Source organism: Schistocerca piceifrons, chromosome 7 (assembly GCF_021461385.2).
Source record: "Schistocerca piceifrons isolate TAMUIC-IGC-003096 chromosome 7, iqSchPice1.1, whole genome shotgun sequence".
Taxonomy (NCBI): Eukaryota; Metazoa; Arthropoda; class Insecta; order Orthoptera; family Acrididae; genus Schistocerca; species Schistocerca piceifrons.
In genome coordinates, this window is record NC_060144.1 from 539,248,039 (window position 1) to 539,392,217 (window position 144,179).

Sequence of the window (144,179 nt, forward strand, 5' to 3'; positions counted from 1 at the left end):
CGTCTCCACAACGTGGTTTAGGCATCCTGTGGTTGCTTACAAATCCCTTCAGGTGATTTTCTCCTACCTACAGATTCGCCCAGGTGAATAAACTTACCGGTAAATTAAGTGTTACAGTAATTATTTTCTGTAAAATATTTAATTTCAACTGAATGATGATAGGAAACTATAAAATGGTGCAGAACTGTTGTCATGTTGGTAATACGTGTTGCGCACATTCGTGAAGTGATTAAGTGACCGGTATACCATGAATTCATGCATGTAAGGATGTCCACGCTTCTAAAATAATGAAAAGAGGATATCTCTCGTGGCGAATGTATGCTCAAGTGGTTGTAGTCCGTAAACTCTGCCGTGAGGTTGTAGTAGGTGTCACCTAAGCAAGTCAGTTCAGTGGAGGAAGAAGGTTTAATTCCCCTTTTCGTCTCTCCATATTTTGGGTTCTGTAGCTTACGCAAATCACATAAAGTAAATGCAGTGGTAGTTTCCTTTAATATGGAACTGGCGGTTTCTTACTCTATCCTTTAGAGCTTGTGCTTCGTCTGTAGTGACCTAGAGAATTAAAACATGACAACATTAAATCCTAATTTTGCCCTTGACTCCTTGGCGGTGGGCAACGGGCATATGACCGACATGCTGTGCAAAGATACCCGTAGGAATAGCAGAGTTCTTTCCAGCCTATGAACGCGACGTGCAGAAATATTTTGAACTTTTGAAGGAACGAATACTGCCCGTTGCAGATTAGATGCAGAACTGCTCTGAAAGCGACAACCTCCAACGCAACAAGTGCCGTATTTTTCGACGTTGCACAAACACCATATTTATAATCCATGATTCATAAGCTGCTATGTTACCGCCAATAGGTTTTTAGTGTGTGTGTGTGTGTGTGTGTGTGTGTGTGTGTGTGCGTGTGTGTCTTTTAGCATTTTAGTCAAAACTGACGCATATACGTCTCACAAGTAAACCTATCCAGGGGATGCATCTCGATTTTGATCTGTTTTGAATGCTTGAGTGGTATTGGAGTATACTACTTTTGGTATCAAAAAACGTAAATCGCGCTGCACATTTGCACTACTCTGTTACAAAGAATATTCCAAGAATGAGTAGAATTAAACAGACTTAGGAGAGAATGAAATTTCTATGAATTACAAACATCAGCTGTGTACGGAACGTTAATAGAAATCAACGAGGAGAGTTGAAAATGTTTACCCGACCGGGATCTCCTACTTACTAGGCAGGTAGGCAGGCGCTCCATCACCGCCCCTCCCCCCTTTTTTTTAGTTCGCTGCATTTTTTCGGGGCGGATGTCCCATGACACACGTTCACGTTCGTCGTTGATCCATTCACTTAGTTTTTTATTACAGATCATAACAGAGAGCACGCTGATGATGATGTTTGGTTTATAGATCGCTCAACTGCTCGGTCATCAGCACCCGTACAAAGTCAAAATATTTTTACAGTCCGATTTGTTACACAGTTCAATCTAGCCACCGTCACAAATTATGAACATGATGATGATGATGAAATGATGAGGACAACACAGTCACCCAGTCCTTGGGCAGAGAAAATCCGCAACCCGGCCGTGAATCGAACCCGGGACCCTGTGAAACAGAGGAAGCAACTCTAGCCACTAGACCACGAGCTGTGGACGCAGAACGTTCTGAGCTACCGTTCCGGCCCCCCTAAGCCACCGAGCACACAGGAATTAGTGCGGAAACGGGGACTTATCATATGCATGCCCTCCTACAGACCCATATTCCATACTTACTCCACACACTACGAAAGTAGTGCTCCCTGTCCGTTAATCTAGAAGCTCGTGGGAAGCCCTACTGGCGCATGTTTTCGAGCGTACATGTGCATCCGTACAGCAATGATCCTTGGCTCGTGATCGCCGTAATTACGTGTGTATGGTGTCTGTTCTTTTGGACATGTTGCTGAAATCATTAGCAATAGGAAGATACAAGAAGACATAGACAAAATTTCCAGTTGATGTGATGAGTAGGGAAAGCAAACATGTAATGTTCGGATAGAGTATTAATAGTGTCCTGTTTGACTCAGTCAAGTCATTTAAATATCAGAGTGTAACGTTAAAAAGCGATGTCAGATGGAACGAGCATGTCAGAACTGTGGTGGGGAAGGAGAATGGTCAACTTTGGTTTATAGGGAGAAGTTTAGGAAAGAGTAGTACATCTGTAAGGGAGACCGCATATAAGACACTGGTGCGACCTATTCTTGAGTACTGCTCGAATGTTGGGGATCTGTAACAAGTCTGTTTGAAGGAAGACATCGAAGTAATTCGGAGGCGGACTGCTACATTTGCTACCGGTAAATTCGAACGACACGTAAGTTTTATGGAGATGTTTCAGGGGCTCAAGTAGGAATCCCTGGAGGGAAGGCAACGATCTTTTCGAGGAACGTCCTGAGAAAATATAGAGAATCGCCTTTTGAAGCTAACAGGTGAACGACTGCACTGCCTCCAACATACATTGCGCGTAAGGACCATGAAGATAAGATGCGGAGAATTAGGGTTCATATGGAGACATATTTTTTCCTCGTTCTATTTGCGAATGGAACACGAAAGGAATTTGGTAGCAGTGGTACAAGGCAGCTTGCGCCACGTGAAGTACTGTGGCTTGCGGAGTATCTATGTAGATGTAATTATACACTACTGGCCATTAAAATTGCTACACAAAATGAAATGCAGATGATAAACGGGTATTCATTGGACAAATATATTATACTAGAACTGACATGCGATTACATTTTCACGCAATTTGGGTGCACAGATCCTGAGAAATCAGTACCATGAACAACCACCTCTGGCCGTAATAACGGCCTTGATACGCCTGGGAATTGAGTCTAACAGAGCTTGGATGGCGTGTACAGGTACAGCTGCCCATGCAGCTTCAACACGATACCACAGTTCACCAAGAGTAGCGACTGGCGCATTGTGACGAGCCACTTGCTCGGCCACCACTGACCACACGTTTTCAATTGGTGGGAGATCTGGAGAATGTGCTGGACAGGGCAGCAATCGAACATTTTCTGTATCCAGAAAGGCCCGTACAGGAGCTGCAGCATGCGGTCGTGCATTATCCTGCCGAAATGTAGGGTTTCGCAGGGATCGAATTAGGGGTAGAGCCAGGAGTAGTAACACATCTGAAATGTAACGTCCACTGTTCAAAGGCCGTCAATGCGAACAAAAGGTGACCGAGACGTGTAACCAATGGCACCCCATACCATCACGCCGGGTGATACGCCAGTATGGCGATGACGAATACACGCTTCCAATGTGCGTACACCCGCGATGTCGACAAACACGGATGTGACCATCATGATGCTATAAATAGAACCTGGATTCATCCGAAAAAAGTAACGTTTTACCATTCGTGCACCCAGGTTCGTCGTTGAGTACACCATCGCAGGCGCTCCTGTCTGTGATGCAGCTTCAAGGGTAACCGCAACCATGGTCTCCGAGCTGATAGTCCTTGCTGCTGCAACGTCGTCGAACTGTTGGTGCAGACGGTTGTTGTCTTGCATACGTCCCCATCTGTTGACTCAGCGATCGAGAAGTGGCTGCACGATCCGTTGCAGACATCCGGATAAGATGCCTGTCATCTCGACTGCTACTCATACGAGGCCTTTGGGATCCAGCACGGCGTTCCGTAATACCCTCCTGAACCCACCGATTCCATATTCTGCTAACAGTCATTCGATATCGACCAACGCCAGCAGCAATGTCGCAGTACTATAAAACGCAATCGCGATAGGCGACAATCCGACCTTTATCAAAGTCGGAAATTTGATGGTACGCATTTCTCCTCCTTACACGAGGCATCACAACAACGTTTCACCAGGCAACGCCGATCAACTGCTGTTTGTGTATGAGCAATCGGTTGGAAACTTCCCTCATGTCAGTACGATGTTGGTGTCGCCACCGGCGCCGTCTTTGTGTGAATGCTCTGAAAAGCTAATCATTTGCATATCACAGCATCTTCTTCCTGTCGGTTAAATTTCGCGTCTGTAGCACGTCATCTTCGTGGTGTAGCAATTTTAATGGTCAGTAGTGTATTTTTCACAATTAGTATAGCAATGCTGATAAAATTAATTTGGGCCGTAGCTCCTAAGTAGCGAGGCCTGTTGCCAATTCTGACTTCGTGACCTCAAGTGCAGTCAGTAATACATGAATGGATGTGTAGATAGCTATACATGAAGTATAAATAACAAAATATAGATTTTAAGTGAATTCTGCATCACTTCAGATGGTTCAAATGGCTCTGAGCACTATGCGACTTAACATCTGAGGTCATCAGTCGCCTAGAACTTAGAACTAATGAAACCTAACTAACCTAAGGACATCACACACATCCATCCCCGAGGTAGGGTTCGAACCGGCGACCGTAGCTGTCGCTCCGTTCCAGACTGCAGCGCCTAGAACCGCCCGGCCACTCTGGCCGGCCTGCGTCAGGTATATTAGCTTACTTAACTTCTGTTTACACCCCACACAAAGATGCGTAATGTGAGGAACAAAATGATCAGTGCGCCGAGGCTCTTACTATGAGTATGCTGCGGATCATTAACCTGTTTTAATTAATTTTCATTTAAAATATGCAGTTTCGCAACGCCAGTATTGTAGCCACTAGAAAGGGTAAAATAGCGCAACAAATAAGAGCAGGGACATAGGTTCCTGGTGGACTGGGGGGGGGGGGGTGGGGGGAGATTTTTGTAGGAGCAATTATTGGTTTTAGGGCATTTTTTATGCGAGTTATGGTCCGGTGGTGTTACGTTTATAGGGAGTCTGAGAGTTCCGTTTGATAGTGATGGAGGTTCTTTGCAGACTGTCGCACTTAGTTTTCGTAGAATTGAGCATCGCGATTGAAACTGGTGACATGGGATACTGCGAGGGCTGTTCGGAAAGTAGGGTCCGATAGGTCCCGAAATGGAAACGACAGTGCAGATCCTATCAAGCTTTGGACAGATGTTTTGGGTAGTGTCTCTAGTATGTACGTCTATTGCGCCACGTCTGTCTTTTCAGTTCTGAACGCAGAGTGAGCACGTAAAGATGGCTGCAAAATAGTGTTTTCCGTCAAGTATGGGTAATCACTGAAATTTTTTGTTTAATTATGTGTAACCTCACACAACGAAACTGTCGTACGTTTCCTTCTTCATGACAATTCTCGGCCGCACGCTGCAGGCTCAATGAGGACGCTCCTGCAACGTTTTCGATGGGAAGTATTCAATCACCCACCCTTCAGGCTGGACTTGGCGCGCTCTTACGTTCATCTCTTCATAAACGAACCGCTGGCTATGAAGACAACATTTCGGCACAGACAATGATCTGCAGAGCAGCGTATATAAGTGGCGGGAAGTACAGAAGGCTATCTTCTATGACGATGGTATTGGAAAGTTATTACAACGCTACGACGTGTGTGTAGCGGTATAGAGAAGTAGCTGGAATTTGCAGCAAAGTGTTTCTAATGAAATACTTTTCATTACTACTACGGTTTACATTTCGCGACCAATTTGACTTTACTTTCCGATTGGCCATCGTATATTCGCCACTTTACCATTGGCTTGACGGGCAGCTGAAACTCGGATATCTTTGATACAAGAATAAACGTAACTTCAAACTGCAATACTATATCACTGATGGTTTCCCAAATTGTCCTCTTCAAATATAGGTTAATTTTCAGCTCGCCGCGTTAGATTTTTACTGCTACGGGTGTATGCTCTCCTCACAGACGACGAAAAAGTGCCGAAGAATCATGTATGAATGAATATTTTTAGTAATGTACCTGAGGTAAGCTGTAATACGGGGTTCAATATGTCACTGGGGCTTTGAGAGCAGTAGTAGTAGTAGCTAGGAAGATAGAACCGTAGTTGCATAAAGTAACTTGAATCGAACTGGGTGTAAACATCTAATTGGAAAGTAACACAGTTTTGGTGATGCACCTATAACACACACAGGGCTTGTATGTAGACTCGAAGGTGCTGACATGTACAAATAAAAGCAAATGATATGACACCGTTATTTCCTTTTCTTTTACAATATAAGAGTGGGATAAATAAGCAACTGGGATTCATCACGTAAACAGCTAGTAAACTAAAGTAAGAAAGTATTCCATTCCGTCAGAAAGAGAGAAACAGAGACAAGACATAGACTTTAGCGCTAATTCAGACCTTGGAGCCCATTGTCTCAAGCTGTGATGAGAACGACGTACTGTTCCTGAAATCACAATATCACATATGAACTGTACTGTTAATTTGTTTCACATCAGTAATATGGTTCATTTTCCTGTGAGCATCGACTACCAATAAATATAGTTAGTAAAAATTTCTGTTTTAATGTCAGCATTAAAAATAGAACCACTGTTAATTAAAAGAGAAGGAAACAACTGCAGGGGAATGATCTCCAACGGTAATCTGTAAGTCACGCGAACAGGAGCAGCGAGAGCTGGCGCGGCGTTACACGTGCCAACTTGTTCTTTCAATTCGAGCTTCTCTTTGCCCCGTAGCATTAGGTATCGGCAAAGGAGAGCTGGCGGAAGATAATGACATTGGGGGACAAAGTTCTGCCGTCAGTAGGGCTGCTCAAGTGTTAAAAGGGCGAACTTTCCATTAAATTTCGGCGTGAGAGAGTTTTCTGTTTCGGCAGTCAGCTGTGAGGGGTGAGGGGTGGGGCTGAGCCGGTTAGCGGTGAGCTGAGGTCGCCCACCGTGCCCGCTGTGAATTTAATATTCTTCGGGCTGAGCAGTCGACGTCTAGTTCTAGTCTAGTTAGCGTCCGTCTAAAAGACCACCTGTTGCGGTGTGTAGCGATAGCGGAGCCCACGCGTATTGATACGTCTCAATAACTTTCACTTCTCTACTGCTTCTCGCAGCGCACTGCTTAATTACTAGCGTAATAAGTCACAATTTGGTAGGTATCCCGAGTCACATCTTGGAGAAAACTTGAAAACTATTTGTGCATTCCACAAACCCAGTCTGTATACCGATGAAGATAGCGTTAAATTGTAGTAACATCTCATCCTGGCATCAAAAATAATGCAGTTTGCTAATTGCAGTTATAGTGCATCACATTCAGGAAACATTAAATGTAGACTCATCACAAAAAAATATGCGTAGATCTGTAGTTAAGTTTGCTAGATCGCATAAAAATGCACTTAGGAGGTGAAGTATGACTTAATTGATCACAAAATATGCAAGAGGCGTTTCGTAATTATATCCATCTTCGAATTTCGAGTTAAAAAGTAGTACAAGAACAAGAGCGTTATCAGTTGTGTAAAATGAGATGACAGTCAGTTTACCTACAGATCTACGCATATTTACTAGAGTAGCAACTACCCTCCTACTAAACTTCATGTCACACATTTGTTTCTCATCACGGACTTCCCGATGTACAAAAATTACGACGGTGGAAAAATACAAAATGGAATTCAAAAGTTCTTATGCATTTTTCCACATGCTGGAAGTCCTGGGTTCAGATCCCAGATAACCTATAGGAATTTTCTAAACACATCGTCTTCCAGTTTACGTAAGTTTGTATTGTTTATATGCTAGTACAAATTTTTAAGTAATTATGTAATCAAACAATTGTAGTGCTATAAAAGTTTGAAATAGAGATTGACATGTGGCGAACTGCAAGCTTAGATAGTGTGGAGGAGGCCGTCAGTCACCGTGAGGATCTTGTAGCATCATTTACTTCAGATGTTGTAGAGAATGTTAAATACTGCAGGAGAAGGTTTTTATTCTTAGGAAGCGTCACAGGGAACCAATGAACCAATGGCAGAGTGAGTAATCCACACGAAATGTTCAGGTCTAAGAATGGGGATATTGAGTAAAATCGGGTTAGCTTCAAAAGCATGCTACAGTGCACATTAGGGCAATATATGTAGAAGAAGGTTGTGAGGGATGAGGAAGAGTCGTTGTGATTGAACAGCCATATTGCGATTTTGCTACGAAAGCACAAAGAGCTTAATCACAAACTTAAGCGATGTTAGTCACTTTGAGAAGCAAAAGCGGGGCGAAGCTAAAATGTGTGTATCAGAAGCGTTCAGTGAGTCTGAAAATAAAAATTTCCAAACAGATTTGAACTGAAATTCTAAGAAGTATTGATCTTACCTAACATAATAAGTAGTTCTGTTTTACAGGGTGATTATAATTAAAGTTAAACTTTCAAACCTCAGTAGAAATTACACCACTGGTCAGAATGACGTCAAATTGCAACGGAATACAATCGGAGAAGGGGAGAAATGTCTGGCAGAGGACAAATAAATAGTTACAAAATGTAGCAATAGATGGCGTTGTCAGCATCATAATTTAATAGTGGTCGGTTTCAATTGACAAATGAATCATACAAAAATGCCTAAGGCGTACGTTTGACGTTAAAAAAACTGTAATACTCACTGTGGCTCGGTGTACAGGTGAGATACTGTTAGTTACGTAAGCCCATCCACCACGGCAAGGTCATATCACATCGGATGAGAAAAATCAGTTTTTAATTGTCCTGAGGCCGAAACCCGCATAGAAGCATAACTCACATCAAGTTTTAATTGTGCTCAGACCAAACACGGCATAAAAATGTCAATAATATCGATTTTTAATTGTCCTGCGACAAAACCAGCACAAAAGGCATCATTCAAAATCAGATCGGTTAATTAATTTACGTGTGACTGGTGCAAAACATGTTCAATATGCTGATCACCGTTTTCGGCAATAAGCTGAAATCCAGAAACAGCATGTTCCACAACTGATCGAAGTTTTTCCGGGGTCACGTTCAGAATGTGTTGCGCAAGGCGTGCCTTAGTGTAGCTAAGTTTGCAATCGGAACACTGAACATAACACCTTTCGGATAGCCGACAGCCAGAAGTCACACGAATTAAAATCAGGTTATCAGGCAGCCAGGCTGTAGGGAAATAGTGGCTGATAATTCTATCATTTCCGAAATGGCACTTCAGCGCTACTTAACTGCATTATCAATATGCGGAGGTGCATAAAAGTGATGCCATTCACACATCTACCATGATGCAGAGATGGAATGACGTGGTTGCACAAAAGGCTCTCATAGCGTTTACCATGACGGTGCAGGTAACAGGACCGGAAGCACCTGTCTCGTCGAAGAAATATGGCCCTATGATAAATGATACAGGCAACCCGCATCACACAGTGACCTTTTCAGTATGAAGTGGTACTGGTTAATTTGCGTGTGGATTTTCCGTTGCTGATATTTGACAATTCTGTGCACTGACATATCCTATCAGATGGAAGCGGGCTTCGTCTGTCCACAAAATCCACTTCTAAGCGACCAAGATATTTTAAAACATAGGTCTCTCTTACTGGCAGGTCAACAGGGAGCAGCTCGTGCGCATGGGTAATTTTGAGTTGATAGCAAAGAAGGATGTTTCGTAGGATTTTATGCACTGTGTTCACAGGTATGTTCAGTGGTCGGGCAATTCTCCGTGCACTACACGCTTGCACACCAGCACTCGTGTTCTACTGCATTGCTGTGGTCACTGCTTCCACTGACGTCAAATCAATTCGTTTCCTCCCTCTACCAGGTTGCACACCAAAATAAATCGTCTTTTCGAATTTCCGAATCATTTTCTCTACACTCACAGCAGTCGTCTGACTTAGCATTTTTTCAAACCCTTCAGTGTCCGGAACTTATGCATAACGACGTGTGCACGGTCATCATTCTTGTAATACTGCTTTACAAGCAGGGCGCGATCCTGCATTGAGGCAGTCATGGCGAACGTCGCAGACGCAAAAGGAGGACAAGCCGTGTACCGGGCGTGTTTGTATCAACTTCAATGAGTCGTGCGCACGACAGGTGATTTCATTTACGCATTCTCACTCATACAGCGCCATCTATTAATCAAATTTCACACTTTGCTTTTTTCTGCCATACGTTTTCCCCTTCTCCGATAATAATCCCCTGCAATTTGACGTCTTTCTGACAAGTGGTGTTATTTCTACAGCGTTTTGAAAGTATAATTGTAATCACCCTGTAGTTATTCAGTTGCTCAGTGACCATACTGGAAATTAAATGGAAGAGAACAAATGAAAGCCAAAATAGTGAATGTGGTCTTTCGAAATCATTTCAGCTCAGAAAATCGTAATACACTTCCCCCACCCCCGTTAATCATAGAATGACCACCGGAATTGAGATAAATGATCGTGCAACATAGAACCAACCGAAATCGCTTAACAGCGTGCAACATTAATGTCATAACGGGTAAGAGATATTTGTAATATGATGCATTATGTCTCTAGGCGTACAGAGTGGACAGGAGGTTCAAATGGCTCTGAGCACTATGGGACTTAAAATCTATGGTCATCAGTCACCTAGAACTTAGAACTACTTAAACCTAGCTAACCTAAGGACACCACACAACACCCAGGGACAGAAGGACATATGGAGGTTCTAGTATAGCACTTTGCTCATGTGTCATGGCCTCTTCCACCTGTGGACAACTTTTTCGATTCTTATCGGCCAAGGAGAGCTCCACTGTACGTAGTAGCATGAGAACTCTTTTGCTGTGACTTGCTGAAAATCTTGGTGTGTGAGCTAGATTGTATCGTCAGAGGGTAGGTAGCTGGTTGGTGGCAGCCAGAGCATATGGATTTTCGTGTTCGACCATCAAAAATTTGCTTTGAAATACCGATAAATGTTTTTTTTTAAATGACTCAGTCACGGGCCAGTTACTAGTGTGGTCGTGGACATGAACCAGAAACAGTTACAAATTTAATGTGAGAGCGATTTCAGTCAACTAGATTTTGCGCAAAACACTGTGTTTATTGTTTACTGTGCTGTGCTCAAAGACCAAAGGAACTGATAACAGACGTCCCTTGAAAAAGAACTGCTGTGTACTCTTTATAGTAAAATTGGAGTGGTTAATGATGTCCCCCGATTATCTCAATTACTGCGCCATCTCCTTAAGAGGCCACAACCGAGTGCTCCCACTGCAGCGAAGGGACAACTTTAGAAGAAGCAAGTTGAGTGGTTTTCAGATAACAGTTTTAAGAAAGGATTAACTTGCACACTTTCAATGACAACCGTCACGTGTATGGATACTGTCTTACCACCAATGTCTGGGGCATGTCTTGTTAACAAAATGGAAGGGTTGTAGCCTATATGACGTCCCTTGCAGGAATGGATTTAGAGTGCTGTGACAGTTAATAATTATATTTGACTTTGAATTTATGACAGTAATAACCAGTGAAACAGTGTCAGTTATCAGATCTACAGTGACGGATTGTGGTATTCGTAAACAGCACAATGTAAGACATGTAACATTTTTTAAAAGGTGCTAGGAAGAAAATACATACGATAGGGACTTTTGAAAATGTTTTTGATGGTATTACTCTAATTTCTTTGACAGTGAGTGACAGTATACGTTATTGTAAATATTTATAAGATGTGAGACGCAATGAACAATGCTAAAGAAATTACAGACTTGAAACAAAAAGCAAATCCAATTAATAATGATCAGTTACCTGACGACGAGAGTATGGACACACTTTACGAGGAAATCTTCTGCCTAAAAAAGCGAGCTTCTGTCTCAAGTGCTTTACCCAATTACAGCAAAGGGATTTTCCTGCTACTGTATCCAGTCAAACCTTGCTTTGCCAATATTAAGCGAGCACATTATTTCCAAGTGGGTGGCGTAATATCACGACAACAAAATGCAGCACTTGAACCCCCACGTGGCCTTCTGCAGTACTTGTGAGACACCGCTACGTATTACTGGTATTCGATACCAATCTTACTGTAAAAGTTATAGGAGTAGAAGCATCTGTACCGAACAACATGCCTGTGAGATTCTACAAATATTATATGAAAGACCTTTCTTTCTAGCAGAAGTACACTGTAGATCGCTGGAGCAACGAAGAGTACCTAGCGACTGGAAATAGTACAAATCATTCCCTCTTTGGAAAAGAGTCGTTGGATAGAAGCACATAATTATTTGATTATATGACCGATGTTAGTCTGTCGCAGAGTTATGAAACATTAGTCATGGTCATACGCTATCACCTCCGTCAAGAGCGTCTCAGACGTAGTGTCCCATGTTGATTGTCATGTTGCTTACCTTCTGGGAATCTTCTAGTTCAGTTCTCTGCTGCCGTTTGATGAAAAAACATGGGTAACCGAGTATCGGATCCGATCTGTGACTGGACTGAGACCTTGCTAGCAGATAGAATTTATCCGTGTTTTAAATGGAAGAAATCAACAGCATCGAAGGTAGTTTTGTGGTGGGCACCTCAGTAGAATGTTAAAGAGCTGTTACTAACCTAGTGGATAACATCTGAACTTATTTTAGGTTTTTGGAACCGGATGTAGTTGTCTACAAGAAGGTTGCAATGCTAGAATGTTGTAGTAAAGCTGGACAACCTGCAAATAATTAGTGTCTGGAGCAGGGACTTTTAGTTAACACTGGAAGTAAATAAATGTTCCACATTATGAATAAATAGGCGAAACTATAATCTTCAATTGAACTACTGGCGAAAAGTCTCTGGAGACGGTAACCACTCTAAAGTACCTGGAAGTAACCGTCAGAAATGACAGAAAGTGGAATGCCCACACATACAAAACTGTAGGAAAGACAGACGACAGCTGAACGGAATTGACAGTGTCTTGGAAGGATATAAGATGAACATCAACAAAAGTAAAACGAGGATAATGGAATGTAGTCAAATTAAGTCGGGTGATGCTGCGGGAATTAGATTAGGAAATGAGACGCTTAAAGTAGTAAATGAGTTTTGCAATCTGGGGAGTAAAATAACTGATGATGGTCGAAGTAGAGAAGATATAAAATGTAGACTGGCAATGGCAAGGAAAGCATTTCTGAAGAAGAGAAATTTGTTAACATCGAGTATAGATTTAAGTGTCAGGACATCGTTTCTGAAAGTATTTGTATGAAGTATAGCCATGTATGAAAGAGAAACGTTGACGATAAATAGTTTGGACAAGAAGAGAATAGAAGATTTCGAAATGTAGTGGTACAGAAGAATGCTGAAGATGAGATGGGTAGATCACATAACTAACGAGGAGGTATTGATCAGAACTGGGAAGAAATTTGTGGCACAACTTGACTATAAGAAGGGATCGGTTGGTAGGTCATATTCTGAGGCATCAAGGGATCACCAATTTAGTATTGGAGGGCAGCGTGGAGGAAGAAAATCATAGAGGGCGACCAAGAGGTGAATGCACTAAATAGACTCAGAAGGATGTAGGTTGCAGTAGGTAATGGGAGATGAAGAAGCTTGCACAGGATAGAGTAGCATGGAGAGCTGCATCAAACCAGTCTCAGGACTGAAGGCCATAACAAGAACAACATATCCCTCAATTGCTATCGATACTATCTCTTTGAAAACATTCCACAAGTTTTCCACACTTACATGACCAGATCGGAAGGGGTGAAGACTGTCTCCTAAAAAGGCGTTAAGAGCATTTTTATCAGCTTTTTTACATAGATATACTTGGCGTTTCTTTTTGATGGTTGCAGGTGTAGCGATATTAAGCCGTAGCAGCATCTCCCATGTGGTCGCTAATCCCTGTACTCGTCACAATACTATTAGTCCAGGATTATTTGTTGCTAAGAGATCAAGTATTTTTTTGCAACAAGTTACGCTTCGAGTGTGCTGATGAACTAATTGTTCAAAATACTTTTCTGATAAAGCATTCAGTGCAATTTCGGATGATGTTTTATGCCTGCCGTCGGCCTTAAACGTATAATTTTTCCAGCATATCGAGGGTAGATTGAAGTCACCACCAACAATAATTGTACGTAACACGGTAATCCCTTCCCTCAACATAACAGCTGTTCAAACACTTGTATCAGGAGACATGTTTATGTAACTGACAAAACCGGGAATTATCAAATCCGAAATTAGAAGTTCCTTTAACAGGACAGTATCAGTCGCGGATTCGTACAAACATTCCTTCAGGGACGATAATTTCAAACCGGACGTAATTTTATTTATGTTTATAGTGGTGACAGAACAAGATTGCGTCATTCCGCTGTCATTATGTAGTTGTTTTGATGAACTAATTTAGTTTCCTGTGTCTCAGGGCTGAGTTAAACTATAACAGTTTTCTCGGAAGGCCGAACATGGAATAACACTTCTATAAGTTTATTAGTTACTGTCCCGTTTTTTGTTTTCTATTGTACCGCAAGCAGACTGATTTCCTGGTCAACTTTCTGATTTTGCCTCCAGTGATTCGTGTAGGTCCATTTCGGTCCGAACATTCTTTGGGCTTGGGTCGCCCTTTCCGGATATTCCCTTCCCTTCGTTACGAGCTACATTCTCATTTAGTTGCGTCTGTATTTTACTTCGCGGCTCCTCTGCAGCAACAGCAGACGCTTTCGCAATTTCGGTTGCCGGCGCCTGACCTGAGGTGTTGACCGTGATTTCTGTTTGGACAGCATCTCCTCGTTCTTTATTAATATCACTTACTTCCTGATCGAGGGAAACAGATGGAGACTGCAATTTTGTAACCTCTCCCAGGATTTGTTTACTAACAGATAGCTGCTGATCTTTGTAATCGACTACTGCACCTATTGTTTCTTGGAAATTAATACTGATTACACGCCCTTCATTTTCTGATACCGTATGTGTATTATCTTACTGGCCATCAGTTCCTATTCGCCTTTTGCCTTTCGGTTCCTCTGCCTCCTCATCGCACTGTTTTTGCTTGCGAAGTGAGGGAGTTGGACAGGACAGCTCGTCCTCTGAACAACTATCAGATGTCTCCAGAGGTCGTTTTTTTTTCGGTTGTGTTTCAGTTTCACGAGTAGTGCTAACAGGAATTCCCCTTATTGTTAACGGGGGAAATTGACTTTATCGTGAAGGGAGACATCAGTTTGGCCCGCTGCGTTAACATCCTCAGCCAGTTGATGCGAGCTATTCTTTAGTAACAGATCATGTAAGGTAAGCTTCTGACGCTGTATCAAATTACTTTTAAGAAGAACAGTACGCCGCGGAGATTCCTGTCTGAAGTGGCCGGTTTCGTTACATATATGACATGTAGCTTCCTGACCTGTACAAACAATTTGTGCCTTATACTCACAAACAGTTATGTGACACGGAATATTTCTCTTAACGTCCATCTCTAAACAGCGGACCCCGTTGAAACACAGCAGTTTAAAGCGAGACGACCATCTTTCATTTGCAATTGATTTAATGTCCCCGTAGTTTGAAAGAGCTTCCTTAATCTTATCATTTTCAGTTTCAGTGGGAAGATTCAAAACATGAACGGTTTTGTAATGAATGTCCACTCTATAGATGGAAACCTTACTTTTATAACCATTTCTATTCACAAAATCTACTTCATAGCCCCACTATCGTAACACTTTATCAACAGTCGCAGCACTGATTAACTCCACAAAAACACTGTATTTTTACTGATCCAGTTGCCAGGTATGGACGGTTTCAGAACTGAGAGCAATTACCTGTATAATACAGTCATCTATTTCCGGGGATGTTGGCTGAACAGGACAGGATTCCTTGTCAAAAGCAAAGACTAGAGTATTCTTCCTGAGGTTTGTAGCCATGGTTAATCCAGCGACGCAATGTCGGTTAAACAACCGAAATTCATACTAGCAGCAGCAAAGCCAGAAGGAGCGATCAAATCACAAGGAATATGAACGAACACAGAGATTAACGGACGGACAGCACTCGGCGAAGCACAAGTACAGCAATGTACACATGGCAGTGCAGCGCAGCAGTTAACAGCTGCCACTCGCTAGCGCGGCTGACACGCAACTAATTAGAGTGCATCCGCACTGAAGACGATGATTGGTTGGTAAGGCTTATCTATATGAAGGTGGTATCTGTAGAGATGTCACTGGTGATCTTGCAGCTCTCGAAGAATGAAGTTATATTGAAATGTAGACCTTTCGCTGCTTACAGGCGTTGACACATATCAAAGGGTACAGTTGAAAACTGTGTTCCCTGACCGGGACTCCAACTCGGGAGATGAGCCGACATTTGACTGAAAACCGCAATGAAAGTATCATAAGTCATTGAACTTATTTAACAGCCCGTAATTTGCTAAAGTATAATGTGTTGTAATTACTCAGTAAACAATTCAGAAACGTTGTTTCTGTTCAGGCTATCGGTGCTGTCGGAGCGTTATTGCACTTCAAACGTCAAGCGAACGTGTTGTTATACGTAGAAAATTTTCTCGGGGAGTTAATCCTAGGACGCCCAAGTCTTTTCTTCTAACTTGGATGCCTAAGGAGGACGGTGGCCGTGCGGTTCTAGGCGCTGCAGTCCGGAACCGCGGGACTGCTACGGTCGCAAGTTCGAATCCTGCCTCTGGCATGGATGTGTGTGACGTCCTTAGGTTAGTTAGGTTTAAGTTCTAGGGGACTGATGACCTAAGATGTTAAGTCCCATAGTGCTCAGAGCCATTTGAACCAAGCCTAAGGAGGGAGGGGGGGGGGGGGGGTGTTCGGCGAGCCCACAGGTATTAAACATGTTTACTGACGAAACATTACAACTTTCAAACGGGTTTATGTATTTTAACTAAGGCATCGGTTTATAAATGTTGTTAATTGTTATAAATATTTAATTGAGTGAATAAAAAATTGACATATTACAATACAAAGTACAGATGTGTTCATATACAACAGGCTACTCTGAGTCCTCAACTTCAAGGCAAGAGACACACTTCACAATTTTTTTCTGAATGTGTGTTACACACATGTTTATGACACTGTCCACAACACTGTTTTGGTTTACTTCGATTGTTGTACTTCTGCTTCTTTGTATTAGCTTCTCTTATACAAATATGGTACCGACCACTCCCTGCAAGACGCTGACGTGCTTCTGTTGTCACTTCTTTGATTTTCTTTTGTAGAAAAGTCCCCATTAATTGAACAATTTGGTTACATAACCCTCTTACATTGGCACTTCTTACCTCTACCTGCGATTTCACTAGTTCCATCCAAGCTTGCGAAGATAAAGTTTCCGTTTGTTGTGTTTCTGTCCATTCCATCTTGGATGTTGCTGGATGAATATGGTGGTTGCATTGATAGCACAAATGTCGATGAGAGAGTAAAATACAGATAGAGGCCAACTCTTTGTTCCCCTCTTGCAGGTGTACATACGCGCCATTTCATCAATGGTATAAATTCCACCTTTAGTGGAATTATAATATGCATTTATCTCATTTTTATTCTTCTCTCCTCCAATAGTGCCTTTACCTTGGTGCATTGTTGACAACATCAGTAAGTTTTTACTTGGTTTCGTTTTTGCTATGTAGGACACCAAAGTTACTGGAGGCCTACCTGTTGATGGGTCTGTGAACAAGAACATTGATAGATATAGCTCTCGATTTGACGTGTTCTTCATTATGTATGGAATATGCTTCCTCTTTGACTGGAGAGTTCCTATTGTAGTAACTTTGTAGTCTTTGTATAACTCTTCCGCCAAATCCACCGATGTGTAGTATCGGTCTGTAGTAATATTTCGACCAGTATTTTTCACAGGTGCTACAGACGTTTGACGACAGATGCTGAACCGCGTTCTCCTTTCGACAATTTCTGAACATTACCTGCATAGGGTTCCATATTCAAGATATATCTGTCAACTAAATCGGACATCATGCATATAAGGCTGCGATACTTGCCCGGTTTATCCTTCATAAATACTCTGAAAAGGCAGCGCCCTCTAAACAAGCTGAGCATCTCATCAATGGTGAGGTGGACCCCTCGTTTACACAGTAGTGGAAACCTATCATTCACTTTGTTGAAAACATAATGGATTGCTGTGAACTGGTTTGATTCCCTTCTTAGCTGGTGGGTACTTTTGTCATCAAACCTTATGATTTCAATAGGTTCTCTTGCCATAATACCCTTGTAAACTGCCCGACCCATTACCTCTGACCAAAGATCGTGTACACTGACAGAATTGTCCTTATTTGCCCCCATAAGTATCAGGATTCCTATAAAAGCATACAGTTCTTTCTCATTAGTCAAAGTAAGATTTCGCCTAACTGCCTCTTCATTTGCTCACGTGAAATATAAGTTGTTCGCGCCCAGTGCTAGAGGCGCATACATAGCATACGGTTCTTTGGGACCTTCAGTTAACTTTCACTGCCGCTTGCCTAGTGCTGGGGGCCTAAGTTGTTCGCCCACTGCCGTTTGCCTAGTGACAGAATTGTCCTCATTTGCCCCCATAAGTATCAGGATTCCTATAAAGCCATACAATTCTTTCTCATTAGTCAAGGTAAGATTTCGCCTAACTGCCTCTTCATTTGCTCACGTGAAATATGGGTTGTTCGCGCCCAGTGCTGTGGGCGCATGCATAGCATACGGTTCTTTGGAACCTTCAGTTAACTTTCACTGCCGCTTGCCTAGTGCCGGGGGCCTAGGTTGAGGATACTGATTTTATAATAGGGTTTCGGTGTTTTCTGCGAGAGAGGAAGATATTTTAATGGATTTGATGATGACTTCATTATATGTAATAACTAATTTTCATTGCTTTCATTTCGCGCGAGCTGCTGCCTAAACTACATTATAACAATTTAGTATACAGTACCGAACGTTACCCTTCTTCTTAATTAGGTAACATTAGCAACAGTTCGGGAAATATACACTAAATTAAAGAGCGCTTTTGTAATCTTCGATGAACGTATGTAATTCGTAACAAAGCTTTGAACACGGCTGGCTGATTTGGGGGAAGGGGACCAAACAGCGAAGTCATCGGTCCGTTTCAACATGACACTGTTGAGTAAACAACTTTAAAGAGCTTGCGTCCATGATATGGAGGACCATTTTAAATAGTTCTGAGCTAGATTCCCTCAGGAAAGGATACAACGGCTTTGTGGTACCCTAGACAACCAAACTCCGCATGTGGAGGGGCCAGAGAGGGTGCACACTTATACTGGCAACTGGGCTGATGAAAAATCGGCCGATATGCACCTTGTCTCTGGTTTCGCTGAATGCAATGGGAAGACGGTAAGACGACGCCATGCTCAGCTGTTACCGCAGTGACGGCAACCGTATCAATGATGATGATGATGCTGATATTTAGTTTGTGGGGAGCTCAACAACGCGGTTTTGGCGCTCATATAAATTCCCAATCATTTCACTGTCCAGTCTAGCCCATTTCCCAAATGATGATGAAATGGTGAGGACAACACAAAAATCTAGTCCCTGGCAGAGGAAATCCCTGACCCGACCTGGATTAGAACCCGGGTCTCTGTGGTCCAGAGGCAGTAACGGGTAATCGTATCACCCTACTCTTGCATCTGTACATAGATGCCCATGACTAACAATCTCCTCTCGTGTTACCACGTAGTGGTTATTGTTTATTACATGCTATTTCACTGTTTTGAAAGTACTTTCGCAGAAGTAAAGATAACTCTGGTAACAATGCCGAACAAGTCGTAAGCACATCATAACGCTGTAACGAGCCAATGGATGCACGGGTCACTTGTACCAAAATACTCAGAAGTTGTCGTTGAAGACGTCACACACTTAGTCGGTGAAGTTCTGGTTCAATCTGTGGAGTGACAGTAAACAAAGCAAACAGTCCTTCATGTTTCAGTGTCAGAGGGAGTGGAGATCCTTCATACAGTGAAGGTAGCACGTACCAGTCTTTGTGCAAATTCTTAAACGTGATACTTTCAGTGGCCTACTGTGCGACTGCCACAACAGCCGACTGTAATGGATACCACTTAAGATGGATTCTCAATATCCTGGTTCAAGAGTCTATCATCGGGTCACCACTATAAAGATCCACAGTTTCTTCGCAAGTGTCTCAGAATAGTTTTATTGGTGACTTGCATGATCTATGGTTTTATTCGCCTGCAGGAGATCTTCTATGTGATAACTCCAGTCGACTTTAATGTGGACTCCATTTTCGAACTATGATTATTAAGGAGCCAACTTGCTTACATTCTTAGTCTATTGTAACTTATATTTGATATTTTACTGATGAATGAGTTTTGAAGCTTTCGACTTTCAACTTACGGTGTATAAATTCCAAGTTTAGCCATTCCATGATCAAGCTTTTAAGAGGTTGCACAATTAATTTCTTTACAACTTGATTGTTTGCACATCGTAATTTCTCTCTAGCTTTATGAAGTGAAAAGATATTATCACCAGACGATGCAGCTATTAATGATGCGAAGCCTGCTGTGTGGCATAATTAAGGAACCTGTGTACAACTTGTGCAACCTTGATGAATTTCCATTCATTTCCGGAATTTTTTGAAGGATTTTTAAGTATATTTCCGAGAGATTTTGGAAATTTCTTTAAAGTAACAATGTCTAACCGAAGCTGGGATTGCCCCAGCTTCATAATCGCCTGTACTTTGAAGAAAGCATACATCCACACTCAAGCCTGAGAATTTAAACAAGTTCCCGGTGAGTTTCACTTAGAGACAGTGAAATTAGGATTTTACAAAAGTTTCCCCTCAGAAACAGTATGTATTTCTTTTTGTGTCAGTTCAGAGACAGTCAGTTCTGCGGAAGTCATTTGCTGATTTTACTGACTACCTTATTAGCTTAGTCATATCTGTTACGTTCCATGTCTTTCACAAGATCACTTGTATCATCTGCACTGAGAAGAATCATCTCCAGTTCCATAGTGTGCACTAGTATATTATTAAGATTGGAAGCGGAACCAGAAGAGGACCCAGTGCCACGCATCCTCTACCCCCCCCACCCCCCGCCCGGCCCACGCCTCCCTCAACAGCCAACACACTCTCTGTACATGTCACACTCAAATCTCTTCCCTGTTTGTTGACACTGTGAGGCAACCTTCGGCTTGCTACTTTCTAGATATGAAGTGAACCTTTGACAAGGTTTTCCTCAATCCAGTGATGTGCAAAATTATGCAGAAATTCTTATGGTCCACACAATATAATGCTTTTGTTAAATGAAAGGAGCTGCCAGCTATTCTGAACCTGCTACTATCTCTCATGAGAGTAATAAATTCCATTTTCTGTGGGTGTTCTTACTATTGTTTTGTATTCACCGATATGCGGCCGCCGGCCGGAGTGGCAGAGCGGATCTAGGCGCTACAGTCTGGAGCCGCGCGACCGCTACGGTCGCAGGTTCGAATCCTGCCTCGGACATGGATGTTTGTGATGTCCTTAGGTTAGTTCGGTTTAAGTATTTCTAAGTTGTAGGGGACTGATGACCTCAGAAGTTAAGTCCCATAGTGCTCAGAGCCATTTGATATGGGGCCAATACCGAGCTGCGTTAATGGACAAGATTCTAGAGACATGGATCCACGATACGCCCCGAATTTGTTTAATCGTCATTAGAGTGCCAAGATTTCAGTTTTCAGACTGAGTCAAAAGACTTATTATCTCCACCGAAATACATCTCTCGCAATGTCCTCGGCGATAAAATTATAGAAATTCAAGCTCATAGCAATGACTGGAATTCACTCTTTCAAATTCTGAAAGAAGGAGTCGAAGAACATGAAAGGAAAATGCTAGCTGCGGTTGGGGGGGGGGGGGGGGGGGGGGAGCCACTTTTTTATGCTATAAGTAATGTTCTTCAATCTGTACAATGAGCAGTTTATTAAGAAAATCAAGGAGAGGCATTGAATGGGAATTAGATTTCTGTGAGAAAAAATTTAGATTTATGTGGATTTCCATAACATTATTATTCTGTAAAGGACGACAAAGGACGCAAAGATCAGTAGAACTGAATGGACAATGTATTGAAAAACATTTATAAGATAAAATTCAATGCCAGTGAAACGAGGACGATGGGGTGTAGTCGAATTAAATCACGCGATGATGTGGAAATTATATGAGGAAATGAGAAACTCGTGATAGATGAGTATTCTTAGTACAGCAGCAAAGTAGTGGCTAGACAAAAAGTACAGAGCATAAGAAATGCAGACTGGCCGCAGCATGAAAAGAAAAATTTATTGGCTTTTAATATATAACTAAGTGATACGAAGTTGTTTCTGAAATTTTTTGCCTGGATTTTAGCCTAATATGAACGTTAAAAGTGGATGATAAACAGTTTGGATAAGAAGATATGGAAATTGGTCCTGCACAATAATGCTGAAGATTACGTCGGTACATCTAACGAACCACTTATCTAATGAAGAGGTTTCGAAATGAAATGGGGAAGAAAGATATTTCAGGAGTTTACTAAAAGATGGTATCTATAGATAGGCCACATCAGGAGTAATCAAGGCTTTATCGATTTGGAACGGAAGGAAGTGTTGGGCGATAAAAATTGTAGCTTAACTATAGTAAAAAGGTCCAAATAGATTTAGGTCGCAGAGACGAAGAGATGGAAGATTGTGTAGCGCTGATCTCTGCATCAGACCAGTCTCTCCTCGTGTATACCTGTATAACAGTGACCTAGGCTGGTTGTGAGAGTCCAATATCGATATGGAAACCACACAGTCGTTGACGCACGGGGCGGTCAGCGCTAAAGCACTGCATGCGCACGACGAAGCCGAGTAAACTGCGGTCGTTCCCCATCGGTCGCTACTACAGCGGTTCTGTGGCACTCGATTTCACGTGAGCGGACACTCGCCGCATACTACTCAAACAGGCGCGGAGTCCCTTCCACGCGCCTGTGTCACAGTGCAGCTCGTGGCGTAGAGATGCGCATAGACCTTGCGCACACTGCAGCGGCGCCGTCGATGAGCGATTCCACGTGATTAACGTGTGTGTAAATAACCAGAGAAAGACGCAAATTGAGAAAATTAACTTTGGAAATTATAGGCGTGATTGTATGCTTTGATATTCGCTACTGCTCGAATCCACAGCCGAGCGATTATTCCTTGTTTAGAAGATGGCGGATACCAAGTTTTTTGATTTATTAGGTGAGAATAGAGATGCGTCTGATTACGAAATCAATGTTACTTGTAACACAGGAATTTCACCTAGACAAAAACCCAGAAGCTGGGGACACATTCAAAGAGATTTCATTTCCTAATGAAGTCTTGTCTGATCCCACGAAACGTTCCACTATGACACTGTTGACTTGAAGAGAATGCAAGAATAAGCTCGTGAAGGAGATGGCTTCTCTTCAGATGAGTTGTTCTCACAAATATTTGGTGGTGGTCTGTTTGGTATGGGTACGGACCCCGATATGAGAAACAGAAAACGTCACAGAGGAGACGATAAGAAACACAAATTGAAAGTCTGCCTAGAAGACCTATAAAACGGTAAATCATCAAAACTGCAGCTTAGTAAGGACGTCACTAGTGCAACTTGTTGTGGGAAAGGCGGAAGATCACATACAATGCATACCTGAGGAACACGTGCTGGTTGTGTTTATAAATTCCCCTCCAGACAGCAGAAAACTGGAATGACGGAGCAGCTACAGTGAAGATGTCCAAAATCTGGTGGCGAAGGAGGGGTCATACATGAGAAGGATCGCTGTACAACATGCAAGGATAAAAAAGTTTTTAATGAAACAAAATTATTAGAACTCCATGTTGATAAAGGAATGAAAGATAGTCAGAAAATATACTTTTGTGGAGAAGGGGATTACCAGCCTGATGTTGAACCAGGAGATTTAATTATGGTTCTAAAAAAAAAAAAAAAAAAACAGCACATGGAAAGTTCCAATGATCTGCCAGTGATCTAGTTATGCCCCAAGCACTTTTTGCTACTGACGCTTTCTGTTGCTTTGACATGACACTTAAACATCTTGATGGGTGTGATCTTGTCATAAAGTTTCCCGCAGGACAAGTTATTAAGGCTGGTGATACGAGGGATACTGAAAATGAAGGAATGCCACAGTACAGAAAGCCCTATGAAAGGGGAAAGTCATACATAAAGTTTGACATTCTGTTGCCAAACAATCATTTTGCTAATGAAATAACATTGATGGAACTGGAAAATTCGTTACCTTCGCGGCCCACATTCCACATACCTCAAGGAGTGCACATGAAAGAAGTTGATCTCAGTGAATGTGATCGAAATGACCGTACTTCGGGAGGAACAAGAAGACAAGATGCCCGTGCAAGTGATGACGAAGAGCGTGGTGCTGGTTCTGCAGGCGTTCAGTGTATCTGTCAAGTACAAAGGACAAGTAAAACAAGAAGTAACAAGTATATATCCGATAAACTAGATCAAAAATTAGTAGCATCATATCTCAATGAGGAACGTGAAACTTTAAACATAAGGTAGGAGAATGAAGAGGAATTCTGGCGCAAGTTTAAAAGAATAGTTGAGCAGGCACTGGAGAGATATACAGCCAATAGAGTAGTTCATAATGGGAGGGAACTTCCATGGTATACTGTCACCGAAAAGAAACTTCTAAAGAAACAGAGATTAGTGCATAGTAACTGTAGAAAGAAGCGTAGGGCTATAGATTGGGAGATACTGAATGAAGCGCGTTTAACTGTCAAGAGAGTAATGCGTGATGCCTTCAGTGACTACCGTAGCGGAATATTGTCAAGTGGTTGTTCACAGAACACAAACTTTTGTAAAGGCAGTTTGTGACAGCAAAGTTAGTGTCCAGTCCCAAGTGAATGAGACAGAAACTGAAATTTACGAAAGCAAAGCAAAAGATGAAATGCTTAACTCCGGTTTCAAATGTTCCTTTACAAACGAAAACCCAGGAGAATTGCTACAATTTACTCCTCGTATCGCTGACTGAAGTGAGTATTAGTGAGCATTGCTACAATTTACCCCTCGAGTATTAGTGTAAGTGGTGTTGAGAAACAGAAGAAATCGTTAAAACCAAATAAAATTCCAGGGCCCGATGGAATCCATGTCAGATTTTATACAGGATTTGCAGCTGAGTTAGCCGTTCTTCTATCCATGACAGCTCGTAGATCCTTCGAACAAAACCCTTGCCAAATTCTTTGAAAAGGGCAAAGGTCACACTAGTCTACAAGAATGGTCGTAGAGGTGATCCGCAATACTAACGTCCAATATCCTATTGCTGTAGTATCTGGCTCGCTGGCAACTGGTTTGTAGCGCCTTGCAAGCGGTTTTCTCGTGAGTCACTGTGGACTCGATTCGTCTACGGAGTTCCTACTACTACATGGGAAGTGATTCGCCATCGACTAGTTACCATCTCGCTTCGGTAGCGGGTTTCATTTGAGTCGCTCTATGAGCGGACGGCCTCAGTCGGGGCTGAGCGATGCTGCCAAGACACCGTGAGGCGGTAGCAACATGCAGGGTGGTGTCCTTAATAAGGCCGCGTGGTTCGTAATTAGAGATCCGAATCAGCTGTTTGACGTTTCACTGCATCGACTAGCAGCATCGTGACATCGCCTGACTGATGGAGAAGACCCACCATCGCACTGTACTTGATTTGACAGCATTTCACCTTAGGATCCCTCTGTTAATTGCGTATGAAGAGTTATCTGTGAACTCTGGGACTTTTAATGGTTACTCAGTATTTTGTCTTGGCTCTACTGGACTTTACCTCTGCAGAAATCAGGTTACAATGTCTTACTTATGGTGCAGTGCTTCATTTGTGAATAAATCAGAGTATATTTCAAGTTAGAATCGAAAATTTCAGAAATGAAGGCAATAAAAACCACTCGGAAGTATCCAGAAAAGTGTTATGCCCCCATACGATGGAATGTTAACGGCGTAGCGCTCTTGGAACTAATGAAAAATAGATGAGTTCCGTGATTTTATTTTTCAAATAAAACGAAAGATAAGGCCACATCTGATGATACAGTTTTATTCCTGACAATTGTGTCTCTATTTACCATTTTTGTGTCTACATCTGAAGCTGCCAGTACCCGCTGGGATGGAAGGACCGCCAAGTGGAAGGACCAACCGTAGCCAGAATGTTGGTCGTCAGTGGGAATTTTCGAAGTCCTCCTATTGGCCTGTAACAAAGTCTTTTGGATAAATGATATTCAATATCATTTCTGTCAGAATACATAAGATGATTCAAACATATTACGTTCCTACAAACTGGTGACACTTTGAAACAAATGTCATTTTCTTCGATCACAAAATCGAGACGAAAGCGTGCACCGAAAAAATAAGATTTTGATGAAATGGCAAAACGGCAAGTTACGCTGATGAATTCAGTTTAAAATCCTGGTATCAAATTCCGCTCAGAATCTTATGTATAATTTTCAAGTTATGTCTCCTGCCAGTTTGAAAAATACTATTCAGATAATAAACGCCTTTTAGTATTGGGTTAAATTTATTGTAATTAAATTAATCACTAGTCAGCAATCCCGGGAACATAGAGTGATCTTTGAGACCCAAAAGGAGTACCTTCTCTTATTTCTTCGAAGAGATTGTTGTCCTGTGAGCCGCTTTGGAATTTTAACTCACCCACTGCTCTGCTCTCTGGATATGCTTTTGGTCCCCTTTTGTGCAGTAATTGTAACATACTAGACCGATCTCAAGTTCAAGCACGTTAATAATTTGCGAAATCTCTGTAAGGCCGACGTCAAAATTACACTACTGACCATTAACATAGCTACACATTGAAGTGACGTGCTACAGACGCGAAATTTAACCGACAGCAAGATGATGCTGTGATAAGCAAATGATTAGCTTTTCAAGGCATTCACACAACGTCGGCACCGATGGCGACACCTACAACGTGCTGATATGAGGAAAGCTTCCAACAGATTTCTCATACACAAACACGAGTTAATCGGCGTTGCCTGGTGAAACGTTGTTACGATGCCTCGTGTAAGGAGGAGAAATGTGTACCTTCACGTTTCCGACTTTGATAAAGGTCGGATTGTAGCCTATCGCGATTGCGATTTATCGTATCGCGACATTGATGCTCGCGTTGGTCGAGATCCAATGACTGTTAGCAGAATATGGAATCGGTGGGTTTAGGAGGGTAATACGGAGCGCCGTGTTGGATCCCAACGGCCTCGTATCACTAGCAGTCGAGATGACAGGTATCTTATCCGCATAGCTGTAACGGATCGGGCACCCACGTCTCGATCCCTGAGTCAACAGATGGGGACGTTGAAAGACGACAACCATCTGCACGAACATTTCAACGACGTTTGCAGCAGCATGGACTGTCAGCTCGGAGACCATGGCTGCGGATAGCCTTGACGCTACGTCAGAGACAGGAGCGCCTTTGATGGTATACTCAACGACGAACCTGGTTGCACGAATGGCGAAAAGTCATTTTTTTCGGATGAATCCAGATTCTGTTTACAGCATCATGATGGTCGCATTCGTGTTTGTCGACATCGCGGTGAACGCACATTGGAAGCGTGTATTCGTCATCGCCATACTGGCGTATCACCCGGCGTGATGGTATGGGGTGCCATTGGTTACACGCCTCGGTCACCTCTTGCTCGCATTGACGGCACTTTGAACAGTGGACGTTACATTTCAGAAGTGTTACGACTCGTGGCTCTACCCTTCATTCGATTCCTGCGAAACCGAATATTTCAGCAAGATAATGCACGATCGAATGTTGCAGTTCCTGTACGGGCCTTTCTGGATACTGAAAATGTTCGACAGCTGCCCTGGCCAGCACATTCTCCAGATCTCGCACCAATTGAAAACGTCTGGTCAATGGTGGCCGAGCAACTGGATCATCAGAATACGCCTGTCATTACTCTTGTTGAACTGTGATATCGTGTTAAAGCTGCATGAGCAGCTCTACCTGTACACGCCATCCAAGCTCTGTTTGACTCAATGCCCAGGCGTATCAAGGCCGTTTATTACGGCCAGATGTGGTTGTTCTGAGTACTGATTTCTCAGGATGTATGCACCCAAATTGCTTGAAAATGTAATCGCATGTCAGTTCTAGTATAATATATTTGCTTAATGAACACCCGTTTATCATCTGCATTTCTTCTTTTTGTAGCAATCTTAATGGCCAGTAGTGTAACTCGATAACTGAGTTTCTGGCCAAGTAGGGATGAACACCGCACTAGAGGACGTTTTCAAGCCAAATAGGAAAATGTCGATTTTGTGACATTTAGAATGAGTACTGTCCACTTAATTAGAGTGAGAGGAGAAGACTGGGACACACTGAAGCCCTCGCCACACAGTGTATGGGACATTTACCAGAGATCTAGATGTAGATGAAGGAATAGTCAAGACATATGACTGGAATGGAGGTTGACTTGTAGCAGCTCCAGAGCTCTAGCTCCAGAGCACAGGAGGGAGGTTCGGGTCGGGACAGGGTCCGGGTCGCCCTCTGGCGGTGACTCCGCTGGCTGCCTGGCTCTGGCCGCGCCGGTGAAATATCTGTGGCGGGACGGACGCGGCGCAGGGCGCAGAAACCCGTGTCGGGCCGGGTCGTAACTCAGCCGCAGCCACCGCCTGCCGCCGCCACCGCTGCCCCCGCCGCCCCCACCTGTCCGCCCGTCGCCGCCTCTTCCACGTGCTCAGCCGGCAGCGTGGCCGCTGTCCTCGAGGATGCGGTACAGTGGAGGCGTAGTCGTTTGATTTTCAGTCGACCAACTCACACAGCACATCACTGATACTAGATTTTCGTCTACATACGTACTCTGCAACCCACTGCAGGGTGCGTGGCAGAAAGTACATTGTACCACTACTTTTCATTTCCTTTCGTATTCAACTCCCAAATGGACTGAGGGAAAAACAACTGTCTGTATGCCTCCGAACGGGCCCTATTTTCTTTAATGTTGTCTTTGAAGTCCTTACGCGTAACGTACTGTGGTAACAGTAGAGTTGTACTGCAGTCAGAGGCAAATGCCTGCTCTCCAAATATCCAGATGATTTCATGAAGCATACCCGCAACACTCGCGTGTTCATCTAGAAATCGTTCAGCACGCCTCTGAACCACTTCGAAGTCTTTCTTTAATCCAACCTGGTGTGGAACATTCGATCAGTATTGAAGAATGGGTCACCCTAGTCTTTTATATGCGGTTTTCTTTATACATGTACTACACTTTACTGAAAGTCTCTTCATAAATTGAAGCCTACCACTCTCCTTCACTAGTACCAACCTTACGTACTCGTTCCATTTAATAAGCGTAAGCAATGTTAAGCCAATTTACTTAACTGGCGTGTCTCTGTCAAGCACCACGACACTAATCACTAATACCGTACTCAACTATTACAGAACTGTTTTTCCTCCTCAACTACATTAACTTTTATTAACTTTTTTACATTTAGATACAGCTGCCATTCATCACAGCAAATAGAAATGCTGTTGAATACGCCTTGTAGCCCGCATATTTGAGAAATTATTCCGTGTGCTTGGACTTTCGTTAACGGTATGGCACTGGAGCACAGTGCCAAACCCTCTTCGCGAATTTACGAATATGGAAATGACTGCTGCCCCAATCCATGGTTCGCAGAATATTATGTGAGTAATCAGCTAGTTGAATTTCGCACGAGTGATACTTTCACAGTCGGTGCTCATTTGTGGAAAGAAGGGTTCCTGTTTCGGAAGTAGTCTTGAGTTCCACATTTTCAATGTAGTTAATGCAATCTTAATTAATTACAAGATAATAATAGCTGACTCTGGTATTTAAAATTAAAAGAAAATAAAGCAAGTTGGTGAGCCCACCATAGGATTCTAAATACGATAAATTTTGCACTCTAAGGCAAGAAATTGGACGCACCACCAAGGAATTATTGGAATCGTAAGCCAGGTGGTAGATATAATGTGCTCGTACAAACAAATGTTCACAGTTTTAGAAAAACTGTGTGATTTATTCAAGAAAAATGGGTTCACAAATTGAGGAACTCAGCAACGCCGTGGTCCAGCTCTGACCCTTAGGCAAACAGTTATTCGGCTTGGCACTGATTGATTGCGTTCCTGGATGTCCAATTGGTGCGTTAGATCATCAAAATCCCGAGATCGTTCTTGGACTCTGCGCATAATGCTTGCGTTGAAATGCGTACCCAAAAGACGGTGGGACATAGCACGACCCCTTAAATATTTTCCTGTAACCAGAAGTGGTCGACAGCTCAAAGCTGTGAAAGACAGATGGAGAAGAATAAAATGAAAAAATATCATTAGTGTTGTTTAGTCGGAACAATAAAACATCTTTAAAACAATCTCTCTCATCAATATTTCGTTATGTTCAGTAGATAATAGTCAGAACAGGCGTTACTAAAAAACCCTTGCAATATTCCATCACTTTCGGCCATGCATCTGGTTCCAATATTATGGCTGAGAATCTCTCAGCCGTTCTCAAAGTGGATTGCACGCCAGATTTTTTAACCAGGCGTCAGAGATAACTGTTCGTAACGGGATTGTCAGCCATAGATAACAACTGATGTGTGTAAGGGTAAAACAAAGCAAACGGGGAATCACCTTGAGAATGGCTGAAAAGCTGTTAGTCGAACTATTCGAAATATCGGAAGAAAAGTTAGGAATATCCCGGATGCACTCTCGAAATATGATGGAATATCTGATCCACCAGGAAAACATAAAGAAACACCTGTTGTAATGTTTTCCATAAACAAAACAGCCTGTAGCAATGGGCATCGGTACAGCTCGTTCTAAAGTGACCATTTATAGCTCATTAGAGAGTCATCTCAATTTTTCCCTATCTTCCTTGATCCATTACCCTCCAATCGCTTGGCTCCATATCCCATTCTCCTCCGCTACAAATTCATTGCAGTCACAGATACACTGTGTACTCACATCTGTGTGTCACACCCATTGAAGTGGCGTCATACATAACACAGTAGACTCGCTTTCAGGAGGACGGTGGTTCAAATGTCCGTCTGCCCATTCAGATGCAGGTTCTCCGTGCTTTCCCTGAAACACTTAAGACAAATGTAGGGATAGTTCCTTTGAAAAGGGTACTGTGGATTTCCTTCCTCACCCTACCACTATTACGAGCTTCGCTCGGTCTCTAATGACTTTACTGTCGATGGGACATTTCTTTTTCGATCCCTCCCAAAATTTGAGTATAACGTCCCTCCATTCCTTGCTGAGAATCCCTGAATTTTTAATGGTTTTTGCACATCAAGGGTTCTCAGTGCCATGAGTGGAAACTGTTCTAGGCACTAATTGTAAAATTTCAGTTTCAGAAATATTGAGAGCTTCGTTCTGAAAACAGTATTTAGTTCATTATAAGGATTGCTGGCAATTGTTACCCTTTCACTGTCCATCCACTCGCGGAGGTCAGCACTTCTCATTGCTATTACATTCCACTGGCAACTATTTTCCTCATTTGAAAAATCAGCTAGTAAATAATTGTTTTTTGGCTTCTGTGAAAGTATACATGGAAAACGGTTTTTACAAGGTAAGAATTGAATACCTTTTTGAGAAAAATGTTGAAAGTCAGACTTCGCTATTACAGCAAAAAGGCATTACGATTACCTACGCAATTTATTTCAATGTGCAAGAGCGGAAGTAGAGCCTTCTTCTACGCTAGAAGCTAATTGACCAATTAGGAAGGTTGTATTACGATGCAGATTGGCCAATATCCGGAGTGAGCCCGAACTCCGCTCACATAATTACTGAAGTTATGCGATATTTCGATATTTTCTGAGTGTTTTTGATTCCACAGCCGTGGTCGCCGGTGCTCGTTACGTACGAACTGAATTTTATTTGACTTCTTTTGTATCTGTATTACAAGACAAGATAAGAAAATTAAATCAAAACTTAATGCTGGGATATTCACTGGCGGACCTTTAAATAGTAGGGTTATGGGCTCATCAGATCAGAAAGAAAACAAAAATTTTTCAAAACATTTATTTTAAGCATTATAACATGTGTATTAGAAGTATCGACAGTAATCCCACCTAATTAGAAATAAAAGGACTTTTGAAGACTGTCTCTGGGGATAACTGAAATGAAACAGTCAGAAATGAAGCGATCAGGAAGAAAATGAAATGGTTGTCAGGCGTTATATTACTTGTTTTGTGGAACAAGCATCGTATGGTGTGGATGTACGAAAGGATGGTCGAGATATGGCCGACAGGGAACACTGAACGGGCACCAATAAGTAGGAAGAAATGAGGCAGACCACTGGCCTTATATATACAACGAATTCGGACGTTTTGTAGAAGAAGAAATAGTAAGGAAAATTTATGGATAGATAGTTGCAAATAGAGAATGATAACAAGATTTAATGTATAATTTGGGTTAAAGGAAAATTTAAATACATTGTAAAAACAGAACAATGATGATCTGTTTTACACTAAAAACACTTTACGTCAGAACAGATATCGATGTTCTGCGCTGTCTGTCTTGTTTGCGAACAAACTCATTCCTTTTACTCACGGTACTTGCTGCTAATAGCTATAACGGACTCTATACTTTTTTTGAATGACCTGAGAGAAGGGCAATGTCCCACCCCCATCCTCCCTCCCCCCCTCCCAAGCCAAGGAAGGAAAGGGGTTCGACAAGATCAAGAGAACATTATTGAATCAATTTATTTAATTATGAGTTGTTTCTCTCATTCTTGTTTTTGTTATCTTTAACTGGATCCTACAACCGCCACCAGGGGCTTCCGAGTCGTCTTCGAATAATGAATGTGAAGGGGGACTCCCTCTAAACCGTTTTCTCTGAGGATCAATCGTGTGCCGTGAATCTCTTTCAAGTGTAGCTTCTAATACTCGTAACCCCCCAATGGGCAGGAGGATCCTCGAATAATGCACTTAAATAATTCGATAGTCGTGTGTAGTACAATGCATGGTGCTTCCCGGTCCCTTGGTCCTGTTCTGAATCTTAACCTGAAATCTTTCATGAAAGTCTCCATGTCCCTTTCGTCTATGTTTTGCTGGTACATGATATCGAATAAGTCATCGTCTGTTAATGATGTGGGGGCATCATACAAAATAAGAAGTGGATTTCATTTACGGGGTGGCTCACACCTAACTGAATTGCACAACTTCTGGTTTGCAAACAGTTTACTTTTGTCTTCTTCTGAAGAACATCAACTACGACTACGTTTTTGTTGCCTCAACTCTGTTAATTTAGATCTTTTCTCTGATCGGGTTTAGAATGGTGGCAAATACCTCCTGGGCAATAGTCTTAGGAAACCCGCTGTGTATAGCCGTTTGGACACTTGGGCTATAGTGTCCCTGGTTGACTGGGCCTTTGTTGCTGCTTGCGATGCTCATGTTTTCACTGGCTGTTTCCTTACTCTCTCATTTTCGTTTCCGCGTTCCTCCAATCTGCCTTCAAGCGTAGCCTTCTCAATTGCCTAAGCCGCCAGCTCATTTTTAATTGTTTGTACCGCTGCCTGACTAATTTTTAATATTTTGATCGAGGAACTGAGTTAACCTCAAACGGCTGTGCATAATATTTTCTTTTGGCAGCTGACCCAGGCCGTCTTGTGGCGAGGGATAGGCTAGCAAAGAAGCTCTTGTGGGCGTACTAGAGTCGCTTGTCTCGTCAGAAGCCATCATTATTTTAGACAAGCAGAAAGATTGGGAGCCACGTCTCTTACCGTGGGCCGGCTCCTCTGGCTGGGGGGGCGGGGGGGGGGGGGCGGGGGTCTAGAAATGCAGCTCATCTGCCGGCCTCGCTCCTAGACCGAGGACCCCTCAGAGCTACTGGGTTCAACACGCCGTTTCCAGCGCACTGGTCCCCTTCAGTTCCTGGTCCCGCCGATTTCACTCGCTCCGCATCGGAAAGTATGCCCCGCGCTCCGGAGAGGCGGATGCACCTCTCCCCCTTCGCCCCCTACTAGCCCGAGCTTCCACCTTGCGGCCAAGGACCCGCTCCCACTGAGGTGGTGGTCTGGTCACCCAGTCGTGTGGGTGTCTGGACCCATCTAACCTGACACAGGCTGTGTTACCACCTCCTGGGCTTGGCGTAACACGCCTCAGAAGACCAAGAGGCGCGGCGAGGGATACTTGCCGACTTGGGAGAAGATCCCACGACGGAAAACCAGGCCACCGGCAGCAGAGACACAGATGGTGGCGTGTCCCTGCGTTCTGGGGAGCAGGAGCGCCAGGCAGGCGCAGCATATCGCAGTCAAAGCCAGCAACGCCCCGCACCCGCCGTACACCACCGCTCGACCCAGAACCCCAGGAGAGACAGATGTTGAGATGTTGTGTCCCTGTGCCCCTGTTGCGCAGCCCCCCCCCCCCCCCCCCCCCCGCTACAGCACCATGCCCCCTTTGCTTTTGCCTTGGGTTGGGGAACTTTTACCGTTGTCCAGGACGTGAGGATCTACAGCAGCCGGGCCGCAAGTTTCCGGGATCGTCATTACACTTACTCTCATACCCTCGCCTGACCGCCGTGCTCGATTCAAGAGAGACAGACAGTGTGTCTCTCGCCACGCAGATTCACCTGCGTCACGCACCCATTGCTTTCGCCCCGGGTTGGGGGCATTTAATGCAGGTGCGGACACGAAAGCGTCATCCCGTACGCGTGCTGTAGTAACATTCGCAGCACGCGTACCCTGGTGCGCCGAGACACGTCGGGCGGGTTGCGTCACCGACTCGCTAGGCGCTCAGCGGGCAGTACGGCACTGTTTTCGAATTTTTTCAAACTGTTGCAACCTTGAGCTCCCGGTTCGCGATGTACGGTATCCGGTTGCTAAAGTCAGGGATCACAATTTATTAATAATTATAGTACATAGTAATATCTCCAGTTACAGTTAGATTTTCTGCAAGTACACCAAGTCCTTTCATCCATACATGTATTTTTTCATCATTACTCACTTTTCTACAAGAGCGCGTATACAATGTAAATGGCATATTACTATAAACATAAATAGGTCTACTTTGAGTCTTTGGGTCAATTCCACAATGCCAAGTCTTGAAGGTGACGATATCTCTGTCGGCGAAAGATTCAAGTCCAGGATGGGAAGCGTTTTCACAACGAACGATGGGTAGGGTAAGCCAACACGCATGCTGCGAGTGTTACTACAGCAAGTGTACGGGATAACGCTTTCGTATCCGCGCCTGCAGAGTCTAAGTCCGTTATCAGCCGCGTTCCGTAACCAAGGTCGTTCAGTTAGTATATAAACGGGCAGTGCTTACCAGCGGAACCATTCCGCTGTGAGCTCTATCATCAATAGCATTGAAGCACTATGCCTCGTCGATGTGTGTATCGTCATCGGCGCCACCGCGTACCCATCTACAAACATATTATCCGCCTCGAGAATAAACTTGGAGAAAATGGAACTGCCCAAACGTTTATATTAAATGGACCTATATTCTTCCGTAGTTGCAGGGTTAATTTTACTCTGGACGTCGCTACTGGATATTCATGTAGTGGTTGGTATATCCTAGCCATCGTTCGTTGTGAACACGCTTCCTTTCCTGGACTTGAATCTTTTGCCGACAGAGATGTCATCGCCTTAAAGACCTGGCATTGTGGAATTGACCCAAAGACTCAATGTAGACCTAGTTATATTTATATAGCCAGTAAACGTCCGCGGTTGTTCGTCATAAATAATGATGGCTTTGCAACGTCGGATAAACACGTACGACGGCGCGAGTTTGTGGAGTTCGACGAGTACCTGTAAGATGCCATTGAGAACGCGATAGGTTTCAATGGTCTTCCGTGTAGCTTAGGACTGTTCCATATGTCTGCAACGCGTAAGTAACGAGCGCTGCCGGAGCTTCGACCGGCGGTTCGTACATGCGCACCGTGCTCACACCCATAACCGCGTTGTCCACGGTAGCCGTCATTACGTTTCCGTCAGAGTGGCGAAAGCGGTAACCGTTGGTGGAACGTCGGACTAGGTTCTCACATGCCTCTTCGTTCTACATCTTGAGATAGACTGTACTAGAAGGGGTACACAGGTGTATGCCTATCAGCTCGTCGCGATCGACATGCATGTCGTCTCTCAGATGCCGTTCGATTTCGTAAGCCTTTAGAGGCGCGAAGGAATCGACGAACGTGAGTTTTACCGTCACCTGGCGGTAAGAGAACGCCATATCTAAAGAGAGCTCTAAATCACAACAGCGAAAGCAGTACCTCGCACAGCGAGTAAACACACTCGTGCGGAGCGCTGCTAAGCGCGCCGTGCGTCCAAGCCGTGTCACGGCTTAAATGGCGACTGACCTGCCGCTGGCACAGAGAGCCGCTCGATGTTACACATCTTGTACTTGGACCGTTGGCTGTTTCTATTTTGCTTCTTTCAGTACAACTTCTTCCTGTATTCGTGCTTCACATGTGTTCAGTTTTTGGCGTGTTGTCCACTGGGCCATCTTACCACTACATCTGAGGGGAGTGCGGTAGGAAGTTTCCCGTATCAGTTTCACCCTGGCTGTTGCGTAATGTGCGTATCTACTGAGCTCAAGAGTTCTGGCATTTACCGATGGATGACAGTGGCACCTTTTCCACAGAGGCGGTTAACAAATTCACTATCGCTATTTCTTAGCAAATATTTGCAAATCATATACACAAACCAACGTCATAAATATATCTAACTGTTAGCAAAAACCTAATCAAAATCTCTGCATTAGATATGTACAGAAAGAAGTGAGCAGGGTACTTTAATTTATACACTATTGGCCATTAAAACAGCTACACCACGAAGATGAAGTGCTACAGACGCCAAATTGAACCAACAGGAAGAAGATGCTATGATATGCAAATGATTAGCTTTTCAGAGCATTCACACAAGGTTAGCGCCGGTGGACACCTACAACGTGCTGACATGAGAAAAGTTTCTAACGGATTTTTCATACACAAAGAGCAGTTGACGGGCGTTGCCTGGTGAAACGTTGTTGTGATGCCTCGTGTAAGGAGGAGAAATGCGTACCATCACGTTTCCGACTTTGATAAATGTCGGATTGTAGCCTATCGCAATTGCGGTTTATCGTATCGCGACATTGCTGCTCGCGTTGGTCGAGATCCAATGACTTTTAGCGGAATATGGAATAGGTGGGTTCAGGGGGGTAATACGGAACGCAGTGGTAGATCCCAACGGCCTCGTATCACTAGCAGTCGAGATGATAGGCATCTTATCCGCATGGCTGTAAGGGATCGTGCAGCCACGTCTCGATCCCTGAGTCAACAGATGGGGACGTTTGCAAGTCAACAACCATCGGCACGAACAGTTGGACGACGCTTGCAGCAGCATGGACTATCAACTCGGACACAATGGCTGCCGTTACCCTTGACGCTGCATCAATGACAGGAGCGCCTGCGATGGTGTACGCAACTACGAATCTGGGTTCACGAATGGCAGAACGTCATATTTTCGGATGAATCCAGGTTATGTTTACAGCATCATGATGGTCGCATTCGTGTTTGGCGAAATCGCTGAGAACCCTTATTGGAAGTGTCTATACTGGCGTATCACCCGGCGTGATGGTATGGGGTGCCGTTGGTTACACGTGTCGGTCACCTCTTGTTCGCATTGACAACAGTGGACGTTACATTTCAGATGTGTTACGACCCGTGGCTCTACCCTTCATTCGATCCCTGCGAAACCCTACTTTTCAGCAGGACAATGCACGTCCGCATGTTGCAGGACCTGTACGGGCCTTTCTGGACACAGAAAATGTTCGACTGCTGCCCTGGCCAGCACATTCTCCAGATATCTCACCAATTAAAAACGTCTGGTCCATGGTGGCTGAGCAACTGGTTCGTCACAATACGCCAGTCACTACTATTGATGAACTGTGGTATCGTGTTGAAGCTGCATGAGTAGCTGTACCTGTACACGCCACCCAAGCCGTTATTACGGCCAGAGGTGGTTGTTCTGGGTACTGATTTCTCAGGATCTATGCACCCAAATTGCCTGAAAATGTAATCACATTTCAGTTCTAGTATAATTGTCCAACGAATACCCGTTTATCATCTGCATTTCGTATTGGTGAAGCAATTGTAATGGGCACTAGTGTATGTAGGAAAGAGTACAAGATGCCTTGCTGAATTCTTAGCGAATAATTTTTATGGAGCTTGTGTGTATTACGAAACAATATCGTGGTTGGTGGAGGTTGCTGCAATAGTCTCCAAATCGCACGATTATAATTTCCGATATTATTACCAATAGAGATTTTCAGACGCTGTACAAAACAATTCAGATGAGTAGAGATGTCTCGCAGGGAGTGTAGGAGATGCTGTTGCACGGAAAACGGGCAGATTTGGCGGAGGCTGGAGAGCGCTGCGGCCCACTAATTGAGTCCGGAGCGGCAGGTGGGCTGCGGTGCGCCATCTTTTATTCATGGCCGGGCCCGCCGCGCTGTGCCTGCCTGACGTGTGCGGGCGGACTCCGTGTGCGGGCCGCAGCCGCTGGCGCTGGCGCAGCCGACGCGGCGCGGGGCTGTCCCGTCAGCGTGCGGCGGCCGTGGGCCGGGCTATTTGCCCGCCCTCCAGCCGCAAACGCCGGCTATCTTCGCTGAATTATTCGCCGCTCTGGACCGTCCGGCTTTACCCAACCGATATCCATTGTCGAATCTGGACCCTGAACCCGTAATAAATGGACAGCTCTGTGGACTGCAAAAGTATCACTACATTCCACCGTGAAAGCAGTGCTTTACAGAAGTAATGAGCGGCATCAGTGACGTACATAGAAACCTGAAATCTACTCACAGTACCGATTATCGCATTGCTAGTGCATATTTAGCAATAGCTGTCGAAAACAGAGTGCAGTCTCTGCATGGCATATTTTCATTAGGTGTTCGAGAAGAGCTAAAGGCTGATACCTGAGGAAAATAGGAGAACCGAAGAATCCTCGAGTCCAGCGTTTTCTCTCAACTCTCGAGAAACATTGTCTTACACTACGACCAAGTAAAGAAAATGTCCATCTCTCCTTTGCGTACTGACTAGCAGCGTTCTAGAAAAAATGGTTCAAATGGTTCTGAGCACTATGGGACTTAACATCTGAGGTCATCAGTCCCATAGAACTTAGAACAACTTAGACCTAACTAACCTAAGCATATCACACACATCCATGCTCGATGCAAGATTCGAACCTGCGACCGTAGCAGTCACGCGGTTCCGGACTGAAGCGCCTAGAACCACACGGCCACCGCCGCCGGCAACGTTCTAGGCAAGAATGAAATCAGCATTACGGCGTAATCAAGAGGAGTCAAACGTTTCATTCACATACTGTCATACAACAGGCCACGAATCCCTCTCCAGCGCCAACCTGTTCTTACCTGTGTAGCACTTGCTCCCTAGATTTGTTTCAGTCTCCTTCTTTCCAGTGTCTGCTCTCTTTAGTATCATGGAAGTTACTGCACGATGTCTTAACACACGTCCCATTCTTGTCAATGGTTTCCATGTGTGCCTTTCTTCGCCAATTCTGCAGAGAAATCCCTCCTCCCTTTCCTTCTAAGATCACGATTATGGAGATTCGACCGAAATTCGGATGGCCAGAGAGGTACTGTATTATTGTATTTCTGAATGAGCGTCCAGTGTCATACCACTGCGCGAGCCTGCTATGTCATCGAACTTACGAGGGTGAGTCAAACGAAAACCTTAAATTTGTAATAACAAATCGAAATTTCACGCCGTTATCCTATAAGTTCGTAAGCGTGCTACAAACAGCGTGCAGAATGGCCTGTAGGTGGCAGCATACTCCAGATATACACATACCGCCGCAGTATCAGTATAAAAATGGCCGCTCCGCTTGCGACTTGCACCAGGCAGGAACAGCGTTGTATTATTCGGTTTTTCCGTAGTAAAGGTGTGAAAACTATTGAAATTCATCGATGAATGAAGGTTCAGTATGGTGATGCATGTATGCCACAGCAGCAAGTCTACGATTGGAGTAGGAAGTTCGCAAATGGTGTGACTTCAGTGGAAGATGCTCCTCGTCCAGGTCAGGCATTACGAGTTGTGACCCCACAGAACACTGCAGCAGTTGAAGCCATAGTGAAGGAAGACCGCCGAGTGACACTGAGTGACATTGCAGCATGTTTACAGATTAGTCATGGGTCAGCACACCACATTGTGCACGATGTGCTCCAGTTTCACAAAGTGTCTGCAAGATGGGTGTCACGCCAGCTGACTCCTGAAATGAGAGAACGACGTGTTGATGCTTGTGAAGAACTTCTTCGGCGCTTTGAACGAGAAGGTGATTGCTTCCCTGCAAGAATGCTACTGGGGACGAAACCTGGGTTCACTTCCAACAACCGAAAACGAAGAGACTGAGCCAGGAATGGCGCCATTCCTCATTACCAATACCAAAGAAGTTTCTAACAGAACCATCAGCAGGGAAGGTTATGCTGATTCTCTTTTGGGACAAAAAAAAGTGTCATTTTGCAGCATTACATGCCTAGAGGGAGTACTGTCACTAGTGCATCATACAGAGATCTCCTAAAAAATCATCTGCGGCTGTCAGCAGATCTCCTTTTGCAACATGACAATGCAAGGCCCCACACTGACCGTACGACAGTTGCAACAATCACAGACCTGAATTTTGAGTGTCTTCCTCATCCACCATACTCACCTGACCTTTCCTGAAGTGATTTCCATATGTTTGGACCACTCAAAGACGCAGTGGGAGGAAAGACGTTCCGTTCTGATGAAGAGGTACGCCACACGGTACATGAGTGTTTTTACGGACTAGCAAAGATTTCTTTTCTAAAGGAATTTATGCACTTAGTAAGCGCTGGAGGACTTGCATTGAGCGTGGGGTAGATTATGTTCAAAAGTAACACAGCCTTGTACCACATCTGCAGAATAAATAATATTTAAAAAATATTTAAGATTTTCATTTGACTCACCCTCGTATCATGCAGACGAGAGGTATACGCAAAAGCACTCCACCAGTGCCCTTAAGTGATGCTTAAAACTAAATCAACAGTCAGTTAGGATGGGACAGCTTTCGAATTCGCATCGAGTCCGAGGAATTGTCTATCCAATTATCTTCTTTCCTTATGCAATTCAGCTATTGCAACGACGATTTAAACTCTTACCTTTTAAATTTACTGTGTTTGACATCGGATGCTTAAATACGTCAGCCGAACAGCCTAGATCTACATGTAAATCGACATGGATTCTCTTCAAATCACACTGGAGTGCCTGGCAGAGAGTTCAACGAAACACCTTCAACATAGTTCTCTTATTCCCCTCTCGAACTGTGCGGAAAAAACGAACGCATACTTCTTTCCATGAGAGTCCTTACTTCCCTTTTTTTATTAAGTGGTCGGTTTTGCCTGTGTATGTTGGTAGCAACAAAATATTTTCGCATTCGGAGGAGAAAGTTGGTGATTGAAATTTCGTGAGAAGATCCCGCCGCAACGAGAAACGCCTTTGTTATAATGATGTCCACACCAACTCCTGTACCATGCCAGTGACACTCTGCCCCCTATTTCTCGATAATACAAAACGTGCTGCTCTTCTTTGAACTTTGTCGATGTATTCCGTTAATCCTATATGGTAGGGATCCCACATCCCGCATCAGTACTCCAAAAGAGGACGAACAAGTGTAGTGTTGCCAGTCTCTTTAGTAGATCTGTTGCATCTTCCAAGTATTCTGTCAATACATCGCGGTCATTGTTTCGCCATCCCCACAACCTTTTCTATGTGTTCTTTACAATTCAAGTCGTTCGTAATCGTAATTCTTAGCTATTTAGTTTAATATACGGCCTTTATATTTGACTGGTTTATCGTGTAACCGAAGTTTAACGGATTCCTTTTAGCACTCATGTGGATAACCTCACAGTGTTCATTCTTTAGGGACAACTTCCAACTTTCGCACTATACAGATATCTTTTCCAATTATTTTGCAATTTGTTTGGATCTTCTGATGAATTTACTAGACGATAAACGACAGTGTCTCCTTCAAACAACCTAAGGCCGCTGCTCAGATTGTCTACTGAGTCATTTACATAGATAATGAACAGCAGCGGGCCTATAGCACTGCCTCGAGGACCGCCAGAATCACTTCTGTTTTACTCGATGACTTTTCATCAGTGACTAGGAACAGTGACATCTCTCTGACGTAAACTACGAAAACAGTCGTATAACTGAGACGATTTTCACAAGCACGCAATTTGATAACAAACCGCTGGTAAGGTACTGTTTCAAAAGCCTTTTGAGAATCTAGAAATGCGGAATCAATTTCATACCCCATGTCAGTAGCAGTCAACACTTCCCGTAAGTAAACAGACAACTGTGTTTCATAAGAAAGATGTTTTCTAAATCCATATTGAATGTGCGTAAATAGAATGGTCCATTCGGGGTAGCCGCGCGGAGTTGCCCCTCGCGGTTTGAGGCGCCATGTCACGGATTGCACGGCCCCTTCCGAAGGAGGTTCGAGTCCTCCCTCTGGCTTGGGTGTGTGTGTTGTTGTTAGCATAAGTTAGTTTAAGTAGTGTGTAAGTCTAGTGACAGATGACCTCAGCAGTTTGGTCCTTAGGAATTCACACATACACACACACACACATTCGGAGTGATTCATAATGTTTGAACACAACGTACGTTCCAAAATCCTGCGCATATCGACGTTAATGGTATAGACCTGTAATTTATTGGATTCATCCTACTGCCATTCTTGAACATTAGTGTGACTTTTGCCGATTTCCAGACACTGGGTACGGATCTTTCGTTGAACGAGCGATTGTATATCATTGTTATTGCATCAGAATTCTCTGAAAGGAAGCTAATTGGTATGCAGCCTGGACCATAAGACTTGCTTTCATTTACTGATTTAAGTTGTTCACTACTGCGAGGTTATCTACTTTTAAGTTATACTGACATTGGTTGCTGTTCTTAGTTCGAAGTCTGGAATATATATTTCGTATTTTTTGGTGAAGGGCTTTCGGAAGGCCGTGTTTGGTAACTGCTTTAGCAGCACTGTCGTCGATGGTATTTCCATCACTATCGCGCATTGAAGGCTCTGATTGTGTCTTGCGGCTATTGTACTTCACGTACGAGCAGCATCTCTTTGCATTGTCTGCCAAGTTTCGATACAAAGTTTCGCTGTGGAAACTGTTATAAGCATCTCGCACTGAAGTCCGCGCTAAATTTCAAGCTTCTGTAATACATCGCCAATCTGGGGATTTTCGGTTCGTTTAAATTTGGTATGCTCTTTTTGTTGTTTCTGCAACAATGTTCTGACCCGTTTTGTGTACCAAGGGAGAGCATCTTCGTCGGTTGTTAATGTACTCGCTATAAATCTCTCAATTGCTGTCGATTCTATTTCTCTGTATTCAAGCCATATCTGGTCTTAATATGGAAAGAGTGGAGACTGTCTCTCAGGAAGGCGTCAAGTGAATTTTCATCTAATTTTTTTAATAAGTACATTTTTCGTTTATTTTTGCAGGATTTCGGAATTACGGTATTCACTCTCGCTACGAAGCCACTGTGTTCACTAATCCCTTTGCCCGTTCTGATGATCGTTATTAGCTCAGGATTATTTATTGCTAAGAGAATAAGTGTGTTTTCACAACCTTTTACCGTTAGAACGGGCTCATCAACTAACAACTAGAAATAATTTACAGAGAATGCTTTTAGGACAATTGAGGATGGTGTTTTATTCGTACCCCACCATTTAAACATGATTATTCGCCAACATGTCGAGGATAAACTGAAGTCACACCAACGATAAATGTATGAGTCGAGTATGGTTTTGAGCCTTTCAGTAACAGCATCATCTGAGTTGTGAGGTCGATAAAATGATGAAATTATTTTTTTTATTCCGTTTGCGAAGAATAACTACTACCATAATAACGCACGGGAGCTATCTACTTCAATTTCACTACAAGATGAACTGCTTTCAACAGCAACAAGCACGTAACCGCCAAAATAACAGTGTTTAGCCTATACTTTGAGAACACCGTTAGGTCCTTCGTAAAAATTTCACCTTACCTCTGACTTTAGTCAGCATTCAGTGCCCATAACGATTTGAGCATCACTGTTTTTTATTGGTGATCGGAGCTCTGGTACTTTCCCAACAAAGCTACGACAATTTAAAACTGTTATATCGATATTTCCTAGATCTACGTTCTTCCTGTGTTCGGCCTGCACCCTTTCAGACTGAAGGCCTTTCTGTGTTTCACCGAGTTCCCTCTAACCTAAGAAACCGCGTGTAATGGACTCATGACCTATTTAGCGGAACCCGAAACCCCGTCACCCTATAGCACAAGTCGAGGAATCAGCAGCCTACACTGTCGCAGAACCGTCAAGCATCTGATTCAGACTCTCCACTCGTCTCTGTACCGCAGCTGGTCCTATGGGCTATGCTGCCAATGGTGAGCTCTGACTTCAGCTCGCAATCAAGACTGGCAGCCTGTAACACTATTGATAGCTGCTGGGAACCAGAGAGAAACTCTTCCGATTCAAAGCGACAGACATCATTGTCTCCGACGTGAGCCACCGCGTATGGTTGGCTGCGACCCGTGCAATGTTAGCAGTAAAGCTCAAAAGCTGTGACGAAAATGTAAAAAAGCAGTTTTGTAGCATTTTTGTCCAACAGTAAAATTTTCTAAATTACTTCAGGTATGTAGCGTATGACCATAACCACCGTTTTATATAAAATGAGACAACGTTGCATAAAGTGTAAATTGACAGTGAAGAATAAATGCTACAGAATATTATCGCCACTACTGGTGTGTCCGACTTCTTGACACCAAGGTGACTAGTAATAATAAAGTTAATTAGAACAATCTGAGTATGTATATGCGTATGTATGTATTGAACTGGGATCTAGAAATGACGGAGAGGTTTCGTCCCCGCTGTAGCCCTCAGTGGTTCACAACCCCACAAATGGTTACAACAGTCGACTCAGCCCACCGCCGTCGCACACAGAACCCAGGGTTATTGTGCGGTTCGACTCCCAGTGGACTCCCCCCTCCCTTTCCCCCCCCCCCCCCCGCCCCCCCCGGGAATGTTTCATTCCAGACGAGTGTAACCCCAATATTTGCGCGATAGAGTAATTATGGTGTACGCGTACGTGGAGACAGTGTTTTCGCAGCAGTCGCCGACGTAGTGTAACTGAGGCGGAATCAGGGGTACTAACCCGCGTTCGTCGAAGGAGATGGAAAACCGCGTTGAAAGCCATCCACAGGTTGGTCAATACACCGGACCCTGACACTATACCGCCGGGCGGATTCGCGCCAGCGATCGACACGCCTTCCAGCTCGGGAAGCAAGGCATTATATCGTGCGGCTAGCCGGGCGGGCACACTCCGAGGAATTTTTACATTAAACGTTTGTTATTGGTTGTTAGTAAAACAAATTCAGTATATACAGCACTTCCAAATGGAGCACGAAAAGTCAAGGGTCGAGAGTTACTTAGAATAACTTACCTACTACGAACATAAGTTGGTAAGTGCTAATTGTTTCACAGGCTGCGTCTTCGTAGTATTCAAGAATTGTGGTATCTCTGTTTCCGTACCGCTAAATATTCACCCAATTTCATTCTCTGAATTTTCTCAAACACTCTCGTAAACAAGTAGGTTCATAAAAAATTTCCAACCGAAGATCCGACCTCGATCTCTTCATATCTAAAAAAAACTACAATACAATACAAAACGGCTGCCAGGAAACGGATCTCACTTGTTCTACCAGGGGGCAATTGACTGTTTGGCGCAAAAGCTGATGCTATAAAGCTTGGAAGAGATTCAAACTTTCTCTGTGAATTAATAGTGTTGGTTTCATTTGTATATCCATAATTTACCCCTTCAACAACATGTAATTTGTAGTTAAATTTAAATAGCTTTCTAATGCAACTGTAATCATAGTTATCTTACCGTAGTTTATAATGACTTCTCAGAGAAGATACCTATATATTAAAAAAAAACAGGATTACTTACTATTCCGTATTCATTGTCCATTTATCGGATGGCAACCATAGTTTGTTTTCGCTGGTTCTGAAACCTTAGCAGATGGTACCATTTGCCTATATTACCTATTTTGTGTTCATCGTCAAATACTGCCAATAATACTGCAAGCCGCTGCAAACATCCAGTACTTTGTGCTAATTGATTTGATTCAAAGGCGTTAAAGGAGCTTCTTAATTTTTGAAGTCCTTTAGTCCATGATAAGTTACTGGTAAAGAAATTAGAATAATTTTCATTGAAGCTTATGCTCCTTTATGTGATGTAATGGAAAATATTTTACTTTTGCCATTTTGCATCCTGCTTGTAACCATCGAAAGCAAGTGGAAACAGAAAACTGTTGACAAGCAAATAAATTCCCAAGAAAAGTAGAACTGGAGCATTTTCTTTCTTTTTTGTGATGTGCGTTGAAGATAATTATATGAAAATGTAAGACTAGGGTTTTTCGTGACAAGAAGAACACATTAATTTTCTTACCGTGCTTGTCTCTTTATACACTGTACTTTCAAAATAAACCTGCTGTTATATGAAAAGTCAATGTGCTTTCGCTTTTCTTCTGTCCACATGACCTTACATCTCATTTATTTGACCCCGGTGAGTCTCCTGGTGGCATTCTTGCCTTACAGTAAACATTGTTGGATTTTTTTACTGACCGAGATAACTGAACCGACAACTTCTCATTAATCAAAGAAGACCCGCACATGAGCCGATAACGCATGGCAGAATGTTAGATCAGACTATAGATCGTAGTAGGAAAATCACCTCGTCTCTCCACCAACACACAATTTTTTGGAGAGTTTTAGGGCAGTACGGAAAATAAAGGCAGAGGCTAATAACAATCTGCAAGAGACAAAAGGCGACATATTACAATATATAGTTACTTTATGATCTGGGAATCGTCCGAACTTGATTGGTTTAGGTGTGGAGATTCAATGTCAATTTTTAAATGTGGCACACTTTTTCATGCTAGATGTTTTTTAACATAACTCCGTGTTTCGTCATACAAGTCAACAGAATAAAATGGATATCAGTTTTGTAGAATCCCTACATAATTTACTGTCGTCATTGTCCTAAAATGATTCCCATTCAAATTATATTTTTATTGCATCCAAGAACTGGTTCATAACCACTTGCAAAACTACGCAAGGTTCAAAATTTTATAATCAAAAAACTGATACAGTAAAAATACATCTTCTAGATATTACAATCAAATGATACGTGTATGAAAGAGTCTTCGCACGAAAATATTCTTTCCGCCCACACTACCCATTGTTTCAAGTTCCAGGTATTCATAGCCAGTCCTTTTATTTCAGATGGAAGCGCGCCCCAACAGTGCTACACACACGAAAAGAGCAAATTGCGCAAGAGAACAAAAGAAGGGTAATTACACATGTAGCGGACAAATGCCAGCGTTCTCTTTGCTTCCCTTTCCACTCTCTCAATTAATTCACAGAACCGACAATTTGATTAATAACGGTCTCATCACCATATAGCTGCGGAAGAGTGAATGAGCAGGATTCCTACATATTCACTGACGCGAAGGCACTTTACATCACATCCTACAAAATTTCTGTCTGCGGGAATCTCTGCACAGGAACTTTCATAGCTCATTAAATGTACCTTGAAAACTCATCTTACAAAGATCATCAGGGATTGTCCTCAGGTCATATATCTTGAAATTCGTTTATGTTGTTCCTAAAGATGAGATGTTTCAGTTAATTTGCTGTTCAGTGACCACTTTTTCCCATATGCTGTTTCGGCACGTGTGTGACCATTGTGATTAGGAACCGTAATATGAACTTCTTCAGTCGTTTCCTGAAGAGTCTTTTAGTGGGCCATCCATTTTTGTGTATGAGGGACAGTCACATGAAAACCGACCACCCGCCACAACGGGAACAAGGCATTGCTCCGTTTAAAAGCAGTCACCGAACACGTTAAGACATTTGTCCAACTGAAAGACGAGACGACGAATACCTGTTCGTGATCTATCGCTGACGGATCCATACCTGCACTCGCTCTTGCAGTTTCTTGTCCGACTGAAACTGACGTTCACGTATGTCTTTCTTCAGGACATCAGTGATGTGAAAATCATACGTTGAAATATATGGGCTGCAGTGAGGATGTTGCAGTGTTTGTCAGCCAAATCGTTGAAGCGGAGCCATCGTCCGATTGCAGTGTGGGGGCGGGCGTTTCCCTGCTAAAGGATAACTCCGTGCAACGGTTTCCCTGGTTGTTTTGATTTTACGGCGCGTCGCAGTTTGTGCAAAGTGTCTTCACAGTGCAGCGCATTGATTCTGGCTGCACGCTCGAGGAATTCGACGAGCAGAGGTTCACTGCAGTCAAGAAGGTTGTCATCATGACCTTACCGGAACGTGCGTGAAGAGCTTTGGATTGTTTTGGGTCGGGCGAAATATGGGCTGTTTCCACTATTGCCTTTTACATTTGCGTCGGAATGCTGTCGGACGGAGTCATCCTGTTGTACGATAATGCCCACCCCCACCCTGCCAACAGGACCAAGGTTACGCTTCAGCGATTTGATTGGGAAACTCTGCAGCATCCTCCGTAGAGCCCGGATCGTTCAACGTATGATTCTCACATCCTTGGTGACCTGAAGGAAGACTTACGAGAACATCGGTTTTAGTCGGACGAGGAAGTGCAAGAGTGGGTGCGGCCCTTGATGCGTAAGCAGGTGACTGCGTTCTACGAAACAGGAACTGATCCTTGCAGTGGTGCAAGTGAAGCTGCAGGGCAATGAAATCGTAAGTGATTAACTGTCATATAAAAAGCGTTTCACGCTATTTTCGCAACACGCAACTGATGCGAAACTATCTGCATCCTTACAGGCTATGATATCATACATAGTCAACCACAAGGAGAAAGAAAAAAAACAGGAGAAGACATCACTGACATCGATCTCTGGCCATCCACTGTCCACACCCCCCCACACCAAATGCCACACCAGCCACTACAGTAACAAACAAGGGACAAAGAGTTCTAGGTTAATCTAGTTTAGGACGGTTTATTTTTAAGTAAAATTTGACTGTATGTATGTATGTGGATATGTTTGTATAAACGCCTTAAGATCATCAGAACATGTACGAAAAGCGTTCTATTGTTAGATTAAACATAAAACAGAAAATAGAAAAGTGAATGGTAGCAGAAATTACAGATAAATAAGTGTCCCACACAGTCACGGGTCACAAACGTAGCCATTACGGAGGAAAATAGTAGTGCTTGTAACCGTGTCTCTAGGAGTCACTATTTCGTTTGTCCGGTGAGCTTACTTTTCTGTGCAGGGTACGTCTTACGTGACGCTGGGGCAGTGACATGTTTATTCACCTTCATTAACTTAAATTTTCCTACACCTGAAACAAACTTTCTTTCACATCATCAAATAAAAATTATGCTCAACTCGTCCTGCACCCTTGTGTAGTCGCCGGCCGGGGTGGACGAGCGGTTCTGGGCGCTACAGTCTGGAACCGAGCGACCGCTACGGACGTGGGTTCGAATCCTGCCTCGGGCATGGATGTGAGTGATGTCCTTAGGTTAGTTAGGTTTAATTAGTTCTAAGTTCTAGGCGACTGAAGACCTCAGAAGTTAAGTCGCATAGTGCTCAGGACCATTTGAACCATTTGAACCTTGTGCAGTCACTCTAAGATTGCACTTTCCCTGTACAGCGTCATCAGCAAACAGTCGCTGATTTGTACTTATTCTACCCCTCAAACCGATTGTAAATACAGATAAAAAGTGCGCTCGAACCACATTTACCTAGCGCCCTTCAGACGACACTTTCGCCTGCGGTGAACACTCGCCGTTCAGGATAATATACTGCGTTTTACTACTTAAGAAGCATTCGAGACACATATTTGAGAAACTGTTCCGTCTGCTCAAACTTTTTGTAACCTTTTTTAGAGTTCTACCGTGTCTTAAGCTTCCCGGAAATCTAAGAATGCGGGATCTGCTTGATGCCTGTCATCCATGGCTCGCAGAATATCACGCGAGATACGGGGAAGTTGAGTTTCTCTAATGTCATACTCTCTAAACCTGTGTTGGTTTGTGAGTTTATGACATTCGAATCTAGAATATGCTCAAGAATTCAACAGTACACAGACGCTAAGGATATTGGTCTGTAGTTTTGCAGGTCCGTTCTTTTGCACTTTGAAATGGATGTGCGTCGTGATTCTAACTACTCAAAGAGAATTGCAAGTCATGGATACATTAGATTATATGATATTCCTCAAGGATTCTGCGATCAATTTACATCTGGAAGGTACTTTAGAATATTGAGAAACATCTTCGAAAAGGATATGAAATGGGCTTGGTGAATTGGTGGTTGGGAAACAAGGCAAACTATCAAGACGGTACGAAAGATATCACTTTGAATGAATTTGAATTAATGTGACAAAAGCGATTGCTTTGATCATAATGTAATATAGAAATGTTAGTTTAGCATGCATGTGGTGAAATTACATCTGCTCGACAGTGAAGTAACCGTGGACCTGTCGTCCTGTCATGAGTTAATGATAAGTGGCCAGATGAATTACCCGGATAAAGCTAAGTGAAACCCACGCTTCATTTAGTTCTGTGGGACTTGAAAAACTTGGTTTGATCACATATGGATGCTGCACTCACCAAATTTCGCTCCCGCCATCGTAAAGTGGAAACAGCGTCTGCACACATACAACCCTGCTCCCAGAGACTCACAGTATGTTCCACTCTGAGTCGGCCACCAGAACTGAAGACTTCCAGTGCCCATTTATCGAAAACTCCTCAGAGCATGTCGTGAGCTTACACTTCTGGTCCTATCGGAAGGCAGCACAAGAACGTTATTCGTACTTCGCATCTCAATTACACTTGGCCTCCCCCAAGAAAAACGCGTAGCTTCTTTCAAATGGTTCAAATGGCTCTGAGCACTATGGGACTTAACGTCTATAGTCATCAGTCCCCTACACTTAGAACTACTTAAACCTAAGTAAAGACATCACACACATCCATGCCCGAGGTAGGATTCGAACCTGCGACCGTAGCAGCCGCGTGGCTCCGGATTTGAGTGCCTAGAACCGCTCGGCCACCGCAGCCGGCAAATACACAAATGCCACACAGATTCCTTCCCTACCTGTCGATGTTTACATATTAGAATCGGAGTCGCGTTAAGTTGCATATACGTTACGGAAACCCCTGAAACTGAAACTTTTTGATCTATACTGATATTACTTACTATTCTCTTGTAATTGTTTGTATCATTTAAAGGACTGTTCTCATCCCTTCCCGGTAATGGTGGCACAGGTAGTATAATATAACCCAGATAGCGAGGTAACTCATTGAGTGTAACTGCCCGACTTGTTTGAACTCTTTATTTACGGGTTACCTGCACATCTGAGCCAATCGTTTACGTATTCCCCTTCGCGAGAGAACGGTCAGTACTCTCCATTAAACCGCATTAGGATTCCATCCTTACTTGACAACTTATTTGTTTGCAACTATCTCAGCTGCTTCTCAACACCAGCGGCGCTGGTCCGGTAGTCAAACAGTGGCATATCTGTATGATTCTCCTGCGTGAATTACTTTGGTTTTTGTTTTTCAACGCAAAATTTATTAGTACACTTCCTCTTTTGCGCCTTCTGTTGGCACAGTAAACTGGTCGACGAGTAACTGAATAGAACCCTTCGACTATCTACCCAATTTTACGGAGGACAGTAATTCTCTGGTGTTCTCGTTAGGATCTAATAATGTAGAAGTTGTACATCGATCGTTTTGCAGATGCACAAATTTCTGCTAGTTTTAAAGATATCGGATCAATATGAAGACCACTAACTGGAGTTTTGTAGCAAAGCTCAAACTACAAGATTGTAGCGCTGCTGACAGCTAAAAAACGTTCTACTGAAATTACTAGTTGCTAAAACAAGACAAATATCAAGTGTTGGTGTCTTTTTGTGGTGGTGAAAGTGAAAACTCGAGCCGTTGGATAAGCAATGAGATTGAACATTACAGTACGGTACAGAAGTAATGTAATGTCATTCACTGCTTCAGCGTTTCATTTTATTATGATTGGAATAAAATGTTACACTCGAAATTTGTAACTCTTACTGAAACGTTTTATGTTGATCTTTCTGATTGCCGTATTACGCTCGCATGAAAATATTTTAACTTGTATTTTCATCGATAATATAATGGGGCACCTTTATCACGAATTACACTGAAATGTCCGATTTTGCAGCCACACTCGGTGTCAGTGATCAGCAATTTAAAACGTAAAATGTACGCATATAAAGTGAGCCACCGATGTTATTCGTTCGGTGCCAGCGATAAATATAAATTCTTCTCTAAAGTATTGCTTTGGATGGACCGACTTATACTCGTAATTTGGCGTACTTAGAACTACTTAAACATAACTAACCTAAGGCCATCACAGACATCCATGACCGAGGCAGAATTCGAACCTGCGATCGTAGCAGCAGCGCTGTTCCGTACTGAAGCGCCTAGAACCGCGCGACCACAACGGCCGGCCGCACCACGGTCTATTTTGTTATTTTAATTTTGGTACGTTCAGCTGCTAGTTTCTGCTAAGGCTCCTGAAAACGCTCAGAATTACAGAACAACCTTCGAACATTTATTCCCACCTTAGCTCAAGGCAACATTACTGCACGGAATACATGCACTGGGCAGATGGAACATTGAATCCTAAATATCACACTTGTACAGACTTGCCACACAAAGAGTGTACTTACTTTTGTTACTTCATTTTCACATGTAGTCCTGGCGAAGGAGCTCGTCGTGACGTTTCGGGTTTCACAAAGTGCGTTACCGCAGAACCGACGTACTGGTTACGGCGTTCGTTCTGACGAATGTCGCTGCGATTCTAAAGTACTAAATATCAAGATCTTGCGATGTCTACTTGTAGTGTGAACGTCTGCCGCCCAAGTATTCCGAGACTGATTTTATTCCTGGCGTACAGGCGATGTGAGCACAGTTACTACGCTGGCAGCTAGAACTAACCACTGCAAACAACACATGTGTATTCGATCTTTCTGATGGGAGCAGGCAGTGTTAAGAAGAGGACGTGCAGTCGTAGTGTGTCAGCGTTATTTGGACGCAAATTGTAAAGGACCTATAACACTACACCAATTGCTCTCCAGATGAATTTAGACAAGAGAAAATTATGTCCGAAGTCTGTCCCTCACACCTTGTCCCCCGAACGAAAACAATGTAGCGAATACCCCTGCCGCGACTTGATTGAAATGCAAAACGCGGACATTCTTTTTCCGGTAAAAATTATCACGGGTGACGAGACTTGGTGCTATGAATATAAATGTACCAAAGAACAACAGTGTGCATAAATTCACACGATGCGTCAACAATTCGAGAAACAATTGACACTGGAGCCAATGTAAGGCGCGAGTTGAACAAGCAGCAAAAAAAGGTGTCCTATAACTGGTTTACATTGTTATATGGACACCCTGTACGTTGTACTCAAGTGGGAGGAGACCATGTAGAACAAATGGTTTGACTGACAGGTATATAAAATAGCCGTTGAAAACAACTGCATACATCTACTTTAAAAAAGAAAAACAAAAAATAACGTTGCGTAAAGGGATACAGTGAGAGGAATAAAATGGATACCTTACCATGTACTGGAAAGCTCTACACTAAGATTCAATTCACGCACGAAGCTTTCTTCACCCACCACTAACATGTGAATCGTCACAAAGTGTACTAACGGTCATTGGAAAGTCTGACAAAAGTGGACGGACATGAAATGTATCCCTTTAAACGTCTGATACGGCACTGTGTGTAAGACACTCATTGAGCCGTTTCGTACATGGACACCTAACAGCGACATATGCCGTCCACATCCATTGATAAAGATTTCACTACATATTCTGAAACCCATAAATGGCGGCATAATCACTCGACGTAGCAAACAACGCAGTTTCTGAAGTGTTATTTCGAACTTAGTGGAATAGGTCGATCTAGAATGTGGTATAGTTCGATGTAGAAACGAAAAAGAATCACCAAAACTACACGTCGGAAAAAATTGAACTTAAAACATTCTATGTGGTACTGAAGGCTCACAGCAGTATGAAGCACCGTATGATGGCACTAACTGTGCGTCACATTCTGTCGAAACCGTGCATTATTGTTATTATCTCATCGCTTTACAGCACGTATCGGTGCTCACGTATCAGAGTTCACGACTACCATTTCGAACAATGAGATAATTCATTTATCTGACATTCAAATATCAGTTACTGTTATATCCTAGCCAGTAATGCCACCCGAGCCCGCAGCCAAAAGGTTGGCAGCATCAAAGTCCGGACTCCGTCCGCATAAGCAGCGCCAGCGAGACAGGAAATCGCCGCAAGTCTGCGCGCGCCACCGCTGGCTTCTGGTTTCTTAAGCGCTGGAGTCGCGAGCGCTAGGACAGTTCTGTATTCGCCGCTCAGTTGTATACTCGCCACCGAATTGTGTACTTGCTAGTCAGTTGTGTGTTCATCGCAGCAGAGTTGTTGTTTGTCGTCAGCCGACGTTGACCTAGCCGCTCCGACTCGAACTAGACAGATTTCTGTAGACACGGAGTTCACTACTGTGTTTCTGTATCTTAGTTAATAAAGATAAGTACCGACTTTTATTTAATCAGAGTGTTTGGGTTTTCATCTTTCTGTTCACTGTTCCAGCGGACCGGTCGGCCCGCTATTAAAAGTGGGGCGGTGACTTCGTAAGCCGTTTCTACAGCGAATTGTTTGTCGCTACGAATGCCGCCACAAAAGTTACATTGTCAGTGTATGCCTTGTTAAATAGGTCATTGGAAGCCACGTAACAAATATTACGAAATCATTTACAAAACGAAGTACCAATTTTTTTCAGTGCTTCCACTTCAATAAAAATTATCGATGTTACATAATGCTGAAAAGTTTAGAAAGCCTGAACTACTTATTATTGACTGTGACATAATAGGTTGTGAAAAGCGCTTTCATGAACTAAACCCAACAGTGAGAGCGCTGAGCCACATCATTTTAGATAACTCCCAAAACCTGCATTTCGAAACAACTTAACTATCTAAACCGAACCAGGAGGTCAAAATTCATGGTTCAGATACATAGTTTGTCGCAAAACTAGTTAATGTCAGTTAATACCAACACGAAAACTTCGATTACTTTCACGATTCATTTCCTTGTTAGAATTCGATTCTAGGTTCATACTCGCAGCTTAAGTCTACTGTTTGAAATCGTAACAACATTCCTTGTGTAACATTCTTATGTTCATGTCTGTGAGGTTCAGTGAGTGTATTATGGCTCACTGAATTATACTGATAATTGATCTTCATCCAATGTTAAAGATTTAATTCAAAATAATATAATTACTGTTAGATATATCTCTATTGACGCTTCAAGTGTGAGATCGCTAATCACTGTGTTAAATGATTTTGCTTCAGCTGAAGGTGGGAAGTGCATGTCAGAGGCGTGTTGACGCACAAAGGGTATTCCTTGATATAATTTAATCATGGGGGCACTGATATAAGTAAGACGATGAAGTTTAAGCCAATGCTTTTGTCAGATTTGTTCTAGTCTACTTGTGACAAATAAACATTAAGCTATCTTTTCTTTTAAATTATTCATTGTATACGTATTACTCAGCAAACCAAACTGGTAACCTGGAAGTTGCACAATTGTTATTACGTCCGAGAAGCATGGAGTAGAGGTACCTACACCGCACACTCGAGTGCTAATACAATTAGACCGCTACGACACGGTACACATCTTCTAGCGCCTTTGAATGTAGTTTTCATTTAGCCGTAGAACAGAAACAGAATATACAATATTTCTCACAATAGCTGCTCACGACGCTTGACGTATAGTATCTGTAAAACTACATTCTCCGATGATGTCGCCTGGTTTCCACAGCGTTGATTAGATTCAAAGTCCGCTGTTAGGGTCGTGGATGAAAATGCCGACACTTTTTTCTAATCTATACTGACTGATTTTATTATTAAAAAGTGATGTCATTTTTCACTTCAGCTGTATTAATTTTAGTGCTCAAAAACTAGTTTCAGCCTTCTATCCCAGAGCCAAGTGATTTTTTGGTTCTGGAATTGAATTCTATGCCTTACGTATGGAAATGTCAGCATCTCGAAATTTACGTTTTCTATTCAGTTTGGTTTACAAGGTAGCATTGGTCAACCGAAACGAATAGAAAACAAAATTTTCAAGATGCTGACATTTCAATATGTAAGACATAATTTTGTACTGCAGAACGTCAAAGTCAATTGAGAATTGCCTTTTGTTGTTGTGATCTTTAGTCCAGAGACTTGTTTGATGCAGCTCTCTATGCTAATCTATCCTGTGCGAACTGCTTCATCTCTCAGTACCTACTGCAACCTACATCCTTCAGAAACTGCTTAGTGTATTCATCTCTTGGTCTCCCTCTACGATTTTTACCCTCCACGCTACCCTCAAATACTTAATTGGTGATCCCTTGATGCATCAGAACATGTCCTGCCAACCGATCCCTTCTTCTAGTCAAGTTGTGCCACAAATTTCTCTACTCCCTAATTCTATTCGATACCTCCTCATTAGTTATGTGGTTAGAATAGCTTACAGGACTTGAACTAGTTGTGAACAAATAAAATTAATACAGCAAAAGTAAGAAATGACACAGTCTTTCAATAAATTCGTTGCTGGAGTACCCGCTATGAACAAAATGATTTTATTCGTGTGATTCTTCAATTTCTCCAGGCGTATTTTATGACGAAATAAAACTCGGTGAACAGACTCGTACGAATGTGCATAGGACACAATATTTCGGCAATCGACCACGTGGCCATCATCAGGTGCGCTGATGTACTGAAGACGGCAACGTGGTCGATTGCTGAAGTATTGTGTCCTGTGCACACTCATACCAGTATGTTCACCCGAGATTTATTTCGTCGTCATTTTATTCAGTTTCCTCTTTCATCACAGTATTCACCGCCGGTAGACATCACCACACTTTTCAAACGATCGAATTTCCCAGTAGTTAAAGCTAACACTGCAGTGACAACATTTAATTGCCGGCATGGTAGCTAAGCATGTTCGGTCAGCGGAATGGCCACTTTTTGTAATAAGAAGAAGATCGGGTGAAGTTCCAATCTGTGAAATTTGAAAGACTGAAACACGCCAGGCTGGAGCCAGCCCATTATTTAATTTTTCGTTATCACTATTCTCACCTTTATTTACGTAACATTAAAACTAGTTTCCTTTTCTTGGTTAACTGACGCAAGTATTTATATTTCAGTTCAGCCATAGATGTTTGCAGTGGTCATAGCATCCCTTTAATAACGTCAATCTGATTAATTTGGTACTGGATTCGTACGTTGAATTACTCTGGTAAGTCGTCCATGCATTAACGAGTTTTTGCAGTGTCAGGGTGTTGTCCTGTTGATTCGAAGGGGCATCTACCCTGGGAGCTGACTTTCACCACCTGTAAAGAGCTCGACGCTGCATAGTGTAGCTCCCCCTACCCGTCAGTAAAAGAGAACTGGTCAGGCTGTATGGCCGACCAACAGGCTTTGTGAGCGAACCGGCGCTGTGCCGATGTAGGGAGACGTTCTTCGGGGAATCTGGGCATCTGACCGTCTGTCAGTCTCGAAAAATTCACCGTGGCAGTGCATATAAACGAATCGCTGAAAACTGCACGGGACCTGAGCGTTCCTTTGCGGTCTGTCGTGTTAGTGCAAATCGTCCACTGAAGTGCTTTCTGTCCCGCTTATCACAAATGAGCAGACTGTGGACAGCAGTCGACCGGAATAATAAACAGAATGGCAGAAGGGCGCTGCTTTTACAAGTTATCAAAACTTCCTCGCTTTGGTCGGTGAGGTGAATGTCAGGCGTAGTAGGAATCTGTACTGAATTGTCAACGTTTTGTTTATCCTTGTGAAACTCGGAGATTGGGTGGCGGATAAAGTAACTTATCGGGCGAGAGGGTAAGATTTTTACACAGTGGCCCATGGCGATCTCGTACAACGATCTGGCATATCTGCTGATACTCTTTGGCAGCATCTCCACGCATATTTCTGAGGAGTTCGTCTCTTGGTGTTTCTACTGAGCATTCTGGTGCACGACGCATTTGGTTTCAACTTCGGTCTCCGCTGAACTTCAGTCCTCGTCATTCTGTGACATTGTTCTCTGCTGTACTACTCTTAGGCACTTAGTCTGCGCACGATGGTAAGCTCATGGTGCAAATGCGATCTCGGGTTGATAGTGTTGTGTCAGTGTTTGGCGCATTTTTTGTAATTTCGAGGCGATGTGGTCAGGAATTAAGTCATCAGCGGTAACTCACTCTGGAATCAATGTTGTGCGGCTTCAATTTGTGTTTTCCTTTTTCCCATTATAGTCGATGCGATCATAATGTCCAACTTCAAATCGTGTGTGTAATATTTCCTGGTAGAATGTAATTTAGTACCAGACGCTTCCCTTACCCTACCCGCGGGCTTTGCCACTCAGTAATGGTTCAAACTGAATATTTTACGGTTTACGTGATCCAATTTGCGTCTTTAATTGCTGGTATGAATTAGCTGACATCGCGTGCTAATCATGTTTTGCTTTTCCACTCATATTTTATATCAAAATCTGTTGGTTAAAGTTTAGGCAGTTAGATCGGTCCCTAATTTCTCTCACTACACTACTGAACAGCCACTTTGCGTCTGGGGTGTGAGACATCAGTTACCATGTATTTTGGAGTGTAGAATCCGAAAACACCTTTCAAAATGTTTTGGCACGTAAGATTTTCTAAATTTTAAGGCCTTTTATTGTTTATTTTCTGTAATTAGAGGTTTACTGTTCTTTTGATTAGATACGTTTTCTTTTAATTTCGTTTACTGTGGTAGAGGAGTGCTAGAAGATCCAGAAATCATTATATGGGATGCGTGATAAACAAATGGCAAGCAAAAAATAAGCGACATTTGTACATATTTCTGCCCATATTGACCTGTACTGATTTGGTTTCTGCTGTGTAACATAGAAACGTGAATTCAGCACCCCATATTAGCTAAATCCACCAATTTACAAACCAGACGTAGAAAAAAAGTTTAAATTTGTTGACTAGTGTTATAATTAATTTTGGCAAGGGCCACAATCGCGACTGACTTGACAGGGCCATTAATTTCCCAATCGTATCCATTGCGCACAGTCTGTCACGTCACATCTGAGTTGGAGTGTCTGATCTGCATATCGAGAGGGCTCACTTGATTCATATCACAAGCACAGCTTCCTGTTAACCGTAGCCCAGTGGCAATTTGCAAGCCGTCATGCGGTATCCACACGTAACGACTAAGGAGTAAACAACGAAGGAACAGATCGAGAGTAAAAAAAAAAAAATTAAACCACGGATTAGCGCTTGTGGATAGTATCGCTGAGGTCCTGGATTCAACACGTGGCGACTACTTCATGTATTATTTTTTTAGTTTCTTTTTTTTTTATTTTATATTCGTGGTGAGGTCTGGAAGGAGGTCCAGTTCAACTTGTCAAGTCAACTGAAAAGTCGCCGGAATATAAAAGCAACGAAACTGACACGCAAGTCACCGAAGTAGAATTTAATCGAAAAGCTTTTACCAGGTAAGGTAACTCAAGATGTTTATTTATTACCAGTAAACGTATCAGCCGTAGTTTCTACGGAATAGAAATTGAGAAGTTTGACGTGTTACTACAGATGTTATTCTTTCCGCGATTCCAAACCATTTCTGTAGGATTGAGATCTGAATGGGCCGACGGCAGTAAGAAGGGAACCATTTTGTTGCAAAAAAAACTGTCAGTCAGAGAAAGAGAAGGCTGTTGGTGTTTCGTAGTTAATGCGAAAAACTCGGCTTTTCGTGTCTCTAAGTATGTTTGAATTTTTTCTGTTCGTCTGTCCATGTTAGTTCGAAGTTTTTCTGTTGTAGTCAGAGCGGAGAGGTGACCTCGAAACGAAACTTAGCATTTATAACAACTAAACGTTGCTTGATGATGTTGTTTGACGGGACATGTCGGACACTGTCACTTTTCAAACTTTATCACAAAGTAGGGCTCATGAAAAATAAATAACGACTCATTTATTCTGACACGTTTTAAAACCAAATGTAAGCTTCTTTGCTAGTATGAAAGTATAGTTTTGTGTGACAAAAGTCTTGAAGTTTCTGAAGAGACGGTTATATTTCAGGTGTTCAAATCTGTATGAATTCCTAGGGACCAATCTGCTGAGGTCATCGGTCCCTAGACTTAAGCACTTCCTACACTAACTTAAACTGACTTATACTAAGAACAACACACACACCCATGCCCGAGGGAGGACTCGAACCTCCGGCGAGAGGGACCGCTCAATCCATGACATTGCGCCTCAAACAACGCGGCCACGCGGCGCGGCTGGTTATCTTTGCATTGGTCGTGATATCGCAGCAAATACTGTTTAATAATACATTTACCTATATTGCAATTGTAATATTTATTTCGTGCTCTTTACTTATTGTGATTTGGTGACGATACTGAGTACAGCTCCAGTCGGCGTCATGTTCCTTCTTCCGTAATATGCACACCACTCACTTCCTTAACTTCTCCTTGTAAATGTTTACTTCCACCTTCCGCCACCTTCTCTGTCGACATTATACACCTTTTTCGTTCTAATTTTCAGTAAAATTAATTATGTTTTCATCATTTGTGGTGGATTCCCATGAAGGTAAATTTCACGTTCCTTTTCGTGACCACTTTTACTGTCACACAGCGAGATTATTTAATTTGTTATTGCAGTAATTTTCCGAGTGAAATAGTACTTATCTGTGCACAGTTTTAATAACATTTTGAGGATTTCAGTATAATGCGGTTAGGCATAAACAAGCCTCAGGATGGAACCAGTGAATATACACTCCTGGAAATGGAAAAAAGAACACACTGACACCGGTGTGTCAGACCCACTATACTTGCTCCGGACACTGCGAGAGGGCTGTAAAAGGAATGATCACACGCACGGCACAGCGGACACACCAGGAACCGCGGTGTTGGCCGTCGAATGGCGCTAGCTGCGCAGCATTTGTGCACCGCCGCCGTCAGTGTCAGCCAGTTTGCCGTGGCATACGGAGCTCCATCGCAGTCTTTAACACTGGTAGCATGCCGCGACAGCGTGGACGTGAACCGTATGTGCAGTTGACGGACTTTGAGCGAGGGCGTATAGTGGGCATGCGGGGGGCCGGGTGGACGTACCGCCGAATTGCTCAACACGTGGGGCGTGAGATCTCCACAGTACATCGATGTTGTCGCCAGTGGTCGGCGGAAGGTGCACGTGCCCGTCGACCTGGCACCGGACCGCAGCGACGCACGGATGCACGCCAAGACCGTAGGATCCTACGCAGTGCCGTAGGGGACCGCACCGCCACTTCCCAGCAAATTAGGGACACTGTTGCTCCTGGGGTATCGGCGAGGACCATTCGCAACCGTCTCCATGAAGCTGGGCTACGGTCCCGCACACCGTTAGGCCGTCTTCCGCTCACGCCCCAACATCGTGCAGCCCGCCTCCAGTGGTGTCGCGACAGGCGTGAATGGAGGGACGAATGGAGACGTGTCGTCTTCAGCGATGAGAATCGCTTCTGCCTTGGTGCCAATGATGGTCGTATGCGTGTTTGGTGCCGTGCAGGTGAGCGCCACAATCAGGACTGCATACGACCGAGGCACACAGGGCCAACACCCGGCATCATGGTGTGGGGAGCGACCTCCTACACTGGCCGTACACCACTGGTGATCGTCGAGGGGACACTGAATAGTGCACGGTACATCCAAACCGTCATCGAACCCATCGTTCTACCATTCCTAGACCGGCAAGGGAACTTGCTGTTCCAACAGGACAATGCACGTCCGCATGTATCCCGTGGCACCCAACGTGCTCTAGAAGGTGTAAGTCAACTACCCTGGCCAGCAAGATCTCCGGATCTGTCCCCCATTGAGCATGTTTGGGACTGGATGAAGCGTCGTCTCACGCGGTCTGCACGTCCAGCACGAACGCTGGTCCAACTGAGGCGCCAGGTGGAAATGGCATGGCAAGCCGTTCCACAGGACTACATCCAGCATCTCTACGATCGTCTCCATGGGAGAATAGCAGCCTGCATTGCTGCGAAAGGTGGATATACACTGTACTAGTGCCGACATTGTGCATGCTCTGTTGCCTGTGTCTATGGGCCTGTGGTTCTGTCAGTGTGATCATGTGATGTATCTGACCCCAGGAATGTGTCAATAAAGTTTCCCCTTCCTGGGACAATGAATTCACGGTGTTCTTATTTCAATTTCCAGGAGTGTAGTTTTCAATTATTCACGTGCTGAGTAGGAGTACATGTATTGCTATTCAGGCTACTTGTCTCTCACTGACAAATGCTGCATGATTGCAAGTTTTTGTTATTCCACAACAACATACAAACGTGTGAATCACTATACACACACAAACACAAACACACGTACTTTCTACACTGTCTTACAGTTTTGGCTTGATAAGTGTAATACGACTACATCGCAAAAAAAATAAGACCCACACCTCAACTACAAATGATTGTAATACGCAAAATCAGGTCTCATAGACACAGACGGACACGTACTGAGATCAGAAGGGGAGGTCAAAGTTCAACCATTCTCGGGACAGCCGAGTTGTAGCAACGTGTCTGACTGGAGAGTGAAACACGTCCTAGGCATCGTCTTCCGTACTGTAGTTGCTAAGTTGGGAAGCCATGAAGCCAGCGTGATGTTGGAGCTCCTAATACCAATGATGGTTGAACGTGTTCTCCAATTTTATGGAACTAAGATGTTTCTCTCTTCATAAATTACACTACTGGGCATTAAAATTGCTACACCACGAAGGTGACGTGCTACAGACGCGAAATTTAACCGACAGGAAGAAGATGCTGTGATATGCAAATGATTAGCTTTTCAGAGCATTCACACAAGGATGGCTCCGGAGGCGACACCTACAACGTGCTGACCTGAGGAAAGTTTCCAACCGATTTCTCATACACAAACAGCAGCTGACCGGCGTAGTCTGGTGAAACGTTGTTGTGACGCCTCGTGTAAGGAGGAGAAATGCGTACCATCACATTTCCGACTTTGATAAAGATCGAATTTTAGCCTATTGCGACTGATCGCGTTGATGGAGATCCTATGACGGTTAGCAGAGTATGGAATCGGTGGGTTCAGGAGGGTAACACGGATTGCCGTGCTGGATCCTAACGGCCTCGTATCACTACTAGTCGAGATGACAGTCATCTTATCCCCAAGGCTGTAACGGTTCGTGCAGCGACGTCTCGATTCCTGAGTCAACATATGGGGACGTTTGCAAGACAACAACCATCTGTACTAACAGTTCGACGACGTTTGCAGCAGCATGGAATATCAGCTCTGATACCATGGCTGCGGTTACCATTGACGCTGCATCACAAACACGAGCGCCTGCGATGGTGTATTCAACGACGAACCTGTGTGCACGAATGGCAAAACGTAATTTTTTCGGGTGAATCCAGGCTCTGTTTACAGCATCACGATGGTCGCATCCGTGTTTGGCGACATTGCGGTGAACGCACATTGGAAGCGTGTATTCGTCATCGCCATAATGGTGTATCACCCGGCATGAGCCGGCCGCGGTGGTCTAGCGGTTCTAGGCGCGCAGTCCGGAACCGCGCGACTGCTACGGTCGCAGGTTCGAATCCTGCCTCGGGCATGGATGTGTGTGATAACCTTAGGTTAGTTAGGTTTAAGTAGTTCTACGTTCTAGGGGACTGATGACCACAGTACTTAAGTCCCATAGCGCTCAGAGCCATTTGAACCATTTTGAACCCGGCATGATGGTATGGAGTGCCACTGGTTACACGTGTCGGTAACCTCTTGTTCCCATTGACGGCACTTTGAACGGTGGACGTTACATTTCAGATGTGTTACGACCCGTGGCTCTACCCTTCATTCGATCCCTGGAAAGCCCTACATTTCAGCAGGATAATGCACGACCGCATAATGCAGGTCCTGTACGGGCCTTTATCGATACAGAAAATGTTCGACTGCTGCCCTGTCCAGCACATTCTCCAGATCTCTCGCCAATTGAAAACATCTGGAATGGTGACCGAGCAACTGGCTTGTCACAATACGCCAGTCACTACTCTTGATGAAGTGTGGTATCATGTTGAAGCAGCATGGGCTGCTGCACCTGTACATGCCATCCAAGCTCTGTTTGACTCAATGCCCAGGCGTATCAAGGCCATTATTACGGCCAAAGGTGGTTGTTCTGGGTACTGATTTCTCAGGATCTATGCACTGAAATTGCGTGAAAATGTAATCACACGTTAGTTCTAGTATTATATATTTGTCCAATGAATACCCGTTTATCATCTGCATATCTTCTTGGTGTAGCAATTTTAATGGCCAGTGGTGTAGATGGGCTAGTTGTGGCTGAAATTCTGCCTGTGTATTTCAGTATACTTTTGGTAATATTTCCCCTTATTTTTCCTCAGTTGGTAAAAATGGATACCACTGGAGATGCCTGGCATAAATGGACGAACCATGTTTAGCAGACAAAAATAAATTCAATTTCAAAATCAAAATTTCGATGTATGTTAAGTGGGTCTCGATCTTCAATCACATACATCTCTACGCATCCTGCAATTGCACTTTAATTACGTTAAGTGTAATTGTTAATGCCTTGTGTAATTATAAGAGACAAGTAAGGGAATAGGCGTCAGATGGACGCCAAGTCCATCTGCCCCCTTTGTGCATACGAACTGACGTTCCAGTACTTCCTATACAACGGCTTTTCTGCACTTTTACGGCGGAACGGAGATATCAAACATAAAACTTAATTGTTGAGCTGCGGAGCGATAGAACATAAAATCTTACGAGAGTAGTTTTTCTTTAATTGCCGTATAAAAGAAGATTGATGCGTGCAGCTGCAGGCGGCGGCAGCATGAAATGGCGTGTAGAGAGTGGAGCGTCGGCCGTGAGGAGCTTTTAATCTGCTCTTCGGCTCCGTCCCGGGCAGGTGCGTTGAGCACCGAGGGGGGTGGGGCTGGGGGAGGCGACGTTGGGGGAGGGGGGTGGGAGGGGTGCTTGTGTGGGTGTCGGCTCTGCTGCGAGCGGCGCAGCGCGTGTAGTCGGCTGGCCCGCGCCTGAATGGGGCCATTAAAATGAAAGGAGGGGCGCGGCCTCCCCGCTAATTGAAAGTAAATAATGCCCCTAATTGAAGTGCCACAGATTCCGTCTAGTTTGATTAATTGATGCACCTCTGTTCACCCTGTATGCTAAATGACGCCGCGCAACAGGAGCCCAGCACGTTGAGTTGCCTGGTAAATGCCACGTGACCTCAGGACCGCTGATAAGGGAAGAGTCAGAGATGTAGAAAACCACACCTGAGAGTGGTCAAGCGCACTGAACCAAGCGTGACTCTGTTCAAGCGTACTGAACCAAGCGTGACTATAAACTACACTACTGGCCATTAAAATTGCTACACCAAGAAGAAATGCAGATGATAAAAAGGTATTCATTGGACAGATATTTTATGCTACAACTGACATGTGATTACATTTTCGCGCAATTTGGGTGCATAGATCCTGAGAAATCAGTACCCAGAACAACCACCTGTGGCCGTCACAACGGCCTTTATACGCCTGGGCATTGAGTCAATCAGAGCTTGGATGGCATGTACACGTGCAGCTGCCCATACAGCTTCAACACGATACCACAGTTCACCAAGAGTAGAGTGACTGGCGTATTGTGACGAGCCAGTTGCTCGGCCACCATTTACCAGACGTTTTCAATTGGTGAGAGATCTGGAGAATGTGCTGTACAGGGCAACAGTCGAACATTTTCTGTATTCAAAAAGGCCCGTACAGGACCTGCAACATGCGGTCGTGCATTATCTTGCTGAAATGTAGGGTTTCGCAGAGATCGAATGAAGGGTTGAGCCACGGGTCGTAACACTTCTGAAATGTAACGTCCACTACTCAAAGTGCCATCAATACGAACAAGAGGTGACCGAGACGTGTAACCAATGGCACCCCATACCATCACGCCGGGTGATACGCCAGTATGGCGATGACGAATACACGCTTCCAATGTGCGTTCACCACGATGTCGCCAAATACGGATGCGACCATTATGATGCTGTAAACCGAACCTGGATTCATTCGAAAAAATGACGTTTTGCAATTCGTGCACCCAGGTTCGTCGTTGAGTACACCATCGCAGGCGCTCCTGTCTGTGATGCAGCGTCAAGGGTAACCGCAGCCATGGTCTCCGATCTGATAGTCCATGCTGCTGCAAATGTCGTCGAACTGTTCTTGCAGATGGTTGTTATCTAGGAAACGACCCCATCCGTTGACTCAGGGATCGAGACGTGGCTGCACGATCCATTACGGACATGCGGTTAAGATGCCTGTCATCTCGACTGCTAGTGATTCGAGGCATTTGGGATCCAGCACGGCGTTGGGTATAACCCTCCTGAACCCACCGATTCCATATTCTGCTAACAGTCATTGAATCTCGACCAATGGGAGGAGCAATGTCGCAATACAAAAAACCGCAATTGCCATAGGCTGCAATCCGACCTTTATCAAAGTCGGAAACGTGATGGTGCACATTTCTCCTCCTTACACGAGGCATCACAACAACGTTTCACCAGGCAACGCCGGTCAACTGCTGTTTGTGTAAGAGAAATCGGTTGGCTATTTTCCTCATGTCAGCACGTTGTAGATGTCGCCACCGGCACCAACCTTGGATGAATGCTATGCAAAGCTAATCATTTGCATATCACAGCATCCTCTTCTTGTCGGTTAAATTTGGCGTCTGTAGCACGTCATCTTCGTGGTATAGCAATTTTAATGGTCAGTAGTGTACTTGCTCTGGCCGCATCATCAGAAACAAGTTATGTTCCAAGTTATTGTGACGTTCCCTTAAACTGAGATCGATTAGAAGTAAAATTCTGAGACCCGTCTCAGCTGATGCCTGAATCAAACATGTGGATCTCACTACATCGAAGTGATAAAAGCCATGCGCTAGCAGTACGTTAATATACAGAGGGCCACAGTAGCGCGCGCAAAAGGTGAAAAAGGGCAGTGCATTGGGGAGCTGTCATTCGTACTTAGATGATTCGTATAAAAATGTTTCTCAAGTGATTATGATCGCACGATGGAAATTAACTAACTCTCAGTGCTCAATGGTACATGGAAATCGTTAGGGAACTCAATATTCTAAGATCCACAGTGCCACGAGTGTGCTGAGAATACCAGATTTTAGGCATTTTCTCTCACGAAGGACAACGCAGTGGCCTAGAGCCTTCACTTAACGACCGAGATTAGCAGCGTTCGCGTAGAGCTGTTACTCCTGACAGGCAAGCAAGACTGCGTGAAATAATCTCAGATATTAGAGGACGTACGAAGAACGTAATCGTTAAGATAATGCGGCGAAATTTGGCGTTAATGGGCTATGGCAGCATATGGCGTACACGAGTGCCTCCGCTAACACTACGACATCGCCTGCCGCGCCTCTCCTGGGCTCGTGGCCAGCCATATCGGTTGGACGCTAGGCGACTGGAAGACCGTGGCCTGATCAGATCAGCTCCGATTTCAGCTGGTAAGAGCTGATGGTACGCTTCGAACATGATGTAGACACCACGAAGACATAAACGCTAATTGTCAACAAGGCATTGTGCAAGCTGGTGGTGGTTCCATAATTGTGTGGGCTGTGCTGGCGTCGAATGGACTGTGTCCTCTGGTCCGACTGAAACGATAAGCGACCATAAGCAGCCATTCTTGGACTTCATGTTCCCGAACCACGATAAAAATTTTACGGATGACAATGAGCCATGTCACCGGGCCACAGTTGATTGTGATTGTTTTGAAGAACATTGTGGTCATTTCGAGAGAATGATTTGGGCATCCAGATCATCTGACAAGTATCTCATCGACCATTTATGGGACATAATGGAGAGGTCAAATAGGAAATCCTGCCCGCCCGGTTAGGATTGGGAAGGAGCGGCTCGTCCCCGGCACGAATCCGCCCGGCGGACTTCTGTCGAGGTCCGGTGAGCCGATCAGTCTGTGGATGGATTTTAGGCGGTTTTCTGCCTGCCTCGGAGAATGTGGGCTGGTTCCCCTTATTCAGCCTCCGCTACACTATGACGGAGATTGCTGCTCAGACATGTTCTCTGTTGTGTCGGTAGCTGGGCCGACACCGTGAAGTTGAGATTGCTGAAAATGAACTCTAGACTAACGCTGTAGCCGATAGTGCACGCACGGCATAAAGCAGACGGGCGTGAAGTCTGGAACATGAGAACTTATAAATGAATAAGAAGAAAAGTATGTAGATGCTTATTACTTATCTTTTATTTAGTCCTTGGAATACATCTCTCTTGAATACTCGTAAGCTATAGGCACTGATACAAATGGCGCCTTGCTATGTGGTCGCTATTAACTTAGCTGAAGGCTATTCTGTCTCTCGGCTAATGAGAGCGAAAGGCTTCGTACATCTGGGCGGTAGCTTGGTTCTCGTACAACTGGGCGGTAGCTAGGTTCTCGTACAACTGGGGCGAGTGCTCTCTCGTATCACGAGACCTGCCTTGGTGGTGGCGCTAGGTCTGCGATTACACAGTGGCGACACGCGGGTCCGACATGTACTAAATGGACCGCGGCCGATTTAAGCTACCACCTAGCAAGTGTGGTGTCTGGCAGTGACACCACATTCTCCACATACGCGAATACCACCAAACATAGGGTTTACACTCGTATGGTGTGAGGCGTTCCCTTTGGGGCTTCACCGGGGGCTGAACCGCACAATAACCCTGAAAGGATTGGTTCGGTGTGGGGCTACGGAGGGGTGAAGTGGACTAGGTATTCGTCGTAGTGTTGTGGACCACTGCGGCTGCGGCGGGGACGGGGCGTCTCCGTCGTTCCTAGGACCCCTGTTAACATGCAATACAATACAATACCCAAAATCCTGCACCTAAAACACTTTCGCAGTTATGGTTGGCTATAGAAACACCGTGGTTCCATATTTTTGCAGGGGACACTTTCAATGACTTTTTTAGTCCACGACACGTGGAGTTACTGCATTACGCAGGACGAAACGAGGCCCGTCACGATGAAATGAAATGAAATGATCGTATGGCATTGTTGGCGGGAGGCCCCATGCGGGGAAGTTCGGCCGCCGTATTGCAAGTCCTTTTTAGTTGACGCCACTTCGGCGACTTGCGAGTCAATGTAGATGAAATGGTGATGAACACACAACACCCAGTCGTCACAAGGCAGAGAAAATTCCTGACCCCGCTGGGTATCGAACCCAGGACCCCGTGCGCAGGAAGCGAGAACGCTACCGCAAGACCACGGGCTGCGGACGGCCGTCACGATATTACGATGTATCCCATGAGTTTTGTCACCTAAGTGTAGTGACAATGATTGGTTAAACGGGCTGCAGTCCATTCCAGAAGTTTGGCCCCAAGGTTCACATATACTACGCACTGTGTCCCATTTAGCAAATATTAAGTCAAAACTTTCCTGTATGTCAACAAATCTGTTACGTGGACGCAGTTCACAATTCAAATTAACAGTAACAACCACCATTGTCCAGTGTTCTCCCACTGTCGAAAACCTAGTTTTGGGAGATATTCACAAAAAAAAGAAACAAGTATTGCCAACCTGACCGACCTTCCACAGTATCAACTCAGTTTGAACAGCCTTTAGGGCCTCTCATAAATCCACACAGACGTGCTTCTCCCGACTAGTTGAATGGATTTGAAGCAACAAAGACGAAATATAAATACGTACTTCATAGTTGAATTAAGCTGCATCATGCTAGCATTGTTCTGTTTTCTATTTGTTTTAATACAAAGAAGGTTTTCTTTGCTCATTAAAGCATTTAATGTGTGTTATTGTGACTGCAACAATGTTAGAGTCAAATACTCTTTCCACATTACGTTCTATTATCTTATCAGAACAAAATAAATGTAATTTTTACAAAATCTGTAACTGCTGTGAAAATATCTCAGCTTACAGTAGTTTTATGTGTTCGTTCTAAAAGCAGTCATATAATTTCGAGTTGTATTATTTCAAACGTTGTGAAGAATTGAATATTGTTATGAATACTCTATTATTACTAATTCACCTTACACTTTTGGGATGGTGTTGTACTTATAAAATATGATCTTTTGTCCTCTACCATTAATTAAATGATGAAACTTACTTCTGAAAACAATCGTTTAATTGAATCGAAATATTGCTTCCCAAATCATTTCATTAACACGTTGCAGATATTTAGAATTAACCAAATCAATGGTCTCTCAAGACACCTGTTACCCTACTGTGGTATTTTGTTCCTATAAATCCTCATTTCATGGTAATTAAATATGGGGTGAAAAATTTAAGCATACTTAACATTCGAAACGTTGCCTTACTACATGGATCCTGAAATATAACGTCACCAGGATTGTAGGGTGCTTACGGAATTAACATGCTATTAGTGATTTTATGCTGTTATTATAAACATGTTTTATGTATAAAAAAGTTAATTTAAGTAATATCAGTCTAGGTTAGAGTAAAAGAGTTGTCGTGAGCTTTAATAATCGATAACAGAGTATGGAGATATTTTTCATTATTCATAACAAAGCATGATACTTTTGTTTAGAGAATAAATGCTAACAGTTGCCAGTAATTTTAAAGTATTGCCCTCGTCCTAAGAGACGTCTTATTTCTGCCTTGAAAACTACCTTTAATTCCAAAAGAAATTTCAATTCAAGATAATTTTACATTTTAGCCTCATTATAATGTTTGTTCATAGTTTATATTTTGTGGATGTCAGACAATAACTTAAATTTACCTTCTTTTACATATGTGTCAGTCTTTTCTATGTTTTTTTTTATTTTAATGGAAGTTTGTTTTGCCAAATGAACAACATGTTTTGAATATTTACTTGTATCTGCATGTTTCTTGCTTAACGTGTAAAGTATTGATAATGACAACTGGCTCTCAGTGAGCACTTTTGTATGTACATAATATGTAATACTACAGAATTTACTCCTATTAAGTTAATAAACAAGTTACAGAATCTTTTAGAAAGGACGGAAGAACTGAAAGTGGCAAGACAGTGTCAAGCTACCGGCAATCTTCCACTTCTCAGTTCAATACTCATAACCAATAAACCGTGCCGACGTTGCACAGTTTCAGACTCTGTGCTTTAACTTACAACTCATAAACGCTTTAATTGCTGATACGTCATTATGTGGCAGTTAATTGCGATAATAACTATAATAAATCGTACCAGGAACGACGTTTTTTCATAAGTCTTAGATACTGCGTGTGACATCAAAATGACATCGCGGTTGCACGAAACGTTGTCAGGTGTTAACATCGTTTAAAGACCAGCATTGAACGATAACGACCGGTGACAGTGGTTCCTATGATTGTTGATGTTACGTGTGACATCAAAATGACGGTACGTTTGCTGGAGGTCTTGTGAAATGAGTGTCACCACTTGAGTATCTTTGGTTTAAAATGACTGAACGAGTACTGTAACTTCAGCCTCTCGGCTACCTCTGCAGATAATCGGAAATGTAAGGCCGAAGTATTAGAAGAGGAAGAAGAATCAGAGTTTATTGCCTGCACTCCCAAAATTTAATGGATCAGTTATTACGCTGTGAAAACATTAAAATGCTTAAAGTGCCTGTATTTTGTTGTATTTAATGAGGTGCTGAGAGAACTGAAGGTTTTAAACAACATAGTTCTTCTTCATCAAACCTGCGTAGAGACTATTTCTGGATCCTCCAGAGAACTCTGCATCGATGTAAGACTGTTGTGAGAGCACCTGCTCCTCTTTCGTTAGAGAGCACAGAGAGATATGGCATAACAAAGCCAGCCATTGGTGACGCCGCAGTTGCTGACCCAAGCCTTTAAGCTGCTGGAAGTGGCCATGCCTGGTCTGGCAAATCAATTCGCCGCAATGTTTGCGCAAGATGATCGTCAACAGCATTTTACCGTGCGACAACCTGCTGTAATGTCCGTCGACCCAGCCATCTGAGCGCTATAGAACGCACGGAACTCGGCAAACGTTCACCACAAAGATACGAGCATTCCAGCATCTCACAGTCTACGCACAAAGTCACTATCAGTCCTGCACATATGCTCTTATTTTCGTCAAAACATTTATATCAGACTGATTTATTGATGCTTTCACTGACGTCAGCTATAGGTACGCACAGTGCATGATTCATCTTCCGCTACCGATGTGTTTTATGTAACATGCAAAGCCTTGAAATAGCACCTGCACTAATTTCATATTCTCCCGTTTGTTACGCTCAAACTATTAGCCGTACAGAAAAAGAACAACGGGCTCTTTTTCTAGGAAATTTAATTTATTTAAATTTTGTAAAGGGATACATTTTCATCGAAGGTGATAGTTTTCGAATTATTCCATAAAACTGTACAAAAGTGATCTTCAAACGTGTTTTTCATCCGTAGCTCGAAAACCGTGACATCTAGCGGAAACGTATCTCAGCACAAAAATTCACTACATCAAATTTCCAGCAAAAATGTCCTGTTCATTATCTGTAAAACTACTGGTTTACTCATAGGACGTGAGAGAATATGAAAATCTCATACATGGTTTTTGAATGAAGTGTATGTTGCATAAACCCAACAGTACGGGCAGCAGCATCACCTCGTATAGCAGCGTAGAACCGTTACATGTAGATGAATCCACTAGCAAATCCGAGACTGTTAGATTTTCAGCGACTAGGTTCGACCTGTAAAGCGTATTGCAAGTTTAACATCACAAGAAACCTGCCAGTACAGTGTAATATCCGAGTCAGCATTGATGCGAAGTGAGGAGATATTCCACAGTATCAGTGAGGATATGACCACGTTAAATCCTCTAACTAAAAGAAATCTACACAAATGTGACATGTTTCAAGACATCAGTTGATAACTTCCTCGGTACTTGCTCTGTCGAAATGGGAAAAAACTGCACTGTAAGACCGAGGTCTTAATAAACACAACACATTATTGGTGGTCTCGTGGTTAGCATCGCTGCTTGTCGATCGGAGATTCCTGGTTTCATTCACGCCCGTGTCCGAAACTTCCCTTGCTCGGAGTCTCGGGAGACTCAGTTTCTGTGTAGTTGCAATCATTTCACTTTCAACTACACTGACGTGGAATGCGCCGAAGAGACGTCAAGTAGAAATACTTTGCAAGAGCTAGTTGAAGAAACTCAGACGGTGTGATGATGATATTTGGTTTGTGCAGAGCTCAACTGCCAGGTCATCTGTGATCGTACAAGGTCGTAATTTTCACACAGTCATATTGTTATACAATGCAATGTGGCCACTGTCACGGCTGATGATGATGAGATGATAAGGCCAACACAAACACCCAGTTCCCGGGTAGAAAAATCCCCCAATCCGGCCGGGAATCAAACCCGTGACCCAATGATCGAGAGGCAGCAACGCTAGCCACCAGACCGTGACCTGCGGACTACTCAGACGGTGGCTACCTGCCAGTGACGGGCACACGATCACTATCGTTTCAGTGAGGGCGTTTGGTGTACGTATCACCGTGAGGTGGAGAGAGCGACACGTGGGAGGAGATGGCGGAACGACTCATCGAATCAGTCGGACGACTCATTAAAATAAGGAAAAAGTATTTCTTCAAAACGATATTGCAGCCCACCGATTTCTTGCTCCTCGACTATCTTCTGCTCTTAAAGTGTTTGATTTTAGTTTAAAATCTAGTTTATAATCAAGCATTATTACCATTACAGTCAAGAAAGTGTACTTGAAATCGATACTTGTAAAATGATAATAAAGATATGGAGGCGAATCACTTATCTATCATTGAATTTGTTTTATGGACTATTCAAGATATGGAAAGGAATTTTCGTTCGACACATGATAGTACACGGAGGGCTTCGCTGTTTACTTTCATATTCAGTTCACTTAAGGGGAGCCGGAGGTGGTAAAATCCAAAAGATTACGATTTTTTTTTTTTGCTACCGAAAATTAATTGGAACATTCCTCTTTAATGTAAACTTTGAATTATTGTTCTACTCGCCCTAGAAGTGGAGTTATTACCATTTTACCCCACGCCTGCTGGGGAAATGGGCGGCCGTTGAATGCATCTAACACCCTCTCGTGACTTCCTGGCGAACTGCTTGTGACTTTCTCGGCCTGTTACGCATACAGCAACATAATGTTACGCATGCAGCGAGTGTGCAAGGGTTGGATACGTTGTTTTCTGTGACAAATGAAGCGCTAAGAGCGTGGAACATCGTCTCTTTGCTGTTTACCGTTTCGAATTAGTTCAGTTGGTAGTATTATACTTCTTGTGTAAAGCGTTGTTCTGGTTTCGATCCCACGTGTTAGTAACCATGTATATAAGAAGAGGAAGAAAGTAGGGAAAGGAAATTAACACTAATACCAAGTTGCGATACTACAATTACTGAAACAGTGCGTTCTTCTGCTAAGAAACACATTGCCGGCCATAGCCCTGTGACATCTTCTAGCAAGAAGCTGACTGGTGGACGTGACAGATTTCGTGAATATGTTAGTGACAGTGATGATATTAACGAAGTACTGAATATTATATTATCATCTTCTGTGCTGAAAGAAAGTGTTCTGTGCAAAATGTGTTCAAGTGTAGGAGTGGGACTAGAGATAACAAAGCACTTTGGTTTAGCTTGTGAGATGAAGATAATCTATGCATGTTGCAAGTATCAAGTGACTTTCTACAATTCACATGCCAGTCTCTTTGGTGAAAATGGACGATCTAGAGTGTTTTATGTGAATGTTAGACTTGTGTATGGTCTTCGATCCATTGGAAAAGGGTCTGCTGCTGGTAAACTGTTTTGTGGTATTATGAACTTGCCATCGCCTCCAAGCAAATTTGGGTACTACTGTAACCTGGTAGGATCCTGTGTTGAAGATGTGGCTTTGAAAACCATGAAGGAAGCAGTGGAGGAATCTGCAGAAATGAACGGTGGTTCTAGGAATTTGGTAGTGGCATTAGATGGTTCCTGGCAAAAGAGGGGCCATAAATCCCTGAATTGGGTTGTAACTGCTACTTGTGGTGATAGTGCAAAAGTGATAGATGTTGCAAAATTATCAGAACATTGTAGGTGCAAAAATAAAATCAAAGGAGAGCACAGTGGAACCTGTGAGGCAAATTTTAGTGGATCAAGTGATGCAATTGAAGTTGATGGAGTGAAACAAATGTTTGAACGTTCAGTTCCCAGATACAACGTTAGGTACAAATACTACCTTGGGGATGGTGACTCCAAAGGTTTCAAGACTATAGAGGAACTGAAACCACATGGAAATGAATTTGTAGTTGAAAAGTTGAAATGCATTGGGCATGTGCAAAAGCGTATGGGTGCACGGCTTCGAAGGCTCAAACAAACTTTGGGTTCAAGTAAGCTCAGTGATGGAAAGACAATAGGTGGGAGAGGCAGGCTTACTGATGAGGTGATTGAACGTTTACAGAGATACTATGGGTATGCTATAAGGCAAAATACTAGTAATGTTAGTGACATGCGAAAAGCAGTGTGGGCGTTGTTCCTTCATACTGCCTCTTCCAATGAATACCCTCAACACAGCCTGTGTCCAAAAGATTCCTGGTGCAAATATAATGCAAAAAAGGACTATGATCACAAACATGGTTTGTCAGCAGCTGTCATAAATGCAATAAAACCAATTTTTCATGACTTAGCACAGCCAGAATTATTACACAAATGTCTACACGGAAAGACGCAGAATCCTAATGAGAGCCTAAACAATTTGAATTGGAAAGTGATTCCTAAAAGGGTGTTTGTAAGCATAAAAGCACTGCACTTTGGCATTTATGATGCAAAAGCAACCTACAACCAAGGGAACAGTGTGAAGTGTGAAGTTCTGAAGGCATTAGGATTTACAGCTGGGGTGAACACTGTATGAGCACTAAGAAATATTGACAGAGAAAGGATAAGAGGAGCAGGAAGAAGAGAAAGGCATATGAAGTATGATGGAACAACAGGCCAGAAAAGAAGACAGAAGAGGAAGCTTTTGGAGGATGAAGAAGAAGACCCTGATAATCCATCCTATAGTGCAGGAATGTATTGAGGAACTTTGATAGCCATTTCCCGTAAATTATAATTTTTCGAATATAAGGAACATTTTCTCAAAATACACTCAAGCTAGAGAGATGAAATTTTATACAGCACTCCTAGTGGTCAAACTTACATTGTAACACAGCCATTTGGCAATATGTTCAGTAGTTTCATTTCAGTTTCATTATAAAGCAATTATTTGTAAAAAAATATTTTGGGTCGTTAATAAAAAGAATAATTGGAAGGAAACTAGAAAAATACACCAAAATCCCTCTGTCATAACTGCAATACTAAACCACTCTAAATGTAAAAAGAATTCAAATTTTTCTATTTGGTAGTTTATTCATAAATGTTCCTCAAACTTAGTGATTTTAACATGGGCAGCATAGGCACCTCCGGCTCCCATTAATACTTGTATAACTCGAGATATTTAAAGAAGTGTTCTTTTTTTGTAACGATGAACTTTTCAAACTGGAATTGAAACTCTTCCCAAAACATTACGAGAAATGAACTATAATTGAAAGCCAAGACGAGTGTAACTGTCTATTGCGAGGTAATGAGGTGAGGCTCTCTTGCTAGGCTACAGATTTATGTGCACCAATATCATATACCTGCCCTGCTAAGAAGAAACGTATTTTCATGAATGAGATTTTCACTCTGCAGCGGAGTGTGTGCTGATATGAAACTTCCTGGCAGATCAATACTGTGTGCCCGACCGAGACTCGAACTCGGGACCTTTGCCTTTCGCGGGCAAGTGCTCTATCATCTGAGCTATCGAAACACTCCTGACAGAAAGGAGTGCAAGTTGTAATCTGCCAGGAAGTTTCATATCAGCGCACACCCCGCTGCAGAGTGAAAATATCATTCTGGAAACATACCACAGGCTGTGGCTAACCCATGTCTCCGCAATATCCTTTCTTTTAGGAGTGCTAGTTCTGTATAATTCGCAGGAGAGCTTCTGTAAAGTTTGGAAGGTAGGAGACAAGATACTGGCAGAAGTTAAGCTGTGAGTACCGGGCGTGAGTCGTGCTTCGGTAGCTCAGATGGTAGAGTCGGCCTTCAGCGGCCGTGGCGAGCGGACGCGCGGCGTGTTTACGTCCTCGCTGCTGCTGGCTGTGTGCTGTTTACTGGTGAGTAGACGCTGTTCTAGCGGCCACAATAACGTGTTATTGTGTGAAAACGTTTGGAACCGGAACATGAACAACATAAGGCGCAGAGACACGTTGAAATTTGTATTCGATCACAACTATGCACCACCGAAGTCTTTTGAGATAGAATTATGGATTGAGGAAAGTCTGAAACGATCCTTTGACGATATTATCGGCGTACACCTGTCGATCGTTAGTAGCGTTGTCTACATCAAGTTTAAAACCGCTGATATTTGCGAACAGATCTTGCAGTCATGTAGTGATAAGCCTAAATTTAAGCACCGTGATGGGAACATCGGGGAGGTTAAGGTTTTGCATGCAGGATTTGGTCTTCGAAGTCTTCGAATTTTTGAGTTACCATTTGAAGTACCTGCGGCTGAAATCGACGCGGTGCTGAAAAGTTATGGTAAAGTTGTTAGCAATGTTGCCGAAAAATGGGCGACGTTTAAGGTTCCTGTCCTGAACGGTGTTCGGCAGGTTAAAATGGAAGTGCAGAGGCACATACCATCTTACGTTACTATTTGTGGATACAGGGCGATCGTCATATATGATGGTCAACCGTGTACCTGCTCTGGGTGCGGTGCCACGGATCACGTACGTGCTCAATGTATCCAACGAAGGGTGACGCAGTTGCCACCAGGAGACACCATGCCAGCTAATACGATGACTTCACTACCGCTGACATATGTAGCGGCAGCTCGCACGAACATGGCCAACGTGGAACATTCAGTTGTGGACACAATTTCCAACGCCTTGGACGATTACCAAGTGACGCCAATGGAAACTTCCACCACAGAGGACATCACTGATGTAATCCCTGAGGTTCCAACGGAAACTAACGAGCCAGTGGGTACGAATTTGGCCAGCCTTCACTGTGATGTACAATCCCAAGGAAACATCAACGATTCGGACACTGGCAACAAACAGATGCCTGTCTCTGCGCAAACGGCAGGATTAACTGGTGGGCAAGATAGCGTTTCATCTCCAGAGGCTGACGAAAATGGAAGGCGAGGCAGTTCGCCGAAGAAACATAAGAAAAGGAGGATAGCCCACAAGAATGCCGAGCAAACTGCACCAAGTTTGCTTGAGAAAGGTTTGCAAATTGCCCGCGACCTTACCGATGCCCTACATGGAAACCCTGATGAGAAGCAAGAGAGTGGCACCAGCGATGTGGCAGACACCACGAAGCCCCATTCATAGGTCGGAGACCACGCTCTCGCAGAAGGGGAAAAGACTACACGGCGGGTCTTCAGTGATAGCTCCACACACCTCCGTCTGGCTGAGACAGCCTCACACACCAAGAGGGACTCAGTTAATGTTGGCGACTGGGCAGATGACGTAGAAGGCATGGCAGTGGACACTGAAACGAATAAGGTCGGCCGGGCGAAAGGTACTTCCTCAGCTGTGAGGGATGAAGAACTCTAAAGGACGGGACCTGCTTCAACAACTCCGACAGAGGACGCTGATTACATTTCTGATACTTATTAATGGTTCCCACCGACGTCTCCCTTCCATACTTGGATTGAGACTTCGCACCACTAGCTGTAAATGCCTCCTCCGTTTCAGGATTACAAGTTAGCTATGTTAAATATCAATAAAATTACCTCGACTCAGAAGCTGTACAGTCTTCGCGACTACCTTTATAGCTGTGACGCGGATATTGTGATGCTGCAGGGGGTAGACGACAACCTTCACCTAGACATTCCTGGCTACGAAGTGGTAAAAAACACCACTCCGGATAGCTCTTCCGGTACGGCTTTCGTAATCAAAGAGGGAGTGACCATCTCTGACGTCGAACTACTGGAAAATGGGAGAGGCATTTCGTGTCTAATTCACGGTATACGATTTATGAACATCTACGCCCCTTCTGGTAATCAAAATAGAGTGCACAGAGCCCAGTTCTTTGTTACTTACCTGTTATATCTGTTACGACGGAATCCAGAAGACGTGGTACTTGGGGGTGACTTCAACTGCGTTTTAAAGCCAAAAGGTCAAAGGCCGAATTTTAATGGTTGTCCAACTCTCGCAGTGTGTCAGCTCGAACTGGAGGACACATGGGAAATACTACATGGGGACCAAAGCTGCTTTACGTATTACACCGCACAAACTGCCAGCCGCATCGATAGGATCTATGTGGGGAAAACTCTGAGGGGGCAAATATCGGCAACGGAAACGTGGCCAATATGTTTCTCAGACCACTTGGCCTACCACTGTACCATTCGTATGAACAGACAGAAAACGTTCCGTGGCGAAACAGGATGGAAATTAAATGCAGACATCCTCCGAGAGCAAGGGCTACGAGAACAGTTGCAGGAGGTCTGGTAATCGAGTCTACACAGACAGGCTACTTTTCCGTCTGTCACGATGTGGAGGTGCCACTATACGAAGCCTCGACTTATTAGGTGCTTGAAAGCCTATAGCTACGCCAGGAGCCGCTCGCAAAAGGAGACCTTTGAATTTTACTTTAGATACTTACGTGATTTATACTCCGAAACGTCTGTCACGCGCGAAAACATCGTACAAATTAAAAGGATTAAGGCAAAGTTGTTACTACTGAAACGGAAACAAATGGAAGGTCCCAAAATCCGCTCTAGAGACACCAACAGTGCTTACGATGAACATCCATCCTCGTTCCACCTTGACAGAGAGAAACGACGAGCAAGACAAAAACTGATCAGTAAATTGAAAACGGAAGATGGCAGCTTCTTGACGACTCAGATGGAAATAAAGGATTATATCACTGACTATTACCGGAGACTCTATATGGCAGACCCGACAGATGATGAGATCATCTCCGCCATGCAAGATCTTCTAACAGCGAAACTAGCCGAGGCTGACAGGGAGTCACTGATGAGTGAAGTCACTGCGGATGAAATTAAGATGGCCTTGAGGAAGGCTCAGCCTAATAAATCCCCTGGCGCGGATGGACTTCCCATTGAATTTTATAAGGAATACTGGCATCTACTGGAAAATTGTTTTGTGCATATATGTAACGAAATTAGAGCAGGTCTGCAACTACCAGAAGACTTCAATGGCAGTTTAATTGTACTTGTTCCGAAACAACACCCACACGAAGACATCAATCATTTTCGACCAAACTCCCTCCTGAATTCCGACAATAAGATTGTGGCCCGCGTGTTTGCAAATAGAATTAAAAACGTCCTAGGGACGATAATCCATCACAGCCAGTCAGTAGCAATAACTGGACGCACTATCATCAAAAGTCTTGCGGATTACAGAGAGATCATCTCGTTCAGTGCAATTACACGGCCGACTGCAGCAATTCTTGCTTTAGACCAAAGTAAGGCTTTTGACCGGGTTCCGCACCGCTATCTGTTCCAAATTATGAAACATCTTGGATTCAGTGACGACTTCATTACAGTGATTCAAAATATGTACACCGCTGCCACTTCTAAGGTCATTGTTAATGGTTAGTTCACCCGACCGATTCCTATTGAAAGATCAGTAAGACAATGATGCCCCATGTCTATGCCTCTCTACGTAACAGCAATTGAACCACTTCACCGGATGCTCCATTGCAAACTTCAGGGCTTAACTGTCTACTCATGCAACATAAAATGTATTGCCTATGCGGACGACGTGAGTGCTGTCACACGGTCGGAACAGGAGCTACGTGAGATCACTGACAGTATCACTGAATACGAACGAGCATCAGGCTCCAAATTAAATTATAGGAAGACCGGATTATTGCCGATTGGGGGAGGCTTTCCGACAGATGTAACTAGTCCCTACAGGTTGTGCGAGACTGTCAAACTGCTGGGTATAAAAATGAGCAGTTGCCCTATAAGAACAACGGCAGTCAATTGGAAAGAACTCTTGGCCATCACGAAAGCCTGCCTTGAACAAAATAAAAACAGAGAACAGAATCTGCTTCAACCAGTTCAATTCATCAATACCAAGACCCTTTTCAAAATATGGTATGTTGGGCAGGTTCTCCCGGTGGTAGACATTGTTGCCAGGGGCATCATGTCGGCAGTCGGATGGTATGTTTGGAGGGGTGAGATATTCAAGGTGGGGATTAGCGTCGTCACTCTCCCTCCGGCGGAAGGGGGCCTGGGTCTAACAGATGTCTCAACGAAATGCAAGGCTCTCCTAGTATGTAATACACTGCAGCTGTGCCACAAATACCCCGACAGCGCACTTCGTATGGCCATAAGGACATATCAACCATACAACATGCTAATACCAATAAACCTGGGGGAAGTGCACTATAAGGCGAATCATATCAGGATGTTTCTCTTAGAAGCCAGCTACCTGAAGTCGAAATCGAGTGCTCCATTAAGTGATCTAACATCTGCTCAACTATATCGGTCTATGAACGAAACTGGAAGAGCCAACCGAATGGTGACGAAGTACCCCTCTACGGATTGGACTGCCGGCCGCGGTGGTCGTGCAGTTCTAGGCGCTGCAGTCCGGAACCGCGGGACTGCTACGGTCGCAGGTTCGAATCCTGCCTCGGGCATGGATGTGTGTTGCCTTTAGGTTAGTTAGGTTTAAATAGTTCTAAGTTCTAGGGGACTGATGACCTAAGATGTTAAGCCCCATAGTGCTCAGAGCCATTTGAACCATTTTGAACGGATTGGACTAGAATCTGGACAAACATCAATAACAGTGTTCTAGGCACTGACGTCCGATCCGCTTGGTACAAAATTGTCAATCAGACAATACCAATTAGAGAGAGACTCCATAAAATACATCTGTCGGTGTCAGATAAGTGTCGAGAATGTAATGTCATCGACACCTTACAACACCGTTGTGCCTGTGGTGAGAACGGCCATATATTGAACTGGTGTCGTAGGACCATGGCATCGATCTGCAGGACAACAACGCAGAACATCTCTCTAACGTCGGTTCTCCAACCGGATGGAACTTACTATCCGGTAACCAAAAAGAACACGTGGACGTGGTTGGCAGCGCACACACTGCACTACATCATAAATGCCCAGGAAGACCGGACATACATGGGCTACAGAGTATTCCTAGCCACACAGGCTAAGTTACTGATGAGGGACCCAAAATATAAGGGGAAGTTTGCCAATTATATGGCGACATTACAACTAGTGACGATATGACACACATACGATGAAGAGACTTATAAGACGATGCCAGACGAACAGATGGATGAACGAACAGGTGTTCAGTTTTTAAAACCCAAATTCACAATTATTGTACTTGTACATTTTTTTTTTTCGTTGATTACATTAGGACTTCGTTTTGTACTATCATCGATAGTCGAGAGAAAGTTTTCAGTTTGTGACTCACGTTGTGAATGTCACTTTATCCGAAGGATCATTGCCTAACATCACACTCCAGCACACCACAGGACGGTCTGCGGACTTCAGCGACGTCTGCCCTGACAACTACGAGAAGGAAACCTGAGCGAAAAAGAAAGGATCACTTAACGAACGAGGCCAAGCTTTAATGCTTGGGGTGTATAAAGTGAAGGCTTATTAATTTCGAGAAGACGAGTTTTGAGGATCGCGTGTCAGCTGAGTCAGTGCCACCTTGTTGGAGGACGAGCAGGGGAACGTTTTCAAGGAAAATACTATTCTTTTCCTCACAGAAGAAGTATTTTTATTTCGTCATGAAGAAGAACATTACGCAGAGGAATGATTTAAAGGAAAACAATTTTCTTTTCTTTACAGAAGAGATATTTTATTTCATCTTGCAGGAGAACAATTTCTTTTAATGGCGATGAAGCCAGGCCGAGAAGGCAACTTCTGTCGAGCGTAAGGATGGGTTGAAGGGGAGGAAGGAGACCCAAAAAATAAAACAGAAAAGATGGTAGACCACTTGCCCGCGAAAGGCCAAGGTCCCGAGTTCGAGTCTCGGTCAGCCATACAGTTTTAATCTGCCAGGAAGTTTCAACGTATTTCATATTGGAGCCAATTCATAGTCAAATATACGAGTCAGCAACTTACTATCGTCCTAACTGAAACTGTGCTGGTGTGCAAAACATAAGTAGGAAAGTAAACTTCGCATTATGTCTCACTGCCAAGTAACGCAGCCGGATGAAACCTGGACCATACACAGAAAACGCTGTTACAGCATTGTACAAAAATTGTATATTTATCGATAGACAAAAATTGCACTGATACCACCCCGATTTATCAAGGGTAAGATGTTCTTATGGTAGGGCGTTACATTCCACCACCATCGCGAATGACAACTGCTGGATGGCCGCTGGTGCATCTGGACGTGCAGAAATATGTCTCCTTAACGCATCCCACACGTCGATGGAACTAAACTCTTGGGGACGGGGAGGTCCGCCCATTCCAAGAGCTGCTCCATCTGCCAAGTTAGATGTGGTCACGTCTGTCATCCTTTGCAATTCGAGCACAGTATGACATTCTCAAAGAAGAGAGATCATGAGTGGTACAAGCACCTTCGAGGGTACCCATCTGACGTATCACAAAACAATTTCTCTTCACAATATTTTTAAATGATAACATAAGTGTTGTGTCGGTAGCTGGGCCGACACCGTGAAGTTGAGATGGCTGAAAATGCACGCTAGACTAACGCAGACGGGCGTGATGTACTGGAACAGGATACGTAATTAATGTTAGGAAGAAAAGTACGGAGCAGGATTAATACTTATCTTTAATATCATTGTGGTACATCGATCTTGACGATACACAGGAGACTTTGAGTTCAATCACTGTATGGCTAATGCGCCTTGCTAGTTCGTAGCCATTAACTTAGCTGATGGCTATTCTGTCTCTCGGCTAATGAGAGAGAAAGGCTTCGTACATCTGGTCGGTAGCTAGGTTCTCGTACAACTGGGCGGTAGCTAGGTTCTCGTACAACTGGGGCGAGTGCTCTCTCGTATCACGAGACCTGCCTTGGTGGTGGCGCTAGGTCTGCGATTACACAGTGGCGACACGCGGGTCCGACATGTACTAAATGGACCGCGGCCGATTTAAGCTACCACCTAGCAAGTGTGGTGTCTGGCGGTGACACCACAATAAGTAACGTCAGATGCCCCATGAAGCTGTTCGAGGTTTCTGTATTCATTTACTGTTCGGATAATTCAGCCTCTAAACGGTGTGGCATCTTTAAAAAAAATGGCTCTGAGCACTATGGGACTGAGCATCTGAGGTCATCAGTCCCCTAGAACTTAGAACTACTTAAACCTAACTAACCTAAGGACATCACACACATCCATGCCCGAGGCAGGATTGGAACCTGCGACCGTAGCGGTCACGCGGTTCCAGACTGAAGCGCCTAGAACCGCTCGGTCACAACGGCCGCCGTAGCATCTTTAATCTTAAGTTAATAAATACAGTTACAGTCATTGTTACCATGCCTCTCTGTGTCCTGGTGTCTTCTGCCTGTTGAGGAATGCAACTTTCTTCAGTTCCTTATTCCAATGGTCGGATGCTTTACCTTGTGCCCTTCGTCTTTCTCTGGAACTCTAGTACTTGGTCCATCTTCTACCATTTTTTCGTGAAATATTTCCTTCCCATTTTCGAGCCTTTAATCTTTCTATGACATTCTCAATTCCTGCTCTTATGTCTTTACTTCTTTTCCGATCTATCTTAATGAATGTTTATCTGTTTAGTGTCTGTTCTTAGGGACATGTCCGAAAGACGGGTAGAGGATTCTACCTCTACACTGTGTGGCGTGTAGGAATTTCGGCTGGACGTGAGGCATTTTCGAATAGCCCAGGGGTTAAGCAACCGTTCTAGAGGAGCCGAGGATCTACTGTCGCCTCTCGATGCAGCACAGATTTCCACAGGTCGCCGTTGCGTTTAATGCAGTTCTCGTATGCAGCTGAAATCTGAAAATTTCTCTGCCATTTCATGATGAGCCCTAGGAGCTCTCTAAACTGTTCTAAATTATGTTTTGAAAAACATATTTGAAATCGAGGTTTCACAGCCATAGTTTTGCTGGCGTATTCATATAAAAAACATCGTGTTTCTTCCATAAACTCTCATACCAAGCCTGATTAGACGGATAATTTCAGGTTTTAAGTCTACATAGGTATCAAATAAATGTCACAAATATATTGCTTTCCAGTTTGTATACAGTTGTTGTTTAATATTATTTGTTTTGCAGTTACCCACTAATTGTGCGTAATACTTCTTTTGGACAGGTTTACCTTATGACCCACTTTTCGCAACTGTCTGATAAATGTTTTATGGAGGTGGTGTTGCACAAATTTAATGGGGGATAGGAACAGCTTTACGCAAAAAACAGCTGTAATAGTGTATTTTATTTCAGAAAATCGGTTTCGGTCTAGGATCAGATTTTTATCGAGTCCAAAAATTATGCCAATTATGCATTTGCGTAATTGGAATAATGGAACAATATACATCTGTTAACTGTTGTTCTAACTATGGAAGCGCATAGGTGAGACGGTTTGTCGACTCTACAGCGGTCTGATCCTGCTCGGTCATCTGTGTATTTCATTACGCGGTTCTTAATACATCTGATAAATCGTTTACAAAGGATCTGTGATGTTGTTGAACAGGACTACTATATCGTCTAGAAATCTCAATGAGACTTTTCCCATTTATTTTGATTCCCCTACGACTCCAAACAGCCATCTGACTGCTATAAATTGTTTTGGGGGTAGAGGATCACTCTACTTTGGTCATCTGAGTGCCAGTCTGTTAAGTCACGGTATTTCAGAGTTTTCATCAGATTTTGGAGTTTTCTGTTAAAAAGTTGCCAAGGCAGATAATTGGAATGGACTGCATAAAGCCTTCGAAGGCATCGATGGCCGACGCTATGATTGACGTTTCATCATAAGCATAAGCAAATACACTACTGGCCATTAAAATTGCTACACCAAGAAGAAATGCATATGACAAACGGGTATTAATAAGACAAATATATTATTCTAGAACTGACATGTGATTACGTTTTCACGCATTTGGGTGCATACATCCTAAAAAATCAGTACCCAGATTAACCACCTCTGGCCATAATAACGGCCTTGATACGCCTGGGCATTGAGTCAAACAGAGCTTGGATGGCGTGTACAGGTACAGCTGCCCATGCAGCTTCAACACGATACCACAGTTCATCAAGAGTAGTGACTGGCGTATTGTGACGAGCCAGTTGCTCGGCCACCATTGACCAGACGTTTTCATTTGGTGCGAGATCTGGAAAATGTGCTGGCCAGGGCAGCAGTCGAACATTTTCTGTATCCAGAAAGGGCCGTACACGACCTGCAACATGCAGTCGTGCATTATCCTCTGAAATGTACGGTTTCGCAGGGATCGAATGAAGGGTAGAGCCACGGGTCGTAACACATCTGAAATGTAACGTCCACTGTTCAAAGTGCCGTCAGTGCGAACAAGAGGTGACCGAAACGTGTAACCAGTGGCACCCCATACCATCATGCCGGGTGATACGCCAGTATGGCGATGACGAATTCACGCATCCCGTGTGCGTTCACCGCGATGTCGCCAAACACGGATGCGAACATCATGATACTGTAAACGGAACCTGGATACATCAGAAAAAAAAATGAAGTTTGGCATTCGTGCACCCAGGTTCGTCGTTGAGTACACCATCGCAGGCGCTCCTGTCTGTGATGCAGCGTCAAGGGTAACCGCAGCCATGGTCTCCGAGCTGATATTCCATGCTGCTGCAAACGTCGTCGAACTGTTCGTGCCGATGGTTGTTGTCTTGCAAACGTCCCCATTTGTTGACTCAGGGATCGAGAAGTGGCTGCACGATCCGTTACATCCATGCGGATAAAATGCCGGTCATCTCGACTGCTAGTGTTTCGAGGCCGTTCGGATCCAGCGCGGCGTTCCACATTACCCTCCTGAACCCACCGATTCCATATTTTGCTAACAGTCATTGGATCTCGACCTACGCGTGCAGCAATGTCGCGATACGATACACAGTAATCGCGATAGGCTACAATCCGACTTTTGTCGAAGTCCGAAACGTGATGCTATGGATTTATTCGCTTTACGCGTGGCATCGCAACAACATTTCACCAGGCAACGCAGGTCAACTGCTGTTTGTGTATGAGAAATCGATTGCAAACTTTCCTCATGTCAGCACGTTGTGGGTTTGGCCACCGGCGCCAATCTTGTGTGAATGCTCTGAAAAGCTAATCATTCGCATATCGTAGCATCTTGTTTCTGTCGGTTAGATTTCGCGTCTGTAGCACGTCATCTTCATGGTGAAGGAATTTTAATGGCCAGTAGTGTATAAAGTTTCGCAACTACGTAGACGTATAGACACATCATTGTTTGGTTACACGATTGCACAGCAGTAACTGGAAACAGTCACATCCATTTCGTAACTGGAGGTATGGGGATGGAGCGACTGAAAGTGGGACGAAGTCATAGGAATGCGGGGGCCTACACAACGTTCATTGGAAGAATAGTCAGGAATAAGGCAGCTTAATAAACTATCGTTCAAATATTACTTGAGCATTGCTCATTGTGGGAGACTTACGAGGCAGGGCCGACAGAGAAGCTGCGCATTTTATCACGGACTTCCTTTGGTAAGAGTAAAAGTATCACCGTGCTGCTTCCTAAACTCCAGTGGCAGATGGCGCCAAAGAGGCTCCGTGCCCACAGTATCGCTGCCTTGATGCTGTTACACTATCTGAAACAAAACGTGGGCGTACGTTGCAGTCATTAAAATTAATAATTCATAGTGCAGTCCCAAACACTGATTTAAGGTAGTTTTCAGTTTATTAATAAAATCTATTAGGTCCACATCACTATGCAGTAAAACTCTCATAATTGAAATTCAGCTTTTTGTTTTGCTCTGGTCTAGAATTAATTTCTTAATCACTGAGACCACCATCATTTTACATTGTCGTTTCGATAGAGTGCTATTTATATATCACATACTATAAATCATTTTTGTCAACACGCTCGAGTAGTTGTCCACCAGTAATAAAGTTCTGATACTATTGTTACTTTTCATTACGTTAATGATGAAAGGTGTTACTCATTAAGCGAGATCTCATTGTTGAGAATTCAAAGAAAGTAATAAGCTGTTTTCGAGTGTGCTGAGAAATTTCTTAAACTCGTGACAATTAGAGTTGGAAGTAAAGGAAAGTCAGTAAGAAAATAGCAACAGCGGGTTTGATTCAATTTCTTTCCTCTTTTTACTTGTATGCGTGATTATACAGGTACAGCTATTAACACTATTTCTTCCTAATAATATTTCAGTCAGTTATTATCTTAAATTCTTTTTCTGACGAAGATGAAGCAGAAAAAAATTCAAATGTTGCTTAAGACGCTTTTCGACCACAAGCAGTATTCGAAAGAGTGCAGAAGCCGAGGCAGATCTGAGTGAATAGAGGATCATTGAAGCAGCGCACGTTTCTGTTTACTGGACTGCTGTAGCCATCTATCGGCACCTTGTATGCTTTTGTGGTAATACGGACCGCGTTTCAGGCTACATGTATCGTCACTGCCAACATCAAATTGTTAGTCTTGTTTACACAGGCTAGGAACTTTGAGTTAAGGATCCCGGGCGCTCGCGCGCACCCAGCACTCACTCTTTCGTTATTTTCTGTTCATGTTAGGCACCATTCACTAGAGGGCAATGTTTTCTCCCTGTTAGTCTTCTCACAACACCTCTGACTGCTGTGTGGATTACTTTGTACTTTCATCCCTTGTTGCCTCATGTCACTGCTTTCGTCATAGCTCTATTAGAATGAGATTTAAATTACCTTTAGTGCCTATGGAAAAAAATTATATTATCGGTCCACCTGTTTTTGGTAATTTTTTTTTTTTGCAATCGAGAAAAAAATTACAGACACAAAAGCAGAAAACCCTCGCTACACAAAAATTTGGAAACTGAAGTAATAAAAAAAATTTAGAAATGTTACGATACTGATTTTACATGGTTCAGGTGTTCTACACAGTGTATCCTCGTCGCATACAACGCACAGAACGTTCACGCAGTCATGTGAAAATACCAAAAAGTCCTTTTTTCGGGGTGTTGTTCAACTCGTGTGTCACATTGGCTTGAATGTCGGTTATGTCATCAAAGCACTGACCATTCGTGTAAGCTTCTGCACTTTCTTGTTTTGTGGTAGCTTGATATCGATAACACCCAGTCTCGTGAAATTGTGTTGATTTTTCCCACAAAAAAAGTTCTTTCCGCTTTGCATTTTATCAAGATGCAGCAGGTGCCCACTCGTTGTTGTTTTTGCTCCGTAGTCAAGATCTGCGGAACAGACTTAGCATACGCTTTTCTCTTCATCAAAATATTCTGTAGGATGTCTTGAATACATGATTTAGAGATGTAGCATCACTGCGGTTTCTGAAACAACGTCACTGACAAACAGACGCAGCTCCCGCACTAACTAACAGTGCCTGTTCACAACTGAATGTTCGAATGTACAGTTGTTAGTTCAGTCTGATACGGTAAGAACTGCGCTGATGTCGCCAGTACGGCACGAATAAAATCAATCTCGGAACTTTTCGGGATGCACTGTGTACGTTGTGTAGTGTCAGTACTGGACGAGTGCCTCCAGTGAGAGTGAAGTGTGTTGATGCTGCTCACAGCAGACTGCTCCATATCTGATAACTGTGCGGCAGCGAAGGGTGAGAGAATTCCAGTATACAACCGGAATAACGACACTCGTAGAATACCGTGGCATTATTTAAGAGAATACCTTCGGTGCAAGGCCTTTGTCATGGCCTAGTAAATTCAGAGAAAGGTAAACATGGGGAATAATACCTGTCCTTGAAGGCCACACCAACAATGTCATCCAGAAGTTTTGTCCCACAACGGCCAAAACTTTGTGATGCACATTCATTATCTCCTGCATTTTTTAATATCCATTCAGAACAATAGAACCTGTAACGCATCCCAGTTACGTACTAAAGTTGTCGCAGTAATGCCATAGAATACTTCATGAGGAGTTATGGATATGAGGCGAGCCGCCACATTTGTTCTGTTGACAGTTGGGTGTATAATTGTTCATTCCCAGTCCCCACCCCTCCATGTACCCCGCACTATACGTTAATTAAGCACCGAGCTCTACGCGAAAGACCACCCCTTCATCTGTCACAGCACAATTGTAACACAATGGCAAGAAGTCTGAGCACCGTAGCATCCACGAGTTACGCGTAAAGAGGATGCCAAAGGACAGAAAACTGAATGAGTGCGACGCGGTATTCGTCTGGATGGAGACATAGACGCCCATTTATTTCCACGTGTAACTGTGTAAAGGAAGAAAATTAACGCACGATAACCTAGAGCTCGTCGCATAGAGAGCAAACACTGATACTGTTGGAAAAGTGAGCTTGGAACTCCCATGGTAACACAAAAGCATGTGAGGGACCCTCTTGGTTCTCGCATTGCTATCAGTCACTCCCTAGCCGCAATGGGAGCAGCTTCCGAGGAAGCTACAAAGTGGACGTTCTGGATCAGGGAGAGATTTACTATCGAAATTTGGACGGAGTGTGTTCCGACAAAAGTCATGCGACATATTTCCTCCAACTAACGTCTCGGTGCGTGGTCATCACGTGGATATCGGAAAATTTAGAGCTCATACGGAATTTTACCGATAACAATTCTTCCCGCGCAGAAATTGTGAGTAAAATAGAAGAAGGGGGAAAACAGAGTATTGTCAGAAGAACCCCCCGGCCGCACCTTCAGATATCTTGCGGAGTGTAGATGTAGGTGTAGGCGCAGATGTGGATGTAGTTTTGGAAGTAGGTGGACGATGACTTTATATGGGGCTCAGGGGTGTCAGCATTAACTGGTTGATCCTCGGTATTTGCTGTGGTGCTGGTCTGTATTATGACTAACAATTTCTTTTGGGGCACGTACACACAAACGACACAACTCTGCTCTATAACTGAAACGATTTCCATCTTCGAACAAGCTATCTTCGGCTTCAGTTGTTTCTCATGAATGTTCATCGTATGCGGCGTTCTGTGCTTTAGCATAATTTATTGTATAGTGTAGAAAAAATAACAGATAAAAATAAAAAAGAAGAAGTGGATATGTTTTGGTAATGTATGTAAGATAAATGACTAGAGGTTACTTACACAGGTCTTAAAATAACTTTAGCACAATAAGTTGAAAGATAGCGGGATTGAATAGGTCACGAAAAATTTACAGAGAAACAATGTCAGGGAAATGGAAACACCAACCAAGGATAAGATTAGAAGCCGCACGGGATTAGCCGAGCGGTCTAAGGCGCTGCAGTCATGGACTGTGTGGCAGGTCCCGGCGGAGGTTCGAGTACTCCCTCATGCATGGGTGTGTGTGTTTGTCCTTATGATAATTTAGGTTAAGTAGTGTGTAAGCTTAGGGACGGATGACCTTAACAGTTAAGTCCCATAAGATTTCACACATGGTTTTGATAAGTTTAGAAGAAATTACCACGAACGGAAGGGTGCCAAGGCAGGAACAAATCGAATATAGGTTGAGAGTGGAACGAGGAGAAGAAAAATTAACGCTATGTAAGTTCAGAGAACCACAGTAGGGAAAGGAAGGGAAACCAGAGAATATGTAGAGCGGAAATTAAAAAGTCGTATTCCTGTAAAGTCGTAAATGGCTAAGCAGGGATGGCTAGAGGACAAATGTAAGGATGTAGAGGCTTATATCACTAGGGGTAAGATAGATACTGCCTACAGGAAAATTAAAGAGACCTTTGGAGAAAAGAGAGCCATTTGTATGAATATCAAGAGCTCAGATGGAACCCAGTTCTAAGCAAAGAAGGCAAAGCAGAAAAGTGGAAGTAGTATATAGAGGGTCTATACAAGGGCGATGTGCTTGAGGACAATATTATGGAAATGGAAGAGGATGTAGATGAAGATGATATGGGAGATACGATACTGCGTGAGGAGTTTGACAGAGCACTGAAAGACCTGAGCCGAAACAAGGCCCCAGGAGTAGACAACATTCCATTGGAACTTCTGACGGCCTTGGGAGAGTCAGTCCTGACAAAACTCTACCATTGGACTATTATATTCTTCTCGAAGTCTGAGGGTATTTTGCCTGTCTCATGACAGGCAAAATACCCTCAGACTTCGAGAAGAATATAATAGTCCAATCCCAAAAAAAGCAAGTGTTGACAGATGTGAAAATTACCGACTATCAGTTTAATAAGTCACAGCTGCAAAATACTAACGCGAATTCTTTATAGACGAATGGAAAAACTGGTAGAAGCCATCCTCGGCGAAGATCAGTTTATATTCCGCAGAAACGTTGGAACACGTGAGGCAATACTGACCCTACGACTTATCTCCGAAATTAGATTAAGGAAAAGCAAACATACATTTCTAGCATTTGTAGACTTTGAGCAAGCTTTTAACAATGTTGACTAGCGTAGTCTCTTTCAAATTATAAACGTGGCAGGGGTAAAATACTGGAGGGAAAGGCTATTTACAATTTGTATAGAAACCAGATGGCAGTTATAAGAGTCGAGGGGCACGAAAGGGAAGCAGCGGTTGGGAAGGTAGTGAGACAGGGTTGTAGCCTGTCCCCGATGTTATTCAATCTGTATATTGAGCAAGCAGTAGAGGAAACGAAAGAAAAATTAGGAGTAGGTATAAAAACTTTGAGGTTCGCCAATGACATTGTAATTCTGTCAGAGACAGCAAAGTACTTTGGAAGAGCAGTTGAACGGAATAGAAAGTGTCTTGAGAGGAGGATATAAGATGAACATCAACAAAAGCAAAACGAGGATAATGGTATGTAGTCGAATTAAGTCGGGTGATGCTGAGGGAATTAGATTAGGAAATGAGACACTTAAAGTAGTAAAGGAGTTTTGCTATTTGGGGACCAAAATAACTGGTGATGGTCGAAGTAGTGAGGATATAAAATGTAGACTGACAAAGGCAAGGAATGCGTTCCTGAAAAAGACAAATTTGTTAACATTGAGTATAAATTTAAGCGTCAGGAAGTCGTTTTTGAAAGTATTCGTATGGAGTGTAGCCATGTATTGAAGTGAAACATGGACGACAAACAGTTTGAACAAGAAGAGAATAGAAGCTTTCGAAATGTGGTGCTACAGATGAATGATGAAGATTAAATGGGTAGATCACATAACTAATGACGAGGTATTAAATAGAATTGGGGTGAAGAGGAGTTTATGGCACAACTTGACAAGAAGAAGGGACCGGTTGGTAGGACATGTTCTGAGGCATCATGGGATCACAAATTTAGCATTGGAGGGCAGCGTGGAGTGTAAAAATCGTAGAGGGAGACGAAGAGGTGAATACACTAAGCAGATTCAGAAGGATGTAGGTTGCAGTAGTTACTGGGAGATGAAGCAGCTTGCACGGTATAGAGTAACATGGAGAGCTGCATCAAACCAGTCTTAGGGCTGAAGACAACAACAACAACATTCAAAAATGGCTCCGAGCACTATGGGACTTAACATCTATGGTCATCAGTCCCCTAGAACTTAGAACTACTTAAACCTAACTAACCTAAGGACAGCACACAACACACAACACCCAGCCATCACGAGGCAGAGAAAATCCCTGACCCCGCCGGGAATCGAACCTGGGAACTCGGGCTCGGGAAGCGAGAACGCAACCGCACGACCACGAGATGCGGGCAACAACAACATTATTCTAACATATATTGTCTACGTACTTGTGCTGTTGTGCTACATGCTCAGTCCTATGCTCCCACTGCACCAACACCATGTGCTCCTGGTATTAATGAATTTATACAGCGCTGGTAAAAGCACACAAGTTGCAAACACAAACACAGCGCCTTGGTTGAACTGTGCATGTACTGAGACGATAAAAACACAAGTAGACGTGGAGTCTACACTATTCACAATCTGTAACTTGCCGTACTGTAACTTCAACTGTCAATATATTAAGTTTTGCAATAAATAATTGTTTCTCGTTCTCTAATGTATAATTCACAATAGTTGCGTAACATACTGTAAATATCTACGAAGACGTACGTAACTATTAAGATGCGGATCAATGTAATCTCCATGCGATGATAAAAACGCACCTTGCGACACTCGTATATATTAACATCTATCGTACACTTTCTCTTGCACTGATCATTCACACTAAAGTATCTGTTTCGCACTTGCTCACGTCTCCAAAATCGTCCAGACAGACAGATTCTTAACTCTAGTTTACTAAACATATGTAAAATTTACGGTTACAGCTGGTCATACAATGTAACATTTTGTCCTTAATTTCGTGTTTGACATACCATTGAACATCTAGTAATTCTAATGGAGTAATGTTAACCTATAAATTATTACTTCCTTTAAATAAAATGTGAAGAAGTTAACTTTACGATGGCTTGGTAACAACGTAACATTCACTCATGGCTGCTTTAGGGTCAATATTTATCAAACGGCAATGTTTTCGAAGGTAAATTAATATTTATGTAGCTGTTCATACATTTGTTCAGCGGAGCACATACTCCGATAGCTCAATATAACGTCCGTTAACTTCAGTGCGACCGTTTAAAACCGATTTTATTATTCACGATGCACTGTCCGTTACAACGTCCGATCGCGAACACGACTCAGCACTCACTGCTCTATTATCGTAGCTCCTGCTTTCAGCAGTCATGGTATCGATACGGACAGCGGGTATCGATTCTCCAGGCAAAGCCTAGTTTAGACGACGGGACTAAGTGCTGCAGGCAAGCCAAACTCCTCGCTGTGGAACAGGCCATGTCTACAAGAGTTAAGTCCCTTAGTTCGAGCTGGTATATTCTCTATTCGGGATGTTTCTCTTCCGGCGACAGTCCTTTGTGCATTGCCGTATCTGTGTACTTTACTCGGTTTAGAAGAAACATAAACTACTGTGATGATATTCTTAGGTCTTCCCAAAAGTTAATTTCAGCTCGGATGCTTTCTTGTGACAGCCAGAGCGAGAGCACCAGCAGCAGCGAGTACTGTTTGTATAAAGCGTTTATTTTGCATTTTGTTTACGACCTTCCACTAAGGAAGGGATTCTATTTGTGTTTATCTGCTCTGCATAGTAACTAACAGTTCTTGATAAAACTTTACGTAGTTTTCGTGTTAGATTTCTTAGTGTTTTCTTGATCGTTTAGAACAGAAAGAGTCCTAAAACCGTCTTTTGTTTGTTTCGCGGCCGTTAGCCACTAGTCACTTGAATCAGCAGTTGTCTTGTGACAGCCAGAGCGAGAGCACCAGCAGCAGCGAGTACTGTTTGTATAAAGCGTTTTTGTACTTATTTGCTGCGCTTAGCTTTTAAATAGTTTTTCTGGGAAAACCTAGCGTAGTTTTCGCGTCTCGTATTTCAGTGAGTGTTTCTTGATTATCAGAGTAGCTCATCAGAAGATTATCTTGGGAATTTGTCACCGTATAGAGTAGGGTAAACGTACTCATGTGTAGGGACTGTGGTTGTTGTGAGCGGACGCAAGGAGAATTGGCCACTCTTCGGGGGCAGGTGGAGGCTTTGTCTGTTAGGCTCATCGAGCTCGAGGCGCAGGCGTCGGCTCGTAGTGGCGTTGGGGCAACTGTGGTGAGACCTATGCCTACTTCGGTGGCCTTGGAATCACATGGAACCCCTGATGTCGCTGCGTCTTCCGGCAGTGAGCATCTTACCGGTCAGCCATCACTCCAGGGTGAATGGCGGACAGTGGTGGGCTCGCGCGTGCCTGGCCGAAAGGCGAAGGTGGGATCTGGCCGCGTGGCAGCTGCCTTACCCCTTTCCAACAGGTACGGGGTGCTTCCTAGTGGTGACGACATCGTTTCCGAGCCACCACAGGATGCCTCGCCTGTTGGGCCAGTGGCCGATTCTCCGGCAAGGTCCCGACAGTCACAGAGGGCGGGCCTATTAGTTATAGGGAGCTCCAACGTTAGGCGGGTTATGGAGCCCCTCAGGAAAATAGCGGGTAGGTCGGGGAAGAATGCCAGTGTGCACTCGGTGTGCTTGCCGGGGGGTCTCGTCCGTAATGTGGAGGAGGCCCTTCCGGCAGCTATTGAACGAACTGGGTGTGACCGGCTGCAGATAGTAGCACATGTCGGAACGAATGACGCCTGCCGCTTGGGTTCTGAGGCCATCCTTGGATCCTTCCGGCGGCTGGCTGATTTGGTGAAGACAACCAGCATCGCACGCGGAGTGCAAGCTGAGCTTAATATCTGCAGCATAGTGCCCAGAGTCGATCGCGGTCCTCTGGTTTGGAGCCGTGTGGAGGGTCTAAACCAGAGGCTCAGACGACTCTGCGACTATAATGGTTGCAAATTCATCGACCTCCGTTATTGGGTGGAGAACTGTAGGGCACCCCTAGACAGGTCAGGCGTGCACTACACACCGGAAGCAGCTACTAGGGTAGCAGAGTACGTGTGGCGTGCACACGGGGGTTTTTTAGGTTAGAGGGACCCCCCCTTGGGCGAAACGATAAAATACCTGACGGCTTACCAGAGAGGACATTATCATCGTTGATAGAGAACGTCCGTCCTCGGAGACCAAAAACAGGAAAATTTAACGTAATATTGGTAAACTGCAGGAGTATCCAGGGCAAGGTTCATGAATTAGTATCTCTTATTGAAGGAAATAGTGCGCATATAGTATTAGGAACGGAAAGTTGGTTAAAACCGGAAGTGAACAGTAACGAAATCCTAGACACAGAATGGAATATATACCGCAAGGATAGGATAAACGCCAATGGTGGAGGAGTATTTATAGCAGTAAAGAATTCAATAATATCCAGTGAAGTTATTAGCGAATGCGAATGTGAAATAATCTGGGTTAAGCTAAGTATCAAAGGTGGGTCAGATATGATAGTCGGATGCTTCTATAGACCACCTGCATCAGCAACCGTAGTAGTTGAGCGCCTCAGAGAGAACCTGCAGAACGTCGTGAAGAAGTTTCGTGATCATACTATTGTAATAGGGGGAGACTTCAATCTACCAGGTATAGAATGGGATAGTCACACAATCAGAACTGGAGCCAGGGACAGAGACTCTTGTGACATTATCCTGACTGCCTTGTCCGAGAATTACTTCGAGCAGATAGTTAGAGAACCAACTCGTGAAGCTAACGTTTTAGACCTCATAGCAACAAATAGACCGGAACTTTTCGACTCCGTGAATGTAGAAGAGGGTATCAGTGATCATAAGTCAGTGGTTGCATCAATGACTACAAGTGTAATAAGAAATGCCAAGAAAGGAAGGAAAATATATTTGCTTAACAAGAGTGATAGGGCACAAATCGCAGAATATCTGAGTGACCACCATCAAACGTTCATTTCTGAGGAAGAGGATGTGGAACAAAAATGGAAAAAATTCAGAAACATCGTCCAGTACGCCTTAGATAAGTTCGTACCGACTAAGGTCCAAAGCGAGGGGAAAGATCCACCGTGGTATAACAATCATGTACGAAAGGTACTACGGAAACAAAGAAAGCTTCATCATAGGTTTAAGAGTAGTCGAATCATAGCTGATAAGGAAAAGCTGAACGAAGCGAAAAAGAGCGTAAAGAGAGCAATGAGAGAAGCATTCAACGAATTCGAACATAAAACATTGGTAAACAATCTAAACAAGAACCCTAAAAAGTTTTGGTCATATGTAAAATCGGTAAGCGGATCTCAATCCCCTATTCAGTCACTCGTTGACCACGATGGCACCGAAACAGAGGACGACCGAAGAAAGGCAGAAATACTGAATGCAGTGTTCCGAAACTGTTTCACTGCGGAAAATCGTAACACGGTCCCTGACTTCAGCCGTCGCACGGACGCCAAAATGGAAAATATTGAAATAAACGATATCGGAATTGAAAAACAACTGCTATCACTTAGTAGCGGAAAAGCATCCGGACCAGACGAGATACCCTTAAGATTCTACAGTGATTATGCTAAAGAACTTGCCCCCTTTCTATCAGCAATTTATCGTAGATCGCTGGAAGAACGTAAAGTACCTAGCGACTGGAAGAAAGCGCAGGTCGTTCCCATTTTCAAGAAGGGTCATAAATCAGATGCGAATAATTATAGGCCTATTTCGCTTACGTCAATCTGTTGTAGAATAATGGAACATGTTTTGTGTTCTCGTATTATGACGTGTTTAGATAATACAAATCTCCTTCATCATAACCAACATGGATTCCGCAAACAGAGATCATGTGAAACTCAGCTCGCCCTATTTGCCCAAGAAATTCACAGTGCCGTAGACACTGGCGAGCAGATTGATGCCGTATTCCTGGACTTCAGGAAGGCATTTGATACGGTTCCGCACTTACGTTTAGTGAAAAAAATACGAGCTTACGGAATATCGGACCAGGTTTGTGATTGGATTCAGGATTTCCTAGAAGAAAGAACACAACATGTCATTCTTAACGGTTCAAAATCTGCAGATGTAGAGGTAATTTCGGGAGTACCGCAAGGAAGCGTGATAGGACCTTTATTGTTTACAATATACATAAATGACTTAGTTGACAACATCGGTAGCTCCGTGAGGCTATTTGCAGATGACACGGTTGTCTACAAGAAAGTAGCAACATCAGAAGACTCGTACGTACTCCAGGAAGACCTGCAGAGGATTAATGCATGGTGCGACAGCTGGCAGCTTTCCCTAAACGTAGATAAATGTAATATAATGCGCATACATAGGGGCAGAAATCCATTCCAGTACGATTATGCCATAGGTGGTAAATCATTGGAAGCGGTAACGACCGTAAAATACTTAGGAGTTACTATCCGGAGCGATCTGAAGTGGAATGATCACATAAAACAAATAGTGGGAAAAGCAGGCGCCAGCTTGAGATTCATAGGAAGAATTCTAAGAAAATGTGACTCATCGACGAAAGAAGTAGCTTACAAAACGCTTGTTCGTCCGATTCTTGAGTATTGCTCATCAGTATGGGACCCTTACCAGGTTGGATTAATAGAAGAGATAGACATGATCCAGCGAAAAGCAGCGCGATTCGTCATGGGGACATTTAGTCAGCACGAGAGCGTTACGGAGATGCTGAACAAGCTCCAGTGGCGGACACTTCAAGAAAGGCGTTACGCAATACGGAGAGGTTTTTTATCGAAATTACGAGAGAGCACATTCCGGGAAGAGATGGGCAACATATTACTACCGCCCACATATATCTCGCGTAATGATCACAACGAAAAGATCCGAGAAATTAGAGCAAATACGGAGACTTACAAGCAGTCGTTCTTCCCACGCACAATTCGTGAATGGAACAGGGAAGGGGGGATCAGATAGTGGTACAATAAGTACCCTCCGCCACACACCGTAAGGTGGCTCGCGGAGTATAGATGTAGATGTAGATGTAGATATAGTAGATGCTGAGCAGCCGAGCTGGCGTCTTTTCATCATATAATAACGAATACAAACACGTGTATTGTTTCATTTCTGCGATTTATTGCAGACAACCGTTGCGTCCGCCGCAATTCGTGCAGCTGCCAAAAGTTCCATTTCAGACACGACTCCGCCACTTTTTATGAAACACGATACTAAACCGTACACTGGCATCATATGTCTACAGTCACACACGAAACCATTTGCGTGAGAGTCCTTCCACTCATTACTTGAAACTAGGTGGAGCGTTCAATAAGTAACGCAATAACATGTTTTTTCCTCGGCACTTTCGGTTGAGAAAAGGAAGAATGTATTGTAGATCGTGGTGGAGTACTCCTTGCTTGAGCCCGTATAGTTCCCTGCCGTTCCGATAGGTGTCGGCGCCGTACGTAGCCTTCAAAATGCCGTTTGTAACGGATGTGCGTTCCAAGCAGAGAGATGTCATTGAGTTTCTGTTGCCGGAAAATTAAAGCATCGTAGGTATCCAAAGGCACTTGCAGAATGTGTACGGAAACCAGATAGTAAAGAAAAGTACGGCGAGTTGTTGGGCGAGGTGTCTGCCATCATTGCAAGGAGGATGTGCAAACCTGTCCGCGGCCGGAGTGGCCGTGCTGTTCTAGGCGCTACAGTCTGGAACCGAGCGACCGCTACGGTCGCAGGTTCGAATCCTGCCTCGGGCATGGATGTGTGTGATGTCCTTAGGTTAGTTAGGTTTAATTGGTTCTAAGTTCTAGGCGACTGATGACCTCAGAAGTTAAGTCGCATAGTGCTCAGAGCCGTTTGAACCATTTTTGCAAACCTGTCAGATCTCCCGTGTGCCCGTCGGCCGCATCCAGCTGTGAATCCTGCAATGTTGGAACGCACGGGCTCTCTCATTTGAGGTGATCGATAGATAACATTCAGACACCTCGCTACTCAACTGGACGCTTATATTATTAGTGTTGACATAGTCGTCCACCAATTAGGGTACTCAAACCAGTTTGCCCGCAGGATTCTTCGCTGCCTAACAGAAGAACATAAAGAGCAACGAAGGACTATCTGTGTGGAATTGCTGCGCGTTAAGAGGCTGATCGTGTCCATATTATGGAGAACATCGTCCCAGTCAATGAAACATTGTTTCGCCGGCCGGGGTGGCCGAGGGGCACCAGCCGCTACAGTCTGGAATATCTACGGTGACAGGTTCGAATCCTGCCTCGGGCATGGATGTATGTGATGTTCTTAGATTACTTTAGGTTTAAGTAGTTCTAAGTTCTAGAGGATTGATGACCTCAGAAGCCATTTGAACCAAACATGGTTTCATCATTTCGAGCGGAAACAAAACAGCCATCCATAGATGGCGCCACGCCACCTCTCCTCCGAATTAAATGTTAAAAACTGCGCACTCAACCGGAAATATCATGTGTACGGTTCTCTAGTACTCTGAAGGGGTTGATTTCGTTGCTTGTGGTGCAACGATCAACTCTGAAGTGTATTGTGCTACCATCAGTAAACTGAAGAAACGAATTCAGTATCTTCGCCGCACCGGCCGGAGTGGCCAAGGGGTTCTAGGCGCTACAGTTTGGAACCGCGCGACCGCCACGTCGCAGGTTCGAATCCTGCCTCGGTCATGCATGTGTGTGATGTTCTTAGGTTAGTTAGGTTTAAGTAGTTCTAAGTTATAGGGGACTGATAACCTTAGAAGTTAAGTCCCATAGTGCTCAGAACCATTTGAACCATTTTTGCCTTCGCCGCCACAAAGATGCAAACGAACTTTTCTTCATGACAATGCAAGGCTTCACACAAGTCAGCGCCCCCGAGAGGAGCTCACAAAACTTCATTGGAATCTTTTTCCTCATCCACGCTGCAGCCCATCCCTTACATGTTCCGACTACCATCTGTTTCGCCCAATGAAGGATGCACTCCGCGAGAAGCAGAAGGAATATCGAATAAAAGCAATCTGCTTGCAAGAAAAAAATATGTTGTGCTACTTACTTTACTACCCTTGTAAAATGTCACCAGCAATCAGTTCTTCTAAATGAATACGTGAAGTGATACGGTTAAGTAAGACGGTTAACGATGGCTACCTGTGACATGTGTGGGACTGTTCTCCCTTGTTGCAGAAGTGACCGCTCGGCAGCTGGACGCCATGTAGCAGACAGAGAATGCCTCCGCCACCGCTGCTGCTGCTGCTGCTGCCGCTCTCGTGGTGGCTGCTCGCGCCAGCAGGTAAGTACACCGTTCCCAAAAAGCTTCTGCCTTCTGAAGAATTACGTAGTATAAGCTTATAACTTTCACCCCTGTAGCTCCGCTCGGTTAATCACGAGAACACGTGAAGCGGAAGAAGAAACAGGTTCAAAAACGAGCTGAATCGAAGTGGAAGAAGTGGAAACTTCACTGGCGTAAATGACACTGTATACATCCCTCATTGCTCTAATGTTTAAATAGTGATCGATGAATTACTAAAGTAAGTCGGGTACATGGCGTCAGGTCTGAATTGGTCCCTGGTGCTCTCCCACAAAGAATCGTACAGAAACAGAATGTTGTTGTGCTCTTAAGTCCTGAGACTGGTTTGATGCAGCTCTCCATGTTACTCTATCCTGTGCGAGCTTCTTTATCTCCCAGAACCGCCGGCCGGAGTGGCCGTGCGGTTCTGGGCGCTACAGTCAGGAACCGAGCGATCGCTACGGTCGCAGGTTCGACTCCCGCCTCGGGCATGGATGTGTGTGATGCCCTTAGGTTAGTTAGGTTTAATTAGATCTAAGTTCTAGGCGACTGATGACCTCAGAAGTTAAGTCGCATAGTGCTCAGAGCCATTTATCTCTCAGAACCTACTGCAACCTACATCCTTCTGAATCTGCTTAGTGTATTCATCTCTTGGTCTCGCTCTACGATTTCTACCCTCCACGCTGCCCTCCAATCCTAAATTGATCATCCTTTGATGCCTCAAAATATGTCCTATAAACCGATCCTTTCTTCTAGTCAAGTTGTGCCACAAACTCCTCTTCTCCCCAATTCTATTCAATACCTCCTCATTAGTGATCTACCCATCTAATCTGCTGCATTCTTCTGTAGTAACACATTTCTAAAGCTTCTATTCTCTTCCTGTCCAAACTATTTTCCGTCCAGAAACAGAATACTGAACAATAATACGATCGTCCGTCAGCTAAGGACGAATTATACTCTCTCAGCCATTAAACTCTCTATTTGAATGGATGTTGTTGTTGTGGTCTTCAGTCCTGAGACTGGTTTGATGCAGCTCTCCATGCTACTCTATCCTGTGCAAGCTTCTTCATCGCCCAGTACCTACTGCAACCTACATCCTTATGAATCTGTTTAGTGTATTCATCTCTCGGTCTCCCTCTACGATTTTTACCCTCCACGCTGCCCTCCAATACTAAATTGGTGATCCCTTGATGCCTTAGAACATGTCCTACCAACCGATCCCTTCTTCTAGTCAAGTTGTGCCACAAACTTCTCTTCTCCCCAATCCTATTCAATACCTCGTTATTAGTTACGTGATCTACCCACCTTATCTTCAGCATTCTTCTGTAGCACCACATTTCGAAAGCTTCTACTCTCTTCTTGTCCAAACTAGTTATCGTGCATGTTTCTCTTCCATACATGGCTACACTCCATACAAATACTTTCAGAAACGACTTCCTGACACTTAAATCTATACTCGATGTTAACAAATTTCTCTTCTTCAGAAACGATTTCCTTGCCATTGCGAGTCTACATTTTATATCCTCTCTACTGCGACCATCATCAGTTATTTTACTCCCTAAATAGCAAAACTCCTTTACTACTTTAAGTGTCTCATTTCCTAATCTAATTCCCTCAGCATCACCCGATTTAATTTGAATACATTCCATTATCCTCGTTTTGCTATTGTTGATGTTCATCTTATATCCTCCTTTCAAGACACTGTCCATTCCGTTCAACTGCTATTCCAAGTCCTTTGCTGTCTCTGACAGAATTACAATGTCATCGGCGAACCTCAAAGTTTTTACTTCTTCTCCATGAATTTTAATACCTACTCCGAATTTTTCTTTTGTTTCCTTTACTGCTTGCTCAATATACAGATTGAATAACATCGGGGAGAGGCTACAACCCAGTCTCACTCCTTTCCAAACCACTGCTTCCCTTTCATGTCCCTCGACTCTTATAACTGCCATCTGATTTCTGTACAAATTGTAAATAGCCTTTCGCTCCCTGTGTTTTATACCTGCCACCTTCAGAATTTGAAAGAGAGTATTCCAGTTAACATTGTCAAAGGCTTTCGCTAAGTCAACAAATGCTAGACACGTAGGTTTGCCTTTTCTTAATCTTTCTTCTAAGATAAGTCGTAAGATTAGTATCGCCTCACGTGTTCCAACATTTCTACGGAATCCAAACTGATCTTCCCCGAGGTCCGCTTCTACCATTTTTTCCATTCGTCTGTAAAGAATTTGCGTTAGTATTTTGCAGCTGTGACTTATTAAACTGATAGTTCGGTAATTTTCACATCTGTCAACACCTTCTTTCCTTGGGATTGGAATTATTATATTCTTCTTGAAGTCTGAGGGTATATCGTCTGTCTCATACATCTTGCTCACCAGATGGTAGAGTTCTGTCATGACTGGCTCTCCCAAGGCCATCAGTAGTTCTAATGGAATGTTGTCTACTCCCGGGGCCTTGTTTCGCCTCAGGTCTTTCAGTGCTCAGTCAAACTCTTCACGCAGTACCTTATCTCCCATTTCGTCTTCATCTATATCCTCTTCCATTTCCATAATATTGTCCTCAAGTACATCGCTCTTGTATAAACCCTCTATATACTCCTTCCCCCTTTCTGCCTTCCCTTCTTTGCTTAGAACTGGGTTGCCATCTGAGCCCTTGATATTCATACAAGTGGTTCTCTTCTCTCCAAAGGTCCCTTTAATTTTCCTGTAGGCAGTATCAATCTTACCCCTAGTGAGACAAGCCTCTACATCCTTACATTTGTCCTCTAGCCATCCCTGCTTAGCCATTTTGCACTTCCTGTCGATCTCATTTTTGAGACGTTTGTGTTCCTTTTTGCCTGCTTCATTTACTGCAATTTTATATTTTCTCCTTTCATCAATTAAATTCAATATTTCTTCTGTTACCCAAGAATTTCTATTAGCCCTCGCCTTTTTACCTACTTGATCGTCTGCTGCCTTCACTACTTCATCTCTCAGAGCTACCCATTCTTCTTCTACTGTATTTCTTTCCCCCATTCCTGTCAATTGTTCCCTTATGCTCTCCCTGAAACTCTCTACAACCTCTGGTTCTTTCAGTTTATCCAGGTCCCATCTCCTTAGATTCCCACCTTTTTGCAGTTTCTTCAGTATCCATCTGAAGTTCATAACCAATAGAATGTGGTCAGAATCTACATCTGCCCCTAGAAATGTCTTACAATTTAAAACCTGGTTCCTAAATCTCTGTCTTACCATTATATAATCTATCTGATACCTTTTAGTCTCTCCAGGATTGTTTCAGGTATACAACCCTCTTTTATGATTCTTGAACCAAGTGTTTGCTATGATTAAGTTATGCTCTGTGCAAAATTCTACAAGGCGGCTTCCTCTTTTCATTTCTTCCCCCCAACCTACTATGTTTCCTTTTCTCCCTTTTCCTACTGACGAATTCCAGTCACCCATGACTATTAAATTTTCGTCTCCCTTCACTACCTGAATAATTTCTTTTATCTCGTCATACATTTCATCTATTTCTTCATCATCTGCAGAGCTAGTTGGCATATAAACTTGTACTACTGTAGTAGGCATGGGCTTTGTGTCTATCTTGGCCTTAATAATGCGTTCACTATGCTGTTTGTAGTAGCTAACCCGCACTCCTATTTTTTTATTCATTATTAAACCTACTCCTACATTACCCCTATGTGATTTTGTATTTATAACCCTGTAATCACCTGATTAAAAGTCTTGTTCCTCCTGCCACCGAACTTCACTAATTCCCACTATATCTAACTTTCACTTATCCATTTCCCTTTTTAAATTTTGTAACCTACCTGCCCGATTAAGGGATCTGACATTCCACGCTCCGATCCGTAGAACGCCAGTTTTCTTTCTCCAGATAACGACGTCCTCTTGAGTAGTCCCCCCCCCCCCCCCCCCCGGAGATCCGAATGGGGGACTATCTTACCTCCGGAATATTTTACCCAAGAGGACGCCATCATCTTTTAATCATACAGTATAGCAGCATGTCCTCGGGAAAAATTACGGCTGTAGTTTCCCCTTGCTTTCAGCCGTTCGCAGTATCAGCACAGCAAGGCCGTTTTGGTTAATGGTACAAGGCCAGATCAGTCAATCATCCAGACTGTTGCCCCTGCAACTACTGAAAAGGCTGCTGCCCCTCTTCAGGAACCACATGTTTGTCTGGCCTCTCAACAGATACCCCTCCGTTGTGGTTGCACCTACGGTACGGCCATCTTTATCGCTGAGGCACGCAAGCCTCCCCACCAACGGCAATGTCCATGATTCATGGGGGGATTTGAATGGTGTGTGCACTAAAATTTGCATAAATTATGACACGCGAGTAAATAAGTAAAGCAAAATATTTTTTCCTAAAAGGAGGTTGGTTTTTTCAATCTTCTCCACCCTTTCGTCTACTAGATCCAACGTTTTCAACGTGATCTCCGTTCAATGCGACGGCCGTACGCAACCTGTATGCCCCGAAGATACTACTCTACTAGCCGACATCGGAGCCGACATCTTTCCGCGTCAGTAACTTCTCTCAACAACCACTTAACTGCTTCCTTCATTGGGCGGAAGAGGTGGAAGTTCGAAGGTGCGAGATCCAGTCACTAGGGTGGATGAGCAAGAACACCCCAATGAAGCTGCGTCAGCTCCATTCGCGTGCGCAAATTTGTGGGAGGCCTCGAGTTCTCATGGAGAAGGAGAAATTCAATTTTTGCATCGACGAATACTCTGGAACCTTTTCTTCAATTTCCTGAGGGTAGTACAATATACTTCAGAGTCCGTCGTTGCACAATGAGAGAGGACGTCATAGAGTAGCCCCTTCAGAGTCCCAGAAGACAGCTGCCATAAATTAACCGGCCGTGGTTGCGGTCTTAAACCGTGTCGTCGGAGATGACGTAATGTGGCGCCACTCCATGGATCAGCCGGTTTTTTCACAGTTTGAAGTGATGGACCCAATTTTCATTGCCTGTGGCGCGCAGGAGCATACGTAAAGGTGAAACTACATGTCGGCCCAGTGTCGCAATGCGCGCTACCGGCGTTAAAAACAAACGTCAGATGTCACTAGACGTGCCATTACGAATGAAATGTTTTTTCTCGGAAGAAATTAGGATCCCCGGGCCCAAACACTGTCCAGTTGAAAGCCACGATCACGATTTAGACTATCTTCTGCTTGATGTATTTCCACACATTCTTTAATTATTCAGTACCAGAAGGATATCGTCGGGGCCAAGATTTTTGTGGCCGGATAATCGAAAATCTGGTAATACAACGCTCAGTTACGTCCGACTTACTGGGCTGCGAAAGGCGAGTGTGGCGCTCATGTTCGATGCACCTCTCATGTCCTGTGCATATCGTCTGACGTATGTAAGCTTTCCCACGCTTGGAACGAATTTTGTAAATTCCGGACTTCAGGAATCCCTGCTCGTCCATTACCGAACCGGGAAAACCACTTACAATGGCCGCTGACCGGAATGTTACTTTAATTTGACGTTTCCTTAAGATACTGCCTACTTCAGAAGGAAGGTTGCCGACGTATGTAAGGAACACCCTAGACTTGAACAACTCCTTATCTTATTGATGTTGTGGGCAGTCACGGGTCTTCCTCCTTAGCGCTGTAGTAATCTGATGTTTTGAGTAACCATTATCTCCGAACGTCGACTGTAGATGTTCTGGCTCCTATGTAACACTGCCTGCATCAGAAATAACATGTGCCCCGTGAACCACCGTTCTAAGGACGCCGGTAGTTTGTGAAGAGTGACGGCAGCTCGAGCCTTCCAGAGAGAGGTCCCAATGTGTAGACTTACAGTAGACAGAATGCCACAATAATACATAAACATTCCTACGATAAAGACGTCCTAAAACGGTAAGCAACCATCCGTCTCTATTTGTATCGTAAATCTGATGTTCTTGTGGACTGACTTCCTATGTTGCAAAAAAACACGACAGTTCTACTTCACCATAGGGCCACACTACAAAAGTGTCATCTACATAACGCCAGAAGACTCTCTGGCTAAGTTTTGCCGAATCAAGTTCTCATTCCTCAAAGTAATCATTAAAATAGTTTGCTACCAGAGGGGAGAGGGGACTGCCCGTGGCAACACCGTCAGTTCGTCCAAGAAATTCATTGTTAGTTCAAAACTAGGTTGAGGAAAGGACATGATGAAAAAGTGCATTTATATCGTTCGTGGACTTATTGCTGATGAATAACAAACAGTCCATAAGAGAAACCTTAGTGAATAGTGAGAGGATATCAATGCTCACTAATGTCAGTTTCACTGAGTTGAAGTGATTTTAGTGTATTGATGAAGTCAGCAGAGTTGCGAACGTGATGCGTGCAATTCCCCACAAAGGTCTCAGTAAACAGGCAAGACATATAGCCAAATGACACGTGGGGGCATCGATATTACTGGCGATCGGCCGTAACGGAATCTATATCTTATGAATCTTCCAAAGAACATATACTTTGGGTGGCATAAAAGTATGAGGTTCTTCTTCACCATAGGGCCACACTACATACGTTTCATCAACATATCGCCAGAAGACTCTCTGGCTGAGTTCTGCCGAATCAACTTCTCTTTCCTCAACCTATTCGATAAAATAGGATGCTACCAGAGGGGAGAGGGTCACCCGCCTAGCGAGCAAACAAGAGCGGCAATGCCACAAAAATAAAAAGTGAACATATTTTTTGTATAAAATAAGAGAGGGAGATAAGGTATAGAGACAAGGAAAGGACCTAACACACTTTCTTGTCTATAATACAACACGCAGTCGCCATTGATCTTTATTTTACAATTGCCATTGCCGACTCTCGCCCACAAAAACAGGTAATCATCAGCGTTTAACTACTACTTCCTTCTGATAGACAATACAAATGGCATGCTTGGAACAAGACCACCATAAGGCTGTTTAGCCAACAGTCCTGTAGTCTCAGCAATACTCCAAGTCTTCCAAGCCAAAATGTTAGCATCTGGAAATGCTTCAAGGCCACCATAATCTGCTTGGTTGCCCCATACAACAGCCAGTGTCAACCATGTACTACCTCCGAACACTGCCCAGCCAAGTGAATATCAATCGCCTTCAAAATGCAATACACAGATACACTGCGCCGCCAGCGACGACGGTAACCACGTCGCAGAGGCATTGCTGTGGCACGTTAACACAAGTGAACGTAGCAAGCCAACACCCAGCGAGACACCCAGACCTACGCGTCCGCACTCCTCGACGTTTGCAGGGTGAATGACGCTCCGTGCTCCGGCACAGCTGGACGCCAGTACAGCTTATCGCACCACAACTTCCGGTCGCCACTCGCTCGCAGAGCGTCAGCGCACCTTATCAGCACGACTGCCGCAACCGGAAGTTAATTTTAGCGCAACACGGGCCTAATAATGCTAGGTACATTTTGGCTTGGAAGACTTGGAGTATTGCTGAGACCACAGGACTGTTGGCTAAACAGCCTTATGGGACTCTTGTTCCAAGCATGCCATTTGTATTGTCTACCAGAAGAAAGAAGAAGTTAAATGCTGCGCTGGAGATGCTGCCGGACGAACGCGGGCCCTAATATTACTAGGCCCGCCTTGCGCTAAAATTGACTTCCGGTTGTAGCAGTCGGGCTGATAAGGCGCGCTGACGCTCGGCGAGCGCGTGGCGAGTGGAAGTAGTGATGCGATAGGATGTGCTGGCGTCCAGCTGCGCCGCAGCAATCAGCATCATTCGCTCTGCGAACGTCGATGAGTGCGGACACGTAGCTCTGGGTGTCTCACTGGGCATTGGCTTGCTACGTTCTCTTGTGTTAACGTGCCACAGCAATGCCTCTGCGACGTGGTTACCATCATTGCTGGCGGCACAGTGTACCTGTGTATCGCAGTTTGAAGGCGATTGATATTGACTTGGCTGGGCAGTTTAATAAGCAACAATTGATTGGAGGTCCAAATGGTTTTCCTGTACTCCATCGGAACTTTACTTGTGATGTACAAGCAGTGTTTGGAGGTAGTACATGGCTGACACTGGCTGTTGTATGGGGCAACCAAGCAGATTATGGTGGCCTTGTTGCATTTCCAGATGCTAACATTTTGGCTTGGAAGACTTTTAGTACAGCTGAGACTACAGGAGTGTTGGCTAAACAGTCTTATGGTACTCTTGTTCCAAGCATGCCATTTGTATTGGCTACCAGAAGAAAGAAGAAGTTAAATGCTAATGAGTACCTGTTTTTGTGGGCGAAAGTCTTTCCGCCACTTCTTGCAGAGCAGAAGAAGAATTCATCAGCGCTGACGTTTTTCTTTCCACTTTCCTGGTGGGGTCTTTGTAAGACTTCCAGTACACTGGCCCACTCAACAAGCTATAAATCTTTTGTTCATAAATCTCACGTTACAAAAGCACGGTGGCACTTCCCTTATCCGCTGGTAAGACCATCGTGTGAGGATTTTTTCCAGGCTTTCGTAGTGCAGCGCTTTCCATGGCAGAACTTTTGCTCTTCTGATGAAGAGCTTTCATGAGCGCACGAAATGTTTCTCGTCTTATTTCTTCTGAAGCGTCACTAGGAAGAGGTCTAACAGCTTCCTCAACAGCACTGATAAAATCAATTAGAAGCAGCGTTCTCGGCGTATGGGCGAAATTTAAGACTTTCCGGTTCAGTGACCCCGTTGTACTGACAAAAGCCCTATCTGTTAATTTGACAATAGCGCGTCGAACAGTATCTTCTTACGGTAACATTGCTGATAAGCGGGCGAACTTCTAAAACTCTCTTGAAGTAGACTTCGCTCCAATTTTTTTCCTTAAAGACGACACCCTCAACTAGCAGTCTCCAGTCGGCTGACACTCACCTGAAGATGGCTGAACGGTTGTCAGCAAAAATATTGTGGAACGAAGCCAACATGATCGGGCTGCTACCCTGATTTGTGATTATTTTCGACTGACTGATATTGCAACGTAATGGAGCGTGTGAAACAAATAAAATACGTGCTTCGCATATAGTCCTGAACTCCTGTTTCCGTAGACCGCAATATTCCCTCCTTCGCGATACTCTCTTTTTTTATTATGTGGCGATTATACGATACTTGAGCCACTGTACAGCTGATATTTACTCGTTTACAAATTTTTTTCTTTGTATTGGAGACTAGAATTATACTCGAGGATACAATGATCGTTTCTCTCATTGCCGTACTTATGCTCATTTTGACTTAAGCTTTTATCAAAAATCCTTAATTTTATTCTGTAATGAAGCCTCTTTCCTTTCCTGGAAATATCTCTAACTCTATCCAAAGGTGTTTTATGAATTAATAGATCAAAAATTAGCTAGTAGTTCTCCACTATTGATCAACACGTGTCTAATAATATTTCAATGGAACTGCATGATTTGAAAGTAGTCTCCCATCATTACACTAACATCAGAATTTCGTGATCAATGTGCAACACATTTTCACGTTTTCGTACTATCGTTGTTGCTGCCTCTGATTGGTTCTGTTTGAAAGAAATCCATTTTCTAAAATTAATTACCCTTCAGTTCTAGAGAGTGTATCATGTCAACGTCTTTCATTATAGTTTGTTCTTACTTGGTTGTTCTAGCTTTCACTAAATATGACTTCTTGTAGAACATACGAACCAGCCAGGGACTGTAAGCTTCTTTTTATGTCTTATAAGTGCTGGTAATATTCGTCATTTCATTCTCAGCCGTTTATTTGACGTTGAGATTCGGCAACGTGAGTGGCGTAAATAGTGCAGTAAGTGGGACATGTCTGTAGAACCACGCGCTCAAACAGCAATAGGATAAAAATTTGCTCTCAATGAAACTGCACCAAGCAATGAAATTAATATCTTGAAATGCATGTTGAGATGAGTATGTACATATTATGTGACAGATAGCAGATCGCTTGTTGTTGAGTTGAACGAAGGGTTACCAGGATTCATTTAACTGGGCCATTAAATCATCTTCCAAGATAATCTACATCTATACCAAAATGATTACTCTGCTACTTACAATTAAGTGACTTGCAGAGGGTTCATCGAGCCACATTCAAGCTAGTTGCCCTTAAGTCTTGAACAGCGCGTGGCGAAACCGAAAACATACACCTTTCGGTTCGACCTCTGATTTCTCTTATTTTATTATGATGGTCATTTCTCCCTAAGTAGGTGGGCGCCAACAAAATATCTTCATACTCTAAGGAGAAAGCTGCTCATTCAAATTTCATGCGAACGTCCTCTTGCGACGAAAAACGCCTTTTTTTAATGACTACCATCACATTACATGTATAATATCAACGGGCACTGTCTCCCCTAATTAGTTATAATACAGAATGAGCTGCACTTCTTTGGACCTGTTCGGTGTCCTCCCTTGACACCATCTAGAGCGGATCCCACATTTCACAGCAGTACTCCAGAAGAGAGCGGACAAGCGTAGTGTAAACACTCTCTCTTTACTTGACCTGTTACATTTTCTAAGTAAGCATGAAGAAGTGCATCAAAAAGCAACTTGAAACGTCCCCTTTGAACAATTTTTACAAGACTGTGCTTAAACTGACATACAATATTGTTAGCGCAACGCAATCTGACTTTCAAAAATCCCTGCAAAAGAATGGCCCTGAGTAACATTAAACTATACCTTTCAGAAATCACTTACCTCACAAAAATCTTCATTGCTCGAACTACTGGAGTACAGCGAGCCACTACTGCCAGCTAAATAAAAGATTCAAACTACGGAAGGCACTAACTACTGATAGGGATAGTTAGCAAATGAAAGATATTAATAGAGAACAAACAATGTATTTACCTTGATTGCCGGCCGCGGTGGTCTCGCGGTTCTAGGCGCGCAGTCCGGAACCGTGCGACTGCTACGGTCGCAGGTTCGAATCCTGCCTCGGGCATGGATGTGTGTGATGTCCTTAGGTTAGTTAGGTTTAAGTAGCTCTAAGTTCTAGGGGACTGATGACCTCAGAAGATGAGTCCCATAGTGCTCAGAGCCATTTGAACCATTTACCTTGATAGTCATAATATATATAGCAGTTCATGGCAAATTACAAAACTCCGCCATCTCTCTCCCCACATCCATCACTGCTGGCGACTCACCTCCAACTGCGCAACGCTACGCGCTGTTAACAGCTCAGCTGCCCAACACTACAATGGCGAGTATTACAACAATGCAAAGCAGCCACAGACTGCACACAGCACAGCCAGTGATTTTCATACAGAGGTGGCGTTACCAATAACAAACCTAAACAGCCTACTTACATAGCCCCCATGCTCCCCACAAAAAATTTTACAAATTGGTTTGGGCAGTGACCAATACAAATTTGAAAAAATTTTTCATAATTACAATAACAAAGAAATCAAATGCACACACTTATTGGTACAACGTTGGTCAAAAGCTAAAATTTTGTCACAGTCCATAAAGACAGTACTGATCATTCATCATAATAGTAATTACAGTTTTTTGTTCGCAAAGTCTCATTAGTAAAAGAAATTGCACACGGAAGTAGTGGATTTCCATGCAGACTTGAAGAAGTAGTGTTGTCCTTCCAACGGAAAGACAGCGCTGACTCTCGACATGCAGACAGGTAATGGGTCACAACAGAGCAAACTCACAACAGAGTCATTCGAAGTTTTGAAGAATATTGGTAGGTAGGTCGTCACAGAGCAGACCCACTGTAATCCTGGTAGAGATTGTGGTATTGGTGGGCCATCAAAGATGCAGACCCATTATAGTCCTTGTATAGACGGCCAGCAGCCATCTATTGCGACTGTGCAGGTGCACTATCACCATCGAAGAGTCTTGCAGAGAAGATAGCAAGTCCATAAACCACCACTCGTGCACTCACAAAAAAAATTTTTTTTGAAATGTCCTTAGAACCAGCAATGCTGTTATCCAGTCCCTTGCTGAATTTTTAACACACGTGCAAACACTATCAGTCCCTACTTCTCACATATTGTCCATATACTATGAGCAACAGAAACGTGTGCAGTGAAATGTATATCTCAAGTTACTTAATTTGATGAACTGATGTCAAGTACAATTTTATAACATGAGAATACAATTACAAAGATACAGAAAACATCATTAAAACATAATAATACAGATAACATTTGTAGATAATCGGGGCTTTACAAAAGAATAGAAATAAACATATACATCAATGTTTCAGGAATTATGAGATAAGTAGATACATAAAATATCAGAATAACTTTTGGAACATCAACTTTACACATGAGCATTAAAACAAAACAGAATAAATAGTGTCTAAACACCTTTATGAAGAAAATAACAGAGTATTTGAAAAATTCTACAACATAAATCTTATTAGCTAAACACATAAAGACAGGAAAAACACAAATACATAAGGGAACAGAAACACATAGTGGGATAACACAAGGAAAGGACAGGGTTTCTTTTACTGCAGTATTTTGCAAACAAAACTTTCTTTACTTCTCGGAGATCTCCCTTCATTCGTCATTATTCCCAAAAAGTCCTATCTTTACCTGCTTTCTGTACTTTTCTCGTATAGCCTCTCAGTGCATTTCTTCAAATTCATCGCAACTCATTCTCTTCTATAGTCTACCCCCTCTTAAGCTAACTTAAATCTACTGAGCTCAGATGCTAAGCTAAGGGACGAGGCAATGCAGCAGCACAAAACAATGAACACAAACAGCAATGAAAAAAAAATGGAAATTTGCAAAGCAAGCTACAGTAAATCTGAATTACCAAGCAATTCAACATTACAACTAATATGAGGCAATGCGCAGCAAACAAGAAAAATAAATCAGTAGTAAAACTGGCTTAACAGAGTAATGTAAAGTGAAATTTGGTAGCACTATGCCTGGCAAACAGCAGAAGCAAAAGCAAAAACTTATCCCTATACATGACAAAACTCAAGCAAAAAAAATAGTACACTAAAGAGAACAACGCAGATAAGGGAAATGTCTATTCACATCTTAATATCTATGTCATTAAAGTGGTGCACCACAAGAAGTTATTCTACCATAAAAATTACCAAGCAGTTGAAAAGAAAATTCCGTATGCAATTCCTGTGAAGGGAAATGTCTTTTTACGCTCCCTCATTTTTTTGAAAAAATTATTATTTACTCGATCTGTAGACAGAAAATATTTATATTAGTACATCTATAAAATTTTATTTTAACCAATGCTGCAGTGCAGCTAGAAACTAGATATTAAACACAATGAGCAATTATGTACAAAGTAAATCATAAGAACATCATTCAGTAGTCATGAGGCATTTCATAAGTTAGTAGAAAAATCTCTCAACTAGAGAGACAGTAGTCATAATCAGGTGTATAGACATAAAAATATTTCTCGTCATTTCATTAGGCATTTCAGTAAATTTCATAAATTAAGAGTTCCACAGTGTAATCATATGTTATCAAGTTTGAGAGTGTCGTATTGACGATGCTTTCTACAAAGGAATGTCCGTAGCGAGATTAATGGCCTCCCTTTTTTTTTTTTTTTTCACCTAATGGCTTTCTTTTGTCAGATATCTACCTCTCAGCTGGGCGCCCAAAACGCATTACGTGCAGGTGGTTACTTAACTTTCTTACGGAAATATTTACGACAGCAGTTTCCGCTACAGTGGCAGTCTCATATAAAAAATTTCAGAGGTCGAGAATTTTCGTTGCAAATGTGTAGATACAAAATCCAACGAATATAACAGTGTTCAAAACGTTTTCGTCGGCATTGTGATACATTCATGCATTTATTCACATTTCATAACTCTTAAAGTACGATTCTTGGTTTCCAACACCTTTTTCACAAATCGGCGTCCCTAACCACTACTCATTATTTCTTACCTTATTCGTCGACACTTCTTCAATATTTCATCATCACAGATACGTAGCATAATAAAATAACTCATACAGCATCAGCTTATTGATCATAAACATACCGCAACAGCGTAATACACATCGTTATCATAACATCATAAAACCTCAGCCAAATCTCAAAATCGTCGTAGCTTCCTTCAATAATTTCAAAACGTAAAAAAAATTCTCTGCTCATATCAAAAGTGTCATCTACCTCAAACGTACTTTAAAAATCGTGTTCCAATACCAAATATATCATTCAAAGCTCTTATAGTATCACAATGGTTCCGAAAAAATATGAACAATTCACGAAGTACAGAAAAAAATACAATTTCGTAAGTGTGAAGTTATCCAACTGTGTAATTACGTAAAAATCTGTCACTGATGTAGTAAAATAAATATTTGTCTCTCTCAGTTAAATGATCAGATAGCAATGTAATTTATGTGTTTGAGGAATATGGTACCGATGTGTAAAGTTGTATAAGCTAATACCATATTAGCTAGGGCTCCTTGTGCTTGCCAAACACGTGGTACACAAAGTAGGTGTGTACCCCCATGAGGATTAAAGTAATTATACCCTCAGGTGTTACAGATTGCAACAATGGAATGAAATGTATTACGGAAAACCTTTGTATCATTGTCCTTCGAAAGCTAAGTTCTGCAGAAGTCAATGTACTTACCTCATGATAAACAAAAGTGAAATGCTTTGCATATAGATATCTTAGTTATTATGCTTATTGCCGTGATGAAGAAATTACTGTGCTGTAATGTATTGTTGTGCTATGGAAAAGGCAGTCTCATTGTAGCTATACCACAAAAGTTACTACTAAAACATGTTTTACTTTCCAGAATAAAGCAGAAAAACTGTGCAGATATTAAACAGATACACCGCTAAAGCAACATTGTAAATTGTCACTCATTAGTAGTGTCGTGATATAGTCGTGTAGCTGTCAAATTAACTAACCACTGTGTCACCTGGTATCTCTCAGAAAGCACCTTGAATCCATAATGTATTAGCAAGTAAACCAAAATGTTGCATTAAAATCTCATTAGCAGTACTGGTAAATGTTCTAAGTATGTGAGCCTTATAGTCGTTACGTAAAAGTGCAACTAAGAAGCAAGAATGTACACACAATAACACTGTGTCGTCTGTTCACAATAACAATGCATTCGTAATTTCTGTTTAAATAAGTTCTCTTGGTTCTTGACTGGATATTTAACTTCAAACATTGTCGTATGTTAACAGATTCTAAGTCTGACAAGGCATACTAGCAATGTAAAGTGAAAAGTTATATGGCAGAAGATCTGAATTGAGGTCCGTTATCTGAAATTACTTTGCTAACGTGTCCAACTTCACGTAAGAAATTTTTAATAAAGGCGTTGGATACAGATCGTCCAGTGGCTTTACGTAACGGAGTGAAAGAAACAAATTTTGAAGTAAGTTCAACAGCGACTAGAATGTACGAGAATCCATTAGATGTTCTGACAAGCGGTCCCAAGAGATCAACAGCAGCAAATTCTTTTAATTTAGTAGGAATAATAGGAAACAACGGAGCATGATGTGAGACTGTAGATGGTTTCGCCTTTTGACAAAGTTTACAAATAGACAAGACTCTTCGAATTCTTTTTTCCATATTGTTGAAATAACAAGTCGTTCGGAGAATATGATAACATTTTCGTGGACCAAAATGTGCGTAGCTGAAATGAATGTACCAAATGAGCTTATTAACAAAATCGTCAGGAATGCAAAGTACCCATAGCTTGTCATCAATAGTGCAGCGTTTGAACAGTATGTTGTTTCTAACCAGAAAATAATGCCGAATCTGTGTGTGTGTCTTTTCATACCATTTGCTCTTGATGTCTTTCCAAATCGGATCTTTATCTTGTTCATGAGCAATGTCCTTTAAAGATGTGGCGATGAAGTTTTCAAAGGCAACTTTCTGAATGTAAAGAATACTGAAGTTTTTTTCGAGGTTTCCTTCTGTGTTACTTTTCTCCATCCCAGCCGGTGCGCGTGACAGTGCGTCCGCAACAATGTTCTCCTTGCTGGGAATGTAGACTATTGTGAAGTGGAATTCTTGCAGAAACAACACCCAGCGTTTTAACCTGTCATGATTTAATTTTGAACACATAAGAAATTGTAATGCACGATGATCACTGTATACTTTTACGTGCTTACCAGAAAGAAAGAAATGGAATTTGTTAAATGCCCAAACGATAGCTAAAGCTTCTAATTCAGTAACGGAATAACTTTTTCAGATTTTGTTAGCACTCAGCTAGCAAAAGCAATGGTTTTCTGAATGGTAGTGTCATTTTCTATGGCTTCTTGAAATAAATGGGCACCAAGACCGACTTTAGAAGAATCCGTGCTAAGGCAGAAATCTTGTGACAGATCTGGATGAGCTAGTATTGGCGCATTAAGTAGCGATTCTTTCAAAGAATTGAATTCCAACTGTGCTTGTTCGTCCCAGTTCCAAATAGTATTTTTTCCAGTGAGAGAACAAAGTTTTGGTGTAACAAGAATTTGCATCTTCAGAAAACGACAGTAAAAATTTACGAGACCTAGAAAACTGCGGACTTGTCTTTTTGTGGATGGAACTGGAATGGCTCTGATTGCTTCTAACTTTTCAGGATCCGGCTGAATGCCTTCAGAAGAAATAATATGTCCCAAAAACTTCACTTTTGTCCTACCGAATTCAGACTTTTCCAAGTTAACTGTAATTCCAGATTCTGCAAAAATATGTAACACGCTGTTGAGAATGCGATTGTGTTGTTCCCATGAGGCTTCTGCTATCAGAATATCGTCTACATATAAGGTGATGTGACGTTTTAAGAACTCAGGTAATATGGAATTTAGCCCGCGAATGAATGCTGCTGAAGAAATGTTCAGACCAAAAGGAAGTTTCCGAAACTGATAACAAACGCCGAAACAATGGAAAGCTGTGTATTTTCTACATTCTGGATGAAGTTCGATCTGATAAAAGCTGGATCTGAGATCAATAGAAGACAACACTTTTACACCATTAAGATTTTGAAGAAGTTCTTCCATCGTCTGCGGCCTGTCGGTTTCAGGAATGATGATAGTATTGATTTGTCTCGAATCTAAGACAAGCCTGATCGATCCATTTTTCTTCTGAACAACATGTAATGGATTGTTGTATGAGCTTACTGCAGGCTCAATAATGCCCTCATTAAGCATACATTGTATTTCTGTTCTAACACGGTCCCTATAATGTGCTGGAATTACGTATGGTCTAACACAAAATTTAGTATGCTCACGAACACGAAATTTGGTATTGAAATCCCTTGATTGTTCCTGTTTTGTGAGTAAAAACTGTGGATGTGCTTGTAAAATCTCAAAAAGGTCGTGCCTATCAGTGTCATTACAATTCTCAATTGTTTGAATTTTATTCTGAATTAACTCATTAATTTCAAACATGCCGTCGATAACATCCCTGTCAGTACTTGCAGAGTGATTGTTAGTGTCAAGTTCCGTCGAAAATTCCGAATTGTTGTCTAACAGGACGTAAAGCCGATTAATTTCTTCGTCATGGTTTGAGAGCCAATCTTCAAATTTCAATGTTATTGACTTACCTTCCTTCTCTAAACTTATTTCAGCATCGTGAAAGTTTAAGATTGCTTTATATTCATTCAAAAAGTCTACTCCCAATATAACTTCCGTCGACAATAATGGAACAATAAGAAAGATCATAGAGAAGCTGTGGCTTAGGCAAAAGAATTCTAAATTGGTGTGTTGGCGTACATCTACACTTTTTCCACAGATTGCACCTTGTAATTTAATCCTACGTAACGGAAGTGTGGGGCAATCGTTCGATTTGTTGCATTTGCTAAAAGCTGTTTCACTAATTACTGAAATGGGACTGCCAGAGTCAAGTACTGCCGTAAATTTTACGTCATTTACAGTAATGTGAATCACAGGATATGCAATGTTGTTATGTTTTACGTCGTGTTCTTCGAGTAAGATGTCCCTAATGTCTTCCATTTTTACGTAATTACTAGCTACGGCAGCTGCGTCGTTAGTGTCATACGTACGTTTTGTGGCTGCAAGCGGTATGAGTCATTGCCTATTGTCTCTTTGTTGGCGCGCGTCGTTATTGGGGTTTGGAGACCTAACTTCTACAAATTCACCGTGACGAGAGGGCCCTGCTCTGTTTGAATCCCACCAGTTCTGATGCAATTCAGGTCTGTCGTTACGATCACATCGTCTGTCTTCATGTCGGTAGTTCCTGTAGTTTCTTTCTTGTCGGTTAAGTGGTGGAGAATTTCTCCCTGAATCGTAACTGCACACTGGACAGTTGCGTCTAAAGTTATTCTGTCTCCCGTAATAATAATTATTTTGGTTCCCATATTGTCTGTTTCTCTGATTGTCTCTGTGATAGTGACTACTGCGGAGAGGTGATCTTTCCCTGTAATTATTACTACTCTGCCAACGGTTGTCATACGGGTGGTGTCTGTTTTGGTCACGATATGTGTTGTGAGAATAGCCTTGTCGCGTCCAGTTATTATTTCTTTCATTGCGGAATTGTGACAGATGTGACCTGTAATTGTTGAGCTCCTGTTTCCGCGTTCCCCGATTGTCAGTGTCAATTTCCAGTTCTTGTAACAGTCCCTGAAAAGCCTCAATGTCTTCTTTGCAACGTCCTGCTAAAATAATATGTCGTAAATGTTCAGGTAATTTGATTAAGCAAATGCGGATGAGTTCTGAGGAGCTGTATGGGTTTGACAGGTACTGATTCTTGTGCAACATGTCTTCAAAATATTTCACAAGACTGGAGAATTCAGATTGTTCGAAATGTTTCATCATTATGATGCCATCTTTTACTCGGTCTTGTGTGGCTTGAGACCAATATGCTGAGAGGAAGGCATGGTAAAATTCTCCTTCACTGTGGCAATCGTCAATGACCGATCGCATTCTTACAGCTGGTTCATTCTCTAAGTAGCCACACATAAATTCTAATCTGTGTTCTAACGACCAGTTGGGAGGAAAACAATGAGAGAATTGATGGAGCCATGCATGTGGAAGAATGTCGTTGCCAGAATTCTTAAATGTTTTGAATTTACGTGTAGTAATGAACAGCTTATAGTCAAAATCATCTTGTCAGCGAGTCGCATATCGGTCATTGTTAGGTCGTGTCGGCCGTTCCATCTGAAAATTCGGTGCACATTGCCAATTTCTTTCATAACTTCCGAAATGCCCTGTGTTATTATTTTGCGGCTTTTCCGTATTTCTAAGTCCCTCTTCCCGTGTTGGAGCGCGAGTGTCTTCTGAAATACGTAATTCTTGTATTACCTGTGTCAGCTGATCTTGTACTTCCCGGATTTCTCTTTGGTGTTGCGTATTAATTTGATTCAGATTTTGTTTCAGTTTCCTAATCTGTGTCATTAAAGACTGTCGGTTTTGTGTCATTCAGATTATCATCTACCTTCGTAGATAAATTAGTGAATTGATCCGAAAGTTCGACTACTTTCTCCGATAGTGTACTTATTTCCTCAGTGTGTTTTTCTGAACCACGTTTCAGAGTATCTACTGTGTCCTTTAAGATTTCCTGAGTTTTAGCAAGTTGTGTAACTGAATCGGTAGATGCAACTGAGTTAAATTTAGCTTGCAAGGTCTCATGATTTTCATGAACAATAGTTTGCTGTTCTTTTATGGCTGCTTCTTGATTCTGTAATGCATTTTCATGCCGCCAAAAAATAGGTTGAAAATGCTCACAAATTTGTGTTTTTACGTCATTACAGACTTTTTGACATTTCGATTCAATGTTATGTAACTCAGTAGTTAAATCTTCACGTGTTTGTTCAAGAGTTTGTTCCAATGAGTCTAACTTTTGAAGATTTTGTTCCATTGTGTCTAACTTTTTAAGATTTTGTTCCACTGTGTCTAACTTTTTGAGATTTTGTTCCACTGTGTCTAACTTTTTGAGCTGTTGTCCCATTTGTTGCATTAATTGTAATAACAATGCACTGGTGTCTGAAACATGTTCCTCAGTGGTTTTCGGCAGTGAAGTTGCACTGGCAACATTCACATTTTGACAAGCAGAAAATGTGTCTTGACTTATTTGAGAAAACGGTGAGGACCCAAAATCTAAAACTGCAGTATTTCCGAGATTGTTTCCTGTCATTTCGGATTCCTGAGGCGAGCTGTTGCCGACCGATCGATCGATAATGCTTCCCTGTTCACTAACTGTTTCACTGTGTACACCATTATTTGCAACCCGCTCCATTTCCCTATGCGCAATTACCTAAATACTACTTTGAACATTAGTTAATTCATTACCCTGTGGCGCCAACACACTGCTTTCATCTTCACTATCATGTCTCAGTTTACTTTGGAGCCTAGTACTACGTTTTTCACACGCCATAATTGTCACAATATTTCACACGATAACACAGAAAAGCACAATTTGAAGAGCAAAATAAAATAACATAGCAATGGAAATAATGTCTACTTAATTGCCAGTGCAGCTGCGAAATACTTGGTGCAGATCTACATGCATGCCAAAACTATTTTACTGTACAACAATGAAAGACTGCAACTATAAAGGAGATTCTCTCTACACTTACGCACTAGCAATAAACAATAGCTACACTAATTACACAAACTACAAGATAAAAATCAGAAGATTCCAATGAGGTATCCTGGCAGGGTCACCATATGAAACGTCCCCTTTGAACAATTTTTACAAGACTGTGCTTAAAGTGACATACAATATTTTTAGCGCAACGCAATCTGACTTTCGAAAATCCCTGCAAAAGAATGGCCCTGAGTAACATTAAACTATACCTTTCATAAATCACTTACCTCACAAAAATCTTCATTACTCGAACTACTGCAGTACAGCGAGCCACTACTGCCAGCTAAATAAAAGATTCAAACTACAGAAGGCACTAACTACTGATAGGGATAGTTAGCAAATGAAAGATATTAATAGAGAACAAACAATGTATTTACCTTGATAGTCATAATATATATAGCAGTTCATGACAAATTACAAAACTCCGCCATCTCTCTCCCCACATCCACCACTGCTGGTGGCTCACCTCCAACTGCGCAACGCTACGCGCTGTTAACAGCCCAGCTGCCCAACACTACAATGGCGAGTATCACAACAATGCAAAGCATCCACAGACTGCATACAGCACAGCAAGTGATTTTCATACAGAGGTGGCGTTACCAATAAAAAACCTAAACAGCCTACTTACAAACTGAAGAACTGTGTGACATCGTGATGTGATCTTTCAAATACATCGTTATCAGTTTTATGAGTTGATGAACAGTACGGCTCCATGTGCAAAAATCGTTCAAGTCGGGATATACATTAATCTTATTATCAGTCATTTAACTGCTGAAACCATTATCATCATTTTCGAATTTCCAGCTACAACTACTTTCAGTGTTTAACTGTTTTGTGAATGCTATAATGCGCTCTGCACAAATCTGCCACTTTAATGCAAAAGATTTTAATAGACTCCTACCTCTCTAATTCTCATCGTCACTTTCTGATTTTTGCCTTCTTTGCTCTCATAATTTTGACACCCATTTTAACAACCACAATTCAAAAATTTCTTAATTGTTATTTTCTTCTGTTCTCACCATCTACCGTCCACATCCTTATGTTTAGTTAATCCAGGATTATAGCCAAAAATGTTATGCTGTTATATACCTCTATTTGAAACCATTAAAAATCTGTCGTAGATAACATTTATCTGCTTAGAAGGCCGACTCGCGCTGACCACATTTTAAAACTATGTTTTGCAAGACATTATTCTCCTTTCTCAAGTCTTTATCACTAACGCCATAGATTTAGTTATCTTCAACATAAAATCTCTGCTGAGTGAACTGTCTACTTGATTTAAAATTCTTATAAGCTTATTTTAATTTGAGCTAATAATAGTTTATATTGGCTTCTTCTGGGAGGGTACCACAGACTCGTCACCTTCGGAGAGCAATATCATTTTTACCAAGCTTTTACTTCAATATATGGCTTAATTAATCACTACTAGCTTGTCTGAATCTTTTCCCTCTCTCAGAGGCGTGATAGCTGTGGACACGTCATCCTAGTAAGTTGTATAAGCCATTTTTCCCGCACACACTTCCAAACACCGGCAGAACTGCAAACCGCTCTTGATACACATACCGAGGTCTCGTATATTGACGGCTATGTTACGCACAATCCTCAGACTGACATGTACCTTTTGTTTTATGCAACTTACGGATTTGACGAATTCAGTATATTACGAATTTGAGAATGAGTAAAAATAGACACATCAGAGGATTCCTTAGTAAAGTACTATTTCAAAAGCACAGCCTGGTGGAAATGAAATTCATCAAAACAAATATTTTTCCTGTTTCTTGAAGTAGGAAGGGTGTCAAATCTTTGGAACAGCACAGACTCAATCCATGTTTGAAAAAGCCAGCGAATAAGACGTTCCAAATCAAATGACCAAACTGGGCGTTTGTCTTGTTAATGTATTTGTAAATATTATGTTAAGTACACAATTGTAAATGTTGAGGACCTGTATCAATAGAAAACAATTCCCAGTTTGTATTTAGTGGAGGAAAATCAACACACGATGAAGTTAAATGGGGCTGAAGGCAACCAAGCGCTACAGTTTCGAATTAATGGAAAGAGAGAGAGGGAGAGAGAGAGAGAGAGGAAATAAATAGGGTCAGGAAGTGGGATAATAATTAGTTAACATATGTTTTACTGTGTGCGTCTATATGTCCATTGAATATACGCTGGCCTCGGAAACGGTGTCATTCAACGCTTCCTCGTAAAGAAAATGTCACGATTTTCGCTGTCAGATGATTTAACTGAGACACGATTGGGGTATACTCTTGAATTAATTCTATTCAGAGCAGCAGTGACCAAAAGAATTCAGACAAGGAAGTATTATGTATTTCGGGAAACGCTAGTTACGATTTATGTAAGTAAATGAGTAACGATACAGTAAATTTAGAGTTGATACTCAGCAAAAATATATCTAGTATTGTAGTGTAAGAATTTAAAGTTTATTGCTTTCTTTGACGCGTATTTTGATTATTTTATGGATCGGTTATAATAGACGGACATATACAAGAGAATAATGCAAAATGATATAAAGTAAAATTCGGACAGCTTCATATAACATAATGCTATAACTTGAGAATACTCTGCACCCTGCCGAAACTATATTCCGTGTGGAAAGTTTGATCGATCTCGAAATTCAGCACACTCTTCTTAAGTTACTGTTTGTCTTGTTTGGTGTGACGTTCAACATACAAAAAAAACAAAGGTACTAGCACAGCCAGCTCCTGAAACAGCCTTCTGCGGAAGTCCACATTTCTGCTTCCTGCACTTCTTTCTAAAATGTTGCCACTCCCTCTATCTGGGAAGTACAGGGTGATTATAATTAAACTCAAATTTTCAAAACGCTGTAGAAATAACAGCACTGGTCAGAATGACGTGAAATTGCAACGGAATCTTGCCGAAGGAGGGGGAAAACGTATGGCAACAGAAAAATAAATAGTTACAAAATGTAGCAATAGATGTCACTGTAAGCATCATAATTTAACAGTGGTCGACTACAAATGACAAATGAGTCATACAACAATGCCTAAGGTGTACGTTCGACGTTAAACAAACTGTACTGCTCAGTGTGTAAGCGTGTACAGGTGAGACGCTGTTAGTTACATAAGCCCATTCACTAAGGCAAGGTCATATCACATCGGATGAGAAAAATCGGTTTTTAACTGTCCTGAGGCCAAAAACCGCATAAAAGTATCATTCACATCGGTTTTTAATTGTACTGTGGTCAAAAAGTGCATAAAAAGCATTAATCAAAATCCCGTCATAGTATTAATTTACGTAATCCCGTCATAGTATTAATTTACGTGTCACTGCCGCAAAACATGTTAAATATGCTGTCCACCTCTTTCTGCTACAAGTTGAAATCGAGAAACAGCATGTTCCACAACTGATCGAAGTGTTTCCGGGGTCGCATTCAGAATGGGTTGCGCAGTGCGTGCCTTAAATGCAGCCAAGATTGCAATCGGAACATTGAACACAATATCTTTCAACATATTTCAGATAGCCCCACAACCAGCAATCTCACGGATTAAGATCAGGTGATCGGGACAGCTAGGCTGTAGGGAAGTGGCGGCTGATAATTCTAGCATTCCAGAAACGGTGGTTCAGCAGCTGCTGAACTGCACTTGCAAAGTGTGGAGGTGCGCCATCTTGCATAAAACGGATCCCATCCACACATTCACGCTGTTGGAGAGCTGGATTGACGTGGTTGCGCGAAAGGCTCTCATAGCGCTTACCAGTGTCGGTACAGGTAACAGAACCGGGAACACCTTTCTCTTCGAAGAAATATGGCCTTATGATAAATTACGCAGTCAACCCGCACCACACAGTGACCTTTTCAATATGAAGTGGTACTGGTTGATTTGCGTGTGAATTTTCCGTTGCCCATATTCGACAATTCTGTGTATTGACATATTCTGTCAGATGGAAGTGGGCATCGTCCGTCCATAAAATCTTCCACGGCCAATCACCGTCCAATTCCATGTGAGCAAGAAATTCTAATGCAAATGTCTCTCTAGCTGGAAGGTCAACAGGGAGCAGCTCGTGCACATGGGTAATTGAGAATGGATCGCAAAGAAGGATGTTTCGTGGATTTTACGCACTGTTTTCACGGGTATGTCGAATGTTGTGGCAATTCTCCGTGCTCCACTATTTAGCACACCTCCACTCGTCTCCTGCATTGGCCTGGTCACTGCATCCACTGATATCGAATCAATTCGTTTCCTCCCTCTACCAGGTTGCACACCAAAAGAACCCGTCGTTTCGAATTTCCGAATCATTTTCTCCACCCCTACGGCAGTCTTCGCACCAACACCTTTTTTGAAACCCTTTAGTGCCCGGAGATTCTGCAGAGCGACTTGTGCACGCTCATCACTCTTGTAATACAGTCTTACAAGCAGAGCGCGATCCTGCATTAAGACAGCCATGACGAACGTTGCAGACACGAAAGGAGGAAAAACCGTGTACTTGGCGTGTTTATACCAGCAATGGGTCGTGCGCATGACAGGCCTTTTCAAAATGGCTCTGAGCACTATTCGACTTAACTTCTGAGGACATCAGTCGCCTAGAACTTAGAACTAATTAAACCTAACTAACCTAAGGACATCACAAACATCCATGCCCGAGGCAGGTTTCGAGCCTGCGACCGTAGCGGTCACCCGGCTCCAGACTGTAGCGCCTAGAACCGCACGGCCACTCCGGCCGGCCAGGCATTTTCATATTCTGACACATACAGCTCTACCTATTGATCAATTTTACCACTATTTTTTTTCGTCTGACACAAGTTTTCCCCTTCTCCGATAATATTACGTTGCATTTTGACGGCATTCTGACCAGTGGTGTTATTTCTACAGGGTTTTGATAGTTTAATTATTATCATTCTCTATATTATCAACTAATTTTCCGTCGGGAAAGAACGTCGAAAACAGGAAACACGCCGCACATGTTACTTTTGGACGTCTTCTACATCGATCTTCCTGAATAGAGCTGACACTATGCACCAAACTGGTGGTGTATCGAGCAGTTGTTATTTCTACCCTGCTCAATGGTTGCGAAACGCTCGCACTATATCACCATGATCTTAAGAAACTATTACGCTTCAACCAATAAAGGTTAGATACGTTACCGAAATCAAGTGGGATGACTTCGTGCCAAACACTAAGGTTCTTGAGAAGGCAAAGCTATTTAGTTTAGAAGCCATTGTTATTGGTAACCAACTCAAATGAATTGGGCATGTCCAGCGCATGAGAAACCACGCACTTCCTCTACAAATTCTAAATAGTGAAGTGAACACAAGTAGATGGCCCGTGGTGCTCCTCTGAAGCGATATAAGGAATAACTCAAGAGGAACCTTAAGAATCTAAACACGGACCCAAGTAATTGGTATGTCACTGCAGGAGATCTAAGCACTGCACACATCTATCTCAACTGCTGTTTCACATTCTGAGCAGGAAAGTCGAAGCCAGGACAATGAAAATCATCAAAGATGTAAACTTCGCCAGGCCCATCCACACCCTCCATTCTCTATTATTTGTAAAGTAAATGGCCGCATGTTTCATGTCAGGATTGGTCTGCTGAGCTAACGTAGACATATACATATCTCACTTGCCATGCAATAATGGAAATATAAGAGAAAAATAAAACTTGGATACAAGTATCAGCCGACGACGACATTGTTGTTAAAAAAAAGTAATATTTTACAAATATGTACATTAAAAACGACAAAAGCCTTCTGTGGTATTGAAAGAACCTAAATTGTTCAAAGATAAGAGAAGGAGTAATGCATGCAGACAAAATGCGTACAACTTTTCTCTCTCAGATATTATCTTAAAAGTACATGTAGAATATTAGCAACAGACATTATTCTCTTTCAGAGTTGCATACGTTTATTCCACGACCCATTTACATAATAGCTTAGTTACAGGTGTAGTCTGTCGATTATATTAACGAATGGTGCAGCCAATATTTATCTTCAAAATCGGACTTCGGTCGCCTGTACCTAAACTCCCACTCTTTCTGTACCTTTCTTTACGTCATAATATTGAGAGATAGTATGCATTTCGTCCACGACTTTCTCTGAGCTTGCTGTATTTGTTTGCATCAGCACGGAAATGAATAAAGAAATACGCCAAACTAGAGTTTTCCGAAGGCACAGGAACGGTGGCTACCATCGTAGGGTAATCAGTCAGGATAAGATTAGAAAACCAAAGCAAATCTTGCTTTATCATTCATTTCCCAAACTTGTTTATTGAGGTTTCCATCAACTAACTCACCACAGTCTATCTGGCGAAGTAGCAGACTCATGTGAACGTCTCGCAGAATACGTCATAGAACGAGTAACGGAAGACCGCAGTCTGGTGTTTTACTACAAGAAAAGTAATCAACTGCTGACACAGCAGAAGTCGCCACTCAGGACTTCTGAAAGGAGAAGTTGTACCATTCATCACCCACTGTGACATTCATGATGCCACAGGTCACCATTATTTATAGCGAAGACCGCTGCGAGACATGCAGGAATAGTGTCAGTGAGATTATGGAAGTCACCGAAGTGGATGTGGAGTCATGTTGATTCCAATGCCGAGGACAACTGGACGAGGTTTCTCGGTTGAAGATCCATGGCGGGAACGGTTCGATCTGTGTCGTCCTCAAATTCCTGAATGGATTTCAAGTCGGGGGTTTTGATGGCCACGGGAGTACAGTAGCCATATCCTGGGGCTCCTGGAATCACACACGTACCCTGTGAGCTGCGTGACACATTGAATTGTTCTGCTGGTAGATCCCATCGTGACGAGGAAAATCGAACTGAATTTAGCGGTGGACACAGACCCCAAGTGTAGATGAATACTTGTGTTGCTCTATTGTGCATCCAAAGTAACGAGACCACTCAGTGAATGCTAGGAAAATATTCCTAAGACTATAACGCTTCCTCCTCCGACATGAAAGTTTACGAGTAATGTTGCAAGGCTTTAGTTTCAAACGCCATCAGCCTTATGTCGTATGTAAAGGCCACCTGCCTCCCTTCAGTGGACGTTGTAATGATCCCGATAGAAGGGAAAAGAAGTATGGAAGTATACGATATCGAAGATAAATTACGATTTTTCAGCAAATTAAATTTAAACTAGTTAAATTTCGTATGGATGCAATTTTGATGCAATGTTTTTCAATGTCATTAAAATATAATACTTAGATTCAAAAGAGATTGCAAAAGCAAGGTACATTTATTTAAACTGTTTTAACACGAATATTTCGTTAGCAACTATTATGTTATGCTCACATATGCTTATTCAAAGTGTCAACATATGTGACTACGAAATTACTCGTTATAAAATTTGGCCAGGAGAACCTGATTATTCACTACACTTAGTATTAAAAACAAATAAGTTTAATAATACTTTTGTACTGTATACTAACGTAATTTACAGATTTGCAGTTTTTAACCCCAATAGTATGCAAATGAGAAAGGTCATATTCAACACTTTGTAATCCAGCTATTTCATTTGGTTGACACTTGTAATTATTTGTAAAATGCACCATTTATGTTTTTAATCTAAACACCTGAGCACCAGAATCATTCGTACCTATTTCATGTAAATAATTCATTTAATAACAATTTAACTGACTCTAAAAAAAAGACAGATAATTTGTTCATCTCTTTGGAAGGTTATAAATACGAGCACTCTCAAAGACCGGGAGGCAGTTGGCTTAGTGTAATTGTGAAAGTCACGCCGGTCAGTATTTTTGGTGCCGGCTAATTCCATTGTATGTAAACATCTGTGGATCACAGAACCAAAGAGGTTGATGCACAAGATGTAACTGTTTTGTTAGAGACGCCACGTAAACTTTACGTGTGCTTTTTAAAGAGGAATAAAACGTGTGATGACTTATATAAAACTACTAGATGTCTCCAGCCTAACCTTTTTTTAAAAATCCGGACCTCTTATAAAAATATAATACCCTAGACAACAAAAGTGAAGAGCCATAGACTTTATCTTTGAAACAGTAATATTCAGCGTTGTGGCGACCACCCTTCGAACATATTTGAAATGTTTTGATGAGAAGTTATAATCTCCTAAAGCATGCGACATTTTATTTACTAACATAAAATTGCATTTTCATCATATAAAGGCAGGGGGCCGTTATAACGTCATCTTCTGATGCTGGAATGCAGATTCCAGCCTTCGTCGCATATGAATTCAGCATACGTGCATGAACCAGGCGCAGTTGCGGAGGCCTTTACGTAGCAACGTTCGCTGAACAGTCGTTGAGGAGACAGTGTTGGTAGCTCCTTGATTCATGTGGGCGATCAGTTTTTCTACAGTTTCTAGCATGATAAAAAAAATTATTAGGTTAAATATATTTCTATTCATTCAATTTAAATCTGTGTTTCATACTAGAATGTCGTTTACCCAGTTTGGCACAGCTCTGCCACAGGGGACACGAAAGCGGTCGAAGACGTCCGTCTTCTGGTCGGCTCCTGATCGTTGTCAGAAGGAGGCTACTTTTTCGTTACGCAAAGACTTCTATTATTTGGAAAAGAACAACCCGGATTTCTTTAGGTAATCAGTATGAATTTTATAATTACCTAAGGGACCTTTAACAATGTACAGTAAAAAAATTGCATTTACAAATGAAATCATTAATAAATGGGGCAGCTATGAGTTGTATAGAAGACAAGGGGCGGCCTTCTGTGCACGACCAGGATGCCGCAGTATTCTCTGCTGTAGTAAAGGCTGTTTGACATTTGTAAAAATAATATGGCGTGGAGGTTAAAAAAGTATAAAGGAAAAGAACAATAAGAAATCTGTTAAACACTAAATATATTCAAACATATCTCACTAGCAAATTAGGGCTTATTTATAAACAATATGACTCACATAAGTACTTTTCCAACTGTATGGTGCGATCGGATTTCAGCCTGCCCTGTGCTGTCTCCTTGGTTTACGTTTTTGTCACAAATTACAGTCATTACTTTTCTCCTTCGTTAAAGACAATTCTTGCACTGTTCAACACCTTCATAACAATAACTTGCCGATTTACAGTTTCGAACATAAATTACTTGAATTTTATTAATTAATAATGTTGTCTGCACGCTGGCAAGATCGCTCACTTTTCTAGCTTAAAGTCGACCTTCTTTACGTTTTCACATTACAAGCAGAAGTACATTAAAATCTGAAGATCTACAAAAGTTTTTCACTGTCATCTTTTATTTAGATCGAAGCGGAACGTCAGTGCAGCTTCTGTTAAAATGTTTCTTTGACTGCGCAATCGATGTATTAGCGTCCGCGCTAGATGCGCATCTTTACACTTATGTAAAGTATATAAAACAAATGTCTTTCAAAGAATACGTCTCATCTCATAAGTTGATCATTTAATATACAGATAGGTGAGTGCCTTTCCTAGGCTACTCACAGCTTTCATACTACGGAAATCCCAATAATATTACAAGTTGCAAATCTATTCTCCCGCACACATCCTCACAGCCGTCGTACATCCTTATCATCTATGGCCTGTAGTGCACCAAAGTTGCCTCGAGGCCCGTTTTCTGTGGCGCCATTTTACTGTGGACGTTATATTTTAACCACTGAGCCATGCTAGCTGTTTACAAACTAAACCGTTTCGGAAATGCTTCCATCTTTGGCCTGAAAGCCGACGATCATGTCCCTTTCGACATCAGATAAACCTCTCCATTTCGTCACTGCGAGAATAATTGCACTGATTTCCGTGTACCCCCCTACAGGATTCATATACTTTCCACTTGTAGTGCTGCCATCGCCAGTCTGTGAGTGGTTATTGCACTTTGAGATCGAACATGGGCAGTGGTCACATTAATGTGACAGGCCGGTGTAGTACCGGTAGGGCTGTAAAGTCGCTGCCACAGCCGGCCTTTGTGTAAGCAGCCTATAGCGACATCGTCAGCAAAAACTGCCAAGTCAAGACCTTGGCCATATTGACGGCTGCTGTGGTGACTCCGTAAGAGACGGCACCTCAGCTTGGTTTATAAGCCTCTTACAGTGAAGCTCGCCACTATTTGCTGAATCGAACTGTGGGCCACGCAACGGACGAGGACGTCAGCGAATTTCAGTGATGAAGTTTACTCCCACTGATGATGGAGAACAGCAGCTGCGGTGGCCCGTACAGGCGATGGCGAACAGCAGTCTGATGGTCCACGCACGAACCTCGGACCTCCAGACTTGACAGCTCATAAACAACGGAAATTTGCCAGCCGGTGGCCCACCAGTTGGCGAACGGCAAGCCAGCAACACTTACACTTAGCATGGATAGCAGCTAATGGAGACAGAATCGGGCGGCGGCAGCTGGCTGATACATCTTGAACCGTAGACTAGTGTAGATCTCCTCTCGTTGCAGGCCCCTGACGATGACCAACTAACGCTTGTCTAGAACCGGACGGATATGGAAGCAAGGTCCACTGTTGTTTCTGAAATGGCAGTGGGTTTTGTCCTCTAAGGCACAAGAAGATAGAGGTGCCAGATTTGATCATTGAGCAACCATGACACCATTGACCCTGCTTTCCCACCGTCTTAGCAGCTTCAAGCAATACTGTAATGGTGTCTAACTTTCCAGATGACTCGGGCCCCAACTTACGCAATGACAAATTGATGAGCGCGTTTTCTTTCTGGGACATCTAACTATTGGGGTATCATGCATCACTCCCTCCTATGACATATCTGTGCTGAAACAGTTGCACAGACTGCGTGAATTTCTGGAAAAAACTTTTCCACGTATTCCATAGTTTGACAAAACAGGCACCATATATTTAGTTTTCCTCATCCCAGGTCAGCTTACACCAAACGATACATCAGCCAAGTATATATAACTCAGTTTCATTTTCTAATGTTAATCCATTCCACTGGTAACTGATGCGATCGGAATTCAGATGGATATGAAGTTTTACACCTAACATAGTCACCGTTTGCATAAAGTAGAGTCAGATCAATAACTCTGTCAGAAACAGATACCCTCACTGATAGAACATTGTGGCGTTGAGCGTAATGACGTTGCTGCACATGCTGCAGCATCTGTCCTGTATTAATGCTTCCTTTTTAAGTTGAAATAATTTCCCAGAACTTCGCTCGTTCCTCATCCATTAATATCATTACACTAAATCGTCACATAAAATAAAGAGCTAATTAATAATAATATTCCAGGATTCCTTCTTCCTCTTGAAATCCCTCAACAATTCGTCTGTTAACAGTATCTGGTCCTGCTTCATTGATTGTTCAGCCTTGGCATTTCCTTCCGTTGATCTGGTGGTTTCTTCACTCGCTGTTTCAGTGAGTCTCGCAGAACTTTGCCACAAAAGTCAGCCTTAAACTCTTCAGAGAAATTCATTCATAAAACTACAGTCACACGTAAACCTCATATGATACTACCATACAGAATATGTTTACAGGCGGTCCCACTTGTTTCACTTACTTTAACGCTAGTTAAGAGGTGAGTCCTTTGGTAGTCTTATACTCCCTTATGACTTGCGGTCTATGTGACGCAAATTGAATCTTAATAATTTTGACTGCAGATTAGTTGGTTAGTCCTTTATGACAGCAGAGCCTTTCAGCAGCTCTTCATTGGAAACGGCTTCCCTTTGTTAAACCTATGTTTCCCTAAGTTTCATCGTGCATTGCCGAAGACCAATTTTTGCACGACATATTCTCTTACCGTCAGTACATCTTTCGTTGCAAGTATCATCATCTTTGTGAACCTCTCAATCCTCAGGCACATATTCCTTGTGAGATTTAACATGGTTGACCCGATCACTAGTATTACAAACATTTTCCATTTTTTTTTGTCTTACATTTTTAGCACCATCAATAGTTTCCTCTGCGTGATTCGCAGGATCTACAACAAAACGTCTGCAGCTACACTCTGCGTGACACAAAAATCATTTACACATTTACTTCCCTGAACTGGCCCACCCAGGATAATATCTGACCCCGAATCCACAAGCTGTTCACATCACTATTTAATTCCCCTGGGGTAGATACTACTGCCCCTTAAGCAATATGATCCTTGTTGGAATTCACACACTCATTTATATTAGCACAGCTCACGTTTACTCTGTCGAGCACTGCAACTTGTTCATATTCCATACATACGTATTTATTGAAGCTGATAATCCAACATTATACTCCTTACTCTGTCCCCTGCAGTATTTTACTCGTTTGTCAACAATCTCATCCCTGTGTCTATCACTTTCCCGTCCTGTCTTATCTATCTCTCCTAAGTTAAAGTATCTACACGCCTAACTAGGCCAACGGTAGTTGAACTTACTGTGAGAGCAGATAAACAGGACGAAACTCTCTCCCTTCTAATAGCTTTCAATTGCTTAAACACATAATATTGTCTGCACTCAACTCAGCTAATTGAGCTGCTGCACCTTCCAACGTCTCCTCCTAAGTAACAAACCCCCAAAGTTTTCAGTTTCGACGTTGCGGAACCTCTATCTAACAAATATTAAGTTGGGCATAAGTTAACAGACCTTTTGTTTTACTTGTCGGTATTCCGGGTGAAATTTGTTTACTTATCAATTGTCATTTTTTGTTTGTACTTCTTTGTTGGTATTTGAGTGTACGTATTGTCATTTTTTTACTTTTATCTAGTGACTGGAGCTGTCAACGCTAGAAAAAGGAGTTCGAAGTGGAGATATCGGAATCGGAACATTTCTGTTATATTCTTTCGTTGGAGGTGTGACAGCAGCAAAGGCAGCCAGATATATGTGCGTCGTGTATGCGGATAATGCCAATGGACTGAACAAGGGAACATAACGGATGTTTTTGGTTTGTGGAAGAGCGTTTTGAAATTAGTGACTCTCCACGCTCGGGAAGACCTTCGCGGCTTGATGAAGATCGCTTGAACCCACTAAGCTCTAGAACTGACAGATGTGATGAACTGTGATCATTCAACCATCGTGCGACATTTTCATCCAATAGCGAAGGTTCAAAAATCTGTTGTATGTGTACTGCATGCTGCAAGCCAAATTCAGTAAAAGCAATAGATGCCCACATGTGCATCTCTGCCAACCATTCTTATCCTGTGTCGTTATGGTAACTATAAATGGTGTCTTTATGTAACAGAAGAAAAAGAAAGGAACCCACACAAACAGCATTTCGCAGCCGTGGTTCACTTCTACCTGCTGCTGGCTGCCTACACTGTGGATAGACGGTTCGTGCCTGGAATATTTAGCTGCTGTCTGCCATCGCCTTTTGGGCAAACACAGCTGCTAACACCATCACCAGCACGTTAAAATTTCATCGCCACTGGATGATGACGCCGCCAATCATGCCGAGATCAACAAAATGGTTCAAATGGCTCTGAGCACTACGGGACTTAACATCTATGGGCATCAGTCCCCTAGAGCTTAGAACTACTTAAACCTGCCTAACCTAAGGACATCACACAACACCCAGTCATCACGAGGCTGAGACGTGATCAACAGTCTGCTTTACACGTCTTGGCTGCGCCTTAAAGACTGGGTTCAAATGGCTCTGAGCACTATGGGACTCAACTGCTGAGGTCATTAGTCCCCTAGAACTTAGAACTAGTTAAACCTAACTAACCTAAGGACATCACAAACATCCATGCCCGAGGCAGGATTCGAACCTGCGACCGTAGCGGTCTTGCGGTTCCAGACTGCAGCGCCTTTAACCGTACGGCCACTTCGGCCGGCAAACTGGGTTCACCAATGCAGTTGAGCAGTCTTTCGTCACTGTCACAACCGCTGTTGACGTGGCCAAATTCCTGACTTGGTAGTCCCTTTACTGATTGTGGTGGCAGCAAACGGTCTGCATTATCATGGACAATTCATTATAGTACAATGAATATCAACTGATGCCAGCTTTCACAGTAAAGCTGCTTTGGACTAAAAAAGCAGACAGGGCATTGAGAAGTCTAATCATCTACAACTGCTACCTTTGATACTTCAAATGTATCAGGAGCTGGCGACAAATTCGTGTTGTCAGTCGTAAAACGTGTTCTACTGGCTCCGAGTCTAACAGAGCTGAATATAGCTGCGTTGATAACTTCATTTCGTTAGGAGCAGGTGGTGAACATAGGACATCGTTTCAAAGTTAATCCATTGCATCCCACAACCTGCATTCTGGTAGCATGCCGCTGCAAGTTGTAAGTGCTGTGTGGAAGACACGCCTGTACTGAGATTTCGTAGTTATCGGGGAGCTGAAAGCAATATTTGTAATTCAACGTGAAACGGCAAGATTTTTGAGACGGTCTTTTCAAATGTACGTAGCAGGGTCTTCAGTTAATCTACCCTTCCAGAGACTTTGATAAGAGTCGTAGTAAGGGGTACTATGATACCGCATCGGTTTATGAAATATTGCACTTGATTGTGTGGGACTGATTCATGGTATACACACATGTGTAACTTCTCATAACGGTAGGGTGTCCTCACACATATTCTGTGACGATTGTGACATGCGATACATCCCACTGTTTCCAACATACACTAACTTTCCTGAATTTTGTAACTCCCAGTAAGAACTAATCTGAAATTCGTGGACAGGCTCAACTGTGTACCTTCTACATTTGCATGTATACTCCGAAGAGACCTCTAGATGTGTGGAAGAGGATGCTTCTGTTACCAATACAATTTATCGTGTATTCTGCTCTACTTATCAATGGAAGTTGGTGTGGTGTGTGTGTGTGTGTGTGTGTGTGTGTGTGTGTGTGTGTGTAAGACAGGCAACACAAGTGGCTCGGTAGCTGCGAGCGCGTGCATTAGCGATTTCCATTAGTCACATACATGTCTGTTGATGGATGAATGAGTCCCTACTTAGATGTCAAATAATAGCAAGAAAAGAGAGAAATAATCTGCGTCTGACGTTGTGCGCCTTCCCTTTTCAAACGTGGTAGGCACAGCCTTGAAACTAGACATAATAAATTGTTGGCAGTTTTGTAGGAAGAATAGTTCTCCCCTAGGATTTGGGCATCTCACATGCCAATATCCTCTACAGACTTCACCTGGAGAAACAAAAGCTTCATGAAACACCGTAGTTGCAGAGCCGTGAAACTTGCTTGTGCTTCTGCCATCTCGCTCTAGTGCTAGAAATGAAAAATGATCGTAAGTAAAGAAAAATTAATAAGAAATCAGACGTTGATATTGTACCAAATTAATTCCTTAATTGAAGCTTGAAGCGACCAAAGACTGCAACAAACGTTCCAGTCACCATCAGCCCCCTTCCCAATACCTCTATAGAGACGTGGAATTAAAGCCACTCTACAATTCAAACCAAGGAAATGAGTGTATAGTGACATTTATTAAACTCCTCAGAATCACACCCTAGATCGGAAAACATAACACTTATTTAAAACTGAGAGTTGAAGATTGGTGGTTATTCAATACCAACCAATTTTTTATAGAGATCAAAGTCACCGGTAAAAGTGCACTGCTAAAATTTTGATGTCAGATTACACCGGTAACCCCATAAAACGAAAATAAAAAGGAAGCAATATAGTCTCTTGAGTTTCAGAAAGCTTAAGTATTTTTGGAGAGATGTTTGACACAGATAGTCAGTTCATATGTTACTAACTTGTCTCCTATACAAACATGTATGACAAATAGTACCTTACAGCGCTCCCTGCCTTAATTCTTACTGCTTCCCAGACTTAACTAGCAGAGGTCACACCACCTTAAAGCCTACTTTCATAGTACTAAAGCCAAACACTTTTTACCTAGTTAACAAACCACACTAAATCAGACGTAGTGTAATACATTTAAGTTTGTCAATTATTTAATGTAATTTATGGACGACGGGACTGGGCTGTCTGTAGAAGAGCAGAGCTGATTATGTTTCCTGCATTTTCTTGAAGCCCAGCACTCGTAATCCGCCGCTAGGCCATCTGTTTCACTAGTAATACCGAACCAACGGCGTTGCCGTCCCTCCTATCCCAATAATCCAGACCAAGAGCTAGTATTTGTTAATAGAAGGCATACCTGCAGCAGAGTCGTACACCGCACGCCAGCTGACTGAGCGTAAATCCCCATCTGCCTCAACAACTTACATAAGAGCCAGTGTTCCGAACGACGACATAGTTTGCTTCAACAGTTCCATCAATAAAATTTGCTTAAGCACACTACACGTAAAGCAATCACAAATATAACGGTTCTGGAGAAACATATGTCCACTGCGGCAATCTTCTATTAGAAATTTGATTTGGAACATACGTACATTGTACAATTGCTCCACTGTCTTACTTAGCGGAGCTTAAGAGGACTGCGAGGCACACACGTATATCACAACACGAGCGTAACTACCCGAAACCCAGTGACAACAAGCGGGTAACCACAAAATGATACCCTGCTACATGGATACTTCAGAGCATACCCCTGCTCTTCTGAAATGAATTTTACAACTACCGACCAAGTACAGCGTGACAGTCCCATCCACTAATGGACCTGATACGAAAACACTGCTCAGATGTAACAACAATGGCAAACTAGCTGCATCAGAATTGTAGCGCTAGCGAACACACCATCGCTAGACCTTCAAATCGGCCCATCAATACCGGTTCAGAATACAAGTTCAATTTCACTGCATAAATTTTCCTTAAAGGTCCACATACCACTAACTTACAGGCTCAATTACCTATGCTTCCTCGTAGGAATCAGTGGACAAACAATCTCTCATGTAGTTCGGAACACAGAGAACCCTGAGCGCTTCCTTACTAAACCGCGTGTCCACTGCTGCTGCTGAGGCCTCAGCACCCACGTCCATAGCTGTTGTCACTAGGTGGTCCCTCATCCAACAGCCCGTACAGCCTGCCGCCTCAGGCTCCCTAGCAATCGACTCTCAAAACTAATCGATCCTTATTCGCTGTCGATTAGCAAACTCGTGTCAACTATCACCCGGTACGTACTGTGCGCGTAATTTATTTTCAAATTTGAATTGAGAGCGCCCTTCTTCCAGTAAGCCATCCAAGTAAGAATATCAGCTGCAACAAAGGACTACGTTCTGCATTTCTGAGACTTCTCAGCCAGTTCACGAGGAAATGTAGGCGTGCACCTCTTGCTGCCTGATGTGAGGGTGAGGGGACAGCCCCACCCGTTCTGGCAAGCGGCCGATCTTGGGTCGTTATGCAGCGCTATCGGTATCCACCCCTCCTCTCCCCCTACACTACCCCGACCCCACAAGGCGGTAACATCAAAGGGCGTGCTCCTCACACCAGCGGCTGGCAGTCTTTAAGGACGCCAGCGCTCCGTCAGTGGCGCTGGATGGATGGAGTTAGGGCAGTTCCGGAGAGGGCAGACTAAAAAGAGTGCTCCCGGGTCAGTGGCTTGATCGCGCCGGGAACGCGAAAGCCGTGTAAGAGCAGAGCGACACGCGGACGTCATTACGCCTTCGGCTGGCGGCCACTGCAGAATCGTTTCCAGCCGGTGACCGTGGAGCAGGCAATGGACGCACCGCCCACCTGCCGCCTTGTTTCGAGAGGACTCCCAGGGGCGGCCGCTCCAAGTCACTTTGAGCTCCGGCGGGTATCAAAGCGTTCCGCTGCAGTTCACTCCGGTTCACATATTCTGTTTCCTTATTAGGGAACAACTTTTAGAGCCCAGCCAGGTGTGGTGTGACGGCCAGAAACTTAAAAGTAAAAAGGATACTCTTTTTTTATCTCACGGTTGAATGATGAGTGTTCCAATATTCCAATATTAGCAGTAATTCTGCTTCGCTTCACGATTTCTGCTTAAGAATCGGCAGTCTCAGACCAAATTCCATCGTCCAACTTGAAATTCCCAAAGAGAAGTTTTAATATCTGCAGCTTTGCACTTTGAATGCTGCCTGCGAAACTCTACAGCCGTACCGCGGATACTGAACAATTCCCCAGGCGTATGCAATTATTGTTCCAGGTCTTTTACACCAACTGGGACAATATTTAAAATAATTATACAATTTACATTCATGTCAGACGTGTTCTTATTGCATGGATTAAGAAATCTCATTGCATGGACGAAGAAACTCGTTTGCAATTGTGTTGTCTTTATACATTCTCTTATCATTAAATTACACGAGATTATTTACTGCCGATGTTCTTTGTCGTTCATTCTGAAGCACGGAAAAGCATTACACTTCTTATAACACAACTTTGTGTATGAACCTATCTCTGGCGCATTTCCCATGGGCGTGGAAAATACGTCGATGTGACCAATCTTGTAGGGCACTACTGTCGTTTTCTGCATCCACCTTTCTTTCGCTTAAGGTGATGTGTTTCTAATTTTTTTAAAATTGTATTTAAGGGAATCCAATTGAGGAGCTACTTGATTGAGAATTAGAGGCACCGATTACGGAAACTGAAACGGCCAGGAAGGCGGTGTGCTCACCGTATTTCCCTCCGTATCCGCGTCCGATCACGCCTAATTTCTGAGGATGACACGGCGGCCGGTCGGTGCCGCTGGGCCTTCAACGTCTGTTATGAAGGTGTTTTTTTTAAGTGTAGTATGTACACCACACACCTACAGTGTTAAAAATTGCAATTTTCATTACCCATTACTCACAAACTAAGATTGAGAGAGACCTGAGGTATTGTGTAACTCCTTTTTCTGATTACTGAACCACATTCAAGACATACAGAAAATTAATTAATTACGAACTTTTTAATTATGTTGACTTTTGTTTTAAAAATACTATTTTTTTCTCTGTAAGTAAAAATCCCTTGTAGCTATTTATGATGTTCAGTACCCGATGACCATAGATGTTAAGTCCCATAGTGCTCAGAGCCATTTGATTTGATGTTCAGTACCCACAGTGTACTGTGATGAATCTAAGTGTAAAATTAGATATACATATCTGTAACAGTTCATGATATACTGAGTCGAATATTTGAAAAAAACTTATTTCCAGAAAATAAAGTTTAAATTTTCAGGTGCCTGACAATGGAGGCATGGCAGCTCCTAAAAACAGCCACGCCCATAATCAGCAATGTCTTTATCTGATTCGTGATCACCCTGCAAGCCTAAACACTTCCTTCCTTTCCTGTATATTAATTATTTATGCATTTCTTCTGTCGAATGTTGGGTTTTCATAATTTTATATCGATACATTCGATGGAAAGCTTGAAGTGTGTAGACCCCTAGAGTTATCCGGTTGCACCACTACCATAATTCTTTCCGACATTAAACGTTATCTCAGCCTCACAAACAACTAGATAAAAAGTTCCCATTCCTACGAATACATTTTTTGGTGTGGTAGTCCAAATGACCGTTACTGAAAGAGTCATTCGGGGTTTGGTTTTGACCATGAAGACATTTGGAGACAGGCGAGCTAACTCTCTATACACTGGTTAAGTAGCTTACATAACTGCAGATGGTACGCTGTTTTTGTATATGAATTGTTCCCCTGCACCTGCTGCCTGTGCCGTGCAGTACTTGAACCGTTAATGAGGACCTGATGGACAAATATCGTGTATAGACGTATCATAACCGCGTAATTTGTCGAAGACTGTATCCCACACAGCTCATTTCGTTTCTTGTCGATCGTATGAGTCGTACCTTATTGCCACTCCATAATAACGCTAAAATTTATCAACCTTTTTATCTGTAAGTCTTTTTTTGCCATTTGGAGTTTACTTTCGTTGCAATTAAACACTTACAAAGCACTATATGCATATGGAATACCGATGCTTCTGTCTACACAGTGCATCCAGCCTCTCGACATAAACATAACGTCAAGGCAGAGAAGGTTATAAACCACAGACTTATGGACTGAATACTTCCAGACACAGAGATAACTAACTTAGTGCAGAAAGTCCAGATTTTACTACTTGTGAACTTTTAACTATGAAGTGATGAAAAATACACTTCTTATAGGAATTATTTGACAAACAATAAATCAAATTATTCAGGCCAGACCAGATATTATTAAGAGGTCACAAGTACAAAATGTCACTTTCGATACTTATTCCCCTTAAATCAAAATTTTGATACTTAATATTCAGGGTGTTGCAAAAAGGTACGGCCAAACTTTCAGGAAATATTCCTCGCACACAAATAAAGAAAAGATGTTATGTGGACATGGGTCCGGAAACGCTTAATTTCCATGTTAGAGCTCATTTTAGTTTCGTCGGAATGTACTGTATTTCCTCGATTCACCGCCAGTTGGCTCAATTGAAGGAAGGTAATGTTGACTTCGGTGCTTGTGTTGACATGCGACTCACTGCTCTACAGTACTAGCATCAAGCACATCAGTACGTAGCATCAACAAGTTAGTGTTCATCACGAACGTGGTTTTGCAGTCAGTGCAATGTTTACAAATGCGGAGTTCGCAGATGCCCATTTGATGTATGGATTAGCACGGGGCAATAGCCGTGGCGTGGTACGTTTGTATCGAGACAGATTTCGAGAACGAATGTGTCCCGACAGGAAGACGTTTGAAGCTACTGATCGGCATCTTAGGGAGCTCGGAACATTCCAGCCTATGACTCACTACTGGGGAAGACCTAGAACGACGAGGACACCTACAACGGACGAGGCAATTCTTCGTGCAGTTTACGATAACCCAAATGTCAGCGTCAGAGAAGTTGCTGCTGTACAAGGTAACGTTGGCCACGTGACTGTATGGGGAGTGCTGCGGGAGAACCAGTTGTTTCCGTACCATGTACAGCGTGTGCAGGCACCATCAGCAGCTGATAGGCCTCCACCGGTACACTTCTGCGAATGGTCCATCCAACAATGTGTCAATCCTCATTTCAGTGCAAATGTTCTCTTTACAGATGAGGGTTCATTCCAACGTGATCAAATTGTAAATTTTCACAATCAACATGTGTGGGCTGACGAGAATCCGCACGCAGTTGTGCAATCACGTCATCAACACAGATTTTCTGTGAACGTTTGGGCAGACATTGTTGGTGATGTCTTCATTGGGCCCCATGTTCTTCCACCTACGCACAATGGAGCACGTTATCATTATTTCATACGGGATACTCTACCTGTGCTGCTAGAACATGTGCCTTTACAAGTACGACACATTATGTGGTTCATGCGCGATGGAGCTCCTGCACATTTCAGTCGAAGTGTTCGTACGCTTCTCAACAACAGATTCGGTGACCGTTGGATTGGTAGAGGCGGACCAATTCCATGGCCTCCACGCTCTCCTGACCTCAACCCTCTCGACTTTCATTTATGGGGGCATTTGAAAGCTCTTGTCTACGCAACCCCGGTACCAAATGTAGAGACTCTTCGTGCTCGTATTGTTGAAGGCTGTGATAGAATACGACATTCTCCAGATCTGCATCAGCACATCAGGGATTCCATGCGACGGAGGGTGGATGCATGTATCCTCGCTAACGAAGGACATTTTGAATATTTCCTGTAACAAAGTGTTTGAAATCACGCTGGTACGTTCTGGTGCTGTGTTTCCATTCCATGATTAATGTGATTTGAAGAGAAATAATAAAATGAGCTCTAACATGGAAAGTAAGCGTTTCCGGACACATGTCCACACAACATATTTTCTTTCTTTGTGTGTGAGGAATGATTCCTGAAAGTTTGGCCCTACCCTTTTGTAACACCCTGTATATTTCCGGATTAAGGAAAATGAATTGTGCGTCGCCATATGCAATGTAAGGAAGAGTAATTCCAAGTACCACTTTCAGAACATCTGTGAACCTTTCTCACTTCTGATATGTGTGTCTTTTCAGTCAATTAATCCGGTTGATTTGTTATAATCATCCCCCCTCGCCGTTCCTATTCCATATCACCAGGTTTAAAGCATTTTAGCTTTGCCAAAGGTTCATAGCATCCACATTTCCTTCTCGCCCTGCCATTTAAGAGCGAGTAGCTTTCATGCTTTCGATGAATGGAAAGGTGTTCTCGTTTTGTCGCTTCCTCCATTAGCCAAATTCCTTTGCAACTTCCCTTTACTGTACCGTATTCGTTTCTGTCATATAGCCCAAAACAGAACTATGCTTTTATACCATATACCGACGAACAAAGTATATGCTTTATCCAAATGTATTTGGTGTAATGTCGTAACTGTAATTGCAGACACCCCCATACCGTGATTACCACTTTCCGCTGTACATTAACTTAAGCGACAAAATCTACTGCGTAATTTATATCACCATTGTATATCAGAAAAGTAAACTCCAAATCTTTTTCTCCTTTCCGGGATTATTTTAGAATGGCTTTGAATATCAGTTATTTGACTTTACAGAGATTGTCAACGGCCTTAGTTCACATGTGTATATGCGTCAGAGCATTTATTTGTAGTAAATTTATATGTAGGATGTTAACACTGAAAACGCTTCACGTAATTTATATCATATCACAATGTAGAGAACATAGCACTCTCCGGTTGTTACTGTCTTTCTGCAGTGAAAAGGCTTATTTTCGACGAAGACGGTTTTCATGTAAGATAATTTTTAAAGTATGATATGTGCAGAGCAAAATATTTGGCAAAAGCACCTGAAAATGGTCCAAAGGCCAGACCTGAAATTGTGAAGTAAATAATTTCTAAAGGTAACTGGGAGTATGATGTATTTTAAAAAGTTCTACATAATTATAAACCCCAATCAAGAGAAGTTAATCAACAGTCAAAAATGCAGAAATTTTATTTTAAAGCTTCCCTAAGAGCTTCTA

At 42.9% G+C, this 144,179-nt stretch overlaps 1 protein-coding gene and 1 pseudogene across 1 annotated transcript in view; both read left to right on the forward strand.

Moving 5' to 3' along the window:
• The first annotated feature begins 22,779 nt into the window (after nt 1-22,779).
• Nucleotides 22,780-82,166, forward strand: LOC124709071 (annotated as a pseudogene).
• An 18,906-nt stretch (nt 82,167-101,072) lies between these two features.
• Nucleotides 101,073-144,179, forward strand: part of LOC124709072 (zwei Ig domain protein zig-8-like) — a 199,395-nt gene continuing 156,288 nt past the window's right edge. Inside the window, exon 1 of the mRNA XM_047240720.1 lies at nt 101,073-101,205. Coding sequence (XP_047096676.1) covers nt 101,142-101,205 — 64 coding nt within the window. The 5' untranslated portion in view covers nt 101,073-101,141. The remainder of the gene's footprint in view (nt 101,206-144,179) is intronic.